Below are 144179 nucleotides of genomic sequence, written 5' to 3' on the forward strand. Positions count from 1 at the left end.
CCACCAGCTGCTCCTTGGAAACCCTACTCTTTTCTACAAGGTTGCTATGAGTCGGAATTGACTCAATGACTTTTTTTTTTTTTAATTGTCTATTGTCTATTGTAAGTGGCCTTTAGACAGGCTAAGTTGTGTGTGTTGGAGATCACCATTATAAAAAAAGAAAAGGGAGCGTGACTGTTGCTGCTGCTTATTGGTATCCACTCAAAAGAGTTTATATTCACATCAATATTGTGGCTTTGATGGCTTTCACTCCTGAAGACAGTAGAAGAGAAAGGGAAAAATCATTATTGACTACTTAGTACAATGAGTTTTATTATTTGGAAGGAGTATGTATCCTTAGAAAATGTAATGAAAATAGATATTATCCCCTCCAAAATGTTTTTTTTATACATACAAACAAAAATTTGCATATAATTCCAGAGCATCAAAAATCACTGAATGCTTTCTAAGAATCCTCTGGAAGTCTGTGTACCAGAAGTTGAGAAACCTGGCCTAAAATATGCCATTGCATTTTACAGTACTCTCAATTTCATCCTCACAACAGCAATTCACAGAGGTGTCATTATCATCCCCATTTTAGTAATGAAGTATCACAGAAGTTCATTTGCTCAAGATTACATGGATAGAAAGTGATAGAGCTTAGTCTCTGAACTTCCGGCTGCCTGGTACAATGGAAACCACAAGTCAGCTACTTAGAATCTGTGAGAAAGAAAATTAGATCATTCCTTTTAAAACAACTTCTGTAACACTCCAACCCAACCTTCCCTCAAAAGAAGTTTTATAACTCTAAAATATTGTGAAAATAAAACCAAACTAAATAATACAAGTTTTACTTCTTTCCTGACTCCAGGAAGTAAGGAGGTTTGTATTTCCCATAGAACAGTTAACTGTCCTGGGCAGGGCAGTATGTTATTCAGCTCTGTGCCCTCATTGTTTATATAGTGTCTGGCATATAGTAAAACACAAACACCCATTGCCATTGAGTCAATTCCGACTCCTAGTGACCCTACAGGACAGAGTAGAACCGCCCCATCAAGTTTCCAAGGAGCGCCTGGTCAATTTGAACTGCCGACCTTTTGGTTAGCAGCCATAGCACTTAACCACTACACCACCAGGGTTTCCCTGGCACATAGTAGGACCTTACAAATGTCTGCTAATCAGAACTCTTCAAAGATTTTGAAGGCTTCTCTTGCTGCAGGAAAACTCATCAAGAGAAAAAAAAAATCATTGACTTAAACTTCCTTAAGCAGTTTTAATAAGAATTTGGCAAAAGTATCCCTTTCAACCCCTTCTGTGTTGTAAGAATGCAAACAAAATTATTCCTGGAATCATATATAATTAATGCAATGTTCATTAGCTGGATTATTTCTTTCAGAGGTGTCATTGTGATACAGTACAGTTATAATGGTTAAGTGATACATATGCACATTGTGGTACATTGGTACTGCCTGAATAATTGATGTACACAGTCTGTTTATGTCATTTAATAGGATTTAGAACATAATCTTATCTTAAATGACTGTAGAGATTTTACTGTTTGTTTCTGTAAAATAGTTTTAGAGCTCTGATTCATTTTGTAGTTGAAATAATGATCAGAGAAGCAAGGCGTAATCATAACATTATTACTACAGGGAAAAAAGATCCACTTCACGCTGATATGTTATATGATGTAACTTCTAGAAACGTCTTGTAGAGAATCAAGAGATTCTCTATAATAAAGTGGATAATTAAGGAGACATGTTACTCCTGGAAATAACAAATACAAACAATTACCTTTTAGGTAATTAGGAAGATTAAGTATTTTTATTAACTAGAGAAGTCTTTTTGCATTCATCTTTCACATGTGCAAAAGGTTTTCATAAAATTTGGAAATATGGACAAATTAACATAATCTTGTCAAAGATACATTCAATCTATAAAAAATGAAACATATCTGTGCTTCTGTATTTTATTAATCCCCTATGTACGTGTTGGGAGTCCCTGAGTCGTATAAACAGTTAACGAGCTCAGCTGCTAACCACAAGTTTGAAGGTTCGAGTCTACCCAAAGCACATTGGGAGAAAGGTCTGGTGATCTATTTCTGAAAAATCAGCCATTGGAAACCCTATGGAGCATGGTTCTACTGTGACATACATGGGTTCACCAGGAGTCAGAGTTGCCATGGGTCAGGAATGGCAATTCGCTTTTGTTTATGTCCGTGTATATATTTGTCATGCAATACATATATTTTCTTTAGCTCTTCATATTTAGCATGGTTGATAACATGTCTCCCAGCGTAGTGAATTATGTCTCTTAGAAATTTTGTTCCAGCATATCACTTGCACATTATGGACTGGTTAGATGCTGGGCTCCGTCCTCACCCATGCCAAGAGAATGGGCTTATTAAAATGTGGAAGCCAAACTGGAAGTGAGTTTCACAAAATGCATCTGACTCATTTATATTTGAAAGTCCCCGGAGAAGGACATCATGTTTGATAAAGGAGAGGGTCAGTGAAAAAGAAGAAGACCCTCAATGAGATGGATCGACCCAGTAGCTGCAACAATCAAGCATAACGATTGCGAGGATGGTACAGGACCGGGCAGTGTTTCATTCTGTAGTAAACAGGGTCACTATGAGTCAGAACCAACTCCATGACACCTAACAGCAACAACTACCTGCAAGTTAGTAATTTCTCAGCTGCAGCATCATGGGGAAGACCAGCCACAGAAAACTGGGTCAACTGGACTTCACAGTGTTGATACAGTCATCAGAACCTATGAATCTATAATTCCATGAGAACCAATGTATAGCTTAAATAGACATCAGCCCTGATAGTGAATGATGCAATGACTCCGGAATTCAAAAAGCAAAGTGAGATCCTGCTACAAATCTATGCTGGGGTGATGTAAGGGGAAGGATCGGGTATGGAAAGCCATTTCTCTTTGAGATCCAGTTTCCCTTACCATTCTAGTACAAATCCGGAAGGTATCATTACACAGACTATTATGTAAATTATATTCCTTGAGTTGTGCAATTCCATGGTCACTATATAAACTCAACCAACCTGGGACAAGGTGATCCCATTCATCAATTCATGAACAATGTGTCTATGGCATGATCTTATTCATTCATTAATTCAGTCCTTACTGATCACTGGTGCTGAAAGCCAAATCACTATTCTTGAATGTTTTCACAACCCTTACAGAAAACAAATCTGGGAACTGCATCTTACATTTAATGTATTTTGGTATGTTTTTCTTTTGTGATATAACACTGCACTTTTCTACCAGAAACCTTTATAGTTCTGTATAGAAAAAATAACTCAGTCCAATATATTGCAGGTTAGACCTGACAGAAAGAGCAAGAGGCCGAATGGCTGACTGGCTGGCTACTTTAAGAGGGGTCTCTTTGGAATGTAGTACCTGTATGGGATGAACACGAGTCAGGTGTTCAGCTTTGCAGTTTGCTGAAATTACTTTTATCAGTTCACTCTAACTGTGATCAAACACTGGGGAAATTATTGGGACTTGACAAACTCACAAGACAGAATCAGTTTATTTTCATAATTTTATGTGTCATTTATCAGGATAACCTACCATTGGGTCAATGCATCAAGAAAACTGAATTATAAATAAAAAAGGTGTTGGTGAGCTCAGCCTTAGAATAACCCATCCATTGCCATGAGTCAATTTTTACTCATAGCAGCCCTATAGGACAGAACAGAAATCCCCCATGGGATTTCCAAGGCTGTAATCTTTATGACAGCTGATGGCCACATTTTTCTCCTGCTGAGTGACCGGCAGGTTCAAACTGCCAACATTTAGGTAACCAGCCAAGCACTTAACCACTGCACCACCAGGGCTCAGAATAATGGAAGCTAAAAATTCTTTAAAAAAGTATTTCATCAGGCTACACTACTTGTTCAAGTAATATTTTTTAAACATCTTGTTGAGATATAATTCACAGACCCTACAATTCACCCAATATAAGTGTACAATTAAATGTAGTTAGTATATTCACAAGGTTGTGCAAACATCACCACAATCTAATATTAGAATATTTTTACCACCCCAAAAAGAAACTCCCAGCCCATTTTTAGCCACTCTCCATTTTCCCCTACCCCAAGTCCAACAGGACCTACGCAACTACTAATCTACTATCTGGCTCTGTGAGTTTGCCTCTTCTGGTTAATTTATGTAAATGGAATCATACCATATGTGATTTTTTGTGACTGCCTTCTTTCGCTCAGCATAATGTTTTCAAGGTTCATCCATGTTGCAGCATATATTAGTGCTTCATTTCTTTTTATGGCTGAATAACATTCTGTTGTATGGGTATACCACAGTTTACTTACCCATTTATCAGTTGATAGACATTTGAGTTGCTTGCTTCTTTGGCTATTAAGAATAAGGCTAATATGAATATTTGTGTACAAGTTTGTATGTGGACATGTTTTCATTCCTTTTGGGTGTATACGTAGGATGGAATTTCTTGGTCATATGGCAACTCTATGTTAAATCTATTGAGGAGCTGCCAGACTGTTTTCCAAAGCACTGCACTATTTTGAATTCCCACCAACATTGTCACTAACACTTGTTATTGTCTGCTTTTTTTTGCTTTTGTTTTCACCATCCTAGTGGACATTATGTGGTATCACATTGTGGTTTCGATGTGCATTTTCCTGATGGCTAATGATATTTAGCATCTTTTCATGTGCTTGCTGGTCATTTGTATATCTTCTTTGAAGAAATGCCTATTCAGGTCTTTTTCCTTTTTAAATTGGAGCATATACCAGTATTTTTTATTTGTTTTATTGCCAAATAATATTATATTACATGGATAGACCACATTGTACGTATCCATCAAATAATTTTTGTATTTCTATGGGAAGTGTTGTGGATCTCAGCAGGATAGGAAAGGGGGGAAGTTGGTACTAGAGGAACTAACTGGGTTTATAGGCCTTACCCAAAGAAAAGTAATAGTGTCTGAAGGGATGGAGAAAATTTTATAGTGAAAAGCTAGCATGCTTATCTAAGTTGAGGAGAACATGGAGCAGTCTGAAAGGTGAGTGAAGCATCGCAGAAGGTTCCTAGGTAGTGTTTATACTTGAAGCCAAGTGCTAGTTGCACTTTCTTTCCATGAGGTACATCCAGTGTAGAGTTGGACTCCACCCAACTACTGGAGGGAGTTGCACAAGGTACCGTCAGCCATTACCCTTGGAAAAAAAGAGTGCTAAATGGCCAAGAAGGGTCAGATTCAAACAAGCAGTCAGGACTCTGGGGGCAGGCTGCAATACCAGAAGATGAAGTATTGCTCAGAAACAAGGCAAAGCTGGATCACATGGAGCAGAAAAACACAGTGGGGAGCAGAGAGGAAGGTTGATCATTACAGATATGGTGGCTAAGCGCCACCCCAGTCACTACAAATTCACAGTTTGGGAAGTGAGATTATTCCCACGTTCCTCCAGCTGGAGGGTGCAAGCCTACTGTCTTGTCTCAGTCAGGTCTGGCTCAGGGACAGAAAAGCTTGAGTATACATGGTCAAAAAAGCCTGAGGCCTATAGTGACATGAAACAAAAGAAAGGCAGGGGTGGCCAAGCCTCTTCAGTTGAAGTAGAGGTAGTTTACGTATCTTTGCATCTATCTTTGTATCTATGTATCTATCTATCTATCAGTGTCTGTGTGTGCGTGTGCATGTTTGTGTGTGTGTGTGAAGTCCCTGGGTGATACAAACATTTAACTTACTTGGCTGCTAACTGAAAGGTTGGAGGTTCAAGTCCACCCAGAGGTGCCTGAGAAGAAAGACCTAGTGATCTACTTCTAAAAACTTAGCCATCGAATACCCTATGGAGCACAGTTCTACTCTGACACGCATAAAGTCACCATGAGCTGGGATCGACCCAGAGGCAATGTATAACATATATACGTGTGTGTGTGTGTGTGTGTGTGTGTGTGTGTGTGTATGTATTTTAAGGAGCCCTGATGACAGAGTGGTTAAGCGGTCAGCTTCTAACCAAAAGGTTAGCAGTTCAAACCCAGCAGCCTCTCTGGGAGAAAGATGTGGCAGTCTGCTTTCGTAAAGATTACAGCCTTAGAAACCCTATGGGGCAGTTCTACTCTGTCCCGTAGGGTTGCTATGAGTAGAAATTGACTCAATGTCAATGGGTCTGGTTTGAATATACATATAAAAATATATATATATTTAATGTGAGTATGCATATGTGTGTGTGTGTATTTCCCTCGTTGGAAGAAAGTACAAAGTCCTCCTAAGGACCCTTCCTTTGAGCATTGGAACACCAGATGAAGTAGTTGATTTGTGTTTAGGGGCCATATTGTGTGAAAAAATCTATCTTTAAACACAAGAATCATCCCCAGCTTGTCTGGCTATGAGCTCCTACTGAGGGAAAAGCAGGTTTTTGGCTCTTATCCCATGTTTACCTCGGATGAAATGCTTAATGTTGGAACAGCACATCAAAATTCCTGCACTATTTGAATTATTTCTGTATTTCTCGCATCTACCCCTTGCCTATCTGATGTACTTGTATTTACATAAATTAAATGTGCATTTGAAAATTTGCCATTGATTCTATGGCTTTCTTTATATCAGTTATATTCCAATCTTTTCCCCTGAAGTTATGCTCTGGCCAGTGAGAATCTTTCAGTGAGTTAACCCTGGAGACCTCTTTCTGCTTTGGTATATGACACTATTGATGGACTTGGAAAGCACCGTAATCTGAGCAGCACCTAATTTATTCTATAGTTAACCACTATTATTGTTGAGTATCTACTATGTGTTAGATAATTTGCCAGGTGGTAAACATAAACCAGAGCCCTCGAGGTGCAGTGGTTAAGAGCTTGGCTGCTAACCAAAAGGTTGGCAGTTCAAATCCACCAGCTGCTCCTTGGAAACCCTATGGGGCAGTTCTACTCTGTCCTCTAGGGTCACTATGAGTCAGAATCGACTTGATGGCAGCAGGTTTTTTTTTTTTTCTTTTTTTAAACATAAGCCAGGAATTAAAAAATTCTGTCCTCAAAGAAATTATAGTCTGGTGGTAGTGAGGAGACAGACAGGAATATAGGCGATATAATACCAAGTGATAAATAAGAAGGTGCTTTAGTAACACAAAGGAGCAGCACCCAGTCTGAGTCTCAAGTAGCCTTTCCAGAGGAAATGGCATGTAAGCTGAGACCCGGAAGACCTGTAGGCATCAGCCAAAGGAAGGAAGCACATGTGAGGCAGTGTTATAAACTGAACTGCGTCCCCCCAAAATATACATAGAAGTTCTCACCCCTGCAACAGGGAATGTGACCTTGCTTGGGAAAATAGTTTTTCTTTGAAGATGTTATCACTGAAGTTAAGAAAATCACCCCAGAGTAAGATAAGAGCAGCTTCTTATAAAAAAAAAAAAAAAAAAAAAAAATTTTTTTTCTTTTTTTTTTCTTAGAGAAGGACAGACAAGGAAATAGAATCCCACACAGAGAGAAGATAGCATATGAGGACTCCTACAAACCCAGGAACGCCAAGAAATGCCCAAGGCGACCAGAAACTGAGCGAGACAAGGAAGGATCTTCCCCTAAAGCTGAGAGAGAGAGCGAGACAGGGCACAGACCTGCTGATTTCCTGAATTAGGCCTTCTAGCCTCCAGGCTGTGAAAAAATAAATTTCTGCTCTTTAAAGTCACCCCCATTGAGTTATTTTGTTACAGCAGCCCCAGGAAACTAAGACAGGCAGGAAATCATGCCAGACAAACAGAATACCCTGCAAGAAGGAGCATGATACGTTTAAGGGAATATATCAAGCAGCCAATCAAATTATCTTTCCTGGGAAGTTTGAGTGCAAGTTGTGCAAAGAAAAAGAAGAGTTCAAGTGATAATAGTGTTAACAGAGAAGCAGAAAGAAGTACAGTTACAAGGCTCTTGAGAGGATTCAGAAAAAGGAGGTTGATTCTAAAAGAATGGTATGACCAAAACACCACAGCCTGCCATTAGACCATAAGCATTACTGTTGAGTAACAGGATCTGCCACTGTACTCTAAGAGCCACAGGAAGTCTTTGAGGAGGCTACTGTAATAGCCTATTAGTCAGAACTCCTCATTTGTAGGAGACAACCCAATTCAGAAATGCTTAAGCAATGTAAAATTCAGTGGTAAAACTCAACAAATTCACATTCAAGCATGGCTAAATCTTGTGGTTTAAGCTACATCACAAGAGCTCTGTCCCACTCTCGCCACGTGTCAGCTTTGCTTTCCTTTCCATTGTCATTGTCCTCACACGAACTTGCTTTATGTGGTCACCACTAGCAGCTCCAGTTTTACAACCTATCAGTCAGGAGATCCCCTCTTTCCCAAGAGTTCCAGCAATAGCTTGGTCTTGCATCCATACATAAACCAATCACTGTGGCCAGGGCTATGTGGTACTCCTATCACCTTGTCCTGGATCACATGCTCAGCCCTTAGTCTGCCCTACTTAACCACATGGCCTGAAGTGTGGTTCTCGGAAGGAAAACTAAGATACTGAGAAGACAGAAACAGCAGCTGTCTACCATAAACGGTTCCCCAGTTTCCTTACTTCCCTGTGACCTTCTAATAAACCCTCAATAGCTGGGATCATCTAAACATGTTTTTGCTCCTCATAGGCTAAAAGAACCTAGTAAAAATAATTATATGAAAAGCAGTCCCATGTAAAATACATTTTACATTGTATGACACACAGATTAATTAGAAGGAGATGACTATATGCAAGTGTATGTGGCTCTAACGGCCAAATATAAAAACCAAACACTTCTATATTGCAGACCCATAAAGACAGTCCAAACACAATCACAGTTTTTGGAACAATTTAGGGTTCGTCCATTCTCTCAAATTTAGCTGAATATCTCTTTTATAAAATCATCGCCCCATCTTCTCTCACTGAAATAAAATCATAGATTTTTAAATGACTCCAACAGTATAACTGAAGCAGAGTACGCCCTAAAAAATCGAGTTTGCTTTATATTCTACAAATGCTAATCAACAGGCATTGTACCAAGTTTGAGGATTACAGAAAATAATATAATACAAAGACTGTGCCCTCATGGAGCTCAGAGTTTATTAAAGGAGACAAATGTTTCAAAACACAAATTATTAAGCAGTGATTTAACTACCGTCACAGGAATCAACACCAGAACAGACGCATCACAGAGGAAGAAGTAATTAAATATGGGAATGAGAGGTTCAGGCAAGGTTCCTGGCGGAGTGACACTGAAGAAGAATTTTAAGGTATATTTAAGAATTTGATAATGGACATGAGGAAAGGGCATTTCAGGCAGAGGGGCAAATAAAAGCAAATTCACGGTGCTGTGAAACTACTACTGCAGAATGGAAAGCGTGTTTGGGAGCTGCAAGAGATACAGCTGGTAGGACAAACAGTGAATTGAATGTCTCTTTTTCTAATCAATTGAACAAGCCTAGCTTAAAGGTTGGAAACCCTGGTGGCGTAGTGGTTAAGTGCTACAGCTGCTAACCAGAAGGTTGGCAGTTCAAATCCACCAGGCGCTCCTTGGAAACTCTACGGGGCAGTTCTACTCTGTCCTACAGGGTCGCTATGAGTCGGAATCGACTCAACGGCACTGGGTCTGCGTTTTTAGCTTAAAGGTATTTTAGCTGGAGATAATCTAAATCTTCAACCATAGGGCATTCGTTAGATATACAATGAAATACTAAATAAGACCAAAAATGATGCTGGAAAAGACTAGTTGGAAGAGAGGAAGGAAGGAAGAACTAGAAAGGGGGTAAGAAAGGAGGAAGGGAGGGAGAGAGGAAAAAAAGAAGAAAGGAAAGAAGGAAGGAAAAAAATAAGCAGAAGTCTGATCTATATGGCTTACCTCGGTCTTCCAGAAATCCAAATGCAGTAGTTGTTGTTAGTTGCTTCAAGTAGGCTCCAACTCAGGCCAATTTTATATGCCACGGAACGAAACATCTTCAGGTCCTGCTCCATCTTAAGCATCGTTGCTATGTCTGGGTCCATTGTTATGGCTATTGTATCGCTCCACCTCATTGGGGGTTTCCCTTGTTTTCACTGACCCTCTACTTTACCAAACATCATGTCTTTTCTAGTGATTGATCTTTTCTGATGAGGTGTCCAAAGTATGACAGCCAAACCTAAATATGAATCTTCAGTGTTTCTCCACTGATTCTCTGTGAAAGGCACTGTTAAGGGAATAATTCTACAGCCTTCTTCCTTTCTCCCTTCCTAACGGAACCTCAGTTTCTATTACAGCAGCAACATGTCTAACCTTAGATGCTCACTTTCGCAGTCTATCTGGCTGATATGGTGATGGAATTTTGGCCAACGACTTGGGGGTAGAGGAGCAAATTCTGTGAAATATTTTTTCTTTATAATAAATAAATAAATAAATAGAAGTTCCCTTTCCCACTGGGACTCTTTTCTTCCTGTCTTGCGTGTGGTTTGTAAGGATAAGATTTTTGAAGAGATGGCGGCCATCTTATAACCATGCAGTGACAAGTCTATTTAGAGCTCAGTAGTGGGCAGAATGCAGGGATATAAAAGAAATAGAAGCTATGGTTCTTGAGCTCAAGGAGCCTATAATACAGGGTGTCAAGACATGCACACATGAATTAACTTGAGAGCCTTACGAAGCAACTTACGGTATTACCCAGTGCCAAATAATATAGAACTGATGGCAGCTGTCCAGAACCCACTGTTAGTAATTTTGTCCTGCCAATGTTTTTGCCAATCCAGCTAAACTGATGAAGTTTTTAGGAAAGATGTGACATTTAGAGAAGATTCTAGTCTCAAATTCTTAGATTTCTTAAATACATTGCTGTTCCTGTTTGGTGGTGCAAATGGTTTGCCCTCAACGCCTAACCTAAAGATTGGCAGTTCAAACCCACCTAGCAGCACCATGGAAGAAAGTCCTGGTGATCTGCTTCCATAAAGATTACAGACAAGAAACCTATGGAGCAGCTCTGCTCTGTCACACATGAGTGGGAATCAACTCACTGGTTTTAATGGCTTCCGTTTAGAACGGAAAAACAGTACCAAAAATGTACTGGGTGGAACGTTGGGTTTTAGTATTACTAAATCCACTCAACAGCTGTGGGACATTGGAAAAGTCACTTAAACACCTCAAATCTTGGATTCCTAATTTGTAAATTGGGGATAATGATTCATTTGACAAATATTTACTGAACACTTCATAAGTTTTGGACTGTTCCAGGTAATAGGGATACAGCAATGAACAAAAGAGATAAAGCCCCTGCCTTCATAGAAAGCAGACATACAATAAATAAATACATACTGTACCAAGGTAGAAATACTAAGTGCCATGGAGAAACATTAATTACGGTAAGGAAAACAGAACATATGGCGGATGAGTGGGGAAGGGAGCTGCTGTTCTCTACAGACTGCCCAAGAAGGTCTCTTTGCTGCTTATATTTCCTTCTCTATGTGTTATGGGATGTGTGTGTGAGAGAGAGGGAGAGAGAGAGTTTGCACACACATGGCCTGCTCGTCTGGGGAAAAAGGAGAGGAAGCCAAATGTGCTCGGTAAAATTTTCACACTATGCAAAAATAAGTTATTTTTATTATTGCTATTGTTGACGATCAAGTTTTTTATTGTTGAGGATCAAGTCTAAACTCCTTAGCCTGACTTTTAAGATCCTTCACAACACAATCTTCCAACCTACCTTTCCAGTTTTACCTCCACTCGCCTGTATACACCAGACTTCCAAATAAAATTTTCAGTTTGTCTAATTCACTTGGCAATTCATCGTTCACCATCTCACAATGCTTCCATTGTTTTTTCTATTTAAATCTTTTATTTTTTCAGTTTTCATAAATTTTGTGTCCCCCAATGAAATGATAAACTTCTATATGCCAGTGCCTTTACATAAATGCCTCGAGCATCAAAGATGTTCAATAGTATTTATTGATTTCATTTGACATACTGGTTTAAGGCTTATCATCACTCTGAAAACCATCACTGTGTTTGGAAATTAAGGCTATACTCAACTTTACATGAGTTTTGAATTGCCTTATTTACCAGGGAACAGTATATTGTTTGAGGTAAAGAATTTTGAAAAATTCCGTATTGCTAAAGAGGTAAGGCCATTAACTGTGCTTACAACTTCCCTTAAGGATTACCTCAGCATTGATCAGAACAATCACCAGCTCATAATCCTATGTGCCCCTTAGCCTTTTCAAGACATTGGAGTATTTCTTGGTAGTACACATTTGTTATTGCTGTCTGTTGAATATTTTTACATGAATTTGAAAGAACTTCCCAGAAGTCTGAGAAATCAAGCAAAAGAGAAGGATGAGTGTGGTATAGTAGAAACCAGAGGATATGCACAAAGTGTGATATTCTGTCTCTAAAGATGCCCATGTCCTAGTCACTGTAACCTGTGAATGTTACCTTACGTGGCAAAAAAGACTTTCTAGATGTGATTAACTCAAGGATCTTGAGGTGGGGAGATAATGCTGGATTATTTGGGTGGGCTCAATATAATCACGAGGGTCCTAATAAGAGGGAGGCAGGAAGGACAGAGTCAGAGAAGGAGGTGAGATGCCAGTAGAGGCTGGAGTGATGTGGTCACAAGTCCAAAAGTACTGGCAGCCTTGGAAGCTGGAAAAGGCTAGGAACAGGGTCTTCCACCAGAGTCTCCAGAAGGGAAATGGCACCTTGCTGATACTTTGATTTTAGCCCTAAAAGGTCCATTTTCAGACTTCTGACTTTCAGAACTGAAAGATAACAAATTTGTATTATATTAAGCTACTATGGTTGTGGTAATTGTTATAGCAGCAATAGGAAACTAATACACTGGTATAGAAAAACTGTCCTGAACTAGAAATCTATCACAATCCAACCCCTAACACATGCATCCTAATTTTTAATCTTAGAAAAATCACTCTACCTTGCTTTCCTTTCCTGTAAAGTGAGATCACACTTGCCTTACAGTGTTGTTATGAAGACAGATGAAATTATTCATGAAAGCACTTGGTAAAGTGTTTTATGCTATAGAAATGTAAAGTGTAAAACTTTAAGGGTTTTTCGACAAAGAGGAGAGCTGAAATAACATCTGAAAGGCTTAATATTACACTGTAAGCACTCCTGTAACGAACATATTGTTTTAGAAGTGACCTAGTGCAGGGATGGCCACCCAACACATGTGTCACAACCTCCCCTCCACAACATGGGTAATAAATTGCAACATTCTTTGACCAAGAGCCAAGACATAATCTCAGAATCCTTCTTAACTCACCTCCAGGAAGTTGCTATCAATCAACTATACTGGCATGAATCCACATTTTAACAAGATCCCAAGGCAGTCAGTTTGCTATTTTAGAGAGTATATTTTAGACTGGTTTGAATCCTAGTTGTATAGGTTACCACTGTGTGACCTTAGGCCAAGTCTCTAAACCAACTCACTTTCCTCATCTGTGAAGTGGGGACTTAAACCTACCTCATCCGGTGGTTTCAAGAATCACTAGAGTAACAACAAATACGGCATTTTGCAGAGTGCCTGCCGATAATACTCAGTTAATAACAGTTCTTTTTATTCTATCATTTTGCACCATCTGCAACCTTACTACACATCCATTCAGTTTTGCTGGAGTCTCAGCAGGGACGTTTGCCAAAGCCGTCCACGCCCATGGGGGAGCCGAAGGGGGGTGGGAAGGAACACTGCCGGCAGTGCCATCTCCAAAAACGCAGGATGGTGTACATTTTACAACACACATTAAACGTCGGGTGGGCTCCTTGCTTTCAGGTCTTCGCTGCACGTGGTTTTATTATAGACCGTCTGCTGGAGCCTAGTCTCAGCCATGGAGTCTAGTAACCTGTGGGAGGGAGCAAGAGCCAGGATGCCTGCTGAGTCGTTCGTGGGGCCCAGCCCTCTTCCTTAATCCCTTTCTTAACTTTCCATCTGCCACTGGTCTCCTTGCAGCAGAACCACAACCTGCCAGCCCTGCCCAGTTCCCCCAGTCTGGCGCGCAGCAACCGCGGCTGCAACATTTTCCCCCGGGACCGGGAAGGCGGGGGAGGGGGTTCGTGGGGGCGGAGCTCGGCGTCCTGCTGCTGCTGCTCCTGCTGCTGTCGCTGTCGCTGCCGCTGCTGCCACCGCCGCCGCCTGCAAAACTGCTGCCCCTTCCTCGGATGCTCATGCAGCGCAGCGCTGCCCCGGGTGGACAGACGGGCGCACCTCGGGCCTGACGGATGAACGGTCGGGCACGTGAACTCCCACCTCCAGGTTGGCTCTGTGCCTGGAGGCGGTGGCTACCGCAGCCCCGCGGTGGGGGCAGCCCTGTGGTCTCCGCCCGGCTCCTAAACGCAGCCTCTGCGCTTTGCATAGCGATTTCAGTTCCGGCACGCACCAGCTCGCCATCGGTGTGGCGCCGAGAGCCCGTGGCTGGGCTATGAGACTGGAAGCACCCGCCACAGCGCAGGCAGTGGCCCCGTCGCGCCGGGGAGAGCTGAGCAAGAGCAGGTAGGCGACCGGTGGCCACGGAGGAGACGCCCCCCGCGCCATCCCCGCCCGGCGTCCAACCCCAGGGGCCGGGAGCTCTGGTGTGCTCTGTACTGAGGGGGAATGGATTCAGTCCCACATTTTGCTCTGTGATTCTTTGCCTGTTGCTCCTGTCCCCATCCAATCCTGCAGTCCCGGAGGGGCCGTCTTCCTCGCAGGTGATGAAGAATTTCTCTGCAAGGTCATTGCTTCCTTAGACTCTGGCTTTGAAGGTAAATGGAAGAACTCGCCTGCTGTTCTTTGGGCTGGGATTTTTAATCAGTTGGGTCTGCACACTTGTGCATATTCAAATAGGGGTGTGTGTGTGTGTGTGTTTGACTTCACCGGCATTTTCCTGCGCTTAACCCCCTTAAGGTCAAAACACTGTAGGCATAATATTATGTGTGTATGTGTCTATGTATGTGTAATTTATACACACATACATATATATACATATGTATAGTTTCTCTTGAGGTGGGAGGAGGGAGCAGAAGAAGGGCGGGCAGAGGCTGATAAGGGGAAATCACTGTAGAGACCTTTTCAGTGTCTGGAGGTGAACTTTGGAACCACATTAAATCAGGGTAGAGACTACATATGAACGGTTCTTTAGAAATGGATTTTTGAAAAGCCCTGAAGAGGCTTGCCAGCGAATACACACAGCAAATCTTCATGCTCTCCAGGCAGATGGAAAAGATGTAGGGAAAATTTCAGGCGCAACAATGGGCACAACAATGGGCGGTGAAAGAGTGGGGAAAGGAGGGGTACTTAATAGACACTAGGAAGAGAGTTTTTGGTGGTGGGTAAGGCAGCAAACCCATGGACAGATTTAAAGAGCCTGGAAAGGCACTGGGAGAAATCTCTGCTTGGGTTGGAGTCAGTTCAAGGTTAAAATGATGAGAATGTCCAGAAAGCAAGAGAGGAAATGGGAAAAGGCAAAGGTTGGAGGGGGAGGGCAGAAACAGAGCCCTGAGGAGTCATGGAAGAAGCACCCACCTTTGTTAGAGTATCTTCTTCCTCCTGTTAAAGCAGTACTGGGACAGGCTCCATCTCAATATTTTTCACAACACATTTGTCAAAGACCCATTGGTCAGTGTTCTGGTTTAGTTTTTGCAAGAAATCTGGATCATGGTAGGAATGGAAGAAACTGAAGTGTTTACAGCACTAGCAAGATTTGGAAAGAGTTGATTAAGGCTTAGGTTCCTGAAGTATTTACACATGTCTTGCGTGGGCTTTTGTTTGCTCTTGTTGGTGCTGCTGCATATCTTACTTTGATAATGCTTTGAGTGTACTTCTCCTGAATGTGCTTATTTTCTAGTTATAAACTAGTCTTTCTTTTCCATTGTGTTCGCCATCGGCCTGCCCTAAGTAACAACTGTGGGGATAAAGATACATGAGTCACAGCATAAAGAAAAAAAGCTTCTTTGTTGCTATATGCAAAAGGCAGGAGTTTGTATTAGAGAATATTCTTTTGATATAGAATCCTGGAGGTTTTTCAAGCTTTTCCCCTTTAGTGGGAAGAATAGGCTGTTGACTCACAAACAGGAAAAAAAAAAAAAAAAGTAGTAATTGCCATTTCAAATCTAGCTATCATATCATATAAATTTATTTTGGAAACAGAGCAGAGGAACTCATGGACAGCCATGTGCTTTCAGTGTTCTTTTCTATGTTTTTAGGGCACATTTAGGAATGTAGTGGAATAAGTGGTAAGGTTTTGCCTAATCACTAACTAGGCTTTTATGACAATGATTAGAACAAAATAGCAGGTGCATCAGCTTCAATGGGAAGGGGAGGACTGAAGCATTATAGGAATCAGATCGGTCTCAACTGGAAGGTGAAGTGGGTTCTCACAAGCTCTTTGAAAATTTGTGGGATTTTTTTTTTAATTGCTTCAAAAGACGTGCCCAATACACTTATTTATCCCTATAACATTTCCTTGATTATGCCACAAATACGCTTGAAAGAATATATTTGGATACAGCTATGCTTCACTGTTTGAATTTCCAGTCAAAAATCTGCAGCCTATTGGCAAGCACTATAAAATACCAGTCATGGAATCACAGAATCATAAAATACTGGCATCAGAGAGTCAGGACACATAATTCTAGTCCCAGCTCATACTTGAGCTTTTTCAGTGGCTACTGTATCTGCTCATGCATTCATTTGTTTATTTATTTATCCACTTGTTCATTCATGCATTCAACATATATTTATCCAGAAGTAGACATGGTCCTCGATTGTGGGCTAGAAGAGTGAATGAGATGCAGTCTTACATGGCAAAACTTGGGAGGGAGACTGACAGTAACAGCCCATTAAGTGCTATGACAGGATGAGCAGAGGGTGGTATGGAAGCCAGGCTGTGGAGGCGGAGGGGATAAGGAGAGTTTCCCAGAGAACTGAGGGTGATAATTAACCTGGTAAAGAAGAGAGGGAAAGGCATTCTTGGACAAGGACCACCATATGCAGAGGTCCCAGAAGAACAAGTATCTCTAGCTGTTGGTTAGAAAACAGTGTACGAGTAAATAAAGATGGAAAGATGAGGCTGGAGAAGGAAGCAGGATCCATCCACAAATGAAGTCCAGGAGAGCTTCTAACTCATCTGGTCAGTAAGCCCTTTAATCTGAGTAAATTAGGTAAATGCATTCATACTCAGGCTCTGTGTTGTTCACATTTCCCAAGTTCTTATCCTCAAATATCTAGAAACCATATGTACGTTAATTTACCATAGGCTACTTAAAAGGGAGAAGCGTCCTTGAGACGGTCATAATTTCCTGTTCCTCAATTTCTTCATCCATGGAATGTCTATCACCTACTTTGCATATTGTGAAAATAAAAGAAAGAATGAGAAAGTGGAGGTTGAGTTTTATAGAAATGAGTTCTGTTGTAATGCAGGGTATCTTATTTTCTATGACAACGGTGTTTAGAGCAAAAGGATGGAAAATACCGTATATTTCAAGGTGTAATTATCCCAGATAGCTACAAAAGGGCAAAGGTATGATGGTGTGAAAAACTGAATAACCAACCAACCAACCAACTCAGGAACATGGCCTAAAGAGAACCCAAGGGCAGTATCCACATTTAAAAAAAAATTTTTTTTTAATGAGAAAAATATTTATAATAATCTCATGGTGATCAATAAGTGCACTTCTAAAACTGTGCTTTTCAAACCACAAGTCACCATTCATTGTGAAATCACTTTGGTGGTCTGCTATTTTTTTTTCCCCCAAAAAAGTAAAAGAAAGTAGAAGAGACTAGAAGTATAAGTATTGTTCTTGGAACTTTTAATATATATATATTTACATGCAAGTACATACTGGGTTATGACGTAAAATGTTTATCTTACTGTGCATCGTTTCCCCAAAAGCCCCAAAGCCCCTGCTTGAAGGGATACAGAAAAGTGTAAGAGATGTTTGCAAGACCCCACAGTCATCTTGATCTGATATACAAGCATATATGCAATATTTCAATGGCAGCTTATTGAGATAGGAAAGATATTATGACTTACCAAGTAAGTGGCAGGAAAATTAGAGGAGAGGGAGATTCTTAGGGACTGGGTTAGTCTAGAAAGGCTTCAAGGAGGAGATGGAACTTGAGCTAATTTCTGAAAAATGGATAGGATCTGGTGGGCAGTGAGGAAGGAGTGGTGATATAGAATGAGGAAGTAAAGAATAGAGTTGGGGTAATGTGAGTTATAGTTAAGATTCATTTAGAAAAGAAAACAGGAATATCAAGTTGGGGGGAGAGAATTGCAGCAAAATTTCTGTTTAGGCTGAAATACTACTCAAGAGTGTTTTATATCTAAGATTTGTTTTCCTGATCCTGCTACTTTAAGAAAATCTAGCCAGAATGACCATAACATTATAAATCAGCCATTTCCTGCCATCTTTTTATTTCTTTTGCAGTAATTTACTGGCTGGGCCCCGTTTCAACTGAATTTGATGGTTAAACTATTGAAATTACATGATACACCACAATGCCGGAGGATTATTTCATTTCTCAGAACACAGCTCAGTCATTGACACAGAGGCAAGGGTGCTGAGGTGATTATCATAAACCCAGCAAACCCTTCTCTTCAACAAGCCTCCTTTCTTGGAGAGTACCTTCTGCTGTTGGGTATGTTTTCCTTTTTTCAGCTTTTCTATGATTTACCATCATCTTATTTTACAGGTTTCCCTGCTACCCGAAAGTAGAGCATTCCTGTGAAACCATTTATAAGCCGAAATGACATAAAGCAAAGAAGCAATTACCATTAATTTATACAGGAAAAATTTTTTAATATTCCCAGACCCAAAAAATAACCTACCAAATCATATCAAATTACACATAAAACCTAAAGTAACACTAATAAAGCTATGGCGGCTTAATGCTGAGATGCTGAGTGTAGTTCTGGGGAAGGAGCTTGGCGGTACCGCTCTCACTGCTTAGGGTGGGTGCGCGTTCCAAGACAAACGTTGAACACTATTGCCACTTTTCACCCTTTTTGTAAAAGCGAAAATCCTCTTCGAATTTCTTTCAGTTAGCGAAAACAGGTACTAATGCAGGTCTTTCGTAGTCTTTCGTAAAAGCGAAGTGGCGTACAGCGAACTTTTGAAAAGTGGGAGATACCTGTGTTTAAATACATTTGTATGCATTTCTCGAAATTAGCATTAGAGTATTTTGTTGTAGTCTAATAGCTATTTTTGAGTCGGAATCGACTCGACGGCACTGGGTTAATAGTTATTTTGAGAAAACAAAAAGTCAGAGAAGAAAAAGACTGTGTCTCTGAGAGTTTTTTTAATGGGCTTTTTCAGCTCTTGCTGTCTTTCCTGTGGGATAAAAAAAAGTTATGATATACATAGCTTTTTGAATAAAGCTATGCCTTTAACCAGAAGAACAGTGCTAGTTAAAATATACACTCATCTGCAGTCAATTTGGAGTGAAATCAAATACGAATATTCACCTTTTTTGTATATAGATGTCTTGGACTTCTCTCTCATCTTTCGCCACTGCATCAGTCTTTAGTGATAATCTAACGTTTTCGCCTAAGAGTCAAGTCAGGAATAATAAAAATGTTTATTATAAATATATGTGTGTATTATTATTAAATTTATTTTGAACAATAAAAGCATTATTCTAACATTGAATTTGAAATGAAAAAACATTTATTGAATTTCATGGGGAAAAATGTATGTTTTTACAACTCAGATTATTTCCTGTCTTGAATGCAGATGAGAACATTTTTCATAGCCTGTTACCTGGGCAAGTTGGAGTTGGCAACACAGCAACCGCTTTCTAACTGTTCATGTCTGAAGTTCGCAGCATAATTTGGGGCCCAAATTGTTATTACCAGGCGATATCACTAACTTTTGGCTAGAGGTTTAAATGCTCTGGCCTATAGAATCAGAATCTGGAGCGGGAACTTAGAAATCTGTATTTTTATAAAGTTTCCAAAAGGATCCCAATAGCCAGGCTTTGTCACCACTGCTTAGGCCAACCCTTTATTTATAAGGAAATAAAATGTTACAGATGAGTCCCAGAGAAGTTAAATAACTTGCCCTAAGTCACTATTAGAGCTGGGGCTAAAATCCAGAACTCCTCTCTCCAACACACCACTAATTCTCTGGCTGGAGGGGAGGAGGGGCATGACCCGAAGAGAATGTCCCAGAGTCCCCTGAGTGGGTAGGGGGAGGAGAATCCTCCGAAATGGAGAGGCAGTGCGGCGAGCCCTTCTTAATGACAGGAGTGACCTCAATCCCAAGGGTCTGATGTGGCAGGAAAACTGTGGGGATCAGCTGTGTAATCTGAGGTAAAAGTGTTTCTTGGCTTTACACATCAAACTCAATTTAAAAAATTCTCATTTTTGGATTTAAACAGAGTATAGGGTCACCACGAGTCGGAATTGACTCAACGGCAGTGGGTTTGGTTTTGGGTTTAAACAGAGTAGGGAAACCCTGGTGGCGTAGTGGTTAAGTGCTATGGCTGATAACCAAGAGGTCGACAGTTCAAATCCTCCAGGTGCCCCTTGGAAACTCCATGGGGCAGTTCTCCTCTGTCCTATAGGGTCGCTATGAGTCGGAATCGACTCCACGGCAGTGGGTTTGGTTTGACAGTGGGTTAAACAGAGTAGACACCCAGGTCATCTCTAGGAACAGTGCCTTCTTCTGCATTCACATCCATGTGACACTTGCAGGACCAAACGAACCCTGAAAAGAACTGGAGGCAGGAGAGTAAAACTCCACAAAGTCACAGGCGTCTCCAGGGACCTAAGCATTATTCCTTATTCTGTAAGGGACAGCTGGACAGAGATTTCCGAAGCTCCTTAAAAAATCACATTTGCATCTGCTAGTTTTCTGAAGGAAAAGGAGTTCTAGAAAATCCTTTTTTAAGCACGAGTTGCAAATAGTCCCTTAAAGTTGGAGACCTGGTTTGGGGAGAATAATCAGGATGTTCTATAAGGGTAGATTCTCAACTGATTTTTCAGGGATATTGATTTCTAAATTGTCTAAAATTAAAATAATTTTAGAGAGACAGTTCTATTTCTTTGTAATGTAAAACCTTGGTTAAATGCGGCGCTTGAGGAGGCGTGTGTCCACGTTAACTATATTTTTCTGAGTAATCAGGGCATCTTTTTGTTCTAGTTCTTGTTGACAGTTCTTCTAAAATGTAATAGCCTGTTTCAACGTGTTGGCCTTAATAGGTGCAATATGCCAGATAGCATCAGGATTCAGAATTTTGCATTGCCTCCAGGTTATAATTCTGAAGTGTGTCCGTGTAGGACAGCGAAAGAGCTGCTGAATGTAAGGTGGAAGGTTTTTTCTTTTTTTTCTGCCTTTGTACCCTGATATGAGCATGATACAAAAGTGTGCTCATAATATACTTTAAAAAAGAGAAAAGAAATGTCGTTCAAAAATGTAAAAGGCATTTGATTCATTGTAGGTTCCACTTTGTTGGACTTTGGTCTTTGCTGTTACATCATTTTGGGATGCTTGTTTCTTCACACTTAATTAATTTCTAAATCCCCCCAAAACATGGCCTGAAGCTCTATTATCTCAGCAAACCCTTTGAAATTGTTAAGACCAGTTTCTAACTTTTGTTTTATACACACCACAATTTTTTTTTTTAATACTTGTTCTCTAGATCTCTTGCTTTGTATTATTCTCAAAGCATACTTTCTTGGAAATCTTGTATAAATTATTTCTTCATGAAAAATGCAGGTAAAAATGAAGCAACTAGAAATTTTAATGCTTGTAAGAATTTTAATCAAAGGTAGCACAATCAACGTACATTTTCCCCTGAATAATTAAGTGAATATAAACTGATTACGAGAAAGTAGTGTGGAGGATTGGTCTTGTTTTCATATTGAACAAGTTCTGAAAGCAGTCAGAGAGCAGAAATCTGTCAGGGGCAGGGGCAGAGCTCTGATTAAAGTGGTGGAAAATGCCTGTGCAATCTCCTCCCACACAGGGGATGATTTCTCAACTATGCACGTAGATTCTCAGAGCAGAAGAATGCTCCGTTATGAGCATTTGAGAGACCTGGTACACTTGACTTAGCTTTTTCCAGCCTCGGGTTTGAGGATGTGTGTACTGGATCAGAAATTTAAAACTGGCAGTCTGTGGGCCCAGCAGGGAGACCATGTTTCATTTGGCCTGCAGGGAATTTATTTTTGATTGAGCCAATATTTAAGAATTAGAAGATCTGTCGTAAAAAATGAAACACTGGACACTGGACCCACATTCTCTAAGTTGGAGCTAAATAGTGGTATATGCTTCCTCTCTATTTTACTAAAGTTCTCACTATGTCCTAGTGTCTCTCAGACATTGAGACTTCATACATGTCACCTGTACTCAAGAGCTTCACCTAACTGTGTTACCTAGAACCTGTATATGTATGAGTTTGTGAAGTCTGGGCTCTGAAATGTTATGGCTCTGCGCATGAAATAATGTTTCTCTGCAAAGCAGAGAAACACTGAATACAGCCATCTCTGAGCCATAGTAAGACTCTAGAAAATTTCCATCATCAAAATACATAGATTCAGTGAAAGTTTAATGAATATAAACTGAGTTGACCTGGTCTGTTAGTAAGAGAATAGTGGAGTTTTTTGTTTGCTTGCTTGCTTGCTTGCTGTTTTCCTGTACCACATGTGGCAAACAGAAAATACTAAGTTTTAACAGTAGTTTAAATTTTTTCTTTACCTTATAGATCAATGACTAATATATTGAATTGTTTTATATATTTTTAATGTAGCTTTTTTTTTTATCTGAAGGAGTCCCTGGGTTGTGCGAACAGTTAAGTGCTCAACAACTAGCTGAAAAGTTGACAGGTCGAACCCACCTAGATGCACCTCAGAAGACAGGCCTAGTGATCTGCTTCCAAAAGGTCACAGCCTTGAAAACCGTATGGAATGTCGTTCTACTCTGCAACACATGCGATTGCTATGAGTCAGAATTGACTCAACGACAACTAACAACATCTTTATCTCATATACTACTCTTTACGTATACACCAAATTTGCATAAAAAACAAATACCAAACCCACTGCCGTCGACTCGAATCCGACTCATAGTGACCCTATAGAACAGAGTAGAACTGCCCCGTAGAGTTTCCCAGGAGCACCTGGCGGATTCGAACTGCTGACCTCTTGGTTAGCAGCCTTAGCAGCTATGCCAAATTTGCATAGCCACCTGAAAACACCCAAAAAAACAAATCAAACCAAACCAAACCCACTGCCATCGAGTCAGTTCTGACTCATAGCAACCCTATAGGACTGAGTAGAGCTGCCCCATAGGGTTTCCAAAGCTGTAAATCTTTATGGAAGCAGACTGCCATATCTTTCTCCTGCAGAGCAGCTGCTAAGTTCCAACCGCCAACCTTTCAGATAGCAGCTAAGTGCTTAACCACTTTGCCACCAGGGCTCCTGAAAGCACAAAATATATCCTAATCTTTTAAGTAACAGTGCATTCTATTTAGTAGACCTGGCAGTTGACATAAACTGTGAGGAGTGCTATCAACTCATATCCCAATTTGTGGCTGTGTCTGTACAGCTGGGAAATGCCATCGAATGGTGGCAGTTGATGGTGCTCTCAGCCCATCTCTGAAGCCTGTCAGATCACTGCACGGTTAGGACACTTGAGCGTGTGGAGCTGCTCTGTTAGGATGGCTGAAAAGGCAGTGATTGTGTCAGGGTCGATTTATTCGTTTTTCAAATAAAGAAAATGCCCTTTTGAGACAGCAATATGGAAACCTCAGTCAGAGCTCTTGAGTAGAAAAAGCGGTCTTAACAGCTCTCTGAGCTCCCTAGTTCTTCCTCAACTTTTGCTGCCACTTTCCTTCCTCGTGCACACTTCACTGCATTTCCACCCCCACATCGTGCCTCCTACTTTACTGCTAAAAACATCCTCTCATCTAATTATTAATCCAAAAGTGTTGGTGCTCCAGCAGCTTCACTCCAAGAAGACAGTGCTGAGAATAGTACCAGTTGAAGCCAACAGAGGACACGGTGCTACATCGACCCTGGGTGCTTTCTCTGTAGAGAGTGGCATTTTCTTGGAGAACGATGTCACCTGAAATGTATCGATAATACATAAGAGATCATAGGCATTAAATTCTTTAGGGATAAAGTTATTTTTTGCTTAATGGTTTTAAATAATAAAAATTTAGTTAGTCTGAAACTTCCGTGCTCTTTTATGAAGACACTATTCTCCTTTCTTTTGGGGGTTATTTTGATGTTTAAAACTGGAATGATGGGTTTCTCAAAGATCATCCCTTAGGGGTTTGTAGCTTTTGGGTGGTGAGTCTAAATCTCCAGGAGAGATGGTAAAAGTTAATAACTGAGTTGGGCTAGATTTAGGGTTATATCAATTACGACTGGCTATGCAAATCAAATAAAAGCATCCCTCAAACCGGAAATAAGAATTTCTTTAGGAAATGAGGTATAGTTGTGAAGCAGGGTTGGGAGAAAGCCCTGATTTAAGAAAAGTGGATTTCTTGGATCATTTAATAAATCTATATTGAGCACATCAAATATATGTTAGACCCAGGGCTGAATTAGGGCATGTGGTGGCCCTAAGCATTGATAATCTGTTGTGCCCCCTCCTCTGTCTACTCACACATTCAGATGGAGTATGTGGGATATATATATACACATGTGTGTGTGTGTCTTTGCTATTCATGATGTAACTTCTTTTTAAATGCAACTGTAATATCAGCAATGTTAGCAATTGAACACAAAAGTGGCCTATGCCATTTTAGCAGAATGAGATGAACTGGTGCCCCTATTTTGCTGATGCCCTAAGCAGGTGCTTACCTTACTTACTGGGTAATCTGGCCCTGGTTAGACCTTATCTATGTGCTAGGAATTCAAAGTTGAATAAAACATAGACCAAACTGTCAAATACTGGAATAGATAAATTTATCATCAAATGTGGTTCCAGCAAAGCTAGGGTGTACTCTTTCTCATCATATAATCTCAGGGAATTCCCCTAGTAGCCTAGCACCAGGGTCTCTTTGTCCCAAGCAAGCACCCCCTGCACCTCTTTCTTCCTTCCTGTGGGCCCCAGCAATTCAGCTTAATTTCCGTTCCTTTTCACAGCTTCACCACCTATTCACCACACCTGGGTTCTTCCCAGCCAGGCCAACTGGAAAGCTAGAGAAAGTCATTCCCACACTATACTTACTTAATGTCATTAAAAATAAAAACATAGGTGCATGTGTTTTGAACTTTATTCTGCTAAAACCAACTAAGAAATAAACCAAAAAAAAAGAAAGAAACCATTGTCATCGAGCACATACAAGAGTTAAATCTTATAATATTCTGCCAGTGTCTATTCCATGTACTAAAAAGAAATTTCTTCCCCATGAGTATACCAGAACCTCAATGCAATTCCTCCTCTTTTAATTTCTTCTCAAAAAATTATCTCCAAATGCAAGTGCAATGAGAGTGACATTATTATAGAAATAACTTTATCATCAGGATTAGTATAAATGACATTAGAGAAAACTGCACTAAATTATTTTTTTAATCATTTTCTATCATTAGTCCTTTATCATTACTTATAAATTGCTTGTGATACACTAGCGTGTTTTAACACAGATTAAGGGCCACTGTTTTAGAGGATTGCGTAGACTCTTAGGAAGCACCTCCGCCCTTGGGCAATGATCTTGAATCAGCTCAGTATTGGGTAATACACCCATTTCAGGGAACTGAACATATCTAGCTGTTTTTATAGCTGCTCTGTGGAATACCCCATGTCATCGTGGCTCTTATCACTCTTCTCCGGCCTTCCTTTCTAGGACTAGCACCCTGGAACCTCAAGTGGTGATTCCTGTCTCTGGAATTCCATCTTGTTTATTTATCCCTACTGGGTGGGGAGCCTCCTTGCCTAGAAAGCAGTGGTATAGAAGAAGTGCGAGGAGGAGAACACCTCCCTTGTACAGCTAATGATAAATGGAGAAGCATGAAGATCAACCAAATGCATGAGGGGAGAGGGAGTAAAATGGGATACACAGGGAGTAAGAGACTAAAATCAGTCACCCGGGGGCTTTTTGCCATGTTGGTTCCAGGGCATAAGAGAGCCCTATTACATTCATCATTATGCATCTACTTTCCAATGTAAGGAAATGGGTGATGCACTAATGGATAGACTACAAATCTGCATATGAACTTCAGCTTTTTCAAAACTTAGTGTAGACTTTTCTGCCAGTGGCATTGTGCTGAACCAATTTTTCATTTAAACAAATGTATGTGGTTTGTGCTATTGTTTTCCCCATTTTAGAGATGAGAAAACACAGATGAAATAACTTGCCCAAGGTCTCACAGATAATAATAGACTAAGATGGAATGTAATTTCCAATTCGTCCAACTTCAAAGCACGTGTTCAGTATTTTAATTGTGTGCTACCTATACTATGCTACCCTGCAATATTCTGTTGATGATTTCGAAGAAACTATTAATACTGGGTCAAAATATGAGGAGAAGGCTCAGTTTTCATGGACTGATTTCTTCTATCTTGGATTTCGTTTTATGTTGCTTAAAACAAAACGTGGAAGCTGCTAAATTAGTGATGAGTCATTTTGGAACAAGCAGGGTGAGTTCAAGGACAGACATTTAGCTTAAACTTTATAAATCAATGTATAGGTGATAAAATTGGCAAACATATTTTTTTTTCATCAAAATATCTGGGTGACACATATGTTCAGCAAACAACATTTCTTTGTTGCTAAAAAGAAAAACCAAATACATTTTACATAGTCACGTGTGTATACACACACACACACACAGGCACGCGCTCACACACACACACAGAACGAGAAAAAGCAAGCATGTGTCTTTGTTTGGCCCTACCTATGGACTTTGGACTTAGAAGCTATTTATAGAAATAGTATTTCCATGATATTTTAATCATAGACATTCGTTTACTTATGAAAGTTGAGCAATTCCTTATTATGGTTTACAGCTAAGCGCCCTAGTTACAAATTGAAGACGGAAACAAAAGTAATCTATGTATAGGAGGCCCATATGAGAAAAGTTCTTTCTTAAAACGATAGTTCTAATGAAACTAACGGCACTTAACAGGAGAATGAATATACATATCTGTTCATTTTGTCAGTAAAATCCACTAATTGTTTTTAAAACCATGACTTCTGCCTTTTTTTTTTTTTTTTAGCTCCTTAGTAACTGGATGGGTTTGGGAGTAAGCACTAGGAGACCTGGTGGTACAAACAGTTAAGCACTCAGCTGCTAACCAAAAGGTTGGCAGTTCAAACCCACCTAGCCGCTCTGCTGGAAAAAGATCTTGCAATCTTCTTCTGTAAAGGTTTGTTGTTGTCAGGTGCTGCTGAGTCGGTTCTGACCCACAGCGACCCTATGTACAACAGAAGGAAACACTGCCCCATCCTTCTCCATACTTATTAATCATTGCTATGTTTGAGTCCACTGTTGCAGCCACTGTGTCTTCCTCTTTTTCACTGATTGTCTACTCTACCAAGCATGATGTCTTTCTCCAGAGACTGGCCCCTCCTGATAACATATCCAAAGTACTCGAGATCAAGTCTTGCCATCCTCGTTTCTAAGGAGCAATTCTGGCTGTTCTTCCAAGACAGATTTGTTTGTTCTTTTGGCAGTCCAGGGTGTATTCAATATTCTTCGCCTGCACCGTAATTTAAAGGCATCAATTCTTCGGTCTTGCATATTCATTGCCCAGCTTTCACATACATATGATGCGACTGAAAATACCACGGCTTGGGTCAGGTGCACCTTAGTCTTCAAGGTGGCATCTGTGCTTTTTGCCACTTTAAAGTGGTCTTTTGCAGCAGATTTGCCCAATGCAATCCTTCATTTGTTTTCTTGACTGCTGTTTCCATGGGCGTTATTTGCAGATCCAAGTAAAATGAAATCTTTGACAACTTCAATATTTTTTCTATTTATCATAATGTTGCTTCTTGGTCCAGTTGTGAGGATTTTGTTTTCTTTATGTTGAGGTGTAATCCCTACTAAAGGCTGTAGCCTTTGATCCCCATTAGTCTGTATATTGGAGGTTGTTCGTGAGTCTTCTTCCAATCCTGAATTCGCGTTCCTTTTCATACAGGCCAGCTTCTTGGATTATTTGCTCAGCATACAGATTGAATAAGTATGGTGAAAGGATACAACCCTGAAACACACCTTTCCTGACCTTAAGCCACATAGTATTCCCTTGTTCTGTTCGAATGACTACCTCTTGGTCTATATTGAGGTTCCACGTGAGCACAGTGAAGTGTGCTGTAAAGATTACTGCCTAGAAAACCCTGTGAGGCAGTTCTACTCTGTCACCTGGGGTCACCAAGAGTTGGAATCAATTCCACGGCACTCAGCAACAACAACTTTAATAAGAAGTTGATATTTTTCTAATTAAAAAATTGACAGAACACAGCTACAAACTTTAGTCTTACTATTGAACCTTTTTCATCAACCTGGGATGTTTTTATCACCTTGTATGTTTTCAAAATCCCAACTCTTTGTTCCGGGAGGTAGCACAGTAGAGTGCACTGCTTTTCATAGGGCGGTAGGTTTCCATCAGCAACATATGAGATGATTTTAGATAGTATACAGATTTAGTTCTTATTTTAATGGTTATGAATTTATTTTAATATAAAAATATATTAAGAATAAATCTTAACACACTTTTAAAAATCCACACATACACACACAAAAAACCAGTTGCTGTCAAGTAAATTCCAACTCATATGAAAAATATATGCCAGTATATCACACCTGTGATTTCACAGATATTTCTTTGTCATTGTTAGCTGCCATCAGGTCAGCCCTTGACTCACGCCAACCTCATTCGCGGTGGAACAAAACACTGTCTGATCCTGAGCCATCCCCATGATCAGCTGTGGATTGGATCATTGTGATTCATAGGGTTTTCACTGGCTAATTTTCAGAAATAGATTGCCAGGCCTTTCTTCATAGTCTGTCTTAGTCTGGTAGCTGTGCTGAGACCTGCTCAGCATCGTAGCAACACGCAAGCCTCCACCAACAGACAGGCAGTGGCTGTTCATGAGGTATGTTAGCCAGGAATCAAACCGGGGTCTCCAGCATGGAAGTGGATAATTCTACCACTAAACCACCACTGCCCCGCCTCTGATATTTCTTAGGGCCAAGCCAATATTTTCAGCTGGTGCACCAAAGTCAATTTAATGAAAAATATTAAGTAAAATACGGTTTAGTTAAGAATCACATGAGGCAAATATCGTGAAAGTGGTCCACAAATATCACAATCTGTGAAGTGATACCATACACAAAATCATCTCAAGTTGTCTCTAGAAATGAGAGGGTTGGTCCAGAAATCCCTAAGATGAATTCTAGCTGTTCCAGTGCCCACCCCACCCCACCCCCCTTTTTTTCCCCAGTCTTGCATTTTTTCCTTCATTCTTGGGCCCATTTTCTGAGTTTTTGTCTCTTCAGCCTTTCAGAACTTAGACCCTTCTCATTTCTCCCTCCCTATCATCACCAATGTACTCATTAAACAAACTTCCCACAGAGAGCTTAGGTACTATGCAATGTGGGCATGCTCTATACCGCTGACGTCTGTGTTAAATGAGCATACGTGTCTGTAATCCCCATTGAAGTTGAAGCCCTTGAAAGCCCTGGACTTCTGCCATAATCTTTTCTTTGTACTTCCTGGAAGACTAAGAGCTCTTCAGTGGAAAGTCCCTTCATTGATAAAATGAATTATCAGAGCTTGTATTACAAATGTAAAACATGTGTTACTGAATATCTTGAATAGGCTTATATGTGAGAATGGGCAAAAGAGGTTTCTATGTTTCATAGCTAGAAAAGTTTAATTATTAGGTCATTTTGAATGTTAAGGCGGAAAATTAGTACTTTCATGATTTGGGGGTAGAGAAAATGCATCTTTGGTCAGTTAGACATTTTTACATGTCTGAGTCAAATCAGGAATTTTAAGATTTGTCAGGGTTTTTTTTTTTTTAATGTTTTTCTATGTATGAGTCAAAAATTGACTGGATGGCACCCAACAACAGCAACAAATAAGTGATCAAGAGGTAACTATCGTCACTGTTTGTCCTTGAGAATTAGTCCTTGAGAAGTGGTACTTAAATGTTTTAAAACACGTGAATGTGGTGGGTATACATTGTCGCAAGCATCTGTGTGATGTCAATAGTGTTTTGTGCTTGCAACAATTCAGGAGATTGTTCTCTAGTGGTGAAAAGGATATGTCTGTGGTTTCCTGCCGGAGTTTCTATATAATAGTGAAACAAGCAGCAGAGGATGCAGTTGGGTTTGGTTGTTTGCTCATACTTTGCTTTTTTGTGAAAAACAGGAAGCTGAAATTTGTTCTTTACTTAGTTCAATTGATGCTTAATAAGGACTTATCTGAGTGCCAGCATGGGAGGGATGTAAAGATGAAAAGATGCATTCCTGCCTTTAACAAGCCAGAAAGTCTTGAGAAAGACTGAAGTAAAGAAATCGATGTGCTCATGACAGCCTGTATCTACTTTCAGTGCACATACAGTGTGATGAAATAAATTTTTTGAAATAATTTCCAAAATTTTAATGTTTAAATTTTGCCAAAAGTAGATAAAACTTCCCAAGAATAACATTACATTAAAACATATTTTGAAGCTACAGCTAGCTCAGTCAGTTTTTAACTCTAATTATTGCATCAAGTTTGTTAGTTTTTCTCTGTACTCTAGTCATGGACAAAACTCTCAATACCCCAGCGCATTAGTTTTGAGGGATCTTGGGCAGAAGAGCAAATTCTTAACCCCATCTTAAAAATGATCAGTCGTTGTTGAGTTGATTCTGACTCTTGGCCACCCCACGTGTATGACAGTAGAACTGTGCTCCACAGGGTTTTCAATCGATGATTTTTCAGAAATAGGTCTCCAGGCCTTTCTTTAGAGGTGCCCCTGAGTAGACTGAAACCTTCAACCTTTTGGCTAGCAGCAGACTATGTTAACTGTTTGCACCACACAAGTATCAAGTCAATGGCAACCAACAACATCTCAAAAACGAGGTAAAATGAAAGGATCTATTTAGGCTTAATAAATCTTTACTATTACTTGATATTATCAAAATAAAACAGAAAGGTATGCGCAAAAGAATATTTGTAACTAAGTACATATTATGAATAGAAAAAAAAAATGTAAAGGAAGCCACATCAGTTAGGGAAGCAGAACCCTGGTGAGTGATATGGAGTAATGGATTTGTTGTAAGTGTTAGAGCATATGGGCGCTGATAAAGAAATCTATGAAAAACAGTTGCTTTTGCATCTGGTGTTGACCCTCAAGTTGTCATAGGTTTGCAGGCCTGGCCATGTGGAAGAAAAGCTCAAGTGATGCTGAACAAGGACAAACTGGACCCTGCAAGACAAACTGAAATCCATGAAGACCAACTGGAACTTGTGTTTCACTCATACCTCATCTAAAGTCAAAGAATTGGAAGAAGTGAGAAGAGCACGGTATCCTGCACTGCAGAACTGTCCTTGCACCTCACCCAGAAGCCTAGGGCTCTGATGAGAGTTAGAGGACCTGCAGTCTGGTTGCTTCCTGACATCCACAAGGTGACCCAGGAGATAAGCAAGCAGCAAAATGTTGTACCACACCAACCTTCAAAGTATAATAACGCTGCTGCTTCACTTCTACCTTCCAAAGCTCACATAAATTACTCTTGCAGCCAACTGCAATCATGAACTACCTAGGGAAGGGAATTCTGGGAAACTGGTGTCCATCTGAGCTAAGTTGACACCTAGTTCAAAACCACCACAGAAGCTAGACAATAAAAAGAGAAATGTTTAAGGCTGGATAGATACTCCCTTGTTTTTGAGTTCTAAAAGAAGCCTTTCTATGGAGGTATTCAAATACAGTCAGCTCATAGATTATGCTGAAGAAGTTGTCTTCTATAGACACCTACAAATTTTCTTGTATAGAAAACTGTAAGTTGTTGGCTTATTTCCATTCAAAAACTGAAGTTTCAGAAGGAGGGAACTGTAAAGAAGTTTTAAGTTTCAGTCATTTAAGCTCCTGAGCTCATCTTTTCAAAATATGTATCATCCTGGAACATAAAAGGTAATGAAATTAAATCAGCACATGGCTGAGAGACGTAGTGATGAACATATTTTCTACCACAATAGATTCCGAACTCCATTTTTAGATTTCCGTAGGTGCCACAGAAGGCTCATATAATATAATGTTCCAGAAACACAAAACTTATGTTGGAAAGAAGCTTCCTTCACGTGTTTCTTTTTTTTCTTTTTTTTATAATTTTTTTGTTTTGAGGCTATTTTTCTTCTAAGGACATATGCAGTGGCATTGCCTTGTGAAGTGGTGAGCTTACCAACAGTGGAGGTATTCAACCAAATACTGTAGCCAGGAGTCCTGAAATGAGTGGGAGGTTGGCTTATGGATCATCTGAGGATCATTCAGCTTTCAAGATTCTGTTATTCTTTATCAGTGACACTCCTAACCTCTCTTTTTTGCCTCACCTCATTTAATAAATAATATTTAAGCAGTGAGGCTTCCCCCGTAATCTAATTTTCTCTCTCTCACCAAAAGAGCACATTGAAATGCAAGTTAGTGACCTAATTTGTAAGAAAAAAATAACAGTAATCCAAAATCTCTTACTTAGGGTCTGGTAAGAAAAATCACTTTTGGCATTGTTTGCCTTTGCCAGAATCAACAGTCTTGCTTGCCTTTTACATAAGCACAAGAAATCTGTTATTCAAGTATGCCACCATTCCAACCTTATTTTTCAAACCATATTTTCCAAAACAAGAACACAGGAATCCAATTAGAAGAGTATCCCAAAATTCAGAGGCAAGTAGAAAAATCCGTGGAATGGGGAGAATGCACAGTTTTATTAAAATTCACAGTTGATGGCATACGACAGCTGACAAAATTAGAAAATATTGTATTAGGCTTTTGACGCATTAATTGTGTCCTTGTGTGTGTTTGTTGGATTAGCATGTATGAAAGTGTTTATTTAAGTAGCAACATCTTATTTGCCTATTGTTGCAAATCTCTGCATTTGAGATAGAGTGGCAGTGTAGCAAATGTACAAAGATGAGTAAAATTTGTTCCTTACCCACAAAGGAAACTGTAATCCAGTAGAGAGATAATACAGATAAGACAAATGAAGGGAGGGAGAGAAGTATTGAGTGTTGGCTTAATGCAGAAGTGGAAACATCAGGGTTCTAAAAAACAAATTTTAAAACACCATTTGCATAGGCTTACGCGTCTAGGTATTTACCTAAATGAGTTGAAAACTTATGTCTACATAAAAATATGCACACAAATGTTTATAACAGCTTTATTCATAATTGCCAAAAATTGGAAACAGGATATCCTTCAATGGGTGAAGGGTTAAACACACTGGGACATCTCTGCACAATGGAGAAATATTCAGTGATAAAAAAGAAATGAGCTATCAAGCTCTGAAAAGACATGGGAGACTCTTAAATGCATATTACTAAGTTAAAGAAACCAGTCTGAAAAAGCTATGATTCCAACTATATGACATTCTGGAAAAGGCAAAACTATTGAGAGGGTAAAAAGTTGAGTGGTTGCCAGGGGCTCAGAGAGGAGGGGAAAAGGGATGAATAGGTGGAGCACATGGCATCTTTATGGCAGTGAAACTATTCTGTATGATATACCTGGTGAATGTATCTGTATGATAAAGTTCTGTGTGATATAATGGTGGACACATGACATGCATTTGTCAAAATCCACAGGATTTACAATACATAGAGTGAACCCTAATGTAAACTATGGACCTTAGTTAATAATAATATACCAATATTGGTTCATCAGTTATGACAAATGTACCACACAAATGCAAGGTGGTGATAATAGAATAAACAGTATTCTGGTAGGGAGAGGAGGTATATGGAGTCCTCTGTATTTCATGCATAATTTTTCTATAAACCTAAAATTTCTCTAAAAAATAGAATCTTTTAAAAAAATACCCTCTCACACTACACAGCTAGCACGGAGTTAAAAAAAAAAAAAAAAAAACCTAAGTTTTGGCAAGGATGTGAGCACCTGTAATTCTCATATGTTACTAGTGGAGATACAACATGATACAGCCACCATGGATGTAGTTTGGCTATTTCTTGCAAATTTAAACATTCACTTGCCAAATGTACATAAACAATGGTGCAATCATGCAGCAGAATAAAATAAAAAGGAACGAACTAATAAGACATAGAAAATGGATGAAACTGAAATAAAACCAGTTGGCACTGAGCCTGTTCTAACTCATGTTGATCCCATGTGTGTCAGAGTAAAACTGTCCTCCATAGGGTTTTCAATGGCTGCTTTTTCAGAAGTAGATTGCCAGTCCTTTCTTCCGAGATGCCTCTGTGTGGACTCGAAACGCTGGCCTTTGTGTTAGTAGCGAAACACATTAACCATTTGCACCACCCAGGGACTACGAATCTCAAATACATCATGCTGATAAAAGAAGCCAGACTCAAACAGCTGTGTACTTTCATGTTATACGTTATATGGCATGCTGGAAAAAGCCAAGCTATGGAATGGGGAACAAATCACTGGTTAACGGCAAAGAAAGTTTGGATATAAAGAGATAGCACAAAGGAACTTATTTGGGGAGTGATGGAACCATTCTGTATCTTGATTGTAGTGCATTTGTCAAAATCTCATAGAATTGCACCCAAAAAGTATCAACTGTATGTAAATTTTTAAAATTATTTTTTAAGAAATTTCATCTCAGAAGCAAAGTCTACAGTAGAGCATCCTCCTGGTTCTTGGGTCAGAAAAGCAGGCCATATGGAGAAGCTGCTAATCCTGTTTCCTGTTTATTGACAGAGAAAAATGTGCAGCCTGAACAGATTTTTCACTCCGATGTCCAGAAATCCTGGGTTAGTTTCTATCTCAAAACTCTCTTGAAATGGGTGGAGATAAGTATGATGGAATGCTGGCTATCCGCTGACAATTTGGTTGCCCAAAATAATGTTATAAACTAATGTTAAGTTAACTGTCTGGTGAGTGTGTGCGGGAGTAGTTTGTATTTGCTGCGTCCTTTACTGTCTGTGCACGAATGGGGCACGCCACTCTCTCTCCTCAATCTCAGAATCCACAGGCTCTGAGAAAAATGTATTCAAATATTATTTATTGAGGTCTCGTTATATGAGTAGTGATGCGCTACATGCTGTGAAGGCTAAATATCGAGCCACATAGAGTTTCTGTCCAAGTGGAGCTTATAGCCTAGTGTGAGAGATAAAACATGGCTCCCAAGAACTGTAGTTCAGTCAGATTATAGCAAATCCTGTAATAGAGGCATCCTCACAGTACTATGGCTGATGAGAGAAGGACCTCATCACTTCCTGCCAAAAATATCAGGAAAGGCTTATTTTATGGAGAGTGTGGCATTTTTCCTGAAATGTTTAAGATTCCAGTAGATCCTAAGCTCTTTGAGAAATGGATCTTTTCTGTCTTATTCACTGGTTTATCCCCTTATGCAGCCTAGTCTCTGATACACTATTGGTACGCAGTCAATATCTTGGAGCTAATTAATGAAAGAAAGAAAAACCAGTGAAACCAAACCGGTTGCCATCCAGTCTATTCCATTCATGGCGACTCCACATGTTTCAGAGTAGAACTGCCCTCATTAGGGTTTTCATATTTTCAGAGGCAGTGAGCACTTCCCAGGGGCCTTCGCTTAAGCAGAGGAATGCGGGCAAATGCTTCAAGCATGTTTGAGAAACTCCAAGAAGTTCCATTTGGTTGGAGTGTAGGGGACTGTAAGGAATAATGTTACAAGACAGTTGGAAACATGCTCGGGAGGGTCTTCAGTCTCAGGCTTAGCTCTCATACTTGGTTATAAGCTCCATATTGAATAGGGACTCTCAGTACCCTCACAGCAGGTACTGCAGCACTTAATTTGAACATTTTCAGTATAGGAACCACTGAAGGATTTTGAGCTGGGAGTGTTGGAATCAGATCTGTGTTTTAAAAGATGTCATTTGACAGTGATTATTAGACAGTGACGATTAGTGATTATATAAACCGTACTGGAGCAAAGTAGACAGGCCATTTCTGAGGCAGCTGTACTAGCTCAGCATGACTTGGTAAAGGCAGTTGTTGGAATCTCGCACCTGGAAAACAGGAATCAGAAGACCTGGGATCAAATCCTAACTCTGCTTCTAAACTGTGGAGCAAATCCTGTAAGTTTCTGAAGCCTCAGGTTTTGTATCTGTGAAGTTATTGTGAAAATTGTAAGAAATATTATCTGTGGTAGCTTCCTAGATTTTATGGATAATCAAACATCGTGACCATGGCACAGAACCAGGCAGCGTTTTGTCTGTTATACATAGGTCACCATGAGTCTGAGCCAACTTGATGGCAATTAACATCAACACCATAAATATATGGGGGCATTGCTTTGAATATTGGCTATTGGAAAGAAAGTTGCAAATACTTCTGGTAGAGATGTGATGGAAATTGGTGACTGTGAATGTAGAGGGTGAGGGAGCAGAAGCCTTTCAAATGACGCCAGGATTTTAAGATTTGACTGGTTGACTGGGAGAGTATCTAAATAGAGATGTCAGGAGGAAAAGTTTATTTGGGCAGATTGATGTCAAACCCAGTGTTGTACATTGAGTTTGGGACCCTTGAACAATATTCGGATCAGATTTCTGGCATGCAGTTATAAAATGGAGGAGGACCAGAGGATGTGGAGAGAAGGGTGATACCTGGAATTACAGCTATTAGAGCCAGCACCGTTAGATATTGCAAGCGTGAAAGAGATTATCAAGGACAGTAAAAACAAGGATGGAAGAGGAGAATCCCTGGTGAAGCTTGTATTTAGGGGATCAGGGAAGAAATACATTTGAACAAAGGCTACAAAGGAACCCATCGGAAAGTAGAAAGAAGTGTCAAAAAAGAAGAGCCTCAAAGGTGATCAACCTGTTGTCCTCCGAGTTTCTTCTGACTCGTAGTGACCCTATAGGACAGAGCAGAACTGCTCTGAAGTGTTTCCAAGGCTGTAATCTTTACTTAACGGAAGCAGACTGCCACATCTTTCTTCCGCAGAGCGGCTAGTGGGTTTGAATGGCCGAGCTTTCGGTTAGCAGCCGAGCGATTAACCACCGCACCACGAGGGCTCCTTCCCAAAGGTAACCAGTGGTGAAAAATGATGACAGGAGCTCGAAGAATAAGGTTCAGTTTCCTCATTTTAAAATCGAGAAAATAATGCCTTCCTAGCTGGCTTGTTGTGGAGAATAACAGACAACACTTAGTGCAATATCCTGTAATAGTAGATTTAAAAATGGTTGTTATTATTATTGAAAAATATTCTCATTTTCAGCAGACTTTAGGAACTTTGAAAAATGATATCCAGACCTTGTGAAATTTGTATGTGTGTGATGTTCTCTTTTTTTTAAAGCTAAATCGTAGACTAAATTTGCTGCATAATAACATCTCCTGACCTTTAAAGGGTAAAACATCGTTCAACTCCAGTTTTAGAAGGGCTTCATACAGTCTTGACAAGAGTTTTTTTTTTTTCCTAACTCTCATGAGGGTGGTCTGGGTGGAAAAACAAATTTCCCCCATCTAAGATGAGGTTGAATTTTTTCAAGGTACATAGGTGGCAATGAGATGTTTTTGTGAAAACCTAATTGACCCAGTAAATCTTTAGTGAAGGAGAAAAAAATTAAAGAGAATGTCCATACACACCCTTTCACATTATCTTATAAATGTGTGACCAAGACAGCAGAGAAAAATTGTCAGATCCATTTATATCATGTTGATTATTCTTTGGTTTTGACATAAGAAGCTGAATGTCTCTACTTTGATTCATGCAAGAACCAGTTTGTTTTGCAAAAAAGAAAAAGGCAACAAAACTCTCTTGCAGGATAACATGCTGCATCTCACCTCAAATCAGCCACCTTGAAAATGTTTGCAATTAAGGAGATGCAGTGAGAAAGCAGAAAAGGCTCAGGGACATCTGTAGTTACTCTGGGAAAAACCGTCCGATGCAAGAGGCAGGATTCTGTGATCTTTAAGGAACCTCATGCCTCTGACATCTGATGGTACATTTTTCCACGAGTTCAAAATGATTAACCCTTCAAACATCATGAGAACTCTCAAGGAAATTGATAAAAAACCTTCACTGTCATTATTTGATATGGGTTTGCTGACTTGACACTGGAACTAAGGCCAAATGTTCTATATTTGCTGAAGTCAGTTAAAATCAAGATTATCGTGGAATCAGGCTATCAGTCATTCTTAACCTTAGGGTTTATTGTGTTTTCCTAATATTCAAAAATACTTCTAAACACCCCCAACATTTCTTTCTTCTGTTTTGATCCATATCTCAGTTAATGTCTTCATTAAGTTTTTACTCATTTTGAGTCATAGAACCTTGAAACAATTTACGGAATAAAATGTAGAACTCTTAGACTCGCATTGACATCTATTCATCATAGACTGGTGCCTACAGCCATGCTTCGCACTGAGGACCCCAACCACAGAGCCCCTTTACACCTCTACCCCAGCTCTCTTTCCTAATACATTCCAGGCAGGACAGACCACAGGAAGCCTGTATTTCCTGTCCTTGAATCTTTGTTGAGGCTCTTTTCTCTGCCTCCAAATCTCAGCTCTCAAAACCTGAATTCATTTCCTAGGGCTACCATAACAAAGTTCCACAAACTGGGTAGCTTAAAACAACAGAAATATATTACCTCACAGTTCTGGAGGCTACACCACACCACCACTCACTGCTGTTGAATCAATTTTGACTCATGGCAGCCCTATAGGACAGAGTAGAACTGCCACATAGGGTAGAAGTCTGACACCAAGGTGTTAGCAGGGTCATGCTGTCTCTGAAGTCTTTAGGGGAAGACCTTTCCTTGTTTCTTCCTAGCTTCCGGTGATTCTTAGCAATCCTCGACATCTCTTGGCTTATAGATGTGTAGTTTCTCTCTGCCTCTGTCTTCCCATGGCTGTCTTCTCTCTACGTCTCTTTGTGTCTCTTCTCTTTTTATAAGGACACCAAACATTAGGACCCACCTTGGTCCAGTATGACCTCATATTAATTTAACTAATTACATCTACAGAGACCTTATTTCCAAACAAGGTCACATTTGCAGATATCAATGATTAGGACTTAAATGTATCTTTCTGAGGAACACAATTCAACCCATAACAAATCTTTACCAAATCCCTGTGCTAGGGAATAGCACACAGTCCAATTTGGTCAGAGTTTAGATGTATTAATCACAGAAGACTAACTTCTGTAACATCCAGAAAACCCATACAGTCCTAAAATGTCAGTGATTTAATGAAATAAAAGTATACGCATATATTTTAAAAATCTTTTTTTTTCTTTTGCTTTAGGTGAAATTTACAGCTCAAGCTAATTTTTCATCCAAAAGTTTATACACATATTGTTGTGTGACATAGGTTGCAATTCCCACACTGTGATAGCACACTCCCCCTTTCTATCCCAGGTTCGCTGTGTCCCTTCGTCCAGTTCCTACCCCTTCCTGCCTTCTCATCTTTGCTTTTGGACAGCTGTCCATTTGGTCTCATATATTTGACTGAGTTCCTCATGTGTGTTGTTGTTTGTTTCACAGACCTTTCTGATCTTTGTCTGAAAAGTGGGCTTCGGGAATGGTTTTAGTTCTAGGTTAGCAGAGTGTCCAGGGGCCATAGTTTTGAGGCTTCCTCCAGTCTCTGTCAGACCAGTAAGTCTAATCTTTTTATGTGAATTTTAATTCTGTTCCATATATTTCTCCTGCTCCGTCTGGGACTCTCTGCCGTGATCCCTGTCAGGGGTGTCTTTAGTGGTAGCCAGGCACCATTTATTTGTTCTGGTCTCAGGCTGGTGGAGCCTCTGGTTCATGTGGATGTTTAGTCCTTTGGGCTAGTATTTTCCCCGCGTCTCTGGTTTTCTTTATTCTTTTTGGGGATGGGACCAATAGATATATCTTAGATGGGTGCTCACAGGCTTTTAAGACCCTAGACACTACTCACCAAACTGGAATGTAGAACATTTTCTTTATAAACTTTGTTATGCCAGTTGACCTAGATGTCCCCCAAGGCTGTGGTCCCCAGGCCGCAGCCCCAGCTGCTCGGTCCCTTCAAGTGTTTGGATGTGTCTAGGAAACTTCTATGCTTTTGCTTTGGTCAGTTGTGCTGACTTCCCTTGTATTGTGTGTTGTCCTTCCCTTCACCTAAGTTTACACTTGTCTACTACCTAGTTAGTGATTTCCTCTCCCTCTCCACCCTCATAATCATCAAAGAATCTTTTTTGTGTGTGTGTAAACCTTTTCTCAAGTTCTTATAATAGCGGCTTCATACAATATTTATCTTTTTGTGACTGACTTATTTAACTTAGCATAATGCCCTTCAGATTACCAACACCTCCAAAAGCCTTTTAAGCGCACTCCAATGTTAATTAAACATTTGCTGTCCTACACTCCCACAGCACTTTGCACTACATGTCTAGTAGAAAAGTTATTTTTAGGGGTATTTCTTCCCCAAGATGTTCAATTTTAGAGGGTAGCATTCAGCTTTTATTTATCCTTATGTATCTTTTGTTTATCTTTGTAGAACCCCTAGAACTTAGCACAATGCCCTAAACAAAGGAAGTTTCAGTAAATGTTTATTGAATTCAGCTCAATTTTCCATTGAGTTCAGTACTGGATTCTTCAAGAGTCTGAGGCAGGAGTAGGAGATTTTAAAAAACAATTTACTTCGTAAGTATTTTTGTGGTACTCCTTTCCAAATCCTTATAAGATTAAAAGTTGTTGAATTTGTTTTTGTTTTTCTTTAAGTGTCTGGGTATCTTTATTGTAATGAGAGGCCATATTTTTTTCTCCTGTCTTACTTGATGATTTTTCTTTTTTAAGATTTTTGTTTTCCACTCATTCTGAGAGTTGAGAAGCTCAGCAAATCAGTAATGTGGAATAAAAGAAAAATAGCAAATTAAAGTATGAGAGGTGTATACCTAAGAACTGGAACTACATTGAAATCACATTTTAAAAACACGAGCAAAAATGACAAGAATTAGAACTTTTTTTGTTGTTAATTAAGTTTTCTGAAGATGAGGTAGATTCTCAAATGAAAAGCTTATCTGATGTGATAAAGACAGACTAAAGGAAGGCACCAATGAAAGGTGAATTTGGTTGGGAGGGAAATAGCAAAGCTGTTCTGAAGCAAGCCCCAGACAGAAATGAGGAACCAGAAGTGGAGCAGAAGATTCTGGGGTCAATCCTCACACAGTGGTTATTACGAGCATCACCCACCGGATGATAGGATCTGTGTGTCTTTAACAAGACGATCAGCAAAAACCGTAATTTCGAAATGAACATTTTCATATTTTGTAAATTGGTGTCCCTCCTGACTTCTATTTCCTTTGTTATAACATTCATAGAATATAAGAGCCACTCAATCATCATTATGTAAAATTAGAGGAGGTAGGCATCAGGGTTGGATCCTTTCACCCTACTTACTCAATCTGTATGCTGAGCAAACAGTCTGAGAACCTGGACTGTACAAAGAAGAACACAGCATCAGGACTGGAGGACAACTCGCTGACTACCTGCACTGTGTAGATGACACAACCTTGCTTGTTGAAAGTGCAGAGAGCTTGAAGCACTTATTGATGAGGATCAAAGACTACAGCCTTCAGTATAGATTACATGTCAACATAAAGAAACCAAAATCCTCACAACTGGACCAATAAGCAACATCATGATAAATGGTGAAAATATTGATATTGTCAAGGATTTCATTTTACTTGGATCCACAATCAATGCCCATGGAAGCAGCAGTCAAAAAGTCAGACGACATATGGCATTGGGAAAATTTGCTGCAAAAAGACCTAAAGTGTTAAAAAGCAGAGATAACATTTCGAGGACTAAGGTGCACCTGACCCAAGCTGTGATATTTTCAGTGGCCTCATATGCATGTGAAAAATGGACAGTGAATTAGGAAGACCGAAAAAGAATGTTTTTGAATTATGATACAGGTGAAGAATATTGAATATACCACGGACTGCCAGAAGAATGAACAGTTCTGTCTTGGAAGAAGTACCGTCAGAATGCTCCTTAGAAGTAAGGATGGTGAGTCTTCATCTCACTTACTTTGGACATGTTATCAGGAGGGACCAGTCCCTAGAGAAGGGCATCACGCTTGGTAAAGTAGAAGGTCAGGGAAAGAGAGAAAGACCCTCAATGAGATGGATTGACACTGTGGTTGCAACAATGGGCTCAAGCACAGCAACAATTGTGAGGATGGCACAGGACTGAGCAGTGTGTTGTTCTGTTGTACATAGGGTCACTATTCACTATGAGTAGGAACCAACTTGAAGGCACTTAACAATAACACCAACATATATATATGTATGTGTATATTATATGTTGTTATATATATATCATGAAGCCCTGGTCATGCAGTGGTTAAGTAACATGGCTGCTAACCAAATGGCCGGCAACGGGTTTGCTTTTTGTTTGTTTGTTTGTTTTATACATATATATATTCATCATAGCCAGTGGTTCTTTTTAAGGGAAAAATAAATTCTTGCCTGTGATTGAGCAACCCCTATAAAAAGGAAAATATCTGAAAGCTGAGGGAAACGATATGCTCCACAAAAGAAAAAGGGAGAGAGCTAAGAATATGAGCAAGTGATGAAGTCAAGCTAGAAAATGATTAATCTAAGTGGTTGCTTTTTTTTTTTTCCCAATAGTCTTTTTCCACTTTTCCAGGATGAAATGAGCAATCACAGTAGCAGAGTGATAGATTTAGGCAAAAAAATTTAACATCCTAACAAGCTACTTGTGCATAGTAATTCCCTCCCAAATGCCAGTTCCTCCACCACTTCTTAGATATGCTGACTTACTTTATATGCCTCTTCCCCATTGGTGTTAATTTCTGTTTGCATATAAGTGAATATTGAGCAATTTCTTTTATGGGTAACTATGGAGAAAAGCAATATTAAGATTTGGGAGAAGTATAAAAGAGTGAATTAGATGACTAAGCAGGGAGTAGAGATTTTTGCATTGCAGTCTGAGGTTCCCAACACATTTTCAGAATTAAAATGTTGACTTATGGATCATGAGCTCTGTAATTATGCAACAGATTGGATAAGAAAAAGGAACCCTTGTGGTGCAGTGGTTAAGCACTCAAATGCTAACCAAATGGTCCGCAGTTGAAACCCACTAGCCGCTCTGCTGGAGAAAGATGTAGCAGTCTGCTTGCATAAAGATTACAGTCTTGGAAACCCTACGGGGCAGTTCTACTCTGTCCTATAGGGTTGCTGTGGGTCGCAATCGACTTGAAGGCAATGGGTATGGGGGTAAGAAAAGGGAGATGAGGAAGAGGCGGTGGACTTATAAGATAGATCTGGTAGTTAGTTCATATTAATAAGAAAGTTGAAGTAATTGTACTACCATTAGCATTACCAGGTGTTTCTACTACTAAGGATACAATGCTGGAAATGCTCACGTGTCTATGCCAAGAAATTTAGAGGAGAGCTACCTGGCCATCCAAGTGGAAAAGATCCATATTCATGCCTATTCCAAAGAAAGGTGATAGAGTAGAATGTGGAAGTTAATGAACAAGATCATTAATATCACATACAAGTAAAATTATGCTGAAGAGAATTCAAAAATGGTTGCAGCAGTACTTTGACAGGGAATTGCCAGAAATTCAAGCTGGATTCAGAAGAGGAGATGGAATGAGGGATGTCATTGCTGATATCAGATAGACCTTGGCTGAAAGCAGAGAATACCAGAAAGATGTTTACCTGTATTTTATTGACTATGTAAAGGCATTCAACTGTGTGGATCATAATAAATTACGATAACGTTGCCAAGAATGGAAATTCCAGAACATTTAATTGTGCTCATGAGGAAACTTTACATAGACCAAGAGGCAGTCATTCAAACAGAACAAGGGGATACTGCATGGTATAAAATCAGGAGAGGTGTGCATCAGGGTTGTATCTTTTCACCATACTTATTCAATCTGCATAATGAGCAAATAATCCAAGAAGCTGGACTGTATGAAGAAGAATGCCGCATCAAGATTGGTAGAAGTCTCATTAACAACCTGCAATATGCAGATGACACAAGCTTGCTTGCTGAAAGTGAAGAGGACGTGAAGCACTTACTGATGAAAATCAAAGACTACAGCCATAATTATGGATTACACCTCAACATAAAGAAAACAAAAGTCCTTACAACTCGACCAATAAGCAACATCATGATAAGTGGAGAAAATATTGGATTTCAATTTACTTGGATCCACAATCAATGCCCATGGGAGCAGCAGTCAAGAAATCAAACGACGTATTGCATTGGGCAAATCTGTTGCAAAAGACCTCTTTAAAGTGTTAAAAAGCAAAGATATCATATTGAGAACTAAGGTGTGCCATGGTATTTTCAATCACCTCATATGCATGCAAAAGCTGGACAATGAACAAGGAAGCCCGAAGAAGAATTGATTCCTTTGAATTATGGTGCTGGTGAAGAATATTGAATACACCATGAAAAAGGAACAAACCTGTCTCGGAAGATGTACAGCCAGAACGCTCCTTAGAAGAAGAATAGTGAGACTTCGTCTCTCTTACTTTGAACATGTTATCAGGAGGGACTAGTCCTTGGAGAAGGACATCATGCTTGGTAAAGTAGAAGGTCAGCAAAAGAGAGGAAGACGCTCAATGGGAGGGACTGATGCAGTGGCTGCAATAATGGGCTCAAACATAGCAACAATTGTAAGGATGGCACAGGACCAGGCAGGATTTCGTTCTGTTGTATGTAGGGTCGCTACGAGTCAGATCCAAGGTGACAGCACCTAACAACAACATTTCTACTACCTTTCTACCACCATTAATCATTAATACTACTACTGCTGCTGCTACTACTAGCTAACACTTGTTGAGTGTGTGCCAAGCTCTCTTCTAAGAGCTCAGAACAATGCTATGAGGTAGATGCTATCTTCATCCTCATGTTACAGGTAAGGAGACATAGACCATGAAGAGTTAAGTAATTTGACCAATGCTACACAGCTTGTAAGTGGCAAACTGGGTATGAAACGAAATAATCTGACCATAGAGAAAGTACACTCTTAACTACCTTGCTAATATAGCCTCCCACACTGAGAAATGTTTCCAGAAGGTAAGAGACATAGTAATTCTGAACTGCTTTTAGTTCTCTGTGTTGTTTTCAGCCTCCAGACTACTCACGCTGTTTCTTTTGCCTTGGGTGACCTCCTTCTGCTCTCACTCTCCTTTACCTGGTGAACTTTTCATCCTTCAGGTCTCAGCTCAGGTGTCATCCTTCTCAGCAAACCTTCCCAGAACCCTCCTCAGGGTAGGCTGAGCCCCTTACCTCAGAGATAATGGGTACTCAGTGAATACATCGAATGTAGCATTTACCACAGCATTTTGTTACCTTTTTTCTCATCTTAAAAACCTTAGATTCTCTCACACTCTCACCCTTCACATTCAATCAATCACCAGGCACAACTGATGTGACTTCTTCAGTATTTTAGAATCCAACTATTTCTCCCCATTCCTGTTACCACCACCCTAGTTGTCACAGTATCTTCTGCACTAGCCCTCTGGAGCACCCCTCTGCCTCAGTCCGCACACATCCACCCCATCAAGCCCATAGTGACTGCCCATGACCAGAGGTTAAGGTATACAAGACCTTCAGCAGTCTCGCCTCTTCACCTTACTCTCCCTTTAGCCCCATCTCTTGACAGATGGCGGCCTTACACCACCAGCCTAGCATTTGCCCAACTACTTATTGTTCCAACCACACCCCATCCCCAACCACTCCTCCCAACTGCCGTCTGTCACATCTGTTTGTACATCTGTTCATGCTTTGTCCATGCGCACCTGAAATGCCCTCTGGAAACTATTGCTCAGTTTTTCAGGCAGCTTGGCTGTCACTTATGCTCCAAGGTCCTGGGTGTCCCCTTCTCAGATCCACTTCTAGTGTGCTGTCATCAACAGCCTGTGCCTAATTCTGTCAAGGCACTCACTACATCATATTCCAATCACCCCTTTATGTTTCTCACTCCCCTACCAAATAAGTATCTCCCGAAGGCAAAGATTAGCATAAAAACAAACAAAAAACAAACCTACTGCCATCCAGTTGATTCCGACTCTTAGGGACCCTATAGGACAGAGTAGAGCTGCCCCATATGGTTTCCAAGGCTGTAATCTTTACAGAAGCAGACTGCCACATCTTTCTCCAGAGGAGTGGCTGGTGAATTTTAACCACCAACCTTTCAGTTGGCAGCCAAGTGCTGTAACAACTGTGCCACCAGGGCAGTGGTATGTTCACCCTTATATTCTCAGTGCTTAGCACAGTACCTGGGACATTGCAACCATTCAATAAATGTTTAATGTTCAATTAATGAGTTATTATACATGTTAAAATACATATATAAACATTATTTTCACCTGTCAGGACTGATGCCTTAACAATTTCTTCTTCCCTCTCACTCTTCATTCACCTTGGAGCTATCCCCCAAGACCACCTTGTATGTACCATGTTCTATGAGTTTATTTATATGGTTTCTGCTATCTATTCCTTCCCAGTATTGCAGCCTATCTCCATGGCCTTCCCAGGAAGCCTTTTCTAATTACACAAATTGGAATTAGTCATTTGTTTCTTATGTTACTGTTTAAGTCTCTGGCACTGAAATGACCTTCTTCCCCCAGCAGATGTGAGACCCTGAAGACAAGGGTTGCATCTTGGTCATCTTTGTGGCTCTCTAGTGCCAACCACAGGCCTGACACATAGCGTATATTTAATAGTTGGGGAAAGCCCCCCAAAATAATACATTTATTATTTAGTATAGCAGACCCAAAAAATTTTTTTTAATTTATTTTTTATATAGCAGACCCTTTGTTTAGCTGCATAAGAGTTGAATGAATAAGGAAAATAATTACTGTAAAGGCCCTGCTTTGTCTCATCACATAGCCCCAATTAAGCAAGAACTTTTACAAGCCAAATACTAAAGCCCTTGTTTAACCGCTAAGTCTTAGTAACAGGTGATCATCTTAGTACAGACCATATGTGGATAATGTTCTTATCACCTTTAGAAAAAATTACCTCCATTATAATTGCATTTATGCAAAATAATCAGATTAATGAATTATTAAAAGTAAATAAGTCCAGCTTGCTATATCTTTATTAGGAAAATTTATGCAGGTTTGTGAGGTCTTTAAACTCTGAGACTGTGATTCATAACTCCCATGATAGCAAAGTGAGGATAGCCCGTAAGTCCCCTGGGGCCCTGAAGAGGTAATTTTTAGTGAGTAAAGTGCCCATACTTCTGACAAGTGATTTCTTAGGCTATAATTCTACACATTTTTGATTAATCTTTTCTTAATGAGCTTTTATAAACCTGCGGGCTTATCCCAACCAAGAATGCACACCATTCAAACAAGCGAGAGATTGTAACTCCTGAACAATCAGGCTAGCAAGGCATGTTTTAACATTCCTATCTTCCATATATCTTATTTGAAATATTACATTATTGTAATGTACTATAATAGTAATACTGTACTATAATTGAATAAATACTATTTAAAATTTTATATTATTTAGGTTTTTATCTGATGTTTATTTATGTTATAAACTGCTAATTGAAGCAGTAGAATCCTATCAATTCAAAGCCAGTAATTCATGGTTCGGGATAACATGAACGTCATCCTCATCATTGTCAAAAGAAAAATCAACTTCAGTAATATAAATAGCTATTTCTTTATGTTAAAGTAATTGTGTCGGTAATGTATTACACATTGTTGGCTTAATGTGAGATCGTATTTTTGCCACTGACTTATCCAATCTCCTTAATAACTTGTAGTGTTCCATTTGAAGGAAATACAACCACACTTCTTTTGAGGCTTGTTAACATTTGTTTTTCACACACTAAATGTTAACTGAACTCTTTTTTTTTTTTTCTTGCCAGTACTACACAGGCAACTGGTACTACCCGGTAGACACCCTCTTAACTTCCTGGAGCTTACCGGCTAATAGGGAGACAAAGGAAAAAAAACAAATGAGGACAGCATAACAATGAACGACAGTAGACATGTGCATAGATGGAGAACAGAGGAGAAGCATTAAGTCAGGGTCTGGAAATGGCGTGGGGATAGGATAGCTCAAAGAAGGAGGTGATGTTGGCCTGTGTTGAGATTAGCAAGGGAATAAAGAGTAGGCAGGGCAATCAAGAAACAAGAAGCAGCATGGATGCAGGCAGAGAGGCCTGGACAGGTCTGAGCAACCTCAGATTCTTCTCAATGGTTCTTTTGAAGGGCTTTGAGGGCCCTAACAAGAAGTATAAAGCTTAAGAGGTATTAAGAGCCTCATTGCAAAGAACCTTGTGTGCCAGGCTCGGGAACTTGAGCTCCTTCATGAAATATGTGGGGACCCATTGAAGGATTTTAATTATGGGAGTAACATGATCATGTTTGCATTTTTTTTTTTTTTTTTAAAGAAATCTCTCTGTAACAGTGTGGAGAACTGATTGAAAAAAGGACAGATTCAAGCAGGAGATTATTTAGTAAGTTCTTGAAATAATTCTGCCAAGAAATGCTAAGAACTTACGTTAAATCAGCGGAAGGGAGTCTGGAGTGAGGTAGATAGATACAGGAAATATTCAAAAGGAAGGATCTATTGGTGGTTCGGTTATTGGTTGGATGTGAGGAATGGGGAAAGAGTCAAGAGTGGCTTTGAAGTTCAGGCTTGCATAAGGAGATGACGGTGGCATCCGCTGAGATAATTAAGAAGGAAGAACATGCTTAGAGGTAAAGGTGGGGAGGAGTTTTGGGACATGTTTAATTTGAAGTATAAATAAGACTTCTAAGTGGAGAGTTTTATTTTGGAGATCAATGGGAAGATCTTGCTGGAGATATATTTGAGATTCATGAACATATAAATAATTGAGTCTCCCAAGGAGAGGGTATAGAGTGAGAAGAACAGGAGGACAGGAAATACCAGTATTTAGGAAATGAACTGAGGGAAAAAGAACCAAAGAATGGAGTCAAGAAGGAGATTTCTGTAGAGAAAAGAAGAAAAGCAAGTAAGAGCATATCACAGATAAGAGAGCTTCAAGAAGGACAGAGTGGTCAAAATGTCAAATGCTGCAAGACTGTCAACTGAGATAGGGAGTAAAAAATTTTGCTTTGTTTTGGAAAGGTCCCAGTCATTGGTAACCATATCAAGGGCAGTTTTGGTGGAATGACAAAGAAGGAAAAGTATAGTAGATTTGAGAATGACTGTGCAAGAAGAGGAAACCCTGGTGGCATAGTGGTTAAGAGCTACGGCTGCTAACCAAAAGGTCACAGTATGAATCTACCAGGTGCTCCTTGGAAACCCTATGGGGGGCAGTTCTACCCTGTCCTATAGCATCACCATAGGGCCACTATGAGTTGGAATCAACTTGACAACAATGGGTTTCGGTTTTTGTTTTTGTTTTGTTTTGTTTTTGGTACAAGAAGAAGGTCACTGGGTAGCCAGTACCTAAACACTGGCTGTTCAAATTCACCTAGCAGTGATGCAGAAGGAAGGTCTGGCAATCTGCTCCCATAAAGATTACAGCCAAGAAAATCCTGTGGAGCAGTTCTACTCTGTAATTCATGGAGTCACCATGAGTCAGAATTGACTCAAAAGCAGAGGGTTTGTTTGGGATTTTTTGGTACAGGAAGAGAAGAGCATAGGGATTATAGACTATCTTTCTGAGAAGTTAGATTATGAGGAAATCAATAGCTACATGGATTAAGGATAATTTTTTTCCTCGATGATAGAGACTTGAGTATGCTGTGATCTAACTGAAGTAGGAAAGCATGGGCTCTAAGAGTGGTCTGGTGGGGAGGGTGGGGAGGAGGAGAAGTAGAGACATCTTTTCCAAATAAAGGAGTGTACTGAGAACATATTCTTAAGGTAGTTGAGGGATTTCTCAAATGACTTCCATTGTGAGCTTTTTGTTTATATGAATAAAAACCATCTTTCTTTGATGCTCCATGTAATGGCTACTTCTTTGCTACTGCCCCTCCTGAAATGTGCTTCCCTTTCTTTTTACAACAATACTCCAGTTTTCCTCTGGGAAGTGATTCTTTTCCTCTGCATGCAGCCTTGGTCAGACTCTGGTCCACCAAGTCGAGGTGTCCTGCCCTCTTCTAGTCAAAGGCCAGGTGAGCCTCTCAGAAATTTGAATCTTGAAATCTTCAAACTGATACAGTGGCTTGGTGGATGGGGTGGGAGTGATTATAGTTAATTTATTCCAAAACTAAAATCCAAACCCATTGCCATTAAGTCAATTCCAACTCATATAGTGGCCCTAATTTCTGCTATGTCCTAGTTTCTACCCTTTTATGAACCTACTCCTTTAGCCTTGCCCTCAATTCTATGAGCTACCCCATATCCTTGGACAGGATGTGTAGTGCCAAAGACCGTGGAGCCAGAAAGCTTGGGTTCAAACTCAGATTTGGCCCAACATCTTAACTGCATGATCTGAAGCAAGTTACTTAACTTCTCTGTGCCTTGGTTTCCTCATCTGTAAAGTGGAGCTAGTAACAGTATCTACCATATAGGTGGTTCTAAGAATTAATGGGTCTAATGCTTAGAATGGCGCTTGATCTAAGTAAGTGCTATTAAAAAAAAGACAAAAAAAAGTTACCGTCAAGTCAATTGCAACTCACAAAGACCCTGTAGGACAGAGGAGAGCTGCCCCATAGAGTTTCTAAAGTTGGTTAGCAGCCCAACATTTAACCACTGTGCCACCAGGGCTCTAAGTAAGTGCTATATGTGTTTGTTATTATAATTCCAATAAATTCCTCTCCTGGATCATTTGCTGCTATTTGCCACCGAAGAATCTTAATAGATACCTCTTTTATTCTGAATTAATAACGTTTTATTATACTGAAATTGAAAATGCAGACATAATTTCATAGGCACTGCCCATTTATGGACGTTTAGAGAGAGAAGGAGAATTTGAATATGCCGTTGTCATAGTTGCAAATAGATAAAAGCTTGTATTTAAGAATCAAATAGAGGAGGCTAACAAGAGATATTAATGGTATATTCGTACAGAATTTTGGAGAGCTAAAATATAGAAAGGAGTCCCTGGGTGACACATATGGTTTAGCACTCGGTTACTAGCCAAAAAGGTTGGAAGTTCTACGCTACCCAGAAGCTCCTCAAAAGACAGTCCTGGCAATCTGCTTCCAAAAGGCCACCACCTTGAAAAACCAATGGAGCCATTCTACTCTACACACATGGGGTTGTGCAACTCAGCAGCAACTAACAACAACAAAATATGGGAGTTTGTTTTTAATTATTTTGAAAAATGATAATTCCATTGACTGTTGATAGAAATGAGACTGATACGATATTCCTTTCTTTAATAAGTTCATAATACAATGGGAAAGGCAGTACACTGGGAATCAGATTTGGAAGCTCAATCACTTGTGTCCTTTAGAAGAAGTTAATTTTTCTCAATAAGCCTCAATTTCCTCACTCAAAAAATAGTAGTAATGGTACTTTATGGAGCCTAAATGAGATGGGGTAGATAAAATGCATTGTAAATGGAAAAGCACACAGAGATGGTAGGAGTTAATATTAATTGCAATTATGAAACCTGAAGTCACTGGGTGCTACTAACTAAAGATTGATGGTTCAAACCCACCCAGAGGTGCCTTGGAAGAAGGGCTGGCAATCTACTTCCAAAAAATTAGCCACCAAAAACTCTACGGAACACAGTTCTGCTCTGACACACATGGGGCGCCATGAGTCCAAATTGACTCAATGGCAACTGGACTGGTTTTATTATCAATCCTACTTTTTTAAACCACAAAATGGGAGACTCTGCTACATGACAACCAAGCCCCTCACAGTTTTAAAATCTAGGGGTCCTACCACTTATATAGGTAGTGCTCATCTTGTAAAAGACTTAGATTTTAAAAGTTGAGTTTTCTAAATATTTTTGCTTGGTATGTAGAATTCATTTTCCCATTTTTAAATTGTTACAAAAAACCATTGCTGTCAAGTTGATTCCAACTCATAGGAACCCTATAGGATTTCCAAGGCTGTAAACTTTACGGAAGAAGGCTGCCTCATCTTTCTCCCTTGGAGCAGCTGGTGGGTTCGAACCACCCACGTTTTAGTTAACAGCTAAGCACTTAACCAGTGTGCCACCAAGGCTCCTAAAATTGTTGTAAAGGATAGCAAAGACTTTAAGTCAGGTCAAAACAACATATTTGACACATTTGATACTCGTATGAGTTATCATTGCATAGAACACATCCTCTCTAGTCCTCCTCCATGGAAAGATCAGTTTTGGGTTTCAGCTAGAGCTGCAGGTGCCCATCACCTCTTGCTGGATTCTCAGCAGGCAGAGCACCAGCCAGTCAACGTGCCCACCTCACAAGTGAGAGCAAGAGAAATGGCCTCACCGGCTTTGCACTGTCCTCACGGGGGACACAGGGAGAGAGATTAGCAAAGAGTGCACTGTGCTAATATGCTTGACAATAATAATACCTTGTTAGGGTTTTGTTTTGTTTGTTTACATTTCTTTACAGTTCCAAAGTAGTCATTTTATCCCTTTCAAACCTTTGAGGTGGAAGTGAGGGTGTAATTTCCAGAGACGGGCATTGAGAGAGATGTCAGGTTTTTCAAAGGAAAGTGACTGCTGATGGTGTCTTTTTTAGCTTGTCTGCCCGCATATGTAAATAATAAGCAGAGGGAAAATCCAAAATCTAGGTAATAATCAAAGCGACTAGTACAATAGTAATTAATGAAAGGAGTATATATTTAAGAAAGATTGCATAAAATATGAATTAAAAGAGCATTGTTGTTCTTGTTAGTTCCCATCAAGTTGATTCCAACTCGTGGCGAACCCATGTACACAGAATAGAAATGCTCGATAGGGTTTTCCAGGCTGTGATCCTTTGGAAGCAGATTGCCAGACCTGTCTTCTGAGGCATCTGTGGGTGGGTTCACATCGCCAGCATTTAGGCTAGTAGTCCGGCACTTAACCATTTGTACCACCCAGGGACTCCAGAAGAGCATTTACAAAAGCTATAATAATCTTATTAAAATACACATTCCAAAAGGGGCCTAAAGATCAGTGTGTAGACAATTTGTAGAATAAATAAGAACAGAAGTAAAATTTATATGAAACCAAATTATACATGATTAGACCTGGTAGACAACAGGTACTCAATAAGTGTTTGTGAAAGAGCAGCTAGTGTAGTCAAGTGGTTGTTGAGTTCCAAAAATCTGTGTGGCGGAGAGGCAAGAAAGCTCTGAGCTCAGAGAAAGGTCATACTGTTTATCCCTGTTCTGCTAATTAAAGCAAGAGTTTCCTGGAATTCAATTCTCTTGGGCAGGTAAGGCCCAGAGAGCCTTTCCTTGAAATTAGGTCTGCTTGGCCTAGGTTAATTGTAGACGTTATTCATTATGGAACTGAGAGCGCCACATAAAACTGACCCACTGTTAAGATCAGTCAGGCAGATAGACGTTGTGTTTTTCTTTCTTCTTTATGAAGTGTGCCAGCAAATATTAACCCATCTGATCGGGATCCCAGATTGCATTACAGTAACTGTGCTCTCTGCGTTCGTCATTGCTGGTGACGTAGATGAGGAAGCAAACAAAGGTCTACTTCACTAAGCAAAGGAAAAAAATAACCACGGAAGGGTTTGCACAATGATTTTTTCTGCATCTTTCTTTCAAGGCTGCTAGGAAATGGCTGATGAGGAAGGAGGGCTGTGTTTGACTCCTCCTCCAAGAATGGATGCAATTATTGTTGTATTAGTCAGTGCTTCAGAATGACTCCTGGACCTGACCAGGAATTGATCTGAAGAAGGGGATAAAAAGCAATCCTTTTGTTTTTCGTCTCTGTTTTTGATTCTTTTCTTCCACTGATTTCCAAGATACCCATGTACCACCTAAGGTCAAAGAATGTGCTAAGTCCATCCAGCACTGAGTGGCTGCTGTGCTCTACGCAGGGAACTATTATTTTATTATTGATCAGGCTATCTTAAATAGCAAATTGTAAACATCAAAAATTTAAAATTGAGTATGCAGCTTTTGGAAACCCTGGTGGCGTAGTGGTTAAGTGCTACAGCTGCTAACCAAAGGGTCAGCAGTTCAAATCCACCAGGCGCTCCTTGGAAGCTCTATGGGGCAGCTCTACTCTGTTCTATAGGGTCGCTATGAGTCGGAATCGACTCGACGGCACTGGGTTTGGTTTGTTTTTTGGTATGCAGCTTTTGTACTCTATTTAAATCAAATCACAGGGCCAAACCTGTCTTGTACTTGAGCCCTCAGATAAAGGCACTGTTCTTTACAAGTAACTGTCTCCCAACCACCCCCTACGCAAACTCACACACACACACACACAAGCACACACACACACACAGTTTGACTGACCCTTTACTGGGCAATGTAGTGGCCACCGGAACATGCTGCGTACTAAAGCCACTGAAGCTCCTCAGGCCATTTATATCTCATGCCAGTGATTCGAACCCACCAGCAGCTCCACGGGAGAGCAGACCTGGAGATTTGCTCCTGTAAAGACCACAGCCTAGGAAAACCTATAGGGCAGTTCTGCTCAGTCAGAGAGGGTCGCGATGAGTTGGTATCGACTCAGTGGCACACAACAGCATCAACGTGGTGGCTGTGGTGGTTCAGTGGTAGAATTCACACCTTCATCCTGGAGACCTGAGTTCACTTCCCAGCCAGTGCACCTCAGACACAGCCGCCATCAGTCAGTGCAGGCTTGCTTGTTGCTATGATACTAAACAGGTTTCAGCAGAGATTCCAGACTGAGATGGACTAGGAAAAAGAGGCCTGGTGATTTACTTCCAAAAATCCCTGACACAGGAAGCCAACTCACTAAGTTACCTGACACATGTTCAGCTAACGTTGTTAATATTAGGTGTCCTATGAGTGTTTTACTGAGATTGTATCTTAATAAATATCACATATGTATATGTATAATATATATATAAAGCCCCAGTGCCACAATAGTTAAGTATTTGACGGCTAACCAAAAGGTTGGCAGCTCAAACCCACCAGCGGCTCTGTGGGAGAAAAGACCTGGCAATCTGCTCCCATAAAGATTAAAAAAAAAAAATCGAACCCATTGCTGTCTAGTATTCACATGGGGTCGCTATGAGTTGGCATCAACTCAATGGCACACAACAGTAAAAAAAAAAGTGGCAACATAATATATATTAATTATATATATATCAAGTGGGTGTTAGATAATACCTACTTAACACTTTTTTTTTCCAGGATTAAACTATTGCAGCCATACTTTATGGCCTAGGACATTTGGAACAGAGCCAGAGTAGTTTCCTGAAGACAATTTTGGCCCGGTCAATGGGAAGTGTCTTTAGCAGGTGAGAGAAGGCCTGCTATCCAGGCAAGGGGACCACCTGAAATTTCATAATGGGTGTAAACTCCACCTCCACCTTGGCTGGCTTTTGTGTGGAGCCGTGCTTAACTAACAAGTAGATTGACCCTGTAGAGCTGAGTCTATAATTTTTTTTAAGTTTTTCAGATAACTCTGATGCACAGCCAAGTCTGAGATCTGCTAATCTAGGCCAGCCCTCTCATTTCACAGACAACGACCCTGAGGCTTCAGAAGATCAAGTCTCATGCCTTCTAAGTAACAACATTTTTCTTACTGTTCCGTGCTACCCTCCTACAAATTCTTTTTAGGAAGTGCTTTCAGTGACACCATGAAAATCAACATAATTACTATCAAATAATTATGATTTTATACCTTCAGTCAAAATATCAACATAGGCAAAAAGGCAAATAGTTTCTTAGCACTATTGTGAAAGCAGTTTGAAAGGGTCCTGGAGACCTATGGGGGATCATAGGATACCCTTTGAGAATTTCTGAATTAGACAATCTATTCTTGCTCTTATCGCATATCACAATAAGAATAGGTACTACGTGCAAAAATAAACATGCTTCATTTCAATAAGCAAAAATCAGTAAGCTTCCTTTCAACAAGCAAATTAAACATCAGCATGCTTTACCTTCACAGTGTAGTATTTTGTTAAGATTTTGGGGTATTTTTTTTTTCCATCTCTGTCACTTATTCATCATGCTGACTTATTCATCAGGCATTAGGTTCCCTGGGGTCGCAGGGAAGTTGCACAGTCCTTTGGGCAGGGTCTTTGTCTATCTTGTTCAAACACAGCTCTCCCGCTTATTTCATTTCCTCCTTCATGGAGGTGATGAGTTGCTCCGTTGTCTGCCTTTCCCACTCTGTAATAATCATTTGTTCAGACATCTGTCTTTCTTCCTCCATAATGAACTTGTTGAGGGCTGAGTCCATGTTTATTCATTATGAGTCCTCAGTGTCTAATTTAGTATTTAGTACATTAAATCAAAACCAAAAACCAAACCCAGTGCCGTCGAGTCGATTCCAACTCATAGCGACCCTATAGGACGGAGTAGAACTGCCCCATAGAGTTTCCAAGGAGCGCCTGGCAGATTCAAACTGCTGACCCTTTGGTTAGCAGCCATAGCACTTAACCACTATGCCACCAGGGTTCCCACTTAGTACATTATTGGTGTTTAATTAGTTGAACTGAATTAAACTGAAATTAGATATAGCAGGAAGGAAGATATGTCATTTAGAAAGGGCACATATATAAAGTCATGGATATTATACACACAGGTGGTCTTCAGGGCATATAACAGATTTGCTTACTAGAATAAAAAAAAAAAAAGTCTGTCTGAAAAAAATATTTCTGTCATAATTAACCCAAATTAATTAGGCAAGCTTTTTAAAATCACTGTATGTTCTAGCCCACCACTTGTCTTTCAGTTTGTCATATTGTTTGGCTTGTGTGTTGTTACGCTGCTGTAAGCTCTGACACCGGTATTTCAAATACCACCAAGGTCACCTATGGTAAACAGGTTTCAGCAGAACTTCAAGACTAAGACAGGCTTGGAAAAGAAGTGCAGTGATCTACTTCTCAAATTAGCCAATGAAAACTATGGATAGTGACGGAATATTGTTCCATATAGTGCTGGAAGACAGCCCCCTAGGTTGGAAGGCACTCAAAATACACAGTGGCCAAAACAATGGACTTGAGCATACCAATGTTCATGACAACGGCACAGGATCCAACAATGTTTCCTGCTGTTGTGCATGGGATCCCCATGAATTGGAACCAACTCAGTGGCAATATATTTTCCTGCATATTAACTTTTCCAGCAACTTAATAAAAATCTCTGAATCAATGCAGTATACTCATTAGATGAATGTGACCCTCAGGAGGTTTAAACTCCAAAGTGTCATGATTATTGGATTAATGCTGTGATAAATCGGAAACCCGTTGCCGTTGAGTTGATCCCGACTCATAGCAGCCCTATGGGACAGAGTAGAACTGCCCTATAGAGTTTCCAAGGAGCACCTGGTGGATTCGAACTGCCGACCTTTTGGCTAGCAACCGTAGCACTTAACCACTATGCCACCAGGGTTTCCAGTGCTGTGGTAGGGATTATCAATAATTTGAATTTATGACTTGTGAACAGATTTGCTAAGTTTGCAGATGGCATAAACTGGGTGAGACCGACATATAATGAATTTACAGAATCTTAAATTGATAAAAATGAATGATCTGCTAGGAATATGTGACGCACTCCCATTTTCTTGCTCTCAGCATTTATAAAGCTTTCTGTGTTAGATACTGAATGAGGTCCAAGAACTGAAGGCCACATGGTTGCCTACTTTCATGGAGCTCAGAGTCAAGCTCAGTGTTTTTCAATCTGTAGGTTACTACGGATATCAATTTGGTGGGTTGCAGTCAGCGTTTTTAATGAAATGAAATGGAATAGTAATTATCAGAAGATAAATATTTTTGTTAAAATTTTATTTCAGTGAAATAGATGAAAAGTTGGATATGAAGGTATGCACTGGGTTGTGATGTAAAATTTTTTTTTTTTTACACTGGATTGTGTCAAAAATGTTTGAAGGGCCACTGGTATAGCTATATTTTGACAGGGAAAATTTATGATATTCCAGTACTCTATGGAGGCAAAAGTCCCATTAACCACAATTGTTTTAAAACAATTAGAAACACACTATCAGAAATGTACCAAAGAAATTCAGGGGAAATGGAAGCATGAGTTCAAAGCCCAAAGAGTAATTGAAATTTTGAAAAGAGAGTTCCATTTCTGTAAGTCTTAAAATAGTACGTCCTGTGCTTTCTAGATAATAGACACTTGTTATTTTTGGTGATGAAAAAGGCAATACCAGATATGGGTGAAGTCAGCACAACTTGACCAAGGTAAACAAAGACACTAAAAAATACCAAGAAAGGACAATTTTGGTAAATGCTGTAACATATCCAATTTTGCAACAATAGTAATAGCAATCAAAAGGTATGTGTGTGCAATAGAATACTACGATGCATTGATAAAGAACAGTGAGGAATCTGTGAAACATTTCATAACACGGAGGAACCTGGAAGGCATTATGCTGAGTGAAATTAGTTTCAAAAGGACAAATATTATATAAGACCACTAGTATTAGAACTTGAGAAATAGTGTAAACTGAGAAGAAAACATTCTTTTGTGGTTACAAGAAGGGGGAGGGAGCGAGGGTGGGAGAGGGGCATTCACTAATTAGATAGTAGATAAGAACTACTTTAAGTGAAGGGAAAGACAGCACACAATACAGGGGAGGTCAGCATAACTGGACTAAACCAAAAGCAAAGAAGTTTCCTGAATAAACTGAATGCTTCGAAGGCCAGTATAGCAGGGACAGGGGTTTGGGGACCATGGTTTCAGGGGTCATCTAAGTCAATTGGGATAATAAAATCTATTAACAAAACATCCTGCATCCCACCTTGAAGAGTGGCATCTGGGGTCTTAAACGCTAGCAAGCAGCCATCTAAGATACATCAATTGGTCTCAACCCACTGGATCAAAGGAGAATGAAAAACACCAAGGACACAAGGTAATTACAAGGCCAAGAAACAGAAAGGGCCACATAAACCAGAGATTACATCATCCTGAGACCAGAAGAACTAGATGGTGCCTGGCTACAACCGATGACTGCCCTGACAGGGAACACAACAGAGAACCCCTGAGGGAGCAGGAGAGCAGTGGGATGCAGACCCCAAATTCTCGTAAAAAGACCAGACTTAATGGTCTGACTGAGACTAGAAGGACCCCGGTGGTCATGGCCCCCAGACCTTCTGTTGGCCCAGGACAGGAACCATTCCCGAAGCCAATTCTTCAGACATGGATTGGGCTGGACAATGGGTTAGAGAGGGATGCTGGTGAGGAGTGAGCTTCTTGGATCAGGTGGACACTTGAGACTATGTTGGCATCTCCTGCCTGGAGGGGAGATGAGAGGGTAGAGGGGATTATAAGCTGGCGAAATGGACACGAAAAGAGAGAGTGGAGGGAGAGAGCAGGGTGTCTCATTAGGGGGTGAGTAATTGGGAGTGTGTAGCAAGGTGTATATAAGTTTTTGTGTGAAAGACTGACTTGATTTGTAAACTTTCACTTAAAGCACAATAAAAATTATATTTAAAAAAGAGAGATAAAAGGAAAGAGAAGCAAGCAGAGTGTTGGGGACCTCATACCACTAAGAAAGCAGCATCAGGAGCTGAGCGCATCCTTTGGACCCGGGGTCCCTGTGCCTGAGAAGCTTCTCGACCATGGGAAGATTGAAGACAAGGACCTTGTTCCAGAGCCCCTAGAGAGAGAGAAAGCTTTTCCCTGGAGCTGACGCCTTGAATTTGGACTTTTAGCCTGCTTTACTGGGAGGAAATAAATTTCTCTTTGTTAAAGCCAAAAAAAAAAAAGTGTGTGTGTGGTTGCATAGGTGTATATGTATGCCTATATGTGAATGGAAACCCTGGTGGTATAGTGGTTGAGTGCTATGGCTGCTAACCAAAAGGTCAGCAGTTCAAATCCACCAGGTGCTCCTTGGAAACTCTATGGGTCAGTTCCACTCTGTCCTATAGGGTCACTACGAGTCGGAATTGACTCGACGGCACTGGGTTTTATACGTGAATAGGAAGGCATATGCAAATAAATGCACGTGCAGGTATAGGTGTGTCCGTACCCAGTGCCGTTGAGTCAGTTGTGACTCCTAACGACCCTATAGGACAGAGTAGAACTGCGCCACAGAGTTTCCAAGGAGCAGCTGGTGGATTCAAACTGCCAACCTTTTGGTTAGCAGCCAGGCTCTTAACCACTGCACCACCAGGGCTCCTATGTATCTATAGGCATATGTCTGCATACATTTGTGTGTGCTGCATATATATCCACATATATAACAAACCACATAGGGACACAGTTAGGGAGTCTCCTAGACATAGCCAAACAACTTACAGGATTGGTTTACTGGGTTAAAAGTCTTAGGACCATAGTCTCAGGAGGCAGCTTAGTCAGTTGGCATAACAAAGTTCATAAAGATAATATTCTACACCCTAATTTGAAGAGTAGTAGCATATGGAGTCTTAAAAACTTGCCAGTGGCCATCTAAGATACAACTTTTGGTCTCCACTTGTATGGAGCAAAGGAGAGTGAAAGAAATCAAAGGCTCAAAGAAGAAACCAGTCCATAGAACTAATATCCCACACAAATCAAAGCCTTTTCTAACCTGAGACCAGAAGAACTACATGGTGCCCAGCTACCACTAGTGATTGTTCTGACCAGGGGCACAATAGAAGGTCCCAGATAGAATGGGAGAAAAACCTAGAACAAATTCAAATCCCTATAAAAGATCAAATCTACTGGACTGATAGAAACTAAGGAACCCCGGAGACCATTGCTCTAAGATACCCTTTGAACTTGGAACTGAAGCTATTTCTGGAGGTCACCTTCCAGCCAAATTGTAGATTGGCTTATAAAATAAACAATATCACCTGTGAATAATGTGCTCCCTTAATCAACTATACGAGACCAAACGGTCAACATTTACCCAAAAGCAAAAATGAGAAGGCAAGGAGGGGCAGGGAAGCTAGATAAATGGAAACAGAATAAACAGAATGAAAGTAATGAGAATGCTGACACACTGTAAAATTGTAACCAATTTCCCAGAACAATTTGTATAAAAATTGTTAAACGAGAACCTAATTTGCTGTGTAAACTTTCACCTAAAACACAATAAAATATTTAAAAAGTAGTAAGTGCTATGACAATCATAACCATCGTAATGGCATGACTGACTATGAAACTCTAAAAGGAAATTCCTTACGGTGTCAGCAGAGCTGTGTGTGGTGATTCTATTGCCTCCCCCTTTCCACCCACTTCCTAAAGTCTTGTATTAAGAAAAAAATTAGAAACCCAATTTTTACAGCCTTCCCACCAAGAAGATACAGGCCTAGTTTCCAGGTTTTTGTTTTCTCCATCATACTCCCTAACCAGCTAGAATGCAAGTATGCTAATTTTTTCTTCAAAAGATGTATTGTGTTCATGCTTTTCTCTTTCCAGTTCCCTTCTCACCGCTTGCCCAGACTATTGTTTTAACTACCTGTCCATCTGCTTTACTCCACTCCCCACAGTATATCCTACATAGTTCCAACTGGTCTTTGAGCTTACCATTTCAATATCTAAAGCACTTCAATCAGGTGATAAGGAGGCAGGCTTTGAACTGAGCTATTACGGCTTAATATCTATTTGACTTTGCCAAGTTAATTAAATTTTCTGAGCTTCGGTTCCATCAACTATAAAATGTGAGTTAATGAGTAATATCTATAGGGTTTTGTGAAGTTTAAATGAGATAATGTTTATGAAGCCTTTAGGACATAAGAGCATAGCAACTACTCAATAAAGTATTTTTCAGCACCATGTTGCTCTTGTTAGTTGCCTTTCAGTCGGCTCTGACTCATGGTGACCTTCTGTGTAACAGAATGAAACTTTGCTTAGTCCTGTACCACCTTCACGATCACCGGTATGTTTGAGTCCATAGTTATTGCTATTGTCCATAGTTATTGCTATTGTCAACCCTCTTATTGAGGGTTTCCCTTGTTTTTGTTGACCATCTCCTTTACCAAGCATAATGTCCTTTCCTAGAGATTGGTCTTTCATGATGACCTGTCCAAAGTAAGTTAGTGAAGTCTCGCCATACTCGTTTCTAAGGAGCATTCTGGTTGTATCTCGTCTAACAACATAATGCATTGCTAACCTACAGGGTGGGGCATACACTTTTCAGACTACTGTTCAACTTTCTATAATCTGGCATATTGTATTCATAAGATTAACCAGATCGTCCTACTTCACAGCCTGTCTCTGCGCATTGTAGCCTCTGAAATGTTTACATCTTCTCCCCCAGTTGCCACTTCTACAATGCATACTCATCCTTCTAGCCTGCACCAAATTCCAGATTCTGCATAGTACTTCTAGTTTTCTTTCATTCACTTGACCCTTAAAAATATATGTGTATCTCCTATGTGTATCTTTATGCATGAGATTAGTAGGAGAGGCAGCACAGTAAACAAAAAAAAGTAAAATACCAACTATGGTGAAGCACATATGGGAAAAAATAATAAGTTTGAAAGAATAAGAAATAGAAGTGCCATTTGTATTTCCACACTCAACAAGGTACTACACTTGTCTGGCAACTTTGATAAGCTGACTACAATGAACTCACCTTTGTCTTCTTAGCATCAAAGAGAATTGCAGGGAGACTTATTTAGTCACAGACTTTATAGACCTCAGAAACTATCAATGTTAATCCACCTTCTTCATTCCTCAGAAGCCGTACTGCCACCACCATATAAAAGGAAGCCCTTTTTTATCCTATTTCTCCTATTCCCCTTACCCTTTTCTTGGTGAATAAATTTACCTCATCCCTTTTCTCACTTTGTTTATATTTTCTAACATCACTATGTATTCTGTTTTGGTAATGTTAAAGTGATTATTAACCAACAGGTCTGTGAAGTATTTCCTCCCAAAATGAGATTAAAGATATTCAAGCTGACTAAAAGAATTAACAAATGTTCAAGATTTACGTGGTATAGATCAAGTACAGTAATCTGACACTTCAAAGTACAGTAACCTGACACTTCAAAAACAATATTTTACGTGAAAGTGAAATTTGCTCCCTTAGTTCTTAAAATATTTGATTTAAAGCTCAGTGCCTTGGAACTCTATTGTTACAGAAAAATATTCCATCCTTTCTGCAAACATTTTCAAGCACTAATTATGTGTCAAATCATGTAGCAAAAGACTGGATTCTTTTGAAGGGCTTGATTGTTTTCTTGAGAGTAAAATGGAGGTGCCTGCTGTATAATCTATCATTTTTTTCAATACCTGAATAGGCTTGAAGAACCACATTTTGTCCTGTACAAGAGAACATGGTTAGAAATAATGAGCACCTTAACTTTAATCCAACCAAACTGCCATTTAGGCATAATCATCTCTTGTATCTTCCCTTTTCTAGTGAACAACTTTATAATAAATTTCATAGTTGAGGAGATAGGAGAAATACCGGGCATATGGGTTTGTAGAGGGGATGGGGCTGACACTGTTGAACAAACCTAGTTCCAGAAAGGTGCCCTAAAAGCAAAGTTTAGTGATAGAGTAAACTATTGTGGTGATTTTCTATCTCTTTCATGACTGCTTCATACATTCAGCACACTAGCCTGTTGAGTAAACTCATTATTGCTCAATTAAGTGTTAATCTAACTTGCAGAAGATATCCATTTCAACAGGAAGAACAAGAAGCAGGAATCAGCTACAATGATCATCTTTGGAAAACATAATTTGTACCAGAGTATTAGCTACTGTTTAGATGAACAGAAGCATTTTGTCCCTTAAGGAACCAATGACTCATCTAGAATATTTAGAGGTTTTTTGTGGGTGGAAATAAATCTTGCCATCTTACCTTCTGTGAGTTTTCATACCCATGTATTCCCAGCATACCTCTAAATCGTATGTGCTCCTCTTTTTCTCCTCCCAAATGATATTTTTAAACTTTTCCTTACAATCACTCAAGTGCTTATATGAAACTTCCCTATTCTTTCTTCACAGCTGGTTTCTTTAGAGAGGTAAAAATGTTTACCAATGGGCTGTCTGGGGGGAAATTCTTAATTTGTAGAGTTTGCCAATTTCCGTAGTAAATATCCCCACCATGACCAATTTCAAGCTACCTGTGTGTTCTCACTGGTCATGGAGTTAGGAAGAGCTCCTGTGAGCTGACTCCAGGACGCCACCATCTGTAGGCCTGATCTTCCCATTTTTCACCCCATATGCCTTTTTTTATATGCCTTAGTGGTTAAGTGCTACGGCTGCTAACCAAGAGGTCAGCAGTTCGAATCCACCAGGCGCTCCTTGGAAACTCTATGGGGCAGTTCTGCTCTGTCCTATAGGGTCTCTATGAGTTGGAATCGACTCGACGGCAGTGGGTTTGTGGTATATGCCTTAGTAAGGACTCCTGGTTGCTCAGTGGTTAAGTGCTCAGCTGCTAACTGAAAGGTTGGTGGTTCGAACCCACCAGCCACTCTGCGGGGGAAAGATGTGGCAGTCTGCTTCTGTAACGATTATAGCCTAGGAAACCCTATGGAGAAGTTCTACTGTCACATGGGGTCGCTATGAGTTAGAATCGGCCCAACGGCAATAGTTTTGGGTTTTTATATACCTTAGTGTTGGCTTTTGAATTTCTATATTAAAGGTGACTGGAGAACCAACATAGTTGAAAGGGGTTGGCTGCATATAAGCACACTCTTTTTCCTGAATTATTTATTTGGAAAGAGTTGGTTGGATGGAGAGAAATAGCAGTGGTTAGAGTAGCTAAAGCATCCATAGCCAAGCCACCATCCATCCTTGGCACAGCCACTCATTAGAAGTCTTCTAATGTGCCCCTTCCCTGTGCTTAAGTCATCTCGGCAACTCCCCAGCATTTTCCTGATCACTTTGGTATGAAACCTCAGACTCCTCCTTGACTCCTTCCCTAGCCTTGCCTGCTACATACCACCAGTCATTAAATGCTGCCAGTGCCACCTCTACAATAGATTTCATATCCCTTTTCTCTTTATACTCTTAATACTAACTACATTGATGGATTCCTCCTTACCTCTTGTTTGGCAAGAGCCTCTTAATGATTTCCCTACCTGTGGATTCTTCCTTGCTAGTCAGTGCATTTGTAAATCTGCTTCTTTTGTAAACTTTCTAATTGCTTCCCTGTCCTGTTTAAAAACCTTTAGTAGCTACCTAGAAGGCAGTGGTGATTCAGTGATAGAATTCTCACCTTCCATTGTAGAGACAGAGGTTTGATTCCCAGCCAGTGGACCTCCTGCACAGCCACCACTGGTCTGTCACAGAGGCTTGCATGTTGCTGTGATGCTGAACAGGCCTCAGCAGAGTTTTGAGACTAAGTTGGACTAGGAAAGACCTGGGTATCTACTTCCAAAAATCAGCCAGTGAGAACCCTACAGATCACAGCAGTCTGATCCCCAACGCATCATGAGGATAATGCTGCTCAGCAGCTAACAATAGCAATAGTACCTGCCTAATGCCTATCAGAAAAGCCCAAATTCCTTAACAAAGCCATGAAGACTTCCACAGTCCCAGCCAATGGAGCATCTCAGCTTTTATCTCCAATAGCCAATCTGGGGCAACTACATACCAGTATCATCACTTTACAACTACCATCCAGTCTGATAAGTCAGACACATCCAGGGCATAAAAAATCTGATAATGATTTTTAATGACACCCTTGCTTCTGAGTACAGTCTGTGTAAACTTTCAGAGCAACCCACCATTCCCTGAATAAATAGAATGTTCCCCCCATATCTGCACTTTTCTATGGGTTCCTCTGAAGCCCTCCTTTCTATAGAGTTGAAACCTTACCTACCTTCATGTAGCACTTGTAGACATTAAAGAAAGAGGACGTAATACTTCCTAAAATTGGAAGTAAAGAGAAACGATTGTGGCATCTGCATGGTTTAGACTAGAAGCCAAACTCTGACCAAGGCCCAGATAGGAAAGAATATCAAGGATCAGTGAGAAGCACTGATAAGCAACTCCTAGAAAAGTCATTTTAATGCTTTTGAACCAGAGTCTTCACATGTCTTGATGTCAGGGTGATCACCAGCCTTTTAAAGCTGGCTAAGTACTATGACCAGTTGCTGTCGATTCTGACTTGTGATGACCCCATCTGTGTCAGAGTAGAACTGTGCCCCATAGTGTTTTCAATGGCTGATTTTCTGGAAGTAGATCACCAGGGCTTTCTTTGTAGGCTCCTCCAGCCAGACTCGAACAGCCAACCTTTCAGTTAGCAGCCAAGTACATTAACTGTTCACACCACCCAGGGATTCCATTCTACTTGAATCAACAGTCAACATTCATGGAAGCAGTAGTAAAGAAATCGAACCACATATTGCATTGGGGAAATCTGCTGCAAAAGACCTCTTCAATTTAAAGTTTTAACAAGCAATGATGTCACTTTAAGAAATCAAACCATACATTGCATTGGGAAAATCTGCTGCAAAAGACCTCTTTAAAGTTTTAAAAAGCAATGATGTCATTTTGATGACTAATGTGTGTCTGACCCAAGCCATGGTCTTTTCAATAGCCTCATATGTATGCGAAAGCTGGACAATGAAAAAGGGAGACAGAAGAAGAATTGATACATTCAAACTGTGGTGTTGATGAAGAATATTGAATATACCGTCACTACAGAAGAATGAACAAACCAGACTTAGAAGAAATACAACCAGAGTGTCCCTTAAAAGCAAGGATGATGAGACTTCAGCCCACTTACTATGGACATGTCATCAGGAAAGACCAGTTACTAGAAAAGGACATCACGCTTGGTAAAGTAGATGGTTAGTGAAAACAAGGGAACTTCTCAGTGAGATGGATTGCCACAATAGTTCCCAGCCACAGGCTCAAACAGATCAAGAATCATGAAGCTGGCGCAGGACTGGGCAATGCATCGTTCTGTTATATATAAGGCCACCTGGAGTGGACACCAATTGCACAGCAACTAACAACAACAGCAAATACTATGAAGCAACAGCATGTAAAACTACCTCAGCTGGGCAGATTTAAGCCCAGATTTCTTCCCAGCTTTCTAGTGGAGTCTAATTATATTATAAAGAATCGTGTGTAGAACCGGTTTAGTTAAGTTAAAGAGCTGGTATAATATCTGAAAACCCAGATAGTGCATTGACATAAAACAAGATCTAAAGGTGAACTTCAGAGAAAAACACCCATCCTATTTATGCACCATGAATATTCTTAGCAATGGGAAACTCAAAGATTTAGTATGGATTATAGACGGCAGTGGGCAGTGGTGGGGCTGTGGGTTTGGATTTAGTATTAATCTTGTTTCTTCATTCTTACTCTTCTTTATATTTTCTGGTACATTTTACGCAGTTGAAATAATACTGTGTTTAGAAATGAAACCCATTGTCGCCGAGTCAATTCCAACTCATAGTGACCCTACAGGATAGAGTAGAACTGCCTTACAGCGTTTTCCAGAAGCAGATGGTAGATTCAAACTGCCGACCTTTTGTTTAGCAGCTAAACTTTTAACCACTGCTCCACCAGGGCTCCAAATGTTTAGAGGGTTTTAAAATAGAAAAGAATAAAGTTTTAAAATCACTCATAATACTACCATATATTAATCCACTATTATTTTAGTGTATTTCCTTCTAATATTTTCTCTGTATAGTATATTAGATTATATAAATGAAGAATTATAAAAATGATACATATATTCCTTAGATTTTTCTTTCAACTTAAAACATTTGAAGTTATATTACTCGCTAGCCTTTTGATATAGAACCAACCAGATGTTTTCTTTGAGAATGGATCTACTGTTTGGAGTTTTATATCTTCTTTTTTTTTTACATGAGCTCATACTGCACCTTCAATATTTTTCTGTTTTAATTTTGTCACAATGAAGCAAAGCAATCTGGATGAAGAATAAAAAAGTTAAGTGTTTATGATTATTTTCCAAATTTTAAAAGCTGTCTCACTCACTCTTAAATCAATAGCAGCTTTTTTTAGGGACTCATCTTTGTCAAGTCTTTGCAAAGCATTCAGCTTAGTTTCAGAAAAATAAAAACTTTTTTGCACTCACACTTCATTCTTTTATGTAATATGATTGTAGTCAAATTATGTGATGACAAGAACAAGAAGAAATGGCATGAACAAGTTTCAGAATAGTCTCCACTGACTCTTGGTTTTCATACAACATAAGTGATGGGAGCAGAACCAGGCAGGCACACCAGAGAAGGGTCTACCAGCTGCTAAAGTTCCATGTGTTGTGAGACTCATCAATAAATCTTACACTGGAAATGGAAAGCTAGCCGGTTAAGAGGTTATTTGGAGAGCTTCTACTGTATAACCCTACTATGAACGTCTTTGTTCATAAAACCTTACCAGCTATTTTGTTTACTTTTCTTAGACTCAATTCCCGGAAGTAGAATTATTGGTTAAAAGGGTATAGATATTTATAATTTCCTTAATCTGTCAATTTGTGCTCCCATAAGCAAGACTGAGAATACCATTTTCACTTCACTCTTGCCACCATTGAACATGTTTAATCTTTGCCAATTGTTGTTGCTGTTTTTGGTTGCTGTCACGTCAGTTCCAACTCATAGTAACACTATGTACAACAAAAGGAACCACTCCCTGGTCCTTCACCATTCTCACAACTGTTGCTATGTTGGAGCCTATTGTTGCAGCCACTGTGTCAGTCCATCTCCTTGAGGGTTGTCCTGTTTTTCACAGACCCTCTACTTTACCAAGCATGATATCCTTCTCCAGGGACTGGTCCCTCCTGATAACATGTCCAAAGTACGTGAGATGAAGTCCCCCGTCCTCGCTTCTAAGGAGCATTCTGACTATACTTTTTCCAAGACAGATTTGTTCCTTCTTCTGGCAGTCCATGGTATATTCAGCATTATTCACCAACACCATAATTCAAGTGCATCAGTTCTTGTTCAGGCTTCCTTATTCGTTGTCCAGCATGCCTATGCATATGAGGTGATTGGAAATACCATGGCTTGGGTCAGGCATACCTTAGTCCTCAAAGTGACACCTTTTCTTTTTAACACTGTAAATAACCAAAAACATGGTGTTTGGTTTTACCTAAATGTGATGTTATATAATATAGTGGTTCTCAATCTTGCATGCATATCAACATCACCTACGAAGCGTCTTAAAAATTTTGGTATGGTGTAATTTTAACTACAAAGTGTATTAAAAAAAATAAAGAACAGAATGTTGATTTGTATCTTACTTTATAATCTATTATAAAATATAGATGAATTATATTAGGCCTTTGCCCACCCTACCAAAAAAGAAGGGAAAGAAAGGAAAGGAAAGGAAGGGAGGGTGGGAGACAAGAAGGGAGGGAGGAAGGAAAGAAGGAAGACCCAAAAAGAGTGTAGTAAATAAATATAAACTGAAATGTTATTGAAATCAAAGAACATTTTAACCTTTAGCCTTGTACAAAATCATAGTAATCTGCAATTTTAACACAGGTTAACATGTATTCCTAGACACTATTACCTTAGTGAATTCATCACAAAGTTTTAAATTTTCCAAAAAGATCTCAGAAGCAAATATAGTTATAAGTATTCCCTAGGTTGGAAAGACAAATCTGAGAGGATATTGTTTAAATTCCTGTATTTTTTATGAATTTAATTATGTATTATATTTTCCCCAAAAGTATTTGAAGTATTGTAATCAGTTACTTGCAAGCCCCCAAATAAGATGTATTCCATATCTAGGGACAGAATTAGAAATTGCCTGTCTTCAGAGCAGGTATCTTTAAAAACAAAAAACAGTCACTGCCAAGTCAGCCCTGACTCGTGGCGACCCCGTGTACATCAGAGTAGAGCTGTGCTCCTTAGTGTTTTCAGGGGCTGCTTTTAAGGAAGTAGACTTAGCCAGGCCTTTCTTCTAAGGTACCTCTGGGTGGACTCAAACTTCCAACCTTTTGGTTACCAACCAAGCACCCAGGACTCTTTAGAGGAGTCAGCTCAAAAAGAACACTGATAAAGTATATTTGGGTTCCTTTATTTTAAGAACATGTCTTTTTAAGTGAAAAGTAAGGCAAGTATAAGAACATTTATGGTGGTGATATAATTCAGTATTTTGAACTGCAATTATCCCCAAAACATCCAGGATGTATGATTACATCTCCTGTATATATCCTCAAGGAAAACCTTTCCTCAAATGCATACTATCAGGGTAGACTAAAACAAAAAAGGCAATATTCATTTCATTTAACAAATGTTTGTTGAGAGCTTATAATGAATGGGCTGAGCACTGCTCTAGGCACATGGGGAACAAAAGCGTATTAGTTTCTTAGGGCGGCTGTAACAGATATCACAAGCTGAGTGGCCTATAAGAACAGAACATTATTGTCTCACAATTCTGGGGGCTAGTCATCTGAATTCATAGTGCTGGCAGGGCCATGCTGTCTCTGAAGGCTCTAGGGGAAGAGCCTTTCTTGTCTCTCTCAGTTTCCAGTAGCCCTAGGTTCTCCTTGACTAGCAGATACAGCATAACTTCATCCTCACATCTTCCCTCTATCAGTCTCTTCTCTTTTATAAAGGCATCACTCAGAATGGATCAGGATCTACCCTGCTCCCATATGACCCCATGTTAACTGATGACATCTTCAAAGACCCTATTTCCAAGGTTCAGGTTCACAGGTACCGGGGGTTAGGATTTCAGCATATCTTTTTGAAGGGCACAATTCAATTCATAACAATCAGTGAAGAAAAAAAAAAACACTGGTGTGGGAGGAGGGGCTCATTGAGAAGGTAACACATGAGCAAAGATCTAATGACTCCTCCACCTTAACCTCTGTGGTGGCCCCTCCTCTCTTCACTCACTCAGCTCCACCTGCCGCCCTGCCCTCTTTGCTCTTCCCTGCAAGCTCCTGCCGCAGGGCCTTTGTACTAGCTGTGCCCTCTGCCTGGGACTCTCTTCCCCAAGCATGCAGGGGTGAAAAAGTGGACAAAAACGAGCAAAGTATAAAGCAAAATGTGGAAAGTGCCTTGAGGCTGATACAAACAATAAACTGCTACTGGGAGGAGAGATGGAATAATTGCTTTGGGTTGAAGTTATTAGAAAAAGTTTTACAAAGGAATTATCTTTTGAAAATGCTTTTCAAATTCACCCCTCTTGCTATCTCTTCTTTTATCTACATACAGCATTAGTTCATTTTTCTCTCTGTCTGTGCTCTTGGAGGCAATAGTGGTTAAGAACACGAGCTTTGGCATCAGACTGACTTGGTTTTAGTTCCAACTCTGCCACTTACTAAATGTGCAACTGGATTTTTCTGAGGCTCAGTTTCCTCATCTGTAAAAATGAAGAAAATAATCTTTCTTTGAAGCTTGTAGTAAGATAAATAAATAATATACAGGATCTGGCAAATGATAATGAGAGAGGATACCAGTCTTTAAAGTGCATCAGATAGTGAAGGACATTTTTTAAACTGTACTGAGGAGGATGTATCTTAATTTTATAGCTAATGGGGAACCATATATATGTTGTATAATTTTGGGTTTTTTTTTTTTTTTACACAGAGACATGTCATATATGTGTTAGGAAAATAACATCAGCAGCAAGCGGGGGATAAATTTTGGGAATTGACTGATAGAGACCAGTGAGGACAATGTTGCTTTGTTGTGAGATGTGATAAATTGTTAAGTCTGGTGGTTATAGAAGTGGATTTGAGAGTTGACAATTAAAAGATGTTTTTTTTAACTTTCTATCTTCATATTCAGTCAATTCCTGAAATGTAGACAGAAAAATAGAAATAAATGAATATTTCTTAATCATTTTTATTGACATTTTGACCCAGTTTCATAGGGTTTGGCTTTAGGTATCCTTAGATTTATTGTTTGAGCGGTATGTTGTATAAGGACCAGTTTCTAAAGCTACAAGGAATAGGAAAGAGGGGAAGAAAAAAAAAGAAATCAACTGAAAAACAGGAGTCAGAGAGTCTGGAAAATGTAACTTAAGTAAACTTTATTTTTTGGCCTAACAGGCAGCACTTTAAAAGTATTTCTCAGCTGTTGACTTTGAAAAATAATTACTCTGCCTACTTTGGAGCTTGTAGACAGCCAAGATGGATAAGGAAATTATGGTTTCCTTTAACTTGTTGCACAGCCAGTCTGACCTACTTCTGTAGCGAAGAGCAGATGGAAAGAGTGTGGCCAAATTCATCATCACTGATAAAAAAGCTTCAGGGTGTACAATCAATTTTGCCTAGGTGAGAAGCACCAGCTTTTAAATTTTTATTATTTTTCAGTAGGTAACACATTCAAAGAGTTTAAAATTCAAAAAAGCACAAAAGAATATGGAATGAAAATCACTCATTCATCCTGTCCCACAGACAGCCCGGTTCCCCCCAGTAGCAATTTCTTATTTATCCTTGCAGAGTTACTTTATGCATATGCAGCAAAAGATACATTTTTCCCTTTTTAATGCAAATATTTTTTTTTTTATTAGCATACTACACACACTGCTTTGCTTGTTTTTTGTTGTTGTTCTTCTTTCACTTAATATATTTTAAAGATGACTCCATAGCAGTACATAAAGAACATCCTCATTAATAATTACGGCTGCCAATGGCACAGTTTGTGCTCTACTGCTAACCTAAAGTTTGGTGCTTCGAACCCACCCAGTGGTACTGCAGAAGAAAAGTCCTGGTGGTCTCCTTCTCTAAAGATTACAGCTGAGAAAACCCTACGGAGCACAGCTCTACTCCGTAACACACGGGGTCACCACGTGTCAGAACTGACTTGATGGCATCTAACAACAACAACAGTATTCCACGGTATAATCCACAAAACTAATCCCATCGCCATCGAGTCACTTCTGACTCCTAACAGTTTTGTAGCAACCCTAGTGGCACAGTGGTTAAGAGCTTGGCTGCTAACCAAAAAGTTCAGCCGTTTGAATCTACCTTGGAAACCCTATGGGGCAGTTCTACTCTATTCTATAGGGTCGCTATGAGTTCCACGGTATAGATGTACAATAATTGTTTTAACTAAACTCCTATCAACGGGTCTTGAGAATGCTTCTAACCTTTTGTTATTTTAATCATGCTGCAATGAAAAACCTTGTAATTAGCACTTATATAGATTTATTCATAAGGTTAATACCTAAATAAATAATATACATGATCTGGCCAATAGCTGAGTCAAAGAATATGTGATCTTCTATTTTTGACATGTATTGACAAATTGTCTTCTATAGTTGTTTTGTTAAGTGCCGTCCAGATAGTTCAAGTCATAGCACCTCCATGAACAACAGAACAAAACATTGCCTGGTGCTGCGCCATCCTCACAGTCGTCGTTTTGCCTGAGCCCATTGTTGCAGCCACTGTGTCAATCCATCTATTTAAGGATCTTCCTCTTCTTCGCTGACCCTCTACTTTATCAAGCATGATGTCCTTCTCCAGGGACTGGTCCCTCCTGATAACGTGTCCAAAGTATGTGGAACAAAGTCTCACCATCCTTGCTCCTAAGGATCATTCTGGCTGTACTTCTTCAAAGACAGATTTTTTTCATTCTTCTGGCAGTCCATGGTGTATTCAATATTCTTCACCAACACCATAATTCAAAGGCATCAATTCTTGAATCTTCCTTTTTCATTTTCCAGCTTTTGCATGCATATGAGGCAATTGAAAATACCATGGCTTGGTCAGGTGCTCCTTAGCCCTCAAAGTGACATCTTTGCTTTTTAACAACTTAAAGAGGTCTTTTGCAGCAGATTTGCCCAATGCAATACATCATTTGATTTCTTGACTGCTGCTTCCATGGTTATTGATTGTGGATCCAAGTAAAATGAAATTCTTGTAAACCTCAATATTTTCTCCACCTATCATGATGTTGCCCTATTGGTCCAATTGTGAGAATTTTTTGTTTTCTTTATGCTGAGGTGTAATCCACGCTGAAGGATATATTCTTTAGTCTTCGTCAGTAAGTGCTTCAAGTCCCTTTCACTTTCAGCAAGCAAGGTTGTGTCATCTGCATATCCCAGGTTGTTATGAGTCTTCCTTCAGTCCTGATGCCCCATTCTTCTTCACATAGATCCGCGGCTCTGACTGTTTGGTCAGCATACAGTTTAAATAAGTGTGGTGAAAGGATACAACCCTGACGCACACCTTTCCTGATTTTAAATCACGCAGTATCCTCTTGTTCTAACAACTGCCTCTAGGTCTATGTACAGGTTCCTCATGAACACAATTAAGTATTCTGGAATTCCCATTCTTAAGAATGTTATCCACAATTTTTTATGATCCACACAGTCTAATGCCTTTGCGTAGTCAATGACAGTTCCCTCTCGCTGTATGCTATAACCACAAAATTTTACTTGCGTGAGATATTAATGATATTGTTTGATAATATCTGCATTCTGTTGGGTCACCTTTCTTTGGAATGGGCACAAATATGGATCTCTTCCAGCCAGTTGGCCAGGTAGTTGTCTTCCAAAATTTTTGGCATAGACAAGTAAGCACTACCAGCCCTAGCATCTGTTTGTTGAAACATCTCAATTGATATTTCATTAATTCCTGGAGCCTTGTTTTTCACCAATGCCTTCAGTGAAGCTTGAAGTTCTTCCTTCAATACTATTGATTTTTGATCCCATGCCACCTCCTGAAATGGCTGAACACCCACCAATTCTTTTTGGTACCCAACCAACCCCCACCAGTGCCCTCAAGTCATGGCACAGTGACTCTGAATTCCTTCCATCTTCTTTTGATGCTTCCTGGGTCATTTAATATTTTCCCTATAGAATCCTTCAATATTTCAACTCAAGGCATGAATTTTTTCTTCAGTTTTTTCACCTTGAGAATTGCTGAGCCCATTCTTCCCTTTTGGTTTTCTAACTCCAAGTCTTTGTACATTTCATTATAATACTTTATTTTGTCTTTGCAAGCTGCTCTTTGAAATCTTCTGTTCGTCTCTTTTACTTCATCATTTCTTTTGTTCACTACAGCTACTCTACGTTCAAGGGCAAGTTTCAGAGTCTCTTCTGACATCCATTTCGGTCTTTTCTTTCTTTCCTACCTTTTTAATGACCTTTGCTTTCTTCATATGTGATGTCTTTGATGTCTTCCCACAACTTACCTGGTCTTCAGTCATTAGTGTTCAGTGCATCAAATCTGTTCTTGAGATGGTCTCTAAATTCAGGTGGGATATACTCAAAGTCATAGATGGACTCTCGTGAACTTGTAATTTTCTTCAGCTTCAACTTGAGCTTGCATATGAGCAATGATGGTCTATTCCGCAGTCAGCCCGTGGCCTTGTTCTGACTGATGATATTGAGCTTCTCCATTGTTTCTTTCCACAAATGTAGTCAATTTGATTCCTGTGTATTCCATCTGGTGAGGTCCATGTGTGTAGTTGCCATTTACGTTGTTGAAAAAATGTATTTACAATGAATAAGTCGCTGGTCTTGTAAAATTCTATCATGGGCTCTCCGGCATTGATTCTGTCAACAAGGCCGTATTTTCCAACTACTCATCCTTCTTCTTTGTTTCCAACTTTTCCATTCCAATTGCCAGTAATTATCAATGCATCATGGTTGCATGTTAGATCAATTTGAGACTGCAGAAGCTGATAAATATCTTCAATTTCTTCATCTTTGGCCTTAGTGGTTGGTGAGTAAATTTAAATAATAATCATTCATATTAATTTTGGGTTTCATAGGCATATGGATGTTTCTGACAGAATTGTACTTCAGGATAGATCTTGAAATGTTCTTTTTGGTGACAAATGCAACACCATTCTTCTTCAACTTGTCATTCCTGGCATAGTAAACCATGTGATTGTTCAATTCAGAATAACCAATACAAGTCCATTTCAGCTCACTAATGCCTGGGATATTGATCTTTATGTGTTTTATTTCATTTTTGATGACTTCCAATTGTCCTAGATTCACACTTTGTACATTCCACATTCCTTTTATTAGTGGATGTTTATAGCTGTTTCTTCTCATTTTAAGTTGTGCCACATCAGCAAATGGTGTTCCTGAAAGCTTTATTTCATCCATGTCATTAAGGTCAACTGTACTTTGAGGAGGCAGCTCTTCCCCAGTTGTATTTTGAGTGACTTCCAACCTGAGGGGGTTCTCTGTAGAAGTTGTACAAATTTGCACTCTCATAGGTAAAGTATGAGATGCACTCTCCTTGACTTGAGAGCAGAATGCCATATCTGTAGGGTATTTGCTTTGGTGTGGTCAGAATTAAAAGGAAGAAATTATAACACTGAGTTCATTGAAATTATAACAAAAGGAATTGCTTTCATTCTAAGGATGTTTCTTTTTATTAAAGATGAATACTGTAGATCAGTGGTTCTCAACTGGGGGCAAGCCACCTCCCGCCTCCCCTTGGAAATATTGAGCAATGTCTGCAGACATGTTTGATTGTAAAACTGGAGGGGAGGAAGATGAAATTAATGATTTGCTGGAGCTCCTCAAGGACATGAATGTGTCTTATTTATACTGTATCCCATGTATCTGGAACAAAGAAGGCACCAGCTTATTAAATGAATGAATAGATGTTAACAGTAGTTTGTAATTGTCCATGTGTGATTTAAGGGATTATTTATTTTAAATCAAAGACAATTCTTTTTTACTCTTATTTGCTTCACTTATAATTTCAAATGTCCATTTTTCTTTAGACTTACAAAGGCAATTTTTCTAGCCTACAAAACTGTTGTACAAGGAAATGTCAATTGAATAAGAAATATCGGCCTTCCCCCTGACTGAAACTTCTTTAAAGAGTAGTTTATTACCACAGCGTTAGGCACTTAATTATATACTATCTCATTCACTTATACCTTCTTATTGAATTCGTCTTGTCTCCTCAAATGGATTGAAAATCTAATCAAAGCTTTTATGTACCTCACGGTGCATAACTTAACGTTTTGCAGACTGTAAAGCAAAGCAGTGACAGGTTGTTTGATTCTCATTCTTTTTTATCATAACTCACAGGTGAAATTGAAAGGAGATCTTGACCTCAGCAAAGGAACTGCTCATTCTCAAGAGCCTAAAAATAATAATAATAATAATGCATTGCCTTCTAGCTGATTCCAACTCATAGCGACCCTATGTGACAGAGTAGAACTGCCCCATAGGGCTTCCAAGGAGCTGCTGGTGGATTCAAACTGCTGGCCCTTTGGCTAGCAGCTTGAGCTCTTAACCACTGTGCCACCAGGGAGCAGAGCACCCTAAATTCTCTGAGGAGTTCAGTTCCTCCTTAAAATAGCAAAAGTGTGGCACAGCAGAAGATATAGATCACAAGATCCTAGAAGTTTACTTCATAACTTTGCCTTTTCCCAACTTTCTCTGTGCTCCCTAGGAGCAGAAGAGCCCAACTGACCACTGCTCCCTTTTCATATCCTTCCATCAACCACAAATACCACCACCAGATGCTTTCCCATCATTCAGTATGATTAAAGCCTTAGGTGTGGGAACCAGAGGAGAGAATTCTTACTGGTTTCCGACATGAGCAAAAAGCAGAAATCACTAATAAGCTTTCAGCCTCCTGCTGGGTAGCAAGAGTCTCCAACTTAGGTGCCAACCTCCACAGCTGTGAACTGCCTCTGCCAGGAGAAAGCAGGTGGAGTGGAGGCCTGGTTTTAAGGAGAAACCAGAAGGGGTTTTGGGGGAAGCAACAGGATCAGCAAGGTCAGGGAGGAACTAAGCAAGGACAAGAATACTTGCCTGTAAGACTAATTTGGTGCTAAATATACCCTGCAGAAAATTGGGATGCAGGCAAGCTTTAATCATAGCTAACACAGAATTTTAAAATGCAAATGTAAAAAAAAAAATGCCAATGAACTACTTAGTTTACCTCTATTAGCTTGTTGTTTAACCACCATTTAGCCCTCAGATTCTTTTGCATTCTCTTTGCATTTAAAATAAGCTTGCAATTGAAATCCTTCAAAGCCCAGCAGTAAAGGGAAGAAAATATTCAGCTTTAATTATCTGTCTGGCAAGGCAAGTAGATGATAGGAACCAGCTTGATGAGAGAAGGTAAAAATAACAAAACCTAAACATTCCAAAGGCATTTTCTCTCCAGAAGGCCTCAAATTAAAAAAAAAGAAAAGAAAACTTATTTTAGGAATTTTTCAGCCGCAGCTTTGACGTTTGGCCATGAATTATCTCCACAGATGGGGAAATTGAGTTCTTAAAGGGTTAATTTCTGAATCATTAATTTACCAGAGAGAGAACCCAAAAATCCACATCTCTCCCAAGATCTTCTAAAAAGAAGAGAGCTTGTTTTTATGTTAATTTTCAAGTTAACTAAAAGTTACTTCTTTAAATGATCGTCTTTAGACTGGGCATTGGGGGACATATATAGAAAACTAATTTAAATGTTGGACCATTTAAGATGGACTCTCTAGAATATACAAAGCAAAAATTCTGCCTTCTTAGATAATGATGCCAAAATAATAATTTTTTAAAACAGTAATAACTCATGATTAAGTATCTGTTATCTTCCAAGAACCACGCCAAGTGTTTAACTTACATTAGTTCATGAAAATGTCCCTAGGTGGTGCAAACGGTTTGTGCTCAACTACTAACTAGAAAGTTGGCAGTTCAAACCCACCCAGTGGTGCTGCAAAAGAAAGGCCTGGGAATCTGCTGCCGTAAAGATTATAGCCAAAAAAACCCTATGAAACTCAGTTCTACTCTGTAACACACAGGGTCACCATGAGTTGGAGTGACTGGATTACAACAGGTTTGGTTTCTTGTTAAACTCTGTAATAACACTTTGAGGGAGGTAAATTCCATTCTGAGGCATTTTTCTGAGGCCTTAGAAAAAGGTTGTTAATGTGCACTCTTTGAAAAGGTTCCCAGGTATGAACCTCCTAAAATTATGTGCAAATGTGTGTGTGTGTATGTGTGTCTCTAAAGAGAGAGGCCATGGTTTTTATCAGCTTCTCAGAGAAGTCTGTGGCCTTTGTTGTTGTATGTCATCAAGTCGATTCTGACTCATATCAACCCTCTAGGACAGGGTAGAACTGCCCCATAGGGTTTCCTAGGCTGTAATCTTAACAGGAACAAATCACCAGGTCTTTTCTCCCACTGAGCGAGCGGCTAGGGGGTTCGAACCACCCACCTTTCAGTGAGCAGCCGAGCACTTAACCATTGCTCCACCAGGGATCCTTCCATAGCCCTTGAAACATCCAAACACCAAAAAAAAAAAAAAAAAACTGTTGCCATCCGGTCATAGGGGCCCTGGTGGCACAGTGGTTAAGAGCTCAGGCTGCTAATTAAAAGTTCAGCAATTCGAATTCACCGGCCACTCCTTGGAAACCCTATGGGGCTGTTCTACTCTATCCTGTAGGATAGCTATGAGGCTATGAGTTGAAACATCCAAATTAGATTAATCATTACGAAGAGCAGGTATTTCTGCATTGCTTAGTGTACCTCTGTGACCTTGAAGTAGTAATATAATTTAAGGGCTATGTGTTCCTATATTGTTCTGCTTTTTGAATTTTCTCCTTCTTTTTTTTTTTTTATTTTTACTTGTTGTCTAATGACAATTCTTTACAGGCTTTGAGCTTGCCTCCATAAAAAGATGCCTCAGGCCTGTGTAAAACTGTGGTTAACAATGTGGACTCTGAAGCCAGATGGTCTGGATTTAATTCTGGACTCCACCACTTACTTATTGTGTAACTGCCTCAGTTTCCAGATGTGCAAAGTGGAGATAATAATAGAACCAGCCTCATAGACTTCTGAAGATTAAGTAAATTAGCGCCTGGAATATAGAAAACAGATAAGTGCTTACTGCATTATATGATTCTAATCTGCTGTGGGTTTAGAACCATCTGCTCAAATTGTTTTTGACACATTGGTGGTTCAGTGGCAGAATTCTCACATTCCATGTGGGAGACCTAAGTTTGATTCCCAGCCAATGCATCTCATATACAGCCACCACCCATCTGTCAGTGCAGGCTTGCATATTGCTATGATGCTGAACAGGTTTCAGGAGAGCTTCCAGACTAAGGCAGACGAGGAAGAAAGGCCTGGTGATTTACTTCTGAAAAGTAGCCAGTGAAAACTCTGTGGATCACAACAGAATATTGTTCGACATAGTGCTCAAAGGTGAGCACCTAGCTTAGAAGGCGCTCAAAATACACAGTAGCCGCAACAATGGACTTGAGCTTACCAGTGATCATGAAGACGGTGCAGAACTGGGCAACATTTTGTTCTGTTGTACATAGGTCGCCATGAGTCAGAACAATAATAATCAGCTTTTTAGAGTTCCTTTTTACCTCTTGGTTTTTGTCCAGTTCTGCTTACAAATAATGGAACTCGGTGAGATAACAGGCCACGCATTTGTTTTTCTAGAACAGTGTTGAACAAAAGAACTGGATAGGGAGGCTTGATTAAAGCACCCATTATAACCAGAAGTCCACACGACACTGTTAGTGGCACTAAGCAAAGCAACCTTTTCTTCTCAGCCATTCTGGTTTGCTCCAGCTACAGTTTGAAGGGAAAACACAATTTTTCAGCTAGTATCTTTGAAAACTGTATTTCAAGCAGCTGTCAGTAACAGAGTATGATTTCTTTCTTTTTTTTTTTTTAAGAAGGAAAACAGAGCTGCTTTTCCCAGTCTGTGTATGTTACCTGGGACTGAATCATCTCTTCTTGATACTGTGCACTGGCAGGATCTACTGAGTCCAGAATGCAAATGATGCAGGCAAAGCTCCCCCTTTAAAGAGAGCAAGTAGAATCAGATTGAGTAGAATGCCAGATGACATTTCTTTTCCTTAACCTTTCCTTGAGAATTAATAATCTCTTACCTCACTGTTCTCTAAGGGTCAGAAGACTAAAATCTGCTGTAGAAAGAGGTGCTCACGGAGGTCCCTGTAACACTTTTGTAATATCACTAAAGAGATGTGATAACATCCTGGAGCCCTTGTTCTAGCAATGTGGCAATTCTGAAGTGGGCAAAGGTAATTGCTGCCCACAGGATTATCAAAATACCTCTAGTACATCAGCATCCTGCTGACCTGTAGGCCGCCAAGGCTCTCTCCATTCTTTCTGTCTAACGTTCTTTCTACCAGAACAGCTTTGGAGGAAGTTACAAAGGGCTGAGAGATTCCCTGCTGCCTGTCTTTTTAAGCGTGAACATTTGTTATGAAAACAGGCAGCATGGCATCGTAGTAGAACCCACCAATTTCCAAAGGAGCAAGGGCAGTGTCAGCTTTCAGCGAGCCAGGGCTTTTCATCAGGTGACCAGTGACGAATGTCATTGTAGTTGGTGTTAATGCCATCTCTTTCTCTTTGTCTCTTCCACACTTCCATGTATGCACGTGTACTTATATATGCACATACATGCACACTTACAGAGGGATTCATTCAGCCCGTGGGCTCCTTGTTTGCAACCTTGTTCTTGGAGGTCATTAAATCTTAACATAATGGACTCTTGTTGATGATAAAGACACATACTCCTTACTCTAAACCAGCAAGTGCTTACACTGTCAAAACGTCTTTTTTAAAAAAAAGCCCATTGGAGACCATGTATTTTGCACCATTTGGTGGCGGAGGGAACAGGAGAATGGAGGAGTTGTTTCAGAACATGGGCAAGTCTCTTCTGGGCTCATGGAGATGCTGCAACAATGTCCTTACCACATATGGTTGAGAGTAGAGTTGATTTCTTATCTACCAATAAATCAAGAGCTTTCAAATTACAGATGTTAACCAGGCATATGTCAGTCTTAAATGGGCTCATCCTCCAATCCCTACAATCTTACTTTTCCTCTTGATTCTTAAATTTATTGATAATTTACTCTCTATCAGCAAAGCAAACAAATGAAAATGTGCTTTCAAAGATAAACTAATAACATCAACTCTGTGAGAAATGGAAGTAAACACGATGACTTCTGAGAGTTTTATGAAGTCCCCCCTCTTTATCTCAGCTGAACTTTGAGCTGTTCATATTTTACAACCCTCTTTGGCAAGCCAGGTTTCTTGGCTCCAGCCATACAACACAGAAGACGTTCTGTACTTCTGGCTTTAGGAGACCTTCCAGCATTTTGTAGCAGGTAATTGCTTTTTTTTATTAGTGTTCTGGGCTTTAATTGTCTAAATCCAAAGTACAAATACGTAAACAAGATACAACCATTTTATTTCCAAGGATAATGTTCTTTTTAATTGTCTTTTCACCAATATTTTATCCCATGGGTTAAAATTCCTTATTATTTGAAATTTGGCAGGGCTCTAAAATTTTATTGTTTTGCTAATAAGGGTCATTTGGGTGGAAAACAGGATCAATTAACAAGGTTTTCCTGTAAATTTTTCCTTAACAAAGGACCTACACTCTGTCATGTGAAGTGAACAGAAAAGAATCGATAAGCTTATCTCCTTCCCTCCTAGGGACTGAAATACTTTCGGCAATATATGACATTTATGTAGGTAACAATGGTACAAAAATGGTGGATAAAAAACATGATACAAATGACACAGAAGATCATAGCTATACAAGATTCAAAAAAGAGAGAGTCTTTATGATTTGAAAGTTTTAGAGATCTTCAGAAAGGAAATGAAATTTAAGTGGGACCTTGAAGAATGGGTAGGCTTTTTGAGGTTGAGGAAGGCAGAGAGTAAGAAAAAAGGTATAATGAACACAGATGCAAAAGGAGAGAGAAAGATGGGTTTGAGTGAGGTACAGCAAGAAAACTCAAATAAGAAAGAAATGGAATATAAACCTGGAGAAGTGGCTTGAATGAGCAGAAAGCAGTCAAGACCAGGGATAGGAAAGTATTCACTCCATTAATACAAATAATGAACTTAGAAGGAAGAAAAGAAAAGAAGTTCAGTTTATTGTTAAATTTCATATGTACAACAGCCAAATGACAGTGTACCAAAAGATAAAACTCTATATTTTAGAAATCTGAGCCCACTCAGATTTGCCTTTGACTTATTTTGGCAGTTTTTTTTGGTGGTAGCCTAAGTGAAGATTGTGCTGTTTGATTTATCATCAGTCATATGAAACAAAGTCACGGCCTTGAATTTGGAGCTGGAAGGGCCCTTGGAAATATATAATTTATACTGCCGGTGAGTTAATTTGGTGTCTAGAGAAATTAAGTGATTAGCCTGAGTCATGCGGACTCTTAGCGATAGAGATAATATTAAAGCATAATTGTTCATTAATTTCTGATCATCACATCACCTAGTTCCTAGTTACTCCTCTAAAACACATATAAACATAAATTATAACTTTACATAGCTGTATACCTTAGATAAGATCAGGTGTACTTTTTGAAATTCAGTCTTTCCTCTCCTTTGGTTACCCTCCATCACCCCTCCCTGTCTCCAAATCATCATTCCTCCTCTATTCATACGTAATACATCTCGTTCTAATTATTTTCACAATTTGTATAAGCATATATAAACACATACATAATGTGGTGTTTCATTACAAAGTGAAAATGTGTACAATCTTTATTTTTGCTTTTCTCATTTGAACATACCATGGGAAAGTCCCTCACGAGTGAAAGATTCTAGCCTAATTAATTCTTTCTTTTAATGGTTACATAGTACTCCATAGTAGGGATATATCATGACTTATTCTACTACCTCCCCTACTCATGGGGTCCCAGGAATTTTTACCTTTCCAAATGGTGCTTAAGTAAACATATTTGTACCTATATCCATACATGCTGGTGATTTTATTTCTGTGGGATAGAGTTCCAAGGGTGGGATCACTGGGTCAAAGGACACGTGTATTTTTAGTTCCAAAAACTATTGCCAAACCGCTTTGCCAAGAAAGCTGTAACATTACACATTTGCACCAACGATTAATGAAAATACATCCTTTACCTAGATCCTCATAGACCATAGCATTATAACTTTTTTTTACAAAAATTGGTGTAATGTAAAGTCTTGGTGTTACTTTATTTGCACTTCTTTGACTACAAAGGAATTAGAGGAACTTTTCATAAGTTTATTGGCCATTTGGATTTCTTCTTTTATAAACTGTGCTTTCATATTCTTTATTCATTTTGTCAATGGACTATTTTGTCTCATCAGTTTTTAAGAGCTCCTGATACAGATATTTTTGCCTCTCCTCTAGGGTTGAAAATATATTTTTTAAATCTATTGTATTTGTTTATGGTAAGTTTTGCCAGACAAAAGTTTTTAGTTTTATATAGTCATCTGTGTTTATGTTCTCTCTAGTAATGTCTATGTTTTCTGCCTTACCTAGGAGCCTACCCTTCCCTGCCCCTAGATTATATTTATGATCCCTGAGATTTTCTTACAGGATATTTACTTATTTATTTATTTTACATTTTAAACTTTAATCCTTCTAAATCCATCTAGAGTTTATTTTTGGAAACGGTGTAAGATAAAGATCTAGTTTTCTTTACTTCCAGATGAATAAACAGTTTGTCAGATTCATTATATTAAATAATCTATCCTTTTGCCACTAAATTAAAATGTCTTCTTGGTCATGTATTAAATCTTCATTTGTATTTGGATCTACTTCTAGGTATTCTTTATCGCATACATCTTTGTTTATTCCTATTTCAATACTTATTGATTTGATTACAGTTGCTTTATAGAATTTTCTGATATCTGGTAAGGCAGATTATACAAATGACCTCAGAGATAGTTATCAAATGTTTAGGTAAATGCATTAAAAACCAGCAAGCAAAAATTAATACATTGAAATAGTACCTATGTAATTAAAATTCTTCTTTCCAAAATCTTTTCAAGATCTATGTTTATATAAAACAAACATGGAAATAAAATATTTACTGTGCTTATGAGGTCTTTTATAAACGACAATTAGTTATATATTTTTTTAATCCTTAAATGATGTACTAATGGCACTGTTTCCTTGCTTGATTCACACAGATTGATTCTTCCGGGGAATCATCCCTGACTGTGTCTTCATTGGGAGCTACAACTGTTTCCTAGTTCCACACAATTCGAGGGAAAACTCTGCAGTTTTCCTAAAGAGAAATTCCATGGGGACTGTACCTGACCCTCTGAGATCGGCTAAAACTTCCCTGATTGCTGCTTCTGGAAAAGAAGAGGACCTAGGAGAGGTGAGATCTGCAGCATCTCAGCACAGACCAGCTCTCCTGTGTAAGAATACCAATGGCCTTTCAGGGGCTCCTGCAGAAGCAGTCCTCAGTCCCAGGGCAGTGGCTGAGGCCCTAATGCAGGCTTGTGAGCATGAGACCACCCAGCCAGACATGTCTGCTCCTTGTGTCTTCAGTGAGGTGGAGAAAGCGCTTCCTACACTCAACTCTCCTGGTAACCCCCAGCAGCCAGGAAGCAGCATGCCCACAGCACCAGCCCTCAGTTCCACAGCAGGAAAGGATCTTACACAGGTGTCATTTACCATGCCAGCCAATCAGTGCACCAACCAGGCCACCTTGGCTGACCAGCTCCAGGCCAGCCTCTCATCTGTACCTGAACACCCCCAAGTGAAGTCACAGAGAACCTCAGGTGGAGAGCAACTTGAGAAGTCAGGATGTCCTGCGGAAGACAGCCCTGGCAGCAGCAAAGATCAAGTGCCCTATGATTTTCCTTCTCAAGAAACAATCCAGGGAACGGTGCAAACTCCAAATGCCGCAACCCCAGTGTGCAGTCACTCAGCCTCTCCTGTAAGTGAACCTGAAGGGAAGAGGCAGCAAGCCAGTTGTGACTCTGAGCCAAGGTCTTGTGAATCTCCTGCTAGGGAATTCGGGTGTTCAGAAAACAAACAGCCCTTTCTCATTGCCTCAGACCCCCTGGTCGTGTCTTCTGTGACACCTCAGCCATTCCACCTCTCCAGCGAAAGTTCAACATTTCCTCCAGACCCAGAGAAGTTGCTGCTGCCAGCAAAGCATCAGAGGTCAAGGTTCAAAGAGGCAAGCACAATGACCAACCAAGCTGAAAGCGAGATCAAGGACACTACCAACAGGACTTGGCAAGATGCGGAGGTGCAGGCAGTGGCAAGTGTCAAGAGCAGATCAGTCTCCACCAGCCCCAGCATCCTTGCTGCATTCTTAAAAGAAAACCCTACTCCTAAGCGTTTTGAACAAGAGCAGCTGCGTGTCATCTGCCATGGCAGTGGCAGCGGGAGCCACACATTGGAGCTGTCTGACAGCATACTAGCCCCCCAGGAGGTGAGTCAGAGCTGTGGCATTGTGCCAGAGGTACACATCCAGGCAGCTGCAGCTGGTTCCACAGCTTTGCAAAGGGAAAGTAAATTGATGAGCTTACCAGACAAGGTCCTTCGAGCCTCACCAATCAGTGTGGCATCCAATAATGCTCAAGATACAAGTAAAGTAGATGGGAAGTCAGCAGGAATGACTCCAGAGAGGAAAGATCCAATCTCTAAACAACTTTCAGGTACTAATTCTAGCTCCCTGAAAGCTAGCCCTATCAACCAGATTTCTATCTGTACAGGTAGTCAAGATGAAATAAGTCATGGATTGCAGAAATCTGAAGTCAAGCCATCTGAGTTTACTGTGAAAACCATCAATGACCCCCAAGCAGATGCAGATTGTAAACTACCCAACTCCTGTGTCCCAGCCAGCAAAGCTGAGCAGCCTGAGAGCTTGGATCCTGCTGAGAAAGGAGGTGCAGGGGAGCGAAAACCTGCATCTCCTCAGACAGTAAAACAACCAGAGTCTGCTGGCACTGATACCCTGGGTGAAAAGGAAAAAGCAGAGGCCAAAACCCTACTGCTCAATCCCAAACCTCAAGAAAAGGGAGACACAGGATCAGCTGCTAATCCCACTCCCTCCTCCCTGAGAAAGAGCCAGGAGAGCGCCTTAGAAGAAAATAAACAAACCAAGGCAGCCACAAGCCTGAGTCTGCCTTCTGATTCCATGGGTGACTCCAGCCCAGGTTCTGGCAAGAGGACCCCTTCTCGCTCCGTCAAAGCCAGCCCCCGCCGGGCCAGCCGTGTCAGTGAGTTCCTCAAAGAGCAAAAGTTAAACGTGACAGCAGCTGCTGCTCAGGTAGGACTCACCCCAGGAGAGAAGAAAAAGCAGCTTGGCGCCGACTCCAAGCTCCAGTTGAAACAGTCCAAACGTGTCCGAGATGTGGTGTGGGATGAGCAGGGCATGACCTGGGAGGTGTATGGTGCTTCCTTGGACCCGGAGTCCTTGGGTATCGCGATCCAGAACCACTTACAAAGGCAAATCAGGGAACATGAGAAATTAATCAAAGCGCAAAGCAGCCAGTCCCGGAGATCCATTTCCTCAGACACTTCTTCAAATAAAAAGCTCAAGGGAAGGCAGCACAGCGTTTTCCAGTCCATGCTGCAGAACTTTCGACGCCCCAACTGCTGCGTTCGCCCTGCCCCTTCATCTGTGTTAGATTGAAAGGGAAGGCACATGGGAGCCCATGTATACATTTAGGGTATTCATAAGTGTTGATCTGCTTGAAAGCTTACTTATATTGTTTTTCTGAGCGACCTGAAAGAGAAAGAACCTATGAATAGAAAACAAGTATTAAATACAGGAAATTGCTATTAAGAAATTTACGGCCCTTCGTCTGGGACCCCATAAATCAAAATGTCATTTGAATTTGAAAGAAAGAGAGAAGAGAAGCAAGTTTCACTGGCTGTTTACAGACTTAATTATGTGGAAATAATATTCACTGGGTTTTTGGGTTTTTTTAATATGATACTGCTTATAGAAATAGCATTATCATACATGCGTCATTTTGTATTACTGCCTCAATTCATCACACTATGGTATTTCCATTAAAATCCTTGCTTTATATTAGAAATAGCAACAACACTATTAGCAAAACACTGTTAAAATTTCTAGTCCTATTGCAATAAGGGAGCCCTGGTGGCACAGTGGTTAACTGAAAAGTCAGCAGTTCAAGCCCACCAGCAGCTCCAAGGGAGAAAGATGTGGCAGTCTGTTTCTGGAAAGATTACAGCCTTGGAAACTCTATGGGGCAGTTCTGCTCTGTCCTATAGGGTCACCATGAGTCGAATCAACTGGCTGGCAATGGGTTTGGTGTTTTTTTGTTGTTGATGTTGTTGGCTTTTTTTTTTTTTTTCTGTTTTTGCTTTATTACAATAAGAATGTTATTACTGCACAAAATTCAAGTAGACAATAAGGATAAAATGTAAAAAATCAAAACAAATTTGACTCATTTCTGGGTGAAATGACATTAAATAAAAGCATTTAGATGAATAAAATGCCAAATATCAATTAATAATTTGTAAACCTGCAGATAACCCTTTTTACAAACCTTATTATAATAAAAACCAACCAAACCCACTGTTGTCAATTCCGACTCATAAAGACCTTGTTATATCCATTAATAAATACAAGAAAGCTATATTATAAAAATTAGCTAAGCTTTTGAATATGAATACCACCTCTATAAAACACAGATTTATAGATACAGATCTTTCTCCATTTAAGGCAAGGTGCATCTCTGTGATTTTGACTTGTTTTTTTATTACTCTATAGGAAGCGCATGGGACTGAATTTTTGAAAAGAGTGATCAAGTTGGTGAGAATACTAATTTTTATGTTATATGATTATTTTCCAGTAACATTCTATTGAGAATGTTAAGGTTCTGGTAAGGAATTATAAATAGCCAACTACCAAACACTCTCTCTTCTGTGTTAAAAAAAAAAAAAGGGGAAAGCCCCGTGAGTAACAAAAACAATGCAATTTATGTTTTTCTTTTTCTTTGGTTCAGTAGCTTCTAATAGAAACTATAATCAATACGTAATAAAACACAAGCTTCATTACAGTATTTATATGAGACTAATATCATCAAATTGCTTAAGTTTATAGCTTTAGTAAAAAGGCAACCCCTGCAAACTTATTTATCTTAAGAGAACTACTATCATATCTCATGCTTTAAAACCAATAATGGTTTGAGCTTTGGGTACGCTATGTTCCTTGAGAGAAAACACCTGTTTAAACTTAGCATATACCTGTTCCCAGATGAAGACACAGCTCTACCTACAGAGATCAGTTGCGGCTGTAGGGTTGGGATAGTACAAACAGAGGAATGAACTAGTGCCCTGAGAAGGTTTCCCTTCCTGTACTCGTTGTAGGGAGAGAATCGGTCTCCATCTTACGTTGAAAAAATCAGATGTCAGAGGGGTGCTGGTTGCCTTCTCTGAATTCACTCCCCCAGTGAGACAGAAAAGACTGACCGTGTGTTATCTATCCAGAGATTCATAAATGCCATTTGTACAATAAATTCACGATATCTATTGTTGTGTTATTTTTAATTCAATTTTGCAAACTCTAAACATAGGCATATAGGGGGAAAAATACCTGAACGTTAACACCACAAGCTACACTGGACACCTAAATTAGTAAAAAGCCATCAATTTCTTTCAAAAAATTTAATTGCATACGAAACCTTGAGTTTTTAATTCTCCAGCACACATTCCCTGAGAATGATAATTACAGTTGTTGTAATTAGAAATTTAAATGACTTTTTCAATAAGGCACTTTTTTTCAGTTTCTTACCTCTTGACCTATATTATGGAAGATAAAGTAGAAATTACAACTTATGTTATTAATGATCAGAGATTTAATCTAAAACTCTTTCTCTTTTGGCCTGGATTACCCATTTTTGTAGTGATTACGCTGTGTTTATTGTCTCAGATGCCTTTGCCAGGATGTAATCTCTCTCCTATCTCCCTCTCCCTGGCTGTCTTTCTCACACAGGCGTACATACTATACACGCAGAATGCACCCTGTGTACACGGTAGCCGCTGAAAACAGCAGCCACTCCAGATGGGTAAACCCTGGGTAATCCTCTGCATGAAACAGCTAGAACAGGCTGTTCCTGCATTAAAACAGGAGAGAAGAAATAATTCAGCATCCACCAACAATATTTATTTTCATGAGTTCGAAGTAATTACATGATTTATAAATAGTTAAATGAAGCAGAGACCCAGAAGAATTGTAGGCACCTGTCCTAAATTAAATAAACTGAAACTGCTAAATTTACTGTTGTAGTTGTGTCTCTCAAATTAAAGCTTTAAGAAAAACTCTTCGATGTAGTCATTTTAACTGGTTTTCCTTTGCACTAGAACTGAATTCTTTACTTCTGCGGTGCTCTAGGCATGGCCACAAAATATTACAAACCTTTCTTGTTTTGTTGCTTATCAAATCCTACAGAGCTAACAGCTTTCAAAAGCAATACTGGAAGTATACCATAAGTTACTAACTCTCACAATAAAATCTGTTTGAAAATTTTCCTTTACTTCAATCTGAGATACAGCATAGACATTTAGTGCACCATGAGTGACGCCTTGAGTTCATTCAGCAAATAAAGTAGCAAGACAATTTCCCTGGCAGACTCTTTGAACTTGCTCAGTTATTCCTTCCTTTATCTTCACGACACACACTGGGCTGATAGTTGTTTGTTTTTGCCCTTAATTTCTTTTAGATGTGTTGTGGTCATTCTTAATGCATTTTAGTTTTTGAAATATATGGAGGAAATGTTTTATTAAATCAAGAAATATAAAATGTATCTTAAACCAGTAGTAAAAGGGGTGAATTAGAACACAGTATCTAAAAGATTATTAAACATTTAATATGTTATGTTGCTGTATCACTTACCAAGTAAATTCTAGAAGCTTTAATTTAAATGTGGACTTTTCTATTTTCATGACCACAGTCCAAAAAAAAGAAAAAAACTCATAGCTTCAGCTATCATACTATAAGTTTCCATGTGTTTATCCTGTATGCTTTTCTAATTACCTTTTTCTGGGTTGTTGGCTTTTGATGCTGTAGACCAACTACTTTATATACAGTAAAATCCTGATTAACTGTAGTGTTTGAGATCAGTGGCCTAAGTTAAACATTTCTTAAGTCAAGGTTACCCAGAAATGTTTTTGTTTTCATCCAAAGTGAAATATCTATAAAATGCATTAGTATGTTTTTCTACCTTGACGAGCTCAACTATACTGACTATAATTTGATCTTTGATGTTTTTGAATCTCAAGAGTGTTCTAAAATTTATTATTTTGGATATCAGTGTTTTACATGTTATATGTTAAGCATCAAAATTGAAAGAAATTAGACTGAATATGTATGCATGGTGTATCCTAGAGGTGGATTTTGGAACCAAGTCTTTATAGAAGCTTGTAGTTTTAAGGTAGAAAGAAGAAAAGAAAAATGGCATTAGTTACATCCCCGAATGTTGAGGGTTTACTGTTTTCTAGCTTATTCTAAGTTATTCCTCTCATTTCTGGGTTTTCCTACCATTCTGGAAATTTCTATGTACCTCACCAAGAATACAATATCCTGTGACTTTAAATTTGTTTGCAGAGGTTATATACAACAAATGTGCTGTTCACGGGAATTGTTTGGCCTTTGCTGTATGCACTCAGTTACTGTTTTGCTCCCAAAATGTGAGAAATTGTCTTCTCTTCTTCCTACATAGTGTGCAAGTGTTAAAAAAGTTGTCCACTTATGGTACCCCATAATTCACCATATTCCTTGACCACTTTTTTAAAAATTAGCATAAATAAAAATAATACATTAAGATAAGGTTTGCATATATGTATATGAGTTTTTGCTAAAAACTGGCACATGTAGCCTTGTGTAGGCCTCTACTTACCTGATATACTAATTGTCTACAATGCTGCCATGGAGATGAAGTTGCTTACTCTCTCCTGCTTTGTCCTAAGTGGTGTTTGAAAATTGAAGCCTGCGAATTTCCCTTTGTGATAATAATACAATGAACTCAACAGTGTCTTACATTAGCAAGCTGCCCACCTTTTTCCCCACCCCTGTTTTGTCTACACAGTGAATCAGAAGTCTTACCCGTGTCTGCTTCAGTGTTTGCCAATTTTCTACTAAGATCTGAGAGTTTTGTTTTCTGTTAGCCATTTCCTTGCTGTCCTGTGTGGCTCTTTTGGTTATTTCTCTCCAAATGTGGGTCAGCTGCTGCCACCTGGCAAATAGCAGGTGATGATGCTGAATCTCCTGTCCATCATGGTAACTAAATCTTCATTGCGGAATTCTTTAACTGGCTGAGTAATTAGAAATGTCATCTGCACAGACATTCGGGCTTAACGATGTCTACAAAATGTTAGCCATTTTTGCAAAGGGAGAAAAATAGTCTTGTAAATACTGACACAAGATTACCCTGAACTTTATCCTACTTTCAAAAAAAAATTCTCCTTGTCTCCAGAAATCAAATGAGCTTCATTTGCAATGACCAAGGACATAAATGAAGATGGATTGTGGTGGAAAAATTGTCTCACAGATAATCAGTGACATCTGCCAGAGGTCATTATAGCTGCTTTTAACTGTGAACACTCACCAGCTAAACTACTCACTTGCCACAACCAAATAACCTCTTTCAAAGTAAATCCAATACATCTGTATATATATGTAGATAAAAACAACGAAGGAATCCTGAAGAACTAGTGTTTGGTATTAGGTAAATCAAGGTAATGATAATTATAAAGGACACTCAAGTAACCATGGGCCTTGATGACCAGACTGTGGGGACCAGAATGGTGCAACGAGATGTAATGTACAAGTTTTTTTTTAAGACCCAGATATCGCAGATGCTAATCATGAGAAAAAAGACTGTTGAATATGAAATTAAAGCCAAGCAATAATGTGCCAAACAGAGGCAGTTATACCAGCAAGTGCATCTACTATGGACAAACCATTATATGATTATGGTTTGTTCCCTAAAGACTGTAACCCAGAAGATAAAATAAGTGAAGACGTAATTTCTGCTTTCTCGTTGGAAAAGACTTGTTCCATAAAGAGGTACAGCACTAGAGAGCATTAGAAGAGATACGGTTAACATCTCTGTTTTTTATGCTAGCCAAGAAGAAGCCTCCAAAAGTCATGCTGACTTAAAATTCGAGACAACTCTAACCAGAAACTTTGCAGAAATGGAAGGTTAAGCATACAGGACTTACTCCTCTAGTCTACACTAGCAAGCATGTAGAAAAGCAATCCAGTTAACTCTGCCCAGAGGATTGCAGCCTTAGTTATGAAAAATGGGTTCCCAAACGTAGAACCATTCAAACATGAGTACTCAAAAAGGGGGATCATATAATGCCTTACAGAACATAATGCTACAGATGGGCGTTTCTAAATATTAATTCTTCATCGAGTATCTTTATGGGTTCTAGCTCAAAATTGATTGCAAAACAATAGGAATAAAAGTAATGAAGTTTACACTTCAGAAAAAAGTACTGATGATCAACCAGCATGGTGATAATTATGAGATAACCTAGTGACATAAGGGTGTTAAGGGGAATTAAATGGGAAAGAAATACTGACTTCTTTCTTGATCGCTTAAACTGTGGGGAGGTCATCCTTTTTTTTTTCTGGGGTGAAAATTATAGCTTGCTTTTTGACATTGCTGCTAATATTACTCTTCGTCAATATAAAAATTAGATTGTTCTTTAGCAAATATTTAAGCAGTTAAACAATTTTTTTATGCAAATCATTGTTTTTAATAACACGTAAAGGCTGTGTCTAGAGAAAACAAAATTGAAAGAGTAGAAGGAGCTTACTTAGGTTTATCAGCATCTCAATGATTTTAGCTTAGATTCCTTAGCTTTTAATTTAGACCAAATCTTCAAGTAAATTTTTATAATGTTTTCCATCATGTCTTTAAAATAACATTTGTAAATCAAGAAATTACAGTATTATAGTCATACTTCCCAAACTCTAGAGGAGGGGAGAGACTAATTCTTGTTTTAAGGGCATGTGGAGACACTTTGTATTGAAGTACAGAAAGGTCAGCAGGGCCTGAAAACTCTGAAAGAAATATTCTAACAATTACTGAATTTCTAAATGTATTTATTCTGCTGTACTATGTATAAACAATATGTTGTGCATAATACTGTAGTTGGTTGTGGTATGTCAATACATTCTATAAATGTGTACAGTCTGTGAGTGATTGATTTTCTATTTTTCATGTGCAGGAAAAAAAAATAACTTACTATACCCCATTTTAAGGCCAAGTTCAGTCATCAGGTAGGCACATGTATGCAAGTGAATAAAGCCAACAAAAGTGTGCATGTGTATCCAGCAAAAGAATTTGTTCTTTCATTTTTGTATGTCAGAAAGGGCTTTTTTTTTTTTTTTTTCCCAATCATCTCCAAGAGTAGATAACATAATTATCACAAAGGCTGAATATAGCAAACAGCACATTGGTATGTTACTAAGCATGCCAAGGCTACTTAACCACGCCATTAGTCACAGGTAAGGTCAGTTGTTTGACCACCGGAATGATTTACATTCCTCACACATCCTCTGTGTTAAGTGTGTGACTAGGATGTACATACTATGGGTGTGATTGTGTACATACCTTGTATGAATTATCTAAATCCTCAAAGCAGTTTCAGGAAAGCAGGAAAAAGAAACAGTTGTTCAAAAGCCTCAGAAGGGCTAATCAATATGTATTTTCACCCTCCACACATAAAAATGTATACATAGCATAACTGTAAATAGCTTACCCACATAGAGATGCACATATAAATGCATTCTATTCATATTGATATTTAAATCAATCACAAATGGAAATAACTACATCTTTCCATGACTGTTCTGTTTCACAAATGTTAGTATTGAATCAGATACTTCTCATTAATGATGCTAGTGCCAAGTAGCAGATTTTGTGCTTAGGAGAGCCCAGTTCCCTTGACTACAAAAATCTAGTTAGCATCCTACCGAGGACATCTTTAAAGAGCAGCTTTAAAGTTCTAACACAGTTCTTTAAGCACCTAATTTCTCATCTGGAAATGGAAAGCATCAGGGAAAACCAACTGGGTTTTTTAGACTCCATTTAGATATTAGTGGAGTTTTTTTGCATAGGCTGATAAAACCTCTACATTTTTAAGAGATATATCCCTAGATTTCAAAAGAATGTGTAATCACACAAAGTGGAAAATGGTCACAGGCTTTCTTCTCTTGAGATCATAGAACAATGTTTAGCAACATCAAAGAGAAGTCAGATTAAAATTAAAAAAAAAAAAGTAGAGATGGTGTTGGTAGAATAATAGGGTCCTAGTAACTGGGAGTCCTTTAAAATGAACTCAAAAAAGAAATTACTCTTATTGATACAAGTGATGGTGTATAAAATAGATAACAGGCTTAAAGTCATCAGCTAAGAAGTATCAACACTGGACAAGATTTGTCAGCTTATCAGTTTCAATCGGTGTATTCATGTTGTTTGAGTTTCTCTCATTTCTTCTAAAAGGGAATTCTCTGTTAGAAATTATCAGTGAAGTGATTAAGAGCTTATGCTCTTAACCAAAAGGTTGGCAGTTTAAATCCAACAGCTGCTCCTTGGAAATTCTTTGGGGCAGTTCTATTCTGTCCTGTGGAGTCGCTATCAGTCAGAATTGATTTGATGGCAAGGGGTTAGGGTTTTTTTGTTGTTGTTGTTATTAGGTTATGACTAATTCCTAATAGAGCATTCCCTTTTAGAGTTCTCTATTAGAGAATTCAAAAAAACTAATATGATTTGTCCCTGATTTCTTGACACTAAAAATGATATTGGCTGGCATTAGATTAAGATATGGAAGAAAATACTAGAATTGCCCTCTAACAGAAAATTCCAATGCAAAGTGCAAATATAACTACTTCTTAATAAAAAGTTAAGAATAAAACAAGTGTTTTAGAGGATGAATGTGCCATCTTTGTATCATAGATAAAAATAAAAGGTTTGCCAACCATAAAAATGCTACAATTATGACTATAGCTGGCGGTGGTTTTTAACTACTAAAAACAGTTTCTAAGTGCAGAATACCTGAAATGTGATGGTTGTTAATATCTACTGTCATTTTAAAGATTAATTTATGTACTTATTTTTGGAAGATTTGTATTAAAGTGTCACCTAGAAAAATTGTAACTGTCAATATGAGAGTCATTTATGTTTGTAAATACTCAGTTTAAAAAGATAAAAAATTTAGCGTAATATTAAATCACAGAAAAAACAGTAATACTCAAAATAGAAAGTTTATTTATGAATGTAACAATATTGGAACCTAAAGTTATGACTTTTCGTGATATGGATATACAGAGTTCACAAAATGGCTTATATGAGAAAGTTTCCATCCTCTGGATATTGACCTGCCAATGAAACATCGTTTACTAGAAAAAAGATGCAATGTTTTGATTTGTAGAAGGATAGATCAAAATTTTGGAATGCATATACTTCCATCTTCACTTTGAATTGATTTTTGAATGGATATTTAGTGATACTGAAATTCAACTGATGACTTAGTTTTACCCTTAAATATATAATTTTTGCATCTCACTTTCCATAATAAATGAAATGTAGAATAAAAGTTATTGTCTTTGTTGTTGTTATTGTTGCTGCTGCCACCACTGTCAAAGTTGTTCTTTTAGCCCTGGGTGTTTACAATCAGTTGATTTTCAGTGGGACATACTTCTACTAGGAATCTATAAGGGAGCTAAAATTGTTTACAATGGAAGTATTTTTCTGTAATTAAAACAGAATTCCCATAGAATCAGCAATACCTTCAGGTCACCAGAAGCAGCAGTTTTACCTGCTCTTGGTTGAACAACAGTGTGTGTGTGTGTGTGTGTGTATGTGTGTGTTTGCTCACGTTTGGTCAGAGTGAGGAGAGTTGACATTCCCGGAAATATAAGTGGGCATGAGATATGAGCACATCTCCTCTGGTGGCCTCTTGGACTACCATTATTCAGGCTTAGTTTGCCTGTGTCCAGCTGCCGTAGTCATCTAGTGCTGCTATAACAGAAATACCACAAATGGATGGCTTTAACAAAGAGAAATTAATTTCTTCACAGTAAAGTAGGCTATAAGTCCAAATTCAGGGCATCAGCTCCAGGGGAAGGCTTTCTCTGTTGGCTCTGGAGGAAGGTAAAAAACCCACTTGTCCTCTATCTTCCCCTGGTCAAGGAGCTTCTCAGGCACAAGGGACCCCGGGTCCAAAGGCACTGCTTCTGGCACTGCTTTCTTGGTGGTAAGAGGTCCCCCTGTCTCTCTACTCTCTTCTTTCTTTTCTATCTCGAGAGATTGCCTCAAGATGCAATCCAGTGTTGTAGACTGAGTCCTGCCTCACTAATGTAACTGCCACCCATCCTCCTTCATTGACATCATAGAGGTAGGATTTACAACATATATGAAAATCACATAATACATGGAATCATGGCCCAGCCAAATTGATAAACACATTTTTGGAGAGACATAATTCAATCCATGACACCAGCCTTAGCTGCCTTTTGCCCAGGGCCATCCAGGGCTCTGCTGTGTAGTTCTAGCCTCTCTGCCTAGTCCTGGCAGAGTATGGCCAGGTCATGCAGTCTTAATTCCTTCAAGGTATTAGGCAGCCCTGCCATGTCCTCCCATCCCGCTTGACCATTAATAAAACTAATACTACAGTTTGATTCTTTTTGGCCTCCTTGAATCTGTCTTTAGTTCATCAAGGAAGAGTAGAGAAGGAGGGGCGCACAATTTACAAACCTCAAATCTTAAAAAAAAAAATTTAATGAATTTTCCCTGAACTTTAGACAGTAACTGGTTCAAAATCTCCAAGGTACATACTCTCCCTCCAACTACTCTGTGCATACACACACTGTTTCAACCTAAAATGATGCCCTGAAGCTGCCATTATCTACCTCTACCGAATACTTAGACGTTCATTCTTGGCAAAGTTAAATCTTATGTGTTTCCAAAGATATAAATGCTATTCATGGAGAAGTTAGACGGTGCAACAGTCCTCAGTGTGGCTGAGATAGTTCTGTTTTATGCCTGTAACTCTTTATATCCCACCAGCAGGTGTTTGTCTTATGAACTTCCATTTCCAGCCAACTGTTCTCACTCAGCCACACCCTCAACATGGAGCAGTAGACAGAAGAGGAGCTTTCTTAGCATCAGTCTGGCTCCATTGGACTGATTGTGGACTCAAATAACTTCTTGCTTCTTGTGAAGGGTCTGCCTTTTATAAATGGTATGAGATCCCTTTCAATCTTCCACATATTCTCAATGAACTCATAAATATCAACATTTTTAGCTTTCCTCAACACTACCCAACGCTATCTGTCAGCTAATTTACAGAGTTCTAAAGTTGGATGTTTAAAGTGATATAGTAAATACCCAGACTTGAAACAAAAGAACCTGGTTTAAAATCTCAGCCTTTATTCAAGCAAGCAAAATACCTTGGCCAAGACATTTAATCTCTTTAAAGCTCAGTGCTGTCATCTGTAAACTGAGGAAACAACGCATAGTTTGCAAAATTCTGGGGATAACACAGGAGAAACAAATTTTAGTTCCTTTCTCTACTCCTTTGAGTTTTTCCTCCTTAAAACTTTATCAATCTATTATTAAAAGTCTGGAATTTTGCTATTTTCTTCCGTTTAATAAACTTTTTATAAGTCTAGATAAATACTAAGAATAGTTTTAAATATGACTAGGAGGTACATTATGATTTTAAAAGTATTTCTCTTTTTTGTTTAAAACATGAGGACAATATATTGATGCACCTAGAGTTGTCAGGTGTTTAGAATTGGGAACTGATTTTGATTAAGCTTAGCCTTGTCACATAAAGTGTGATTTTAAAAATACATAGTTCAATACTAATAAAATATTAGCAATTCATAAAGGGAGGAAAGAAAAAAGGAAATACTTGGTAAGTTTAACTGCATTTAAGATTTAAACTTAGATATTATAATAGATTCCATGTGCACATTAGAAGAGAAATCATATAACTGACAAAATCTGGAAAGTATGAAGAATGCCTACAGATCAGTTACAAAAAGACAACAGAAGAGAGAGATTGGTCAAACTATTTAAGTAAGCATCACAAACATATGAAAGTATGCTCAGCTGACTCACAGATTGCTATCCCCCACAGCTGACTGCTGCTGGAGGTCAGACTCCACATTCCCAGGAGCTGAGGTAGGAGATTTATGTCCAAGAGTTGTTAGGAAACTATTTCATCTTCATTAAGAGATCTGCAAATCGGAGATCCCTAGTGATGGGTGTGTGTGTGTACACGCGCGTGCACACAAGAGAATGGGGACCGCAGAAGCTGGGAGAGTCTTCACAAAGTCCACAAGAATAAGTCAGATTTAAACACTTTCCACACATCCGAAGACTGCAACACTCAGGAAAGCGTCAGTCGAGTATGAACTTCCCAAGTCCCCTTTCCTTCTCTTTCTCTCTCTGGTCTTGGACCAGGATGTTTGGCAGGCATAGAATCTATAAGAGGGAAAAAAGGAAAGAATCCAAATCACTATCCCCTTCTCTATGTAAGTCTGTAGGGTTGGTGAGGGGAGAACTCTCAAGTTACAGTTAGTACATGAGACTGGGCATTTTAAGTCTGAATTGAGACTGCATTTAAATTTTGAATGACCTGTGGCTACTGAATCAAGCGGGTCCCCCAACTGTAATGGATGATGTCACTAATGATGATTTTGCCACCTGACGAAGGTTTGGGTGACGGCAAATACTGGAAGTTCTTATACTGAGCCATGAGTAACCACCATTCTTCTTAAAACCAAAAATAAATATACCCTGCTTACTGGCACGGTCACTCTCCTTTCATGTCCCCTGCTCCCTCCTATGCCTTCCACACTGATCTCAGGAAAAAGATGATTAGGGGTGAGACCAAGGTCTTCTTCTCCCAAAGGGGCCAAGGCCATATACTCTCATCCTGGCATCCTAGGAAACACTGAGGAGTAAAGGAGTCAACATTTTATAGTTCTGTTTACTACAGTCACCCATGTCAGCACCCTACACAGTCCCATGTGGGTCCGGGTGCCTGAATTTAACAGAAATGCTTACAGTGATAAATATAAAATAAAGTGACCTTTTGCCTAGAGTCCTATGGGCATGAAATATATTGTTATTGTTGCCTTGCATGTAAATACATAGTAGAAATTGGCCCATCTCATAAATTCCAAAAGGGATTCCCCTGGCTGGGGAGAGGTACATGTATGAACGTACTAGTAGATTTGGGATTCCACCACTCTAATGGCCCCTTTGAGCTGCAAATCTCTGTGAATAATGATTTTGCAGATTGGAGCATTCCTTCTTCCAAATTTATCACATTAATTTTATTTCAAACTCCCGTGCACAATACATCTGAAATCCTAGCTCCACCTTCAAAATATATCCAGAATTTAACTCTTCTTACTCTCAGGACCGTAAGGACTAAAATTTTATCCTACTTGCAAATTATCTAGTTAGCCTTAAATAGTTTCATGGCTACGGACAAGAGACATGAGACTCCTGGGTCAGAGGCAAAGGACTTTATCACTCGCAGCACAGCAAGCATCATGAGCATCAGCATATTTGCTTCAGTTCCCCTTGTTTCAAGGCCAGTGGTGGTAACACAGATGAGCCCAGATGGATGCCTGCACACTCAGTGGGCTGTGTTATAGAGAGGAACCTTGAATTCAGGAAATCTGAAATTTTATAATGAGCAGTAGGCATGGATGCCATTTGTTCCACAGGGCACTATCTCTATCCTTCTGTCATGGATTGAATTATGTCCCCCCAAAAACGTGTGTATCAATTTGGCTGGGCCATGACTCCCAGTATTGGGTGGTTGTCCTCCATTTTGTGATTGTAATTTTATGTTAAAGAGGATTAGGGTGGGATTGTAACACCTTTACTAAGGTCACATCCCTGATCCAATGTAAATGGAATTTCCCTGGGGTGTGGCCTACACCACCTTTTATCTTCCAAAAAGAAAAAGGAAGAAAGCAGAGAGTTGGGGACCTCAAACCACCAAGAAAGCAGTGCCATGAGCAGAGCAGGTCCTTTGGACCCAGGATCCCTGTGCTGAGAAACTCCTAGGCTGGGGGAGAAAGCCTTCCCCTGTAACTGATACCCTGAATTTGGACTTTTAGCCTACTTTACTGTGAAGAAACAAATTTCTCTCTGTTAAAGCCATCCACTTGAGGTATTTCTGTTATAGCAGCACTAGATAACTAAGACAAATCCTCAACTTTATATGGCAAGAGGCCCCAAATAGCTAAAGCAATGTTGAAAAAGAAGAACAAAGTAGAACTCACACTTCTGATTTTAAAACATACTATACAGCTACAGTAATCAAAACAGCCTGGTACTGGTATAACAATAAACACATTAGACCAATGAAATAGAATTGAGAATCCAGAAATAAACCCACAGATCTATGGTCAACTGATTTTTGACAAAGGTGCTAAGTTCATTTGATGGGGAAAGAAGAGTTTCTTCAATACATAGTGTTGGGAAAATTGGATTTCCACATCCAGAAAAATGAAACAGTATCCATGCCTCACACAATACACAAAAACAAATTCGAAATGGATTAAGGACCTAAATGCACAAATTAAAACCATAAAATTCTAAGAAGAAAATGCAGGGGTAATGCTGTCAGGCCTAGATTTTAACAATGGATTTTCTAATATAATAATAAAAGCACAAATAGCAAAAGACAAAATAAATAAATGGAACCTTATAAAAATTAAAAACTTCTGTTCATATCAACTCCTATACCTTATTTATCCTGCTCTGTGCACTTAGAGTCTGGCTTATACGGACGAATTCAACTGGCTTCCTTGCCATCCTGCTTCCCATTGCATTCAGCCAATTTGAGGTGCTAGCTAGAGATGGGTAGTTGGGAGAGGAATAAGGTTGGAGCATTTATTTCCTGGATGCCTCCCTATGGAGTGCCCACTTTGTCTATGCCACCCTAAAGAAAGCCAGAACTCCTGCCAGACAGACATGTCCATTAAGTTAGGCCCTGGTAACTTCTCCCTCTCTTTGACTCCTCAGGCCTAAATGTAATCCTTGACCCTAACTTTTGGCTAGACCCAGGGTACTGTACTACTACTCTGTGGTTACCCTAAAACCTGATGACACCTGTAATAATACTCCCTTGATACAACTCTCTTCAATTATCCTTTTTGAAAATGCCAACTGTTTCCTGCCAGAATCTGACTAATTCAGTATTCAAAAGACAAATTCACAATTCTTAAACGAAAAACTTGACACTTCACGTAAATTTCCCCCTTTTGGCTGGCTTTTTCCAGCTGTCCTTTCACTCTCCAGTATTATTAGTTTTTATTCTCACTTACCTTTAGGGATGGAAACCCTGGTGGCGTAGTGATTAAGTGCTACAGCTGCCAACCAAAGTGTCAGCAGTTGGAATCCGCCAGGCACAAAAAGGGTCAGCAGTTGGAATCCGCCAGGCGCTCCTTGGAAACTCTACAGGGCAGTTCTACTCTGTCTGTAAGGTCTCTATGAGTCGGTATCGACTCGACGGTGCTGGGTTTGGTTTTTGGTTTGGACCTTTAGGAACAATACTGTAGAAAATTTGAAAAGCATTTTTTTTGTGTGTGTAAATAACGTAGATCAGGTGTGTGTAAAATTTTCCTTACTGTATGATAAAGTGTCTTTTTCAGTGAAGGAGAAGCCTACCAGTGTGAAATCAGCACTAGGTTGTAAGATGATGTCTTCAAGTACTAGCATTTATCTCAGTGCTTTTAGGATAGACATTTAATGAAGTTATACGCCTGATTTCCCCATTCACAAAATGGGACAATTGACACTATTTGTTCCTGACTCACAACTAAAATTCACATATAAATTATTATACTTTAGTATATTTTTCAGACCGTTACTGTTAATAATAATAGCTAAGATATTTTGAGTGTTTACTATATACTAGGCATTATTCTAAGCTTCTTATATACATTATTTCTTCTCACAATAACCCTATGATATAGGTATTATTATTATCATGTCCATTTTACAGATGAAAAGCTGAAATACAAAGAGGTTAAGTGCATAGTTAGCAGTGGTGCCAAGACACCAACCCATGCAAGACTGCTGTCATCATCCGCTCTCATAAATAGTTCACTATGGCTGCCTTACCCATTGCTGTCGAGTTGATTCCAACTCATGGCGACCCCACATGTTATACAGTTGAAATGTTCCGCAGGGTTTTCTTGGCTGTAATATTTATGGAGGCAGGTTGCCAGGCCTTCCTTCTAAGGTGCCACTGGGTGGGTTTGAACCACCAACCTTAGGATAGCAAAACCAAAACGAAACCCATTGCCACTGAGTCGATTCCAACTCACAGGGACCCTATCGGACAGAGTAGAAGTGCCCCATAGGATTTCCAAGGAGCAGCTGGTTGATTTGAACTGCCAACATTTTAGTTAACGGCCTTTCACTTAAACCACTGGGCCACCAGGGCTCCAAACTCAGGCTGATCAGTTTCCCTTACCAGACTCAGAGCTGAGAGCAAATCATCTGCACCACCCATGGATCTCACAGCTGCCTTTACCAGTTAAACTAGTTGCTGTTGAATTGATTCTGACACTTATACCGACCAAATAGGACAGAGTAGAACTGCCCCATAAGAATTCCAAAGCTATAATCATTATGGAAGCAAACAGTCACATCTTTCTCTCACAGAACTGCCGGTGGGCTCGAACCGCCGACCTTTAGGTTAGCAGCAGAGTGCTTAACCACTGTACCACCAAGGTTCCCATAGCTGCATTACTGCCACTAAAACGCTGATGACTAATAAGAGTCATTATCAAGACGTTATATATTACTTGAATGAAACCTAATGGTTTCCTCCTTACAACCTCATTTGTTCTCTTACTGGCCATTACAAGATTTTACTAATTCAGGCTACTAGGGTATTATATTATTTGATACATCACTAATTAAGTGATAAATCTGCCCAAAATCATCAGGGACAGAGTGTAAAAAAGGGAACAATTCTATAGCTTATGTGAGACTCACTCAAAAATATTTCCTGTAAATAGTATTCAAAAGAGGAAGAGAAAAAAAACAAAGGTATCAAAATAACCATTCATACTCTATGCAAATCTCATATTCACGATAACGATTAATTGTATGCCTAGACTAAAAAAAAAAAAAATTAAAATAACTAATAGATCTTCTTTATTTGCATCGAAGTATATTTACTTGCCCTTTTCTGGGGGCAGGAGGAACCAAGTGTGTGATGGCATTATTTTATGTGCAGTCTGAAGTACGATTGCACAAATTGACTAAAAACTGTTTGTTTTCTCTTGCGGCAATGAGATTGCTGTTCTATCCTCACTAGTATTTTCATAATTAATTAAGTTAAATTTTTATGAACTTTACAAATGCCATTCATAAAATTTATGAATAGGCCTTGAGCATATTTTAAAATAATTAATAAAATTATTGGAAGGGATAAATTTTAAATTATATTACCAGCCTTCTCCATGAAAAAGCAGAGCCTGGCGTAACTTTTTTTTCTCTGAAGGTGAATGGATCATCCAAAGATCCTAATCCACTGGCCAAACATATGGAGTAAGGTATTAAGGTATTTATGTATTAATAAATGATGCAATCGTTTCATTTTGAGAAAGCTTTTATTTGTCTTCGAAGGAGTTATATATATTGTGGCTGAAAAGACCCATCAACATGTTTGACATGGATGAAGACAGAAAGTCACAAACACAATGTATTAATAGTCCTTCTGTGACTGGGAAAAAATATTAGAACTAATAAAGAAATAAGCACTGACACAGATGACTTGGAAGCTAAATTCTCAATTTTGTAAAAGCAGGAACAGATCGTATCTCCTTCTGGGAACTTTCCAGGGAATAGTAACCAGTTAAGCTAATTGCTGGGAGAATTTTTCTAAATTGGATCAAATATCACCCACCTCTGAGTGCTAAGATGAAAAACAGAGTTCAAACAAAATGACATAAGAGGAAACCATTCTTTCATTCAGTAGACACATATTAAGCACCTGCTGCAGGCACATACGCAACACACAGGTGCTAGAAATGTGAATGACCCATAGCTCTCACCCTCCAGAGGCTCTCAGATATGTCAACAGCTAAACACTACAATATGAGAAGGGTCACAATAGAGCTATTATCAGTTACTACAGAAGCCCAGAAGACGCAGTACTGACATCTACCTATAAAGATCAGTCAAGAATATAAAGGATAGAAATAGAAAAACACAGGGCATAGAATATCTGAGTATATATTTGCACTCCTTTGTATTTATAGTATCTTGTGTTGTAATGCTATAAATCACTTGTCACTAGACATATAATATCACCACACTGATAAATTTAACTAATGTACTTGCTTTTGAAGCTCTGATGGCACAGCGGTTAAGCACGCAGCTGCTGAACCAGTAGATCAGGGGTTCAAACCTACCAGCCCCTTCTTGAAGAAAATGTGGCAATCTGCTTTCGTAAAGATTAGAGCCTTGGAAACCCTATGGGGCTGTTCTACTCTGTCCTGTAGGGCCTCTATGAGTTGGAATTGACCAGATAGCAACGACTTTGGGGTTTTTTTGGGTTTTTTTGGTACTTGCTTTTAGTCACACATTAATTGGTAAGAAATGAGATAGTTTTAACTGGGTAGGATCACAGAAAATTATTGTTTGAATGAACACTGAAAAAAAAAGTGTAAATACTACGGATAGACATATAGTATGTGTGTGTAAAACATGAGACTATAATGTGATATTATGATATGATATGAAGAGATAAACCCCCATGAATCAGGGACCCTAAAATCATGTTTGCAAACAATAGTCAGGGAAGAGATTAAAAAAAAAAAATCAGATCCAAAATATTTTTTAAGACAGCTTGTTTATTTTTCTGTAAAACATGAGGAACCATTATATTCTTTCACTTTTACCTATTGTGTTTGTGATCTCTGGCACATAAGCAGAACAAAGAATGCCAGATGTGAGTGCAAAAAAACAAAGATCTACCAGTGCTCAATGTTTGTTAATACAAAAACAATAAATCACATGATATTCCTGAGTGGGGGAGTCATGTTGGTCAGCACAAAATTGGTGTGAAACAGGAATGTCTTCTTTCCATCGTCCTCAGCATGGGGTTTTCTAATATGGTTCTCCCTGAGGTGCCGGTATCCATCTTAGGAATTACATTTGAGAAGAGGGAAGAGGAAGTGTTCTCATGGAGCAGCCAGAACTTTTCTATGTGAGGACTTGAGGCAGAAGCAATACAATGATTTTACCTATGAAACAGGCAGATGTGGGACATGGGAGAAGCCCTGTTCAGCGGACTGGGGTCCACACTGTTTATGTCCTGCCTGATTTTTAATGCACATTAAAATGAGCATGTAAAGAGGCAATAGGAATGAAACACCAAGTATGCCATTAATCAAAAACTCTCTAATATGTTCTTTCAAATTCTTGAGAGAAGGCAGAGTTATTTTCTAACCTTGTCCTTAAGGGTCGAAGGTTGTGCAGTTCTATTTCATAATTCTTATCTTGAGTATAACACACATCTTAGTCATGGAGAAAAGCAAGGTTACCGTGCCCTGGGTTTTCTTTTTCAGTCCCTACTTCCATTCTTGAAATTATGAAGTATTTTCAAAACTAAAACTTTCTCAGTTTAATATAAAAGGGCCAGGGAGGAAGAAACCTACTTTTTTTTATTTTTTTAGGCAGAAGAGATAGGGATTTATTTACTTTTTCTTCTCAAAGAAACTTTTTTTTTAATTGTGCTTTAGATGAAGGTTTACAGAGCAAATTAGTTTCTCATTAAACAATTAACGCACATATTGTTTTGTGACATTGGCTGCCAACCCCACAGCATGTCAGCACTCCCCCTTCTTGACCCTGGGTTCCCCATTACCAGCTTTCCTGTCCCCTCCTGCTTTCTCATCCTTACCCCTGGGCTGGTGTCCAGAAACCTACTTTTTTTGACTAATTGACTATTCAGGCTCTCAATTTCAGAGAACTTCTGTCCCATAACATGAATAGGATTAATATCTCAGTCTTCTGATCCCACATATTGCCTAGAATATAAATTGCCATTGTTCTTAGCTGACACTGAGCCCCTGACTCACAGGGATCCCATCGACAACAGAACATTATGCTGACTGGTTCTGTACCATATTCATGATCAGTTGTTGATAGAACTGTTGTGATCCATAGGGTTTTCACTGGTTGATTTTCAGAAGTAGATTACCAGGCCTTTCTTCCTAGTCTTCATCTGGAAGCTCTGCTAAACATGTTCAGCATCATAGCAACACCAAAACCTCCACTGACAGGTGGGTGGTAACAGTGCAAGCAGTGCATTGGCAGGGAATCATACTCTGGTCTCCCACATGGAAGGCCAGAATTCTAGCACGGAACCACCAACGCTTCATAGTGTAAGTTAGCACTTTAAACGTGCTGGAGTTTGTAGCCATCAGCTCCGTTCCTCCTAGGATCCCTACTGCATCTAGCATACAATCCTTACACTCCTTCAGGAAATCCTAAGCAAGCCTCAAGGGTCCAGTTCAACTCACTCACAAAATGAGTGATCTCAGATGTCTCTCACAGAATGCTTTAAATCAATGGGCACCACAATCCAACATCTGGGACCACTGAACCCAAATGCCTTGTTTCTTTGCTGCTCCCTCTACTCTAAGCCCTACTGGTCCCAGTGTCAGTAACGAAGGAGTTAAAACCCTTGTCTCTGGAGCCAGATTACCTCGGTTGGAATTACTGTGTGATCTTTGGCAGGTTGCTTACCCCTTCCAAGCCTTTGTTTCTTCATCTGTAAAATGGAGATAATAATAATGTCTATTTTTTTTTTTTATCTTGTATGGTTATTATGAGGATTTAGAGAAATATTAAGTATAAAACATTGAACTCAGTGTTTGGTATGTAGTAAATGCTCAATAAATATGAACCTATTTTTTATTTAATATTGTTATGATGAAGCCTGGACAAAAGTTAACATTCTAGCTCTTGAGCCAATTCTTGAGTTTCCTATAGTGTGTTCCCACTGACCTCTGAGCTACTGGGGTTAAATTCTCTTTCTAGTCAAAGACCTTCTAAATGCATATAAATGCAGTGGCATCACTAGGGGTGTGTGGGGGAGGGGAGAGGGTGTGACACCATCAGAGGGGTTGACATCAAAATGAGCCCTGGCTCCAGTGGTCTCAGTGGCGACAGTGGGCAGGCTAGCACTGCTGGGACAGCAGCCGTCAAAGCAGTGGCATCACTAGGATTGGTGTCACCCATCACCCAGTACAGTAACTCATCACTCCTCCCCAGTCACCCGCCAGTCACTAGAGTTGGTGTCACCAAGTGTGCCATCACTGACACACACACCCCTGCCACCCAGCAGTCAGAGTGCAGGCAGCTGTGTCATGTCACCTTCCATTGGTAGGAGTAGAGAGCCTCCACCTTGGCCACTGGAAGAGGGAAGGAGCCTTGGGGAGTCACAGGGGTGGGACCTGGTGGGATGGAGCTGCAGGGCTCTGCACTAGGCCCTGTGTGGTGTTGGAGCACAGCTGGGCTGCTCTGCCCACCAGGGAAGTGCTGTTCACCAGCTGGCCCCACCTAAGGGGGTGTCACCAACCCTAACAACACACCATATAAGTGATAGTAGATCAAGGTGATTACCCACATTTCAGAGTCCCTGGAGTCTCTCTTCAGGCAGTTCATGGGTTTTTGTGGAAATATTTGACTCTTCCAATAACCTATCCTTTCAGTTCCTTAACCGAATATCCTTCCAATGATCCTGGCCTCCAGCCTATCTCAGCTACTGAAACGTATGTCATCTCCTAGATATTATCATTTTGTTGTTGTTAGGTGCTATCGAATCAGTTCTAACTCATAGTGAGGCTATGTACAACAGAACAAAACACAGCCCAGTCCTGTGCCATTCTCATGATCATTGTTATTCTTGAGCCCATTATTGCAGCCACTGTATCAATCCATCTCATTGAAGGTCTTCCTCTTTTTCACTGACTCTCTACTTTACCAAACGTATTGTCATTACCAGCTAAAATCTCAGCCAAAAGCTAGCATCAGCACTGACATTGAAATCACCAAGAATTATGACAAAAATAATGCTGGTGGGAGCCAAAGCAGGGGCAATAGAAAAAAACTATAGATGCAGTTATCACAATACCTCCAAGGATATATTTGCAGCTTTATCAAGGTATGTTACTTTTCTGTGGAGCTCCTGCATAGCAGCCTCCCCATGAGACTTGAGCTTCCTCACAGCATGGTAACGGGATTCCAAAGGCAAACACTGAGAGAGAGACAAAGATGAAGAAACTGTATCCTTACTATAACCTAGCTTTAGAAATCACAGAGCATTGCTTTTGCTATACTCCATTAGTCAAAGCAGTCACAGATTCTGTCCAAATTTAAGGGCAGGGAACACAGACCACACTGAGAAGAACGTCAATTACACTGTAAAAAAAAAAAAAAACACACCATGTGAGCTTGGATAAATTTATTGGTACAGCCATCTTTAGAACATACAACCTGCAGTCAGCTATACCCTCCCTCCAAGCCACCAAACCAAACTAAATCCATTATCATTGAGTCGATTTTGAGCAACCCTATAGGAAAAAGTAGACCTGCCCCACAAGATTTTTGAGGTTGTAATCTTTCCAGAAGACAGCCACATCTTTCTCACAAAGAACCACAGGTGGGTTCAAACTCCTGATCTTTCAGTTATCAGCTGAGTGCTTTAACCACAGTGCTACCAGGTCTCTTTCCCTCTAAGGTAAGGAGGCCATAATTCTTAGAAGTTTCATAGCCTTTTTCTCCTGGCTCAAGGGCAGGGGAAATACTCTTATTCTTCATCTTACAAGAATGAACACAATGTTTCCTCTAAAGCAGAAAAAACAAATGAAAATTGTATATTTATATCTTGCTAAAAAAGACCGCTGGTGTCCCAGTGGTTAAGAGCGCGGCTGCTAACCAAAAGGTCAGCAGTTCAAATCTACCAGCTGCTCCTTGGAAACCCTATTGGGCATTTCTACTCTGCCTCATAGGATCGCTGTGAGTTGGAATCAACTCCATGGCAGTAGGTTTGGTTTTTTTTTTTTTTTTTGGTTTAAGGGTATAAATTTATTTACTAATTTATTTTGCCAAATCAATCAGCCAGTAAGAATCTTTAAGCAGAGGCTTAGTGTCAAGAATCATCAGAGGCAGGAGACATTCTCAACTCAGGTTTCTTAACCCAGTAACCTAGTGCTATCGAGTCGATTCCGACTCATAGCGACCCTATAGGGTAGAGTAGAATGGCCCCATAGAGTTTCCAAGGAGCGTCTAGTGGATTTGAACTGCTGACCCTTTGGTTAGCAGCCGTAGCACTTAACCACTACGCCACCAGGGTTTCTGATTGAGCTATTTTACAATTTGGAACCAAAGGGTTCCTTTATTCAATTGTAATATCAATAAATTGTAACTTTACTTCAATCAAGAAATAATATTTAAATGTACCCAATTAAGAATGCACTCTATCAGACTATGATAAACAGTCTGTGGGCAGTTTATTTGGAGGTAAGTCTCTTGAATTAACATTCCTGTTGGAATGTGAAAAGTTTGAATAATTTGGCTAAAATAAACACTGAATTCTAAATTAAAAAGAGAAGGGAAAAAAACAAAGCAGTTGACATCATGCATACACCATTATCATCTAAAACCTAGTTGTTGGTAAAACCAGTTGCCATTGAGTCAATTCCAACCGGTGGCGATCCCAGGTGTGCCAGACTAGAACTGTGCTCCATAGAGTTTTCAATGCTGGTTTTTCAAAAGCAGATTCCCAGGCCTTTCTTCTGAAGTGACTCCGGGTGGACTAAAACTTCCAGCCTTTCACCTAGGAACTAAGACCATTAACCACTTGTACCACACAGGGATTCCCATTGTTGGTAAGAATAGCATAAAATCACAAGTCCTTTCGTTAAAGACATTTCACTCCTTATTTTTTAAATAAATACAAAGCTGATTAATAGAGTGTAGACTGTGGATTTTAGTGAATTATCAAGAATTCTAGAGAAATATTTATTTGAATAATGAATGCCTTATAGATGTTTGAAAAAAAAATCCCTTTAAAATGTATTTTTTCCTCATAAGTATTTTAAATATCTTAATATTTTATATTTCCCACCTTCAAATATCTCTATTGTTTTCTCTCTTGCAAGAAATTTTAGTTAAGCAGACCTAAGTTCATTCAAAAAAAAAAAAAAAAAAAGTGCCATTCAAGCCATTGTCTAAATCATACTGAATTCTGAGACAGACATATTCCAGAGAGAGCTGATCAAACTTGAGAGCACAGAAGAAAAAAGAAAACGTAACACTTCCACCAATAGTCTCTCTGTAATTGGGACTTCGGTAAAGGCCTTTTCCCTCTCCACCTAGGTGAAAATCTCCCTGCAAAAGAGTGAGAGCTGGCCTACCCCAAACCTTAAAACCTTGGAACCCCCAAATTAGCCCTAACCTGGCCCTGAAACCCAGTGAGCAAAACCAACAACAGACTGCCCTCTGCTGGAGAGGTCTGAATGACCAGCCTCTGAGACACTAGGACCAGAGGTCAGTTCCCTTCTACTATCCCTCCTGCCAACTAAGCCCAGAAATGCTCTCTTTGGGCTACTTATTACAGCCTTCATTCTCCCTGCTCCAACTTGCCTGCCATGTTAGTTCTTTATTCTCCTGAGGTCTGTACTGTGCCTTCTTATGCAGTCTCAGTCCTGGGCCTTCGCTTTCCCTGATTATAACCAAGGTGACATTTTGCCACAAGCCCGAGACATCTCTGTCCCCCAGTTGCACCTAATATCAAAGGTACTTTCATCTTTAGAGCTGAAAAGGATGAAATGGGCTACTGTGTAGCAGGCTGCTCTGCGATCCACTAATTGCTCTGTACATTTGCTGAACCTATTTTTGCTTAAATTATATTTTCTTCTTGTGACACACAGCTATGGACTATCAACTTTAAAAATGATGAGAAAAAGTAGAGTACAAGAATAGAAAAACATTGTGCTATAAAATGAGAACTGAGTTCTAATTCTAGCTTTGTAACTCCACAACTCATTTATCCATATCTGAATGGAAAGAGTTGAACTATATCACAATTCTCAATTTAAGGTTCTTCTTAGATCCCTAGAAATTCTAGAATGGATCCTTCATAGAAAGGATCTATGAAGTACTTATTTCAAGAAGCCTGTGCATGAGCCCCGGTGGCTCAATGGTTAAAGTACTTGGCTGCTAACCAAAAGGTCAGAGGTTCAAAACCACCAGCAACTCCGAGGCACAAAGATGTGGCAGTCTGCTTTCATAAAGATTTACAGCCTTGGAAACCCTTTGGGGCAGTTCTACTCTATCCTATAGGGGTGCTTTGAGTTGGAATCATCTCAATGGTAGTGGGAATGCATGAATGGGGAGTCTCTGGGTGGCACAAATGGCTTAACCAAATGGCTACTAACCAAAAGTTTAGTGGTTCAAAACCACCCAGAGGCACCTCAGAAGAAAGGCCTAGCAATTTGTCTCTGAAAGGTCACAGCCATGAAAATCCTGTGGAACACAGTTCTACCCTGCAACACATGGGGTCACGAGGAGTTGAAATTGACTCAACGGCAAAAATGACAATGTGTATGCTAACTAAAATTGCATATTTCTAAAGGCTGTAATTATAATTAATTTTGTCCTAGGTTAATACATTTTGGAAAATAAATTATTATTTACGTAATTCAAAGGTTTTGAGACATTACGTTTGTGGATTTGAATAAGTTTACATTATCATTTAAGCCAAAATCTGATTCATACCCTCATATGTATAACTATCAGCTATCTCCTTAATCAAGTTTCCCACAGTCCCTTTTGAAAATGCCTGGGTTACTTTAAGCAAATACCACAAACCAGTGAAATCCTTTTCTTTCCCTCCTGTCTCCTTGGTTTAAGGAACTGAAAGGATTGGTTATTGGAAGAGTCAAATATTTCCACAAAAACCCAGGAACTGCCTGAAGAGAGACTCCAGGGACTTTGAAATGTGGGTGATCACCTTGATCTGCTGTCATTTATACACTGGTGTTGCTAGGGTTGGTGTCACCCAGTGTGGTAACTTAAACTAAGCCAGATTCAGGACAGAATGAGGGAGAATGGCTTCTCTACATACAGCTCAGACAGAGCCCATGGGCCCAGGCCTAGCTGAGACCTAGAGAAGAGGCCACATGCTCTCAACCTCTATCTTACTGTCTCTACTGCCCTGCCCCATCCTCACTTCACTCTCTGAAGAGGACAAAGAGCGGGGGAAAGCCTTTCTCCCCTCAGACTCCATTCTCCCACACAGATGAGTTAACTCACTGACAGATCAGGTTTCTTGGTAGACAGTCATTTAACGGAGTGAGTGGAGGAAAAGTAATAAAAGAAAGCCTTAGCAACGAACAAATTTGAGAACCCTGAGCTGGATAACACTTAAGCTTCCTGCCAGAACTTACTCTCTTGACAATGCAGCCCTGCTGGTATTCCTAGAATGTTTTCTCCCTATCACCGTTCCCACCACTACCACCTCCCACAAATCTAATACTTTTTCTCAACTCTTTTCCTTCTTGTCCTGTATGACAAGCATTACATATCTTATCTAGGAGGGTTTTAAATATGAAATACAAGCTTTATTGTCTACAGTGTTTTTATTTTTCTTACTCTCAGATGTCACCAAAGAGCAATTTGAAAGCTTGGTATTGATAAAGCTGTTTATGTAATATATAAGAATAATAGTAGCTACAATTAATTGGGAGCCCTAGTGGCGTAATGCTTAAGAACTTGGTTGCTTAAGCAGAAGGTGAGCAGTTGAAATCCACCAGCTGCTTCTCGGAAACCCTGTGGAGGCAGTTCTACTCTGTCCCAGAGGGTCACTATGAGTCAGAACTAACTCAACAGCACATTACAACATAACAACAATTTATTGAGTGCTTATACTAAGTGCTTCAGTGATGTCATCTTATTTTATGTCACACTGTGATAAATTCATTGCTCTTCCCATCTAGAAGATAAACAAAAAGAAGTAATTTGTTCTGAGTCAACAAAACGGCAGAGCAGGAATTCAAAGCCAAACCTGCCTGTCTTCAAGCATATACTCTTAATTTTCTGCTCAGAGCAAAGCTGAGAATAAGGAAGAAAGAAAAAAGAGGCCTCTATGAAACCAAAATAAATGTCATAAAGCCCATGAACAAAAAGCCCATTAATTCATCCATCGGAAAATCCCTCAGACTATTAATCAGAGCCTCTTCAGTTTAATCTTAATCACAATTCTAGATTATCTGTTTTCCACAAAGAGGGAAATATTTCATTTGTGCCCTTGCTGCTGTGCTGCATTTTCCTACTGCACCACCAGTAACAGAAAATCAGGCTCTGAGCCTTTCGGTACTAACGCACTCTCCATGGCTTTCCTGCCTTGTTATGGACTCTTTGCAGCATACCACTGATAGGAGAAAAATTTGCAAGTATATGCTGTGTTTCCCCAAATAACTTTTTCATTTTGCAGGGGAGAAAGAACCTTTGATAACCTGTTTTGCCAAAAGGATAAACAAAGCCATTAAGTTCATCCTAAGCCTTCTTCTAGAAGCCTTTCAAAAAAGTTCTATAAAAATAACCCCATAAGCTCCATAGAGCAATAGTATACTAGATTTAAATGTGAAGAGTACAAACAACAACAACAAAATGAACCCATTGCCATCAAGTGGATTCTGACTCACAGGAGCCCTACAGGACAGCGTAGAACAGCCCCATACGGTTTCCAAGGAGCAGCCGGTGATTTGAACCGCCGACTTTCCAGTTAGCAAGCAGCCTAATGCTTAAACACTGCGCAACCAGGGCTCAGTGAAAAGTACATCTCCCTTAAAAACAACTAAGGCAAAAACATCCACCTGAGCCTCTGCCAGGCTACACATGATAGAAGTCTTCATTCAGCCTTGTCAGGTTCCGTGTCAGGAACCAAATGAGTATTTTCACAGAGGAATAGCAAATATGTCTCCAAGTTATTATTTTTTTTTCTTACTGAATTTGATATTGTTCTGCCATGTTAATCCATTTTTCCATCTTTCCCTGTAAATGCATCATATATATATTAAAAAATATATATAAATCAAGAAAAGTTGATTGATTTTTTTTTTTTTAAATGAACTACTGTCAGCTTTCTTTGAATTTAAGATAAGAAAACATGGATGCATTCTGGCATAATTCAATTAGGAGGCAGCGCTGCAAACTAGACGTGCCCATGTTATCTTGGACAATGACTCAAAGATCACCAGTCCTCACTGTTTCCTGTTGTTCCTGGGACTGCAAACTGGCACATTTTTAGTGACATTACTCATAGCCACGCTGTGGTTGCTTAAATTGATAGAAATGATAATGAGAGCAATTTGTGGGTAATTAAGCCTCTCCTTTCCACCTGACAGTTATGCAAGCTAGGAGATGAACATCATAGCCATTATCTTGTGTTGCCTCAAGTAAGAAAAACTTCACGAGGACTTTGAGTAATGTGGGTAGACTACCGAAATGTTAGTATGTGATTTTTTTTTTGGAGATGTGGCAATGAAACTAAAAGAGTTGAAATTTGTTATTTAAAAAAAACAACAGCTTTATTAAGATATAATTACATGCCATAAAATCCACCCATTTCAAGGGTACATTGAATGAATCATCACCATAATCTAATTTTAGAATATTTTCATCACCCTAAAAAGATACTTACAGTCAGTAATTCCTTATTCCTAACTCCACTATTTATTAACTCCACTAATTTACTTTTTGTCTCTATTTGCCTTCATCAGCCATTTCCTATAAATGGATGCATATAGTAGGTGTTCTTTTGTGTTTGAATGAGCATAATGTTTTCGAGGCTCATTCATATTGCAGCATTTGTCAATGCTTCATTCCTTTTCATTGCTGAAGAGTTATCCACTCTGTGGAACTAATACACTTTGCTTATCTATCCACCAGTTGATGGACACTCACATGTTTTCATTTCTCTTGGGTAGATACTTAAGAGTGCAATTGCTAGGTCATATGGTAAGTCTCATATGAGTCGGAATTGACGCGACGGCAGTGGGTTATGGTAAGTCTGGAGTCCTGGTGTTCCAGTGAAAAGAGCTACATCAAAAAGTCAGCTGTTCAAATTCATCGTCTGCTCCTTGGAAACCCTATGTGGCAGTTCTGCTCTGTCCTATAGGGTCTCTAGGAGTCGGAATCAACTCGACAGCAATGTGTTTGGGTTTATAGTAAGTGTGTTTTAACTTTTTAAGAAACCGCGAAGCTGTTTTCCAAAGTGGCTGTACCACTTTACATTCCCACATGAATGTTCCAGTTTCTCCACACCTTCCACACTTGTTATTGTCTGTCTTTTTTTTTTATCATAACCATCCTGTCGTTGTTGTTATTTTTATAGGACTTTTTTGAAAGGCTTCTAGAAAGAAGGCTTAGGATGAACTTAATGGCTTTGTTTATCCTTTTGGCAAAACAGATTATCAAAGGTTCTTTCTCTCCTGCAAAATGAAAAAGTTATTTGGGGAAACACAGCATATACTTGCAAATTTTTCTCCTATCAATGGTATTCTGCAAACAGTCCAGAACAAGACAGGAAAACCATGGAGAATGTGTGAGTACCAAAAGGCTCAGAGCCTAATTTTCTGTTACTGGTGGTGCAGTAGGAAAATGCAGCACAGCAGCAAGGGCACAAATGAAACATTTCCTTCTTTGTGTTCAACCTGACAGAGCTGACTGACAGAAACGAAAACAGCAATGGAGATTATTCCATTTGCTAATAGAGTAATTCAGATTTAATAAATGTATTGATTATCTTCTAAGTACCCTGGACTATAGTGTTTTTTGTTTTGTTTTTTGTTTTTGCTCTGGTAGTTCCCTTTTCCTGGGATATCTTCCTCTCTCATCTTCTCCTAATAAAATTCTACTCCTCAGAGACTGTTCCTTCTGGAAGAGAAATAGGACACTAGTGGGAAAAAATGGAGAAATATTAACCAAGTCTATAGTTTAGTGTATAATATTATATCAATGCTAATTTACTAGTTTTGATAATTGTGCCAAGGGTATGCAAGGTGTTACTGTGAGGGAAATTGGGTTTAGTGTTTATGGAACCTCTCTGTTCTATCTTTAGAACTCTTCGTTAAATCTAAAAGCATTTGAAAATAAAACTACTAAAGAAAAAAATTCAAGAGAGTTACCAAATTCAGAACAACAACAAAAAAATTCTACTCCTCACATAAGTCTCCTGTCAGATATTACCTTCCCCATGATACCTGCCCTCATTCCCCTATTGAGAAGTATATCCTATACTCCCTTGGCCTTTTGTTTATACTTTTCTTACAGTACAAATCACCAGAAAAAATATGAATTTAAATGCTAGTTCTGCCAATGTGGGCAAATGACTTAATCTCCTTGAGACTTAGTTTCTTCACCTAAAAAGAAATGAAGACAGAGACCAATGTTCATTAGTGGTTACCAGGGAAGAAGGGGGGTTGGTGGGAAAATCACTCTGTAGATAGTAGACACCTGTTATTTTTTCTTTCTGTTTTGTTTTTGTTGTTGTTTTCAGGAAAGGGTGGAAAAGGAGGCACCAAATGTGGGTGAAGAGCGCACAGCTTGACCAAGGTAAATGATGTCACTAAGAAGTACAAACGAGAAAAGGGCATTTTTGATAAAGAATATGACACATATAATCTTGCAAAAAACCTATGTGTGTGGTTACATATGTATGTATACACACATCTATGAGTATGGATATGTATGTGTGTATACATATGTGTGCACACATAGATGTAGCTATATTATGTGTGGAAGCCCTGGTGGCATAGTGTTTAGGAGCTACAGCTGCTAACCAAAAGATCAGCAGTTTGAATCCACCAGCCTTAGAAACAGTATGGGGCAGTTCTACTCTGTCCTATAGGGTTGCTATAAGTTGGAATCAACTCGAAGGCAATGGCTTTTTCCTATATTACGTGTATATACATATGTGTGCACACATGTATATCTATGTGTATAATAAACCACATAGGAGGCACAGTCAGTAATACTTCTTAGGCATAACCAAACACCTTGCAGGATTGGTCTGCTGGATTTGAAGACTTAGGACCACAGACTCATGGGAAAATTCAGTCTATTGGCATAATATAGTTCATAAAGTTTATGTTCTACATTCTAGTTTGGTAAGTAGCATCTGGGATCTTAAGAGCTTGCAAATGGCCATCTAAAATACAACTATCAGTCTCTTCTCATCTGAAGCAAAAAACAAAGAAGGAAACCAAAGGCTCTGAGAAGAAACTAGTCTACAGGACTAACAGTCTACATATACCACAGCCTTATGTACTCTGAGACCAGAAGAAATAGATGGTGCCCAGTTACCACTAATGGCAGTTCTGATCAAGGCCTCAATAGATGGATCTTCATAGAATGGGAGAAAAATGTGGAACAGAGCTCAAATTCATAAAAAGGTTAAATTTACTGGACCAGTTGAGACTAGAGGACTCCCCAAGACTATTACCCTGAGATACTCCTTATACTTTGAACCATAACTACCCTGAGGTCACCTTTTAACTAAACAACAGATTAACTCATTACCCATGAATACTGCAAAACTTTAAAAAATTATCTGTATGGGGCCAAATGGTCAACAATTACACCAAAGCAAAGATGAAAGGGTAAGGGGACAGGGAAACCAGATTACTGGAAACAAAACATCCAAGACTGAATTAATGGAATGTTGACACATTGTGGAAAATACAACCAATGTCACTGAAGGATTGTGTAGTAATGGTTAAATGGTAACCTAATTTGCTGTGTAAACTTCCACAAAAAACACAATAGTGTTTTTTAAGTGAGGATAATAATAACTACCATTAATTATTAAGAAGGTTAGATGGGCTTATATGCATAAAGATCTTTGGATAATGCCTGGCAATAGTAAGCACTCACAACATACATTTATATTATTGCTCCCATTATCATTATTATTAAGCGTTAAGTTTCTTGGTATCAGGGACTTTCTCGTCAGTTTCACAGAAACTTAAAAATGTGTATGATCAAAAATGGGTTAGTGAATTGAAGTGGTTCAGAGTGTGGCTTTTCAGGTCTATATGTTTGTGTAACATTCTCATTTTTCTCACACACTTTGCCCTAAATTATTATTGTCCTCATTACAGCATTTCCAGTTCTCGAAATCCCACACTTATGTTCTATTGTATATAGGCCAACTCATCTGAAGTTTCTTGTCAACTTACTGTAAATTAGGAGAGTTTCTTAATTTTTTTCCCTAAGTTTTTTTTTTTTTTTTTCTCTGCAAAGTTATTAAGAAAACCTTAAATGCTTTCCTTTCCTACTTGTGTCTTTAAAGCAGGACTTTAATGGTATAAGTATAGAACTTTCAAATGGAGAGGAAGTCAAGGTGTTTTCAAGTAATAAAAGACTGGTTTAAACTTAGGAAGATATGAGTAAATTTCAAGGTAAACACAAAGGAAGTTAACAAACCTACTCATCAAAATAAAGAAAAAAAATAGAGTCTCAGTAAACACAAAATCTACAACAATGAAAAAACTGAAAAAGAATACACGAACAAAAGAAATTCAGCACAGGAGAGTATGAAGAACAAAGAAAACATCAGAACCACAAAAAAAAAAAAAAAAGCACTACAAAATGACAGCAATAAACTCATACCTATCAATAATCACACTGAATGTAAACGGCTTAAATGCACCTATAGACAGAGAGCAACGAATGGATAAAAAAGCAGGACCCATCAATATGCTGTCTATAAGAGACACACCTTAGAAATAAAGACATGAGTTTACTAAAAATCAAAGGATGGAAAAAAAAATACCAAGCAAACAGCTACCAAAAAAGAGCAGGAGTGTCAATACTAATCTCAGATAAAATAGACTTTAAAACAAAATCTACCATAAAAGACAAAGTAGAGCATTATATAATGATTAAAGGAATAATCCACCTTGATGACATAATCATAATAAATATCTACACACCAAATGATAAGATTCCAAAATAAATAAATTCTAAAAGCACTGAAAAGAGAAATTGATAGTTCTACAATAATAGTGGGAGAATTCAACACACTACTCTCAATAAAGGGCAAAACACCTAGAAAGAAATTGAACAAAGATACAGAAGATCTAAATGCCACAATCAACAAACTTGACTTCATAGACATATATAGAACCTCCACCCAACAGCAACAAAATACACATTCTTTCCTAACACACATGGAATGTCCTCTAGAAAATACCACACCTTAGGCCACAAAGCAAACTTCAACAAAATCCAAAACACAGAGATAATACAAAGTATCTTCTCTGATCGCAACTCTATCAAGGCAGAAATCAACAACAGGAAGAGCAAGGAAAAAAAAATCAAATACATGGAAACTGAATGGCGCCCTCCTTAAAAACCACTAGGTAATGGAAAAAATCAAAGATGGAATTAAAAAATTCCTAGAATCAAACAAAAATGAAAACACATCATACCAAAACCTTTGGGACACAGCAAAGGCAGTCCTCAGAGGTCAATTTATAACACTAGATGTACACATCAAAAAAGAAGAAAGGGACAAAATCAAAATATTAGCTGTGCAACTAGAACAAATAGAAAGAGAACAGCAAAAGAAGCCCACAGCCACCAGAAGAAAGGAAATAATAAAGACCAGAGCAGAAATAAATGAAACAGAATAGAAAAATAATGGAAAGAATCAACAACACCAAAAGTTGGTCCTTTGAAAGGATCAACAAAATCGACAAACCACTGGCCAATGGACAAAAGACAAAAAAGGAGAGGGAGCAAATAACCCAAATAAGAAATAGAATGGGGGACTTTACAACAGACCCAGCTGAAATAAAATGGATCATGACAGAGTACTATGAAAACCTATAGACCACCAAATTTGAAAACCTAGAGGAAATGGACAAATTTCTAGAAACACACTATCTATCCAAACTAACACAAAATGATGTTGAAAGTCTGAACAGACCCATAACAAGAAAAGAGATTGAAAAGGTAATTTTAAAAACTCCCAACAAATAAATGCCCTGGCCCAGATGGCTTCATTGGAGAATTCTACCAAACATTCAGAAAAGAGTTTACACCTGTACTACTCAAACTATTTCCGAACATAGAAAAGGAAGCGACACTTCCAAATTCATTCTATGAGGCCAACATAACCCTGATACCAAAACCAGGCAAGGACACTACACAAAAGGAAAATTACAGACCAATATTTCTCATGGACATAGATAAAAAAAAATTCTCACCAAAATACTAGCCAATAGAATTCAGCACCATATCAAAAAACAATACACCATGACAAAGTGGGAATCATACTAGGTATGCAAGAATGGTTCAACATTAGAAAATCAGTCAACATAATCCATCACACAAAGAAAAGAATCACATGTTCATCTTAACTGACACAGAAAAGCCATTCAACAAAGTCTAACACCCATTCCTGATAAAAACTCTCAATAAAATAGGTATAGAAGGGAAATTCCTCAACATATTAAGGGCATCTATACAAAATCAACAGCCAACACCATTCTTAATGGAGAGAGGAACAAGACAAGGATGCCCTTTATCACCACTCCTATTTAACATTGTGCTGGAAGTCCTAGCTAGAGCAATAAGGCAAGAAAAAAGATATAAAGAGCATCCAAATTGGTCATTAAGAAGTAAAACTGTCCCTAATTGAAGATGATATGATACTACACATGGAAAACCCAAAAGACTCCATGGGAAAACTACTGGAACTAATAGAAAGATTCAACAGAGTAGCAGGGTGCAAGATAAACATACAAAAATCAGTTGGATTCCTATACACCAATAAAGAGAACTACAAAAAGGAAATTAGGGAAACAATACCACTTAAAATAGCCCCTAAAAAAATAAAGTACTTAGAAATAAATCTAACCAGGGATGTAAAAGACCTATACAAAGAAAACTACACAATACTACTGAAAGAAGCCAAAGGAGACCTCTGTAAATGGAAAAACATACGATGCTCATGGATAGGTACACTCGACATTGTGAAAACGTCAATTCTATCCAAAATAATCTACAAATACAAAGCAATCTCATCCCAAATACCAACAACATTCTTTAAGGTGATGGAAAAACTAATTGTTAACTTTATATGGAAAGGAAAGAGGCCCCTTATAAGTAAAGCACTATTGAAGAAGAAGAATAAAGTAGGAGGACTTGCACTACTTGACCTCAGAACCTACTATACAGCTGTGGTAGTCAAAACAGCCTGGTACTGGTACGACAGACACATTGACCAATGAAACAGAATTGGGAACCCAGATGTAAATCCACTCATCTATGGTCACCTGATCTTCCACAAAGGCCCAAAGTCCATCAAATGGGGGAAAGAAAATCTTTTTAACAAATGGTGCTGGCAAAACTGGATGTCCAGCTGCAAAAAAATGAAACACGATCCATACCTCACAGCAAACAAAAAACTAATCCAAAATGGATCAAAGGCCTAAATATAAAACCAAAAACTACAAAGATCATAGAAGGAAAAATAGGATAAATGCTAGAGGCCCTAATACACAGTATTAACAGGATATAAACCATAACTAACAATATACAAACACCAGAAGATAAACTAGATAACTTGAAATCTTCTAGATAAATTAGATAACTGGAATTAAATACGTATGGTCATCAAAAACTTCACCAAAAGAGTAAAAAGAAGATAAACCAGATAACTGGAATTATATAGATAAACTAGATAACAGGAATTAAACACTTAGGCTTATCAAAAAACTTTACCAAAAGAGTAAAAAGAGACCTATGGTCTCGGAAAAAAATTTTGGCTATGACAAATCCAATAAAGGCCTAATCTCTAAAATCTGCAGGCAAATCCCACACCTCTACAAAAAAAAGACCAATAATCTAACTAATAAATGGGTAAAGAATCTGAACAGACACTTCACCAGACAGGACGTTCAAACGGCTGACAGATACATAAGGAAATGCTCAAGATCGCTAGCCATTGGAGAAACGCAAATCAAAACCACAATGAGATACAATATCACCCCGACATTACCGGCACAAATCAAAAAAATCAGAAAATAACAAATGTCGGAGATGCTGCGGGAAGATTGGAACTCTTTTGCACTGTTGGTGGAAATGCAAAATGGTACAATCCTTTTGGAAAACAATATGGCACTTCCTTAGAAAGCTAGAAATAGAAATACCGTATGACCTAGCAATCCCATTCCTAGGAATATATCCTAGGGAAATGAGCCGTCACACTCATATTCATTGCAGCATTGTTCACAATAGCAAAAAGATGGAAACAACCTAGGTGCCCATCAACAAATGAATGGATAAACAAAGTATGGTACATACACACAATGGAATACTACGCAATGATAAAGACCAATGATGAATCTGTGAAGTATCTCACAACATGGATGAATCTGGAGGGTATTATGCTGAGTGAAATAAGTCAATCACAAAAGGACAAATATTGTATAAGACCACTACTTTAAAACCTCATGGAAAGATTTAAATACAAAAAGTAACAATCTTTGATGGTTATGAGGGAGAAGAGAGGTGGGAAGGAAAAAAACACTTAATAGGCAATAGATGAGCGGTAACTGAGGAAGGGTAAGACAGTACACAACACTGGTAAAGCCAGCACAACTTGTCCAGGGCAAGGTCATGGAAACTCCATGGACACATCCAAACTCCCCGAGGGACAGAATTACTGGGCTGAGGGCTGTGAGGACCATGGTCTTGGGGAACATCTAGCTCGATTGGCATAACATAGTTTCTAAAGAAAATGTTCTACATTCTACTTTGGTGAATACTGTCTGGGGTATCAAAAGCTTGTGAGTGGCCACCTAAGATACTCCACTGGTCTCACTCCATCTGGAGCAAGGGAGAAAGAAGAAAACTGAAGACACAAGGGAAAGATTAGCCCAAAGGACTAATGGGCCACAACTACCACAGCCTCCACCAGGCTGAGTCCAGCACAACTAGATGGTGCCCAGCTATCACCACTGACTGCCCTGACAGGGATCACAATAGAGGGTCCCAGACAGAGCTGGAGAAAAATGTAGAACAAAATTCTTACTCATTTAAAAAAAAAAAAAAAGGACCAAACTTACTGGTCTGACAGTGCCTGGAGAAACCCTAAGAGTATGGTCGCTGGACACCCTTATAGCTCAGTAACAAAGTCACTCCTGAGGTTCACCCTTCAGGCAAAGATTAGAGAGGCCCATAAAACTAAATGGGCACACCAAGTCAGGTGAAATAACGCGAAGGTAGGAGGAGACAGGAAAGCTGGTAATAGAGAAGCCAAGGTTGAGAAGGAGAGAGTGTTGTGTTGTGAGGTTGGCAACCAATGTCACAAAACAATATGTGCATTAATTGTTTAATGAGAAATTTGTTTGCTCTGTAAACCTTCATCTAAAGTACAATAAATACATTTTTTAAAGAGCAGGACTTTACCCCCCACTGCCAGCTCATGTTGCTTAGAGTGTAATCCATCCCTGTCAGAAATTGTATATTTGAAAAAAAGCTCTGATTCTGTCGGAAAGTGCTCTGGAGTTGGAAGAGAGACAGATGCCAGCCACACCTAGAAGCAGAATCTTTGATGTGGTGAAAAAATGTGAGATTGCTCACTACAGATGATACCTTGCCTATTGGATAATCTGTCCCTGCTTACACCAATGAAACACTCATTTTACTCATCACACATAAAGCCCTTTCTTGCCTCCGTGCCTTTTCTCATGCTGTTCTCCACTTGGTGTACCCTCTCTCCATTCCCTTCCCTGCCATCTTTGTCCCCAGCCTGGCTAGTTTCTACTCATCCTTTAGAACAATAGAGCTTTAAAAATTCTGTTGCCTAGGCAATACCCCAGGCCAATTACAACAGAATTTATGTGAATGCACCCAGAAATCAGTACTTTTTAATGCTCCTCCTGGTGATTTCCATGTCAGCTAAGGGTGAGAACACTGATTTCAAGTCAGTTTAGTAATCATCTCTCCAAGGATGTCTTGTCTGATGTGACACCCCTCCCCTCCTCAGATTGAAATGCCCTTCCACGTTCCCATTATATTCTGTAACATTTCTATTACAGCACATTCGACAGTGCATTGTAATGAGCTGTTTACAAGTTTGTCTTCCTAGAAGATATGCCCTTGTTTAGTGCAGGTATTTTTTTTCAAGTTTGTATTTCCAGGATTTAGCTAAGTGGCTGGCAAGTACTAAGCATTTAACCACCCTTTAGGAAACAATGAATAAGTGAGAGAACAATTAAATTTATGCTAATAAACATTTTCAGAATATTCATATAAAGTAAATAAAATATTATCTTATTTTACTCCAGGGCTATTCATTTTTTGTAAGTCCCAAAGCACAGAGGCATGAATAGGATTAGAATACATAAAGTTTGTTTTATGATTTTGGAATGAAGATACTAGCAAATACAGTGCAAGCACAGTGAATTTTGAGCAGGGGCCCCTTACAGGAGCAGATTAACCAGTAAACAAGGTACATATCAGCTTATACTAAGGGCTTACTTGTGTTTACTTACTAATCTGAGTTAAACAATTTCACATGGGTTTCACTACATCTTTGATGTGGTGAAAAACAGGTGAAATTGTTCACTACATATTATTAAGTACACACAACAAAGCCCATGTGTGCCTTGTTTATTGGGTAATCAGCCCTGTCAGCTGCACACAACTGAGCAAGGGCACTGGTTTCATCCATGTTCCTTCCTTCTTTCCGATGGCACCATCAGAGGCAAAATGGCTTGAGGTAAATTGAGTGTGTTTTATTGTGCTGCCTTAGACAACTTTATCAGATTGGTAGCTGTAGGAAATGATTATTATCTTCCTCTGATCCTGCTATGCATCTGCTTAAATATTTTTCTGTCAAAATTGAAGCTTTTTCTTTGTGCAAACAGAATTTTTGCAATGTGGCTAACATGGTGTGACCTTCAATGATCTGCCAAGTACAAGTTTGTCTCATTAGACAAGTTACTTGACCTGACGCAAATATGTTACTGTATTTTCTGCTCATGCTGAAAGGCAAGTATAAAATGGGTGTCTGTGGATATGAAAGGGAAAAGGAAGCTAGTTTATCAAGCATTCTGTGTCACCTGCCTTCTTTGCATTCTTGAATGAAGAAATCTGGGCAGCTATGGCTTCCAACAGCATTAATCAAACATAAGCATGTGACTCTTTAAGCCTCATGGTGGTTAATTTTATACGTCAATTTGGTTAGGCTATGGTACCCAGTCATGTGGTCAAACACTAGTCTAGATGTTGCTATGAAGGTATTTACATGTGATAAACATAATCAGTTGACTTTAAATAAAGCAGATTATCCTCCATAACGTGAGCGGGCCTCATTCAATCAGCTGAAGGACTGCAGAGTAAAAACTGAGGTTTTCCGAGGGAGAAGAATTCAGCCTCAAGACTACAACATAGATGTTCTGCTAGAGTTTCCAGCCTGTCTGGCACAGAGTTTGCAGTCTGCCACTTGACCTATGGATTTTGAACCTACCAGTCATGACAATTTAATGAGCCAATGCCTTAAAAATAAATGAATTTCTCTATCTCTCTTAATTGGAATTGTGAATTTGGAGTAAAAGGAGCTTTCTACTTACATTTTATTAACACTTTTGCAAACAGTGATCCCCAATATGCAACCACCTTACCAGGCAATGCAGCAAGATCACCAGTAAAAGGCAGCCCAGGACATCCCTTTTTGTTCACATATTTTCATGTTTCTAGCACTATTTTTTGTGCTTCCTCACACAAGCTTTGATTTTGGTAACAAATTGGGATTAAGGTTCTGACCAGTTGCTAGCCTGTAATGGACATCTAAGTGTCCATTAAATGACAGTCTATAATGGATATTGAAATGTCATTGGTGCATTACAATTTCACTGAAAATGTACTGAAATACAGAAAATTACATTCATCAAAATTCCTCCCAGGGATTGTTCTCTTTGCAGTTGGATGAATTACTTTGTTATTGCAGTCTCCAGCAGCAACGCTATTACAATTGTCAGGCTGCCTTTCAGAATAGTGGTCCTGAGTGTACGCAGGGTTTTATTCTGCTGAGTGAAGTACGTGAGTTTGGGGCCAGAGCTGAATTGCTAGAGACCATGAGAGAAAGGCTGGTCTGCAGCAGTGCCACATCGCCACCTGTTCTCCATGCAGCTTTTAGCATTTTTTTCAAAATAAATGTTAGATGAATTCTTCAAATTATCAGTATGACTGTAAATTAATACAAAAAAACATATAAACCCCAGTAAAAAAAAAAAAAAAAAGAGGAAAGGATATGAATTGGCAGATTATAGAACAGGGAACCCAAATGGCAAATGAATGTACAAAAAGGATGTTCAATTTCACTGATCATCAGAGAAATGCCCATTAAAATGGCAGGGCTGTTGTTTCATGTTCATCATACCTAACTTTTTGTGATGAGGATGTAGAGAAAAAGCAATTCTTTTGCTTTGGTGATAGGGCTGTAAATTGAAAGAAGTACTTTGGAGATAAATTTAGCAAAATATAGTAGAGTTGAAGCAATACAGATCTTGTGATCTAGCAGTTCCACTCTTAGGGATATACCCTAGAGAGACACTCATACATGTACATAAAGAAATGTATATAAAAATGATCATTACAATGTGATCTGTAATAGAATGAAATATTGGAAATAACCTAAATGTCCATCAGCAAACAATGGATGTGTTATACAATGTATATATAATACACAATGGATATATATTATACAGCAGATGTATAATGTACAGTGGACATATATTATACAGCGGATATATAATGTATAATATATCATACAATGGATACACACACACACACGTATATATAAAAGGAGCCCTAGTAGCACAGTGCTTAAGCACTCAACTGCTAACCAAAAGGTTGGTGGTTCAAACCCACTAGCGGCTCTGTGGGAGAAAGATGTGACAGTCTGCTTCTGTGAAGATTACAGCCTTGAAAATCCTATGGGGAAGTTCTACTCTCTCCTATAAGGTTGCTATGAAGTGGAATCAATTTGATGGCAGCAGATTTGGTTAGTGGTTCATATATATAATCTCCATCATTCTTCTGATAAACAGGTTATTTCCAATATCCAATTTCCAATATATAACTTATATTCAGACACTAGAGCATAACAGCAAATAAAATAAATGATCTATATTTACACATGTACACATTTCCAAAAAAATTGAAAACAAATTGCAAGGAGATATATACATATAGCATCTTACCATTTATATAAATTCATAATTATAAAACATTACATATTGTTTACAGGCACATATGCAAATGGTGAAAGTAGAAAGTCATTCATGGGTATGGCAAATTTAGGACAGTGCTAGCTCTAGGAGTGAGCAGCAGTGAGGTAAGGGTGCAGAGAAGGGAATGCAATTAGGGAGGGGTCCATAGACAGTATTGGTCATACTGTAATAAACTATTTCTTAAACTAGGTAGTGGATAAAGGGGAGTTTATTATATTATTCTCTATAATTTTTTATTTGTCTGAAATATTTCAACATAAAGCATTCGGAGAAAAGAATATTGGTTTGAAGGTGTTCCCACAATGCCCTTTCGTCTCGGTCTGGCTCTGTGTTAACCACTTATCATTTTGCCTCACATCATGTCATGTCAGAGACCTTCCAATATTCTAGTTCTTACAAAGAAAGTCTCCAAAGACCTTCACTGAAATTTTTGGGGGGCACTGGCATTTTAGTTTCCAGGCATTTTGTGAGGAGCTGGGGGACTTAGAGCTGAAGGTGTAGGTGCTGGAAATGGAAGGGGATTTCCAAAGCTAGTCTAAATGTTTTCTTAGTTTCTTTTACAAAATTTCAGAAAGAGCAAGTTAGGTATGTTGGGTTGCCTACCTTCATGATCCTTAATAACAAGTCCAGAGTTGGTAAGTAAAGAGCTTTGGACTCAGGAGAAAAGTTAAATGAAAATATGTTAAAGACCAAAATAGGAAATTATGACAGAGACAGCACTATATGTCCACCAATTCACTTAATTCTCCATTTTTGTGCACAAGAAGACTCCATTTACAGCCTTTCTTGCTACTAATTGTGAGCATGTGACTGAGTTATGGCCAAAGAAAGGTAGGCAGAAGTGATTTCTGCTACTTCTAGACCTGGCTGCATAATATCTTGTGCAATCTTTCACTCTTATCTTTTCCTGTCCACATATCTGGAAATAAAGCACTATGCAATGGTGAAGGAACTTTATAAAAGAAGCCTAGATCCCTGAGTCACCGCTTGAAGTACAGCCGCCTAGGAAAGCAAGAGAGCTAGGAATATCTACATTCATACTGTGTGTGTGTACAATAAATAAATGTCTATTGTGGTAAGGTACTGAGATTTGGGGGTTGTCACAGCAATTAGTCTATTTTGATTTATCCAGTAATTGTTTTTAGCCCCAGGAAGTGTTTCAAATGTTTAGGACAACTGCCATCTAATTTAGAATTATTTAACTCTTTGGCTTAATATTTAAACTAAATGGTTTTGAAATGAATTGATCTGTTTTCCTTCTGCCATTGTCACTACAGGGAAGAAACAATGCCAAGACGATAAAGTGTTCTTTGAAGAAATGACCTAAAAAAGCTGGAGAGGACACTAGATTTTTTAACAGGACTGTATAGGTCTCAGGGTTTGCTTTTAGTATGGACTTTCTATTTCCTTTGACATGTTCTGGGAACCGATCAATTTTTGACTGATTCTCAGGGACATGCAAGGGTCTGAGACTGTTTCTAGCAGCATGAACTCACCAAAATACATTTAAATAGAGATGTCTGCTTAGATTTTACCAGTGTTTAATCTTGGATTATAGTTGTGACTAGGAGTTGGGATTTTAAAGATACGATATATTTTATGTTAGAGGAATTTTACTTTTGAAGAAGGGTAACACAAAATGAAAAATATTTGAAATGTAATGAATCTTTGAAGACAGATCTGAGCAGTCACTTATCTATCAATCCATCTACACATCCACCCACCTACCCATTCACCCACCCACCTATTCATCCATCCATCCATCCATCCATCCATCCATCCATCCATCCATCCATCCACCCACCCACGCATCCATCCATCCATCCATCCATCCATCCATCCATCCATCCATCCATCCATCCATCCATCCATCCATCCATCCATCCATCCATCCATCCATCCATCCATCCATCCATCCATCCATCCATCCATCCATCCATCCATCCACCCACCCACCCATCCATCCATCCATCCATCCATCCATCCATCCATCCATCCAACCACGATCGATCAATCTGTCTACCTAATTACACCAAAATCTAGGTAGAGTCAAGCCTCCTTATCTATGGGTTCTGTATCTGCAGATTCAACAAACCACAGGTCAAAAATATGCAGAGAAAAAAAAGTTCCAAACAGCAAAACTTGAATTTGCTGCTCACCGAGCACTGTACTGAATTCACAGTAATGAAGTGCTGTGTAGGCCACCCCCTGCTGTAGCCTCCCATCATTTCACAGATCTTCAGTCTCTCTCCAGCACTTATTGTTTGAGCATTGTTCCACTGGCTCTTGTCATTATTCCCTAAACAATACAGTACTGTTTAACAACTATTTACATAGCATTTACATTTTATTAAGTATTATAAGTAATCTAGAGATGATTTAAAGTATATGGGAGAATGTGCATAGGTTATATACAAATACTATGCCATTTTATATAAGGGATTTGAGTATCCACGGATTTTGGGTTCCTCCGGGGTTTCTTGGAACGAATCCTCCGCAAATACTGAGGGATGACTGTATATGGTGGAGCATAGGCCATCTGAGACCAGAAAGAGCAACTCTGTGATGGTAGATAACAGTATCCCCTGCATGCTGACGTACGTGGTTTATTTCCCTGGCTCTAGTACCGTACCTTGTACAAAGTAGGCACTCAAAAACTTTTTGTTGAATGTCCTTGAAGAAGAGGCAGTCCCACATGCTCAGGAAATAGCCAGTTTAAAATACTATTCTTATAAGAAAAAATCTATAATATGAAAAATTATAACAGTAAGTGAGGCTATATGATGACAACTGGCAATTTTGGGGGTGAAATCAATTTCTATCCTCAATTTTTAAAATACTTATATACACATACCTAGTTGGGTCAAGGAGTTAAATATAAAAATACATGATTGAAAAGCAAGAAGAATACTCGGGTGAATATTTTCTGATCTTTTAAAGAAATATTTGCATAAAAGCAACGCAAGGATATTTTAACAGAGATGAAAATTTCCCCTTGCAAATATTTTCTCCCACATTCTTTAAGAAATAAAACCTCTAGGAGCTTTAGCAAGTCATACAGCCACCTAGCTAGAGATTACTTTGCCTAGCTTCCCTTGCTGTAAGAAATGGCCATGTGACTAAGTTCTAGTCAAAACAACGGGAATGGAAGTGATGTGTCACATCTTTAGAAAGGGTCACATCCCTAAATAGGAAGCTCTTTGTCCTACACGTCCTCTTTCTCTCTTGTCACTGACTTGAAAATAGTTACACCTGGGACAGCTGCCTTGCTCCAGAGATGGAAGAGCTGTATTAAGTATGAGCCAGCCCAGAACCATTCTTCTTTGGGCTATTAACACTATTAACACTGGGAAGAAATAAAAACCAACCAAAAACTCGCTGCTGTTAAGTCAATTCTGACTCATGGTGACTCCATGTGTTACAGAATAGAACTGCTCCAGAGGACTTTCTTGGCTGTAATCTTTACAGAAACAGATCACCAGGCCTTCCTTCTATGGCACTGCTGAGTTTGAACTGCCAACCTTTAGGTTAGTCCACCCAGTGCCCTCGAGTCAATTCCGACTCATTGCGACCCTATAGGACGGAGTAGAACTGCCCCATAGAGTTTCCAAGGAGCGCCTGGCGGATTCGACCCTTTGGTTAGCAGATGTAGCACTTAACCACTACACCACCAGGGTTTCCTTTAGGTTAGTAAAAAAAGTGGAGTGCAAATCATTTGTGTCACCCAGGGACCTGGGAAGAAGTAAACATCTGTCTTATTTGAGCAGCTAGATGTTTTGGCCTCTTTGTTAAGGCCATTTAACCTATTCCCTAATTTATGCAGTCCAAAGGAAAAGACTAAAATGTTTAAAAATTGCAATCTTCCGGTACATTTTTTTTTTTTAACCCATCTCAGTTAGAGTAAAAGCTAACTCATTAAAATGGTTTCCAGGTCCTACACAATCTGTGCCCTTCCCCTTCCCCCCCTCCTCTCTTACCTCATCACCAATGCCTCACCACTACCCTCTCTTTGCTCAAGCCACATTGATTTCCTTGCTGCTTCTAGAACATATCAGAGATGACCCACCTCAGGACCTTGCATTTGCTGTTTCCTTTATTTGTAACGCCCTTCCTTTATCCACAGGGTTTAAATAGCACTGAAATGTCATTTTATTAGAAAGGCCATCTCAAACCTGTTGCCGTGGAGTTGATTTCGACTTAGGGTGACCCCGTGTATAACAGAGTAGAATGGCTCCAGAGTGTTTTCTTGGCTGTACTCTTTATGGAAGAAGATTTCCAGGACTTTTTTCTGCAATGCTTCTGGGTGGGTTCAAACCACCAACCTTTAGGTTAGTAGACAAGAGCAAACTCTTTGTACCACTCAGGAATGAGAACTTCCCAGAGCATGAACTAAAAATAGCAAACTCTTCCCCACTACCCCCTCCTCCAGAGCACATACTTCCTCCCATCCTTCCAACAGGTGCTTCCTATTTTTCTTTTTTTCTCCATAGCACGCATCACCATCTGGTATATGTATATTTTTTGTCTCTTTATTATCTACATTCCCCCCCTCCCCCGGACTAAAATAGCCCCACCAGGGTAGGAATGGGGTTTATTTCCTATGTATCCTCAGTGCCTAGTGCAGACAGGTATTGAAAACATGCTTGCTGAACAATGACATGGATATTACAAATGTATTTGTATGCATTTGTATGCTGTCTGCCCCTCCACTAGAAAGTAAGGTCTTTGAGGGCAATGTCAGTTTTTATTTTGTTTACTGGAGAAGCCTCAATGCATAGAACAGTTCTTGGCTTGTGGTAAGCTCTCAATACATTTTTTTTTTAATGAAGGAATTAATACTCTAACATGCACAGACAGATAACAGAGGAGGGAAAATGAATGCCCAAGAAAAATCTGAAAACATATGCAACCTCACTAATGTTAGAAATGCAAATTTACATAACAGCATTTTGGCTTATCCAATTAGCACCTTTTAAAACATTATTTTTAGTATGAAAGTTAAAGAAATAAGAATAGTACAATAAATACCCATGTAGCTTTCAGCTGGATTTGCTTTTGCTAAAATTTTGCAAAATTTGCTTTCTCTCTCTTTCTGTATTTGTACCATCTGAGAGCTTGTTGTGGACATATGGCACTTCGCCCTTAAATACTTTGGCTTGTATCTCTTAAGAGAAAGGAAATTCCCCTATAGAATCACAATTCAATCAATACACTCAGATAATTTATCATTACTATAATACTGCTGTGTAATATATGGTCCCTATTCAAACCTTCCTAATTACCTTCCTAATTACCCTAACCATGTTCTTTATCAGGATTTTTTTTTTTTTTAATCCAATATCTAACCAAGGTCATGCCTTGCATTTACTGGTCAGGTCTCTTTGTTCTCCTTTAATCTAAAACAATTCCTCAGCATCCCCTACCTTTTTTTTTTTTCCCTCCCTCTTTCAAAACATTGGCATTTCTGAACGTCCAGGCCAGTTACACTGCAAAATATCTCTGTTAGGGTTTATCTGATTGTTCTTTATCATTATATTCAGGTTAACCATTTTGGGCAGGAACAATAAATAATTGGCATTGCATCCTCAGTGTGTCATGTCAGGTAGCACATAATGTCACTTCGTCCCAAATTTAAAAAAAAGAATCAAAGCTAATTCCAGACTTAGCAAGAGTGCAGTTTACAGGGTCTCACATCCCGCAGTGTATGAAAGTTACCAATGACTTCTATGTTATCAATTAAAAAAAAAAAAAATTGCATAAATTTTAGATAGCATATTTAGAAAATAAGTCTTTCCTTTTGCAAAAATAAATTGTTTTCCCTTCCTTCCCTTCTGGTAGAAGAGAAAGTAAAAGGTTTGTTGGGCCATCACTCTAGATGTTAGCTAGGAGAACTGTAAATTTGAGATTCTGAGCACTGTAGTAATTCCTGTCATTACTGCCTTTGGCCAAGTTATTTAGTTGTTGGTTGCCTTGTTTTATCTTCAGAATAATGAAAAATCATGTTGCAGCTCACCTCATCCTTCTCACAAAAGTACTGGTGGTCTGGACCAGCTGAAGGCATTCCAAGTAGTATCAATATTGCAATTTAAATGGAAGACACAGGGAAGGAGCACTCTGGAATTACACAGACTTTTCATAATTAGCTTAGCAGCGTTCCTTAGAAGCTGCAATTTTGATATATTGTACATTTACTAAAAAGTAAACAGATGAGGTGAGACAAGTGCATCATTGAGAGCAGATAAAATACTTATCTTCAAAACCTCCCCTGCAATTAAAAGCCCACCATCTTAAATACAATCCTGTAATTAAAATGAAGTCCCTTTTTACTTAGAAAAATTGACTGGCCTTTTGTACAAGAGTAGTTTATAAACTGAATGGATCAAAGTCTATTAGAGTAAATATTCTCATAGTCCCAGGTGTCTGCGGGCTTTGAGAGAAACCCATTGCAATGATTATACTGGCATACCAATGTTGGAAACAGACACCATGTAACTGAACAAAATTAACTGCATTTTAGCTGTTATTTTACAAGTGCTTTGTGTCTTTTTTTTATGTCTATAAAAAATGCACATAACTGTTAATCAGAGGGTTCTTTCCTTCTCATTGTCTTGACTGATATTTGATCCTTGACACAGGACTCTGCTCTGTCTGCTGAAACTTGTTCTCCTTGATTTCATATGTCAAATGGTCATGAGTGGGCCTCCCATTCCCCTGGCTTTCCGTTGCTTCCAGAACTTGGCTATTCTACCACTGTGAAGCTTAGGCACCTAGCTAGAGCCTTCAAAATCCCTTTTCTATCAGTGACCTGATGCTCTGATCTCTTTGCCTTCTGTATTAGCCATCTTGGAATCCATCCACCCCAACTTCTGCAACTGGAAAGTTCAAAGTATATATAGAATATTTTAGGGCCAGCTTCGTAGGAGTGTGACCTGTACAGTGACACTGAGCTCCATGCTTAGAAAGATGCCATGCTTTCTTAAATGCTCTGCTATAGAAGAAGTCCTGATTTTTTGTTGTAAGTTGGGTTTCCCAAGAAGTAGATTCTGCAATGGAGATTAGCATACAGGAGGCTTACTAGGAATTGCTTTTGGTATCACAACTTGTGGAAGGGAAAGGAAGGAAGGTGCATTTGGCAAAGGGGGAAGCTGAGTTGTGATGCTGTCTCAATGAAGGCATTGCCAATTCCATAGAGAGCTCAGATGCTAGGATGGTCCTTCAGAGTTGTTCTATGTTAAGGCAAGACAGCCAGGCTTTTATACAACTCTGTTTTATATAACCAGTCACAGGATGTGGATTCCCCAGGAAAAGAAACTTTGACTTGGAGAGCTGACTCTCTTCATCCTAGGAAATTCCCAAGAGAGCTTACAGCTGAGGGTTGTCTCTCAGCAGCTAGGGGAATCCTTCAGTCCTGAAACAGAAACTAGGTGGCACATGACAGTATCCAATACAGCTATCCATCCAACAATTTAGCCCTTAATTCTCTCAATAACCTTAAACTTCATTCTTCCAATATCCTTAAAACCTTCCTGTGTACTTTATCATTGCTTGGACTTGCTTCACCTTAGAAATTCTTATGTCCTCATTCCCAGTGCTATTGATAAGTCAATATTATATGTTCACTATACAAGAAAGTCCCTGACACCAAGAAACTTAAAGCCTATTATTAGTGATAATGGAAACAATAACATAAATATATGTTTTGACCACTTATTAGTTAGTACCAGGCATTGTCCTAAAATCTTTATGCATATAATCTCATCTAATCTTCTCAATAATTTATGATAGTTGTCATTATTATTCTTGTTTTTTAGATGAAGAAACTAAGACTCAGGGAGATTAAATCATTTGTCTAAGGATGGTAGAACTAGGATTTAAATTAATATTTTTCTGGTTCTAACCCATTCTATCTTCCTAACTGAAAACAAAAACAAGAAACCCATTGCCGTCTAGTCTATTCCAACTCTCGGCAACCCCATGTTACAAAGCAGAACTGAGCTTCATAGGGTTTTCTTGGCTATAATCTTAGCAGATACTTTACTTTCTTTACAGAAAAGACAATCCCTAGAAATAATCTCCCTCTAACTTCCTCTAACTGTAAATTCACAGATAGAACTCAAAATGATTGTGTGGGTAGAAAGTACAGTTTTCCAACTTTACATTTTTCTCCTAAGTTAAATTAAAATTTAAACCTGCCTTTGAGCCCCCATTCACTGGGTTGTAAGAAATTCAGTTTCTTTTTTGTCTTAAGGTTGTACAAGAGTCCAGAGAGTTTGTATGGGGCCTGGCGTACGAGTTAAAGTCCTCTGAATTCTTGTCGGTTAAGGTTGCTATTGATATTTTAAGGGTTCAAAGCTGTGGGGCACATCTGAGGTATGGCATCTCCATTCCCTTGTGCCTATTCCTGCTTCTGAAAGGTGGAGTGCCTTTGTGCCTGGTGTCCAGCCTTTCTGTACGCCCCACACCTCATTTCCCTCTGAGTCTCGGCAGTCTCTTTGGATGCTTTCAGAGAGTGGGGAACCTGGTCTCTGCTTTTCCCAGAGCATATCCAAGCCTTCATGCCATCCTAGCTTACAGAAATTCTATCTCCTTTTTTTTACTACGTCAGTCTCTCTTCTTAAAAGATACTCAATTCTGTCTGCACTCCCAAAAAGGGATGTCCTAGCAAAATTCCCTCATTAAGTTTCAGCTTTCAAACATAAGAACCTAGAGGCATTCTGTCTTCAAGAAACTTCTGCTTTTTACTGCTGATAGGAATGCAGAGTGGTACAACCAGTCTGGAAAACGATATGGCACTTCCTTAAAACCAAAAAAAAAAAAAAAAAAACCCAAACCCAGTGCCGTTGATTTGATTCCGACTCATAGTAACCCCACAGGACAGATTAGAATTGCCCCATAGAGTTTCCAAGGAGCTCCTGGCAGATTTCAACTGCTGACCTTTTGGCTACAAGCCGTAGCATTTAACCACTACGTCACCAGGGTTTCCTTAGAAAGCTAGAAATAGAAGTTCCATATGATCCATCAGTCCCACTCCTAGGAATATATCCTAGAGAAATGAAAGCCTTCACACGAATAGACATATGGATACCCATGTTCACTGGAGCACTGTTTACAATAGCAAAAAGATGAAAACAACTTAGATGGCCATCAACAGATGAACGGAGAAACAATCTATGGTACATACACACAACAATAAAGAACAATGATAAATCTACGAAGCATCTCACAACATGGATGAATCTGGAGGGCATTATGCTGAATGGGGTAATTCAATCACAAAAGGACAAATATTGTATGAGACCACTACTGTAAAAACCCATGAAAAGTTTTACACACAAAAAGAAACAATCTTTGATAGTTACAGGGGCGGGGCGGAGTAGGGATTGAAAAACACTAAATAAACAATAGATAAGTGGTAGCTTTGGTGAAGGGTAAGAAAGTACACAATACTGGGGAAGCCAGCACAACTTGTCCAAGGCAAGGTCACGGAAGCTCGATTGACACATCCAAACTCCCTGAGGGACTGAATTACTGGGTCAAGAGCTGTGGGGACCATGGTCTCCAGGAACATCTAGCTTAATTGGCACAACAGTTTATAAAGACAACGTTCTACATTCTACTTTGGTGAGTAGCATCTGGGGTTTTAACAGCTTGTGAGTGGCTGCCTAAAATATTGCACTGGTCTCACTGTGTTGGGAGCAAAGGAGAATGAAGAAAACCAAAGACACGAGGGAAAAATTAGTCCAAAGGACTAATGGACCACAACTACCACAGCCTCCCCAGACTAAGTCCAGCACAACTAGATGATGCCTGGCTACCACCACTGACCACTCATGCAGGGATCACAATAAAGGGTCCCAGATAGAGCTGGAGGAAAATGTAGAAAAAAATTCTAACTCACAAAAATACCAAATGTACTGGCCTGACACAGACTAGAGAAACCCCGAGAGCATGACCGCCTAGACACCCTTTTAGCTCAGTAAAGAAGTCACTCCTGATGTTCACTCTTCAGCCAAAGATTAGACGGGCCCATAAAACAAAACGGGACTAAAGGGGCACACCAGCTGAGCAGCAAGGACTAGAAGGCAGGAGGAAATGGGAAAGCTGGTAATTGGGAATCTGAGGCTGAGAAAGGAGAGTGTTGACGTGTCGTGGGGTTGGTATGCAATGTCACAAAACATTGAGAAACTGGTTTGTTCTGTAAACCTTCATCCAAAGTACAATAAAAAAAAATTTTTTTAAAAAGAAACTTCTGCTTTCTGCCTCTACTCAGCAAATGCCCTTGAGGAAGGGAACATGAATGCCTGAATACCTCATTGGAATGGAGAGAAAAATTTAGTAAGAACAAAACCCAGATTTATAACTCAGTATCTTATTTTCCCATTCTTAATTGCATCTGCCTCCATCCTTCTGTTTTTTTCGTTTGTCTGTTTGTTTTTTAGGTTTCATGCAGTACTTCAACCATAATCTCTGTCTCTTCCCTTCCTTTCTCCTCCAAAACCTTGAAAAGGAATGTCTTCTGTTTCATAGCATCTTCAACATTTCTCTCTCTTCTTTTCTTCACCCTGGAAAACCAAAACCAAAAACCAACCCTATTGCCATCAAGTTGATTCCGACTCACAGTGACCCTATAGGACAGAGTAGAACTACCCTATAGAGTTTCCGAGGAGTGTCTGGTGGATTTGAACTGCTGACCTTTCGGTTAGTAGCTGTAGCTCTTACCCACTATACCACTCTGGAAACCTGCCCTCAATTCTCTCCCTGTCTAAAATGTGTCCTTTTGCCCCATGTCCGCCTGAGTACTGATCATTTATCTCTTCCCCTACTTATCTAGGAAACCCTGGCGGCATAGTGGTTAAGAGCTACGGCTGCTAACCAAAAGGTCAGCAGTATGAATCCACTAGGCACTCCTTGGAAACTCTGTAGGGCAGTTCTGTACTCTCCTGTAGGGTCATTATGAGTTGGAATTGACTCGACAGCAATGGGTTTGGTTTTTCCTATTGAAGCATCCTCAAAGGGTGAGTCTTACTTTCCTCATTTTGCCTTCACTCCTCAAGCCCCAGCACTTTCTTGTGACCACAATTCACTGAAAGCGCATTTATCAAGGTTACTTGTGACTTCCAGTTGTCAATTCCAGGAAAGCAGTTTAATTCTGATTTGACTAGATTCCCCTCTGTATTTGAAGTTTCTGGAAATTGTCTGTACTGTTTCTTCTTATATCTATGAATCTTCTTTCTCTGACTCCTCCAAGGGCTCATCCTCTGTGGACTCTTTAGACGTTGGTGATTTTCACAGATTGACCAAAAATCACTGCTTTTCTCAGTGTACTCACTCTTCCTGGGTGATTTCATCCACTCTAATATTTTTAAATAGGCAAAAAATAGTTTTGGCATTTATATCTAGGTGTCTACTAAATCAAAATCTCCAGCCCTGAGCTCTCCGCAAAGGCTCAGACATTGATATCGAATTGTCTTCTGGGCATTTGTTGTAGGTGAGGAACAAATTTACTCTCAGAAACCCCTAAGTAGACATGCAAGGCAAATTCCCAGTCAACTTTTATTACGTCTGCACATGACTTTAAAATAACTCATAGTTAGTGTAATAGTATATATGCACTGAATATTTTAGAGATATTCACCAACCTTCTATACATAGAATATAAGAGTTTAATGAGTCCTATAGTATGTAATCTTTGGAATGGTATCCTAAGCTGGATTCCTAAAGTGTTTCATGGGCCACAGCTAGCCCAGACTCTTCAACACGATATGGTAAAAAAATAAAATGATTAGTTAGTCAAGGTCTACCACTGAAATAGTATCATATTTACTGCAAGTGAAACTTTTTATGAAAAACATTTTTTGGAGCAGCAAAAAGGACAAAGGCATCATCATTCTTAAAGAACAGGTTGCATGACTGTGTTGTGTCTGCTTGCTAATTGTGGCAGATTGTGTTTTCCACAGATAGACAGTACAGATTGTACTTTCCACAGAAAACTAAATGATCTTCTGCAATGTGACCTTGTTGGTTAAAGTGATCTGCAATGTGGCCTTGTTGCTCTTCCATCAAAACATGGGAGTTTATTTCTTTACTCCCTTGACTCTGGAGAGGACTTCGGACTCACTGGTGATAGAACGTTGCAGAAATGGCACTATGCCAGTTCTGAGCAAAGCCCTCCTTAACTGACTTGGCAGTTTCTACTTCCAGCTGTCACGCGGCTAAAATGCTTTCCATTATTAAAAGTTTCACTTAAAGCAAATATGATACAAATCCAGTGGTAGAGTTTGGCTAATTTTTTTTCTGCCATATAATGTTAAAGAATCTGTACTAGCTGTGGCAAGTTTAGAACACCATTCCAAAGATTACTGCCTACTGGACTCATTAAACTCTTATACTCTATGTGTAGAAGGTTGGTGAATCTCTCTAATATATCCAGCATATACATACTGTCACACTAACTATGAGATAGTATTTTAAAGTTATATGCAGGTATAATAAAAGAAGACTAGGAATTTGCCTTATATGTCTACTTAGGGATTTCTGAGTATAAATGTGTTCCTCACCTACAACAAATGCCCAAGCCATGAAGAGGATATGTGGGTATTCTAGCCCTATTTGAGCTCCCAGGCAACAGCCAGCATCAAATGCCAGCCACATGAGTAGCCATATTGGATGTTCAATGCAATTTATCTTCCTGAACCCCAGATGACATGACTTCTAAGAGACTCCAAGAGAAAACCACCCATCTCGATCAGTCATAACTCAGAACCCTGAGAGATAACAATGCAATTGTTATTTCAACCCACTGAGTTTTAGGGTGGTTTGTTATACAGAATATATAACTGGAACACTGATAAATGCCTATCTGTGTGGCTGAATTTGGTCTGAGATTTGATATCTTTTCAACCTGATAATGAAACTTTGAGGTTTAATACTTACCAGTCTATCTCTAAATATTATTAGCTACTGAGCTATAACAAGAAGAACCTAAGAGTTGTGCACGACCAAATCGACTTGAGTAGGTAATCAAGTTTGTCAAAATGCTAACACAGTAAGGATTTCAAGGCTTAGAACCCATTAGGCCTGTGTGAGTGTTTTGTAGAATAGCAGAATGTGGCTTCAAATGTTATCAGAAATTACCAGTGCTGGCATGACTGGGAGTACAAAAGTAAAATCTATAATTCTTTTGTTCTGGTGGCCAAATTTCCATGCAGACTGCTAAAACCACATGTATTTGCAATGCATCTCCTTAAGATAGGAAGGAGGCAATGGGGAACTGCATCCAGCCATATGCATCCTGACCTTTGCATTGCTTTTTGGCTGTTTCAGGACTAAGCCAAAGTAAAAGCAACCTTGAATGAGTCCAATTCATCATTGTCATGCATTCTCATCCTGGGCCAGGTGGCCCAGTGCAATTATATCTACCTGAACATGCCACAGGCATCTCATCTCAAATATAATGTGTTCCAAACTGAACTCATGATATTTCCTCTGAAACCTACAGCTATTACTTTATATTCTGGCTCAGTGGGTATTAATCTCCACCTACCTGTTCGAGAGATTTCTCCTTCTACCTTCCTCCCTATATTCAAACAATACCCAAGTTCATCTATTATAACTTACTACATAGTTTTTGATCCAGTTATGAGGATTTTTATTTTCTTTATGTTGAGGTACAATCCATACTGAAGGCAGTGATCTTTAATCTTCATTAGTAAGTGCTTCAAGTCCTCTTCACTTTCAGCAAGCAAAGCTGTGTCTTCTGCATAACACAGTTTGCTAACGAGACTTCCTCCAATCTTGATGCCACATTCTTCTTCATATAGTCCAGCTTCTTGGATTATTTGCTCAGCATACAGAGTGAATAGGTATGGTAAAAGGATACAACCCTGACACACACCTTTCCTGACTTTAGACCATGCAGTGTTCCCTTGTTCTGCTCGAACGACTGCCTCTTGATCCATGTACAAGTTCCTCATGAGCACAATTAAGTGTTCTGGAATTCCCATTCTTCACAATGTTATCCATAATTTGTTATGATCCACACAGTCAAATGTCTTTGCATAGTCAGTAAAACACAGGTAAACATCTTTCTGATATTCTCTCCTTTCAGCCAGGATCCATCTGACATCAGCAATACTATCCCTGGTTCTGTTGCGGTGCAAGGCTTCCAGGCTTGGGACCAAGTCCTGTTTAGGTTCTTGCCTTCTACTGACCAAGAATGACTAGGAGAGGCTTGAAGTTCCACACAAACAAGGGTTTATTGTTGTTGTTGTTGTTAGGTGCCGTCTAGTCGGTCCCAACTCATAGCAACCCTATGCACAACAGAACGAAACACTGCCCGGTCCTGCGCCATCCTCACAATCGTTGTTATGCTTGAGCTCATTGTTGCAGCCACTGTGTCAATCCATCTTGTTGAGGGTCTTCCTCTTTTCCGCTGACCCTGGACTCTGCCAAGCATGATGTCCTTCTGCAGGGACTGATCCCTCCTGACAACAGGTCCAAAGTATATAAGACGCAGTCTTGCCATCCTTGCTTCTAAGGAGCATTCTGGTTGTACTTCTTCTAAGACAGATTTGTTCATTCTTTTGGCAGTCCATGGTATATTCAATATTCTTCACCAACACCACAATTTAAAGGCATCAATTCTTCTTCAGTCTTCCTTATTCGTTGTCCAGCTTTCACATGCATATGATGCAATTGAAAATACCATGGCTTGGGTCAGGCACACCTAAGTCTTCAAGGTGGCATCTTTGCTCTTCAACACTTTAAAGAGGTCCTTTGCAGCAGATTTACCCAATGCAATGCATCTTTTGGTTTCTTGACTGCTGCTTCCATGGCTGTTGATTGTGGATCCAAGTAAAATGGAATCCCTGACAACTTCAATCTTTTCTCCATTTATCATGATGTTGCTTATTGGCCCAGTGGTGAGGATTTTTGTTTTCTTTATGTTGAGGTGCAATCCAAACTGAAGTCTTTGATCTTCATTAGTAAGTGTTTCAAATCCTCTTCGCTTTCAGCAAGCAAGGTTGTGTCTTCCGCATAACGCAGGTTGTCAGTGAGTCTCTCTCCAATCTTGATGCTCTGTTCTTCTTTATATAGTCCAGCTTCTCGGATTATTTGCTCATCATATAGATTGAATAGGTATGGTGAAAGAATACAACCCTGGCACACACCTTTCCTGACTTTAAACTGATCAGTATCCCCTTGTTCTGTCCTACCAACTGCCTCTTGATCTCTGTAAAGGTTCTCATGAACACAATTGAGTGTTCTGGAATTCCCATTCTTCGCAATTTTATCCATACTGTTATGATCCACACAGTCGAATGCCTTTGCATAGTCAATAAAACACAGGTAAATATCCTTCTGGTATTCTCTGCTTTCAGCCAGGATCCATCTGACATCAGCAATGATATCGCTGATTCTACGGCCTCTTCTGAAACCGGCCTGAATTTCTGGCAGTTTCCTGTTGATATACTGCTACAGCCGTTTTTGAATGACCTTCAGCAAAATTTTGCTTTTGTGTGATATTAATGATATTGTTCTATAATTTCCACATTTGGTTGGATCACCTTTCTTGGGACTAGGCATAAATATGGATCTCTTCCAGTCAGTTGGCCAGGAAGCTGTCTTCTATACGTCTTGGCATAGATGAGTGAGCATCTCCAGCGCTGCATCTGTTTGTTGAAACATCTCCATTGATATTCCATCAATTCCTGGAGCCTTGTTTTTCGCCAATGCCTTCAGGGCAGCTTGGACTTCTTCCTTTAGGTTTATTAGTGACAGAGGAAAAAAAAAAGCAAAAGCTTGCGAGGGAGGGATGGATAGGGGCTTCTGCCTACGCTAGCCTCCAGTCTCTCCCTGAGTGGAGGTTTTCTTGGAATTTATAAGGGGTTTTAGGCAAGAAGGATCTCATGTTTTATTCACTGCTTTCTGGGAAAAAAAGCGGGGCTTTCTGAGAAATAGAGGGGCTAAGAAATCAGGTGCTTTTACATCTGGACTCCAAGATGGAGTCAGTTTGGACAATGTCACTTCAGCACTGTGCAGTCTCAATGGCCACTTGACAAGACTATAAGGTCGCACCCATTCTCACTGCGCATGTCCCGGGGATCAGCTGATTCTGTTCGTGTTTGGACAGCAGCTTATAGGGAAGATACAGAGAACTTCATGTGTCAGGGTCCAGGATGTGGGTT

At 39.3% G+C, this 144179-nt stretch overlaps 1 protein-coding gene across 4 annotated transcripts; it reads left to right on the forward strand.

Annotated features, from left to right (window-relative positions):
- Positions 1–13942: 13942 nt before the first annotated feature.
- GPRIN3 (GPRIN family member 3) lies at positions 13943–87960 on the forward strand. Of its 4 annotated transcripts, none has more exons than XM_049885719.1 (3): positions 13943–14716; positions 18383–18593; positions 84794–87960. In XM_049885719.1, exon 3 carries the CDS (start codon positions 84907–84909, stop codon positions 87259–87261), a length of 2355 nt encoding a protein of 784 aa, XP_049741676.1. In that variant the 5' UTR covers positions 13943–14716; positions 18383–18593; positions 84794–84906; the 3' UTR covers positions 87262–87960. The 4 variants fall into 4 exon arrangements, with proteins under 4 accessions (XP_049741676.1, XP_049741680.1, XP_049741677.1 ...); XM_049885723.1 differs by having other exon boundaries at positions 13943–14465; XM_049885720.1 differs by lacking the exon at positions 18383–18593.
- The last annotated feature ends 56219 nt before the right edge of the window (positions 87961–144179 follow it).

The sequence above is a fragment of the Elephas maximus genome, chromosome 5 (genome assembly GCF_024166365.1).
Source record: "Elephas maximus indicus isolate mEleMax1 chromosome 5, mEleMax1 primary haplotype, whole genome shotgun sequence".
NCBI classification, from domain to species: Eukaryota; Metazoa; Chordata; class Mammalia; order Proboscidea; family Elephantidae; genus Elephas; species Elephas maximus.

Excerpts from the sequence above, each read along its gene's own strand:
- GPRIN3 (XM_049885719.1), top strand. The coding sequence starts at position 84,907 with ATGGGGACTGTACCTGACCCTCTGAGATCGGCTAAAACTTCCCTGATT.